Raw genomic sequence first — 144,179 nt, forward strand, 5'->3', positions numbered from 1 at the left:
ATTTTAGTACTTTTAGGACCCCATACACTTTTCAGTTTCCGTACTGCTTGAGTTTGAAAATCTTGGTCTATACCTGTCATGCTGGTGGTGGTGTTTATTTCCTAATCTTTATCTGTAATTTTAAAAACTATGTTTTGTTTATATTTCCAACCAACTTGTAAGTTTTTTAAGGTCAGGGAAATGTTTTTATATAATTAAAAATTTAGATAGGGCAAGCTGAGTCGAAAGCACTTTGTAAACATAATTAGTCAAACAACTGTTTCATCTCTTTCATCTCAAGTTCTTCCAGCACCAAGACCATGAGGATGCCCTGGAACCGTCCAGGAACTAAAGTGGTTTTACACATTGGAGAAGAGAAATGATTCCATAAAAGTCATCTCTCCTCTTCTCCCCTTTCCCCACCCAAATGACAACTTTTATTTTTATAATAGTTCATGAATTCCTCCAATATTTTATCCCAGTCTTAGCTCACTATTCAATTAAAAAAAAAAGTTCTGTATGCTCTTTAATCTCAAATAAGAGAAGCAGTCATTGAAACTGAATCCAAAATGGAGAAATGAGTAAGGATGATTTCAAAGACAAAAATATCAAAATTCAGCAGAGAGAAAAAAGAATCTCAGCATGTATGATGTTTTGGAAACAGGAAATATTTTGAAATATTTTGGAAACAGACCAAGAATAGGAACACAATAGTAATTCAAAGAGTAAATTAACTAAAATCTATTGAATGCCTAATGCTAGCCATTGTTTGCTAACAAAGATCCATCTAGTTAAAGCTATGCTTTTCCCAGTAGTCATGTATGGATGTGAGAGTTGGACTATAAAAAAAGCTGAGCACCGAAGAATTGATGCTTTTGAATTGTGGTGTTGAAGAAGACTCTTGAGAGTCCCTTGGACTGCAAGGAGATCAAATCAGTCAATCCTAAAGGAAATCAGTCCTGAATATTCATTGGAAGGACTGATGCTGAAGCTGAAATGCCGATAGTTTGGTCACCTGATGCAAAGAATTGATTAATTGGAAAAGACCCTGATGCTGGGAAAGATAGAAGGCAGGAGGAGAAGGAGACGACAAAGAATGAGATGGTTGGATGGCATCACCGACTCAATGGACATGAGTTTGAGCAAGCTCCAGGAGATGGTGATGTACAAGGCAGCCTGGTGTGCTACAGTCCATGGCATCTCAAAGAGTCAAACATGACTGAGCAGCTGAACCAAACTGAAATGCTAGCTAAGACTTCATCTGCCTTAATCACAATAACCAAAAAATGTTGGTGTGGTTGTTCTTATCCTAAGTGAGGAATCAAAGTTTGCAGATTTTGCCTGAGGTTAAACAACTTGGTAAACAACAGCAGCAGGATTTAACCAGGATCTATCTGACTGGAATCCTGCATGCTTGGAACTGGGCTGTGCTGTTTCCTAGTAGAGAAAAAAATGTTAAATAGTAGACTAAGTAGACAAATGGTTCAATGGTTTATTTTAACCTCTTCCCATCTTCCAGCAGCCCAGACCATGCCCTAACTCCCCTCTCTGACTTGAGAAAGCCAAGGCATTCTATTTTTGAGGTCATCAAAGTGTTTCTAAATGCCATAGAGTTTTGGTTTAACCAAGGAACAGAGAGCTCATCCTACGATGTACTCAAAGTACATCCATGTGAACAAGATCCTTATCGAGAGTGGCTTTGTAAGTCCAATTTGTTCAAGTCCAACAAAGTTAGCCTTTTTTGCTCAATTACTCAGTCATGTCCGATTCTTTGTGACCTCATGGACTGTAACCCACCAGGGTCCTCTGTCCACAGAATTTCCCAGGCAAGAATACTGGAGTGGGTTTTCATTTCCTACTCGGGGGGGATTTTCCTGATCCAGGGATCGAACCTGTGTCTCTTGTGTCTTCTGCATTGGCAGGTGAGTTCTTTACCACTGTGGCACATGGGGAAGAGCTTTCAAATTTATTCAAAAACTAGAATCCACAGATGATTAATTCTAATAGTGCCAGAAGATAGACAATGGTAAAGAAGAATTATTCTAATGTGAAATGAATAAGGGGTACCAGGCACAGAAATGCAAGAAGACTATGGCAGTAGTTCAGACAGTTCTCAACCTGGGGTGTGACTTTGAGGGGGTGAACACACCAAAGCAGGAAGTGTGAGCAAGACCAGCAGTGGTGAAGGCAGAGATTGAGGCTGACGTTTCATAGTGGTTCACCTTCTTGGATGACAATTTTGCAAGACAGTTCCACATCCATAAAGAGTTCACGCATATGAAACAGAAATTTCACTTTGAAAACTTAACTCAGAGTAATAAAAAAAACAGTGGCCATAGCTGGATAGGGGGCCTGAATAAACAGAGATACAGGTAGAAGTTTTTATAAAAGAAAAAGAACAAGTAATAATATGAACACTCACTAGTTGGGGAAATACTGGGTAAATGATGGAATACTATATAAAACCATTATAATGCTAAGTATGATTGCTTAGAAACCTTTCAAAAGTTTTTAAAATAGGTCAAACATAAAAGTAAAGCATTAATTTTGCATGCTCTATAAGAATAGCTACTATTTTTGACCACTTAATTATGTACCATATTCTGATGTGAAAGCATATCACATTTAATTCATTTAAACCTAGTAACTAACCTGTAAGGATGATATTATAATCATCTCCAGAAGGTCAAAGAGAAATCTAGAAATAACAAGGAATTTCTCCCAAGGTAACCCAGCTACTGAAAGCATGAGACAGAACTGGTTCTAAAACCCAAACTATTTTCCTTTATATTGCTTTTTGACTTTTTATTTTTTTGAAAGCATTAGTTTTATTTTTATTTCTTTTGGAAGCTTAGGGAGACCTTATATACATAACCTAGTTAATCATAATACTTGGTTCACAAACACTGTCCTCTTTGGTCTGAGCATAACTATCTTTTCTTTTCAGTTATTTGTTTTCATTCATTTATTTTTAATTGAAAGATAATTGCTTTACAGAATTTTGCTGTTTTCTGTCAAACGTCAGCATGAACCAACCATGGCTGTACATATGTCACCTCCCTCTTGACCCTCCCTCCCATCTCCCTCCCCATCCCACCCCTCTAGGTTGATACAGAGCCCCTGTTTGAGTTTCCTGAGCCATACACCAAATTCCCACTGGCTATCTATTTCACATATGGTGATGTAAGTTTCCATGTTACTCTCTCCATACATCTAACCCTCTCCTCCCCTCTCCCCATGTCCATAGGTCTGTTCTCTATGTCTCTTTCTCCATTGCTACCCTGCAAGTAAATTCATCAGGACCATCTTTCTAGATTCCATATATGTGTGTTAGTATATGATATTTATATTTCTTTTTCTGACTCACTTCACTCTGTGTAAGAGGCTATAGGTTCATCCACCTCTTTAGAACTGACCCAAATGTGTTCCTTTTTATGGCTGAGTAATATTCCTTTGTGTATATGTACCACAACTTTATCCATTCATCTGTCGATGGACATCTAGGTTGCTTCCATGTTTTAGCTATTGTAAATAGTGCTACAATGAACATTAGGGTTTATGTGTCTTTTTCAGTTTTGGTGTCCTCAGTATATATGCCTAGGAGTGGGATTGTTGGGTCATATGGTGGTTTTATTCCTAGATTTTTACAGAATCTCCATACCATCTTTCATAGTGGCTGTATCAATTTATATTCCCACCAACAGTGCAAGAGGGTTCCCTTTTCTTCACACCCTCTCCAGCATTAATCGTTTGTAGACTTTTTGATGATGGCCATTCTGACCCATGTGAAGTGATATCTCATTGTAATTTGATTTGCATTTCTCTAATAATGAGCCATGTTGAGCATCTTTTCATGTGTTTGTTAGCCATCTGTATCTTCTTTGGAGAAATGTCTGTTTAGGCCTTTTTCCCACTTTTTGATTGAGTTATTTGTTTTTCTGGTATTGAGTTGTATGAGCTGCTTGTGTATTTTGAAAATTAATCCTTTGTCAGTTATTTCATTTGCTATTATTTTTTCCCATGCTGAGGGTTGTCTTTTCACCTTGTTTATAGTTTCCTTTGCTGTGCAAAAGTTTTTTAAATTTAGTTAGGTCTCAGTTTACTTTTGTTTTTATTTCCATTACTCTAGGAGATGGGTCATAGAGGATCTTGCTTTGATTTATGTCATCAAGTGTTCTGCTTATGTTTTACTCTTAAGAGTTTTATAATTTCTGATCTTACATTTAGATCTTTAATCCATTTTGAATTTATCTTTGTGTATGGTGTTAGGAAGTGTTCTAATTTTATTCATTTACATGTAGCTGTCCAGTTTTCCCAGCATCACTTATTGAAGAGGCTATCTTTGCCCCATTATATTCTTGCCTCTTTTGTCAAAAATAAGGTACCCACTGGTGCCTGGGTTATTTCTGGGCTTTCTATGTTGTTCCATTGGTCTATATTTCTGTTTTTCTGCCAGTACCATTCTGTCTTGATGATTGTAGCTTTGTAGTATAATCTGAAGTCAGGAAGATTGCTTCCTCCAACCCCATTCTTCTTTCTCAAGATTGCTTTGGCTATTTGGGGTCTTTTAGCTCAGTTGGTAAAGAATCCACCTGCAATGCAGGAGACCCCAGTTCAATTCCTGGGTCAGAAAGATCAACTGGAGAAGGGATAGGCTACCCACTCCAGTATTCTTGGTTTTACCTGGGGGCTCAGCTGCACCTGCAATAAGGGAGACCTGGGTTTGATCCCTGCGTTGGGAGGGTCCCCTGGAGAAGGGAAAGGCTACGAAGTCCAGGGTTCTGGCCTAGAGAATTCCACGAACTGTATAGTCCATGGGATGGTGAGAGTAGGATACAACTGAGCGACTTTCACTTTCACTTTCATGAATAGTGAAATTTTTTGTTTTAGTTCTGTGAAAAATGCCATTGGTAATTTGATAGGGATTGCATTGAGTCTGTAGATTGCATTTGGCAGTAGAGTCATTTTCACAATATTGGTTTTTCCTGCCCAGGAACTTGGAATATCTCTCCATCTGTTTATGTAGTCTTTGATTTCTTTAATCAGTATCTTATAATTTTCTGTATACAGTTCTTTTGTCTCCTTAGGTAAGTTTACTCCTATATATTTTATTCTTTTTGTTGCAATGGTGAATGTGATTGAGTCCTTAGTTTCTCTATGATTTTTCATTGTTAGTGTATAAGAATGCAAGTAATTTCTGTAATTGATTTTGTATCATGTGACATTGCTAAATTCACTGATTCAGTTCAGTTCAGTTGCTCAGTTGTGTCTGACTCTTTGTGACCCCATGGACTGCAGCAAACCAGGCCTCCTTGTCCATCACCAACTCCTAGAGTTAACCCAAATTCATGTCCATTGAGTTGGTGATGCCATCCAATGATCTCATTCTCTGTCATCTCCTTCTCCTCCTGCCCTCAATCTTTCCCAGCATCAGGGTCTTTTCAAATGAGTCAGTTCATCATATCAGGTGGCCAAAGTACTGGAGTTTCAGTTTCACCATCAGTCTTTCCAATGAACACCCAGGACTGATCTTTAGGATGGACTGGTTGGATCTCCTTGCAGTCCAAGGGACTATCAAGAGTCTTCAACACCACAGTTCAAAAGCATCAATTATTTGGTGCTCAGCTTTCTTTATAGTCCAACTCTTACATCCATACATGACTACTGGAAAAACCATAGCCTTGACTAGACGGACCTTTGTTGGCAAAGTAATGTCTCTGCTTTTTAATATTCTGTCTAGGTTGGTCATAATTTTCCTTCCAAGGAGTAAGCCATGTTAATTTCATGGCTGCAATCACCATCTGCAGTGATTTTGGAGCCCAGAAAAATAAAGTCAGCCACTGTTTCCACTGTTTCCCCATCTATTTGCCATGAAGTGATGGGACTGGATGCCATGATCTTAGTTTTCTGAATGCTGAGCTTTAAGCCAACTTTTTCACTCTCCTCTTTCACTTCGTCAAGAGGCTCTTTAGTTCTTCTTCACTTTCTGCCATAAGGGTGGTGTCATCTGCATATCTGAGGTTATTGATATTTCTCCCAGCAATCTTGATTCCAGCTTGTGCTTCATCCAGTCCAGCATTTCTCATGACATGCTCTGAATATAAGTTAAATAAGCAGGGTGACAACATACAGCCTTGACATACTCCTTTCCCGATTTGGAACCAGTCTGTTGGTCCATGTCCAGTTCTAACTGTTGCTTCCTGACCTGCATACAGGTTTCTCAAGAGGCAGGTCAAGTGGTCTGATATTACCATCTCTTTCAGAACTTTCCACAGTTTACTGCAATCCACACAGTCAAAGGCTTTGGCATAGTCTATAAAGCAGAAATAGATGTTTTTCTGGAACTCTCTTGCTTTTTCAGTGATCCAGAAGATGTTGGCAATTTGATCTCTGGTTCCTCTGCCTTTTATAAAACCAGCTTGAACATCTGGAAGTTCACAGTTCATGTATTGCTGAAGCCTGGCTTGGAGAATTTTGAGCATTATTTTACTAGCGTGTGAGATGAGTGCAATTGTGTGGCAGTTTGAGCATTCTTTGGTGTTGCCTTTCTTTGGGATTGGAATGAAAACGGACCTTTTCCAGTCCTGTGGCCACTGCTGAGTTTTCCAAATTTGCAGGTATATTGAGTGCAGTACTTTCACAGCATCATCTTTTAGGATTTGAAATAGCTCTAGTAATTTTCTGATAGCATCTTTAGGGTTTTCTATGTATAGTATCATGTCATCTGCAATCAGTGAGAGCTTTACTTCTTCTTTTCTTATCTGGATTCCTTTTATTTCTTTTTCTTCTCTGATTTTCTCCTTTGATAGCTAGGACTTCCAAAATTATGTTGAATAATAGTGGTGAGAGTGGACATCCTTGTCTTGTTCCTGATTTTAGGGGGAGTGCTTTCAGTTTTTCACCATTGAGAAAAATGTTTGCTGTGGGCTTATCATATACGTCATTTACCATGTTGAGGTAGGTTCTTTCTATGCCCATTTTTTGGAAGAATTTTAATCATAAATGGGTATTGAATTTTGTGAAGGGCTTTTTCTTCATCTACTGAGATTATCATATGTTTTTTATCTTTCAATTTGTTAACATGGTGTATAGTACTGATTGATTTGCATATATTGAAGAATCTTTGCATCCCTGGAATAAACCCAACTTGATCATGGTGTATGAGCTTTTTAATGCTAAAACCCAAACTATTAACCACAGTGTTAATGCTGCCTCAATAATAATATGACCCATAATTGGGTGGTGGCAGTGGTTTAGTCATTAAGTCATATCTAACCCTTGTGACCCCATGAACCATAGTCCTACAGGCACCTCTGTCCATGAGATTTCCCAGGCAAGAATACTGGAGTGGGTTGCCATTTCATCCTCCAAGTATGATCCATAATTAAACTAATGCAAAATGAAATTGTTTGTGGATAAAGAATAAAAAATGTTACTGATAGAAATCAGCACAATGTGGAAGTAGAATGAAAACAGACAATGGTGTAGGCTCATTAATTCGTTTTGTTCCTACTCTGTAAAAGATCCTGAGCTAAGTGCTATAATGAGATATTTCTCTGGTAATAGTTTCATTCAATCCTTCCTAGAGTGTAAAATTAATTTTTGAGGTCCTTTTCAGATTTTTGGTTTAGAAGCATTAAAAAATCTTATAATCATTACTGTTCATCTGTGACTAGCCATATCTAGTTGAAATTTATACATCAGGGACATAAAGACTTTCAGCCACAAAGTAAGAAATTACAATGACATAAAAATAGTGAAGCAAAAAAAAAAAATAGTGAAGCATAGGGACATCCCTGGTGGTCCAGAGTTATGACTCCATGCTTCCACTTCAGGGGACATGGGCTCAATCCCTGGCTGGGGAACTAAGATCTCACATGCTGTGTGGCTCAGCCAAAAATAATAATAATAATAATAAGTATAAACAAAGTGTAATAGGGGTGAAATTATTCTCCTAGCTTTGTCAAAAAAAAGTTCAACTTTAAATTTATCATATATGCATTAAAGTGGTGAGCACTTCATCCCATAATCTAACTTCTTTGAACTGAAATGGTATTAAACATTGTAAAGAAATTAGTGTACATTCAAATTTTCACATTAGATTTAACCTCTCAATGTTTTAGGAAGGCTGTGGCAAAGAGAAAGACATTGTTTTTCTTTAGGCTAAAACTGTATAAAATAATATATATTCAAATATTTCTTCAATTAATTCATTTCATATGACCTACTAAAAAGAAATCCCAAAGGAATACTGCAATAAATGACACTACATTCAACGTTTGCAAACCACAAATTGTCCCTATAATGTCACATTTCATTTTAACCCAATTTCAAGAATATGACTCTCCAATTCTCCAAGGTAATTTAGGTTGTATTCAACACTAAAAGGTTTCAACTTTAGTTAATGTGGTCTTCATTGTCACTTGAACATCATGTACCTAAAATATTGGGACAAGTTAATGTGGTAAAGCAACCAGAGGTATTGCTATGAATGAAAGGCACTTTCTTGTGTGACTCCTGGAAAAAAAAAGTTTTTTTATTTTATGGAAACACTTTATGTATTGTTTTAGCAGTCATCAAGAAATTACCAAACTAATGCCTATCAAAAGAATAGTTAAAGCCTCTTTATGACAAATACTAAACCAAACTGTACATTGTGCACATACAAATTTTCAAAACACTCATATTACCTACCATTTAAACAAAGCTCATGTGATTGAGTACTGTGACCAAAGGAATTTTATCCATTGTTTCTAATACAATTTCAAATGGAATCATTTGAAACCTTGATTAAAAATGTATACTGGTATGCCATGTAAAGTATTAGGGAATAGAAATGGGTTATTTAAGACCCATTATACAAGTTTTGTTCTTTGAGGAACAGAAAGAAGCAAAATAACACATAGGCTTTAAAATAATGCAAAGATTGCTACAATGCCCATCCTTAATTTTTTCCTACCATAGGGTTATATAAAGAAACAAAATTATCAAATGGAAGACCACACAGAGGCATCCACAAGCATTGTAAAAATCAATTTAAGAAGTGCAACTGTGGTTGTCTTTCCTGGGTTTTTAATTATGTGTTTGTTTGCCATGGTGGCCTAATTTAGTCAAGAAGATGAGCCAACATTAAAAGCTGGTAGGAGAGGTAAGTAATCCCCAGGGTGGGCTGCTTGTGCTCAGGAGTTTAAAAGCTACATATACAGAGACAGAAGCCAAGGCACATTTGAGAAGGGGGTCCACATGACAAACAGTGAAAGGCGAGCAAATCAAATTTTTCACAATTAGTTGAACAACAACTGTGACAGGTTTAGCGCTTAGCATTTTCATTTGTGTGCTCAAATTTGGTTATCTGTCCTCTTTTATGCAAATGCGATGTGACAGGAGAAGCTGGGAGCGCTCGAGCAGGCCAATCACTCACAACAGGGGCTAGGGCAGCTCGGCTGAGAGGCCGGGATTAAATGGACTGGATGCTGATGGATGAATGACAGGCACCGCACTGAAAGCCTCATGAACTGATTTAAAACTTCTAAGGGAGGATGCCAAGAATATAATTATGCTTTATGCCCCAGCCTAAACTGTCAAAAATAAAAAGATAAAAGAAGAATATAAATTGTACCAAATGAATATTATCAGCATTCATAATTTAACTAAACCCAGTATGTTTATCCTACATTGAAAAATAGATAAGATTGGAAAGCTATATTCTTGTACCACAGGCCTTAGGACTGAGGCAAAGTTTAGCATTTTTAAAGTGGAGCCAGTGGAAGGAAATCTGAGACATCACAGGTTTTCTCTTAACAGGCTTCCATCTCCAACAACGCAGAGGTCCTCTCTGCAGTTCATGCAGTCAGTTCATCTTCAAATATGTCTCTGCAAAGCGGTCAGATTCAGGATGGCATCGCCTTTGTGCTCAGGACCTTGGAGAGCAACCACCAGCACCCAGGACACATTGAGGGACCATTTCCTTGAGTGGGTAGGGTGTTTGACCAATGGTCCGTTATTCTATGAAGCCAGAAGTGTTGAAAAACACTAGGGCTTGCTACCTAGTTCGCTTTGCGTATGTCTTATAATTCTGCTGTTTCTAAAAATTCTTAATAGAATTCTTTACAACACTTCATTTCTCAAAGGGTAGGGTCTTCTGTCTGAGAGCAGGGATAATAACTATTGCCCTCTGCTCCTTTCAACATCTCAATTAACAACTTCTCTATTATCACTCCTACATGCACACATGCACACACACACACACACACACACACACACGCACACACACCTCCTTCTGGGAAGACATCAATTTTAGACAAAAAGAAAAAGTCCACATATATGTACTTTATGGATAGATATATCTATATATGGGCTTCCCAGGTGGCACTGGTGGTAAAGAACCTGCCTACTAATCCAGGGGACATAAGAGATGCAGGGTTGATCCTTGGGTGGGGAAGAGTCCCTGGAGGAAATGGCACCCCATTCCAGTATTTTTGCCTGGAGAATCCCATGGACAGAAGAGCCTGACAGGCTATAGTCCATAGGGTTGCAAGTGATGTGACAGCATGCACACACACACATCCCATATCTATATATCTCCCTATGTTTATATAAAGGGACAATGTAATCTTAAATTCTTTTTATAAAAAGGGAGGATATCAAACAATACTTCATGAAGAGATGCAGAAAGAAAAAATGGTAACAAAGGTAAACCATGTTTAAAAGAGCTACATAATACTCATATTCAAGAAAACAAATACACAAGTATTAAAATGCAATTTGTTGCAGGCAATTGATACTGTTAGCTAATAGAAACTTTTTGCTCTACAGGAAACTTTGACATAATTTGTTACCTTAGTCTTAAAATCATCATTCCTTTCTACAAGATTAATTACTATAGAGAATGACATACAATTCAGAAAATACTAACTGGTATACATGTTTATTTAATTAAAAATAAAAATACTGATCCTGTGCAAAGTACTTGACCTTACTATATGCTAACGAGAAAGAAATCTTTAAACCTATCTTTACAAGACAAGAATAATATTACAAATTAAATGTTTGTTACTAAAGAAACTTTTTAAAATTGTTTATAGAAGTAAAAATATATATACAGGAAAGTGCACAAATCATAAGTGACATTTGATAAACACACCTGTGTAACCACCATTCAGATGAAATAATATAGCATTACCAATGCCACAGAAACACTGTAATGCCTCTTCTCAGTCACTGACCCCGTCAAATATTGATATAACCACTCTAATTTCATTGGCACAGCTTGGTTTTGGCCATTTTTGAAACTCATAGAAATTGAATCTGATAAAGTTGACTCTTTGTAGTCTTTTATGGGGAGGTAGGAGTGACTACTTTATTCAATATTATGTTTGTGACATCTGAGTTGTTGTGTAACAGTAGTTTATACTTTCTCATTTCATAGTATTCCATTGTATGCATGGCATATTCTTCCCGTTGATGACCACTGGTGCTGCTAGCAACATTCTTGCCCATTTACTTTGGTGCACATATATTTTCACCTCTATGGCTTCTATATCTAGAAGCAGGATTTCTGGGTCATTGAATGTACACACATATATAAACATGACTCCACAGCTTTAGTAGATCCCCTCTAATGTTTTCTAAAGTAAAGTAAAGCCCTTTTTATATAGTCAGGAAATCTCACTATGTCCTTTGAAACTTTCTTTTAGGTTACCAAGGCGGGGGGGCGGGGGGGGGAAGAAGAAAGAAAGAAAAAACATTGACTAAAATTAAACACACATGGGGTTGAAGGAGGTGAGTACTCAGTCATGTCTGACTTTTGTGACCCCATGGACTGTAGCCCACAAGGCTCCTCTGTCCATGGGATTTCCCAGCAAGAATACTAAAATAGGTTGCCATCTCCTACCCCAGGGCATCTTCCTGACCCAGGGATTGAACTGTGTCTCCTGCATCGGCAGGTGGATTCTTTACCACTGTGCCACCTGGAAGCCCATAAGTACACATGCCACACACACAATTCTCAGCCAGAAAATAACGTGCCTTAATTGAAGCCTGAATGTTGATTTCCCCTAGCCCTGCCAAGTTGGGATATGCCTCGCTGTGTAAAGAAAGAGTGGCAGTTCCAGCTGCAACTCAGACTGGAAAATGATCAGTTTGTTGAGTGACTTTTCAAAAGTGTGACATGTAGCTGAAGTCAGATATATCTGCCCACAAATCCCAATTCTATGTGTCAGTCAGGGGATGCACCCTAAATCATTCAGGACATGAACTGTTTTTTACATTTCATTTTAAATCGGCTAATTAATTTTATGACTGTAGTATAACTGCTTCACAATGTTGTGTTGGCTTCTGATGTGCAACAGCGTGAATCAGCTGTAAGCAGATACATATCCCTTCTCTCTGGAGCCTCCCTCCCACCCCACCCCTCTCGGTCACCACCACAGAGCACGGAACTGAATTGAATTCCTTGTGCCATGCAGCTGCTTACCACTAGCTATTTTACACATGGTAACGTATATATGTCAGTGCTACTCTCCAAAGGGCCATGTCTTTATTCCTCTAACACATCTAATTTTATCCTTTTCGAAAATAGAAGGCCTATGGCATTTCCATCTAGAAATGTGCCTTTTCGGTGGATGAATGGACAGAGTCCTCACAATTCAGTCTCACAGCCCATCATACACAACAGAGGGCCTGGATATTACTATTAGCCAGTCATTGCATGAATAAGCTCATCTGCTACCAAAATGGGGTACATGCAGCTTTAAAAAGCAAATCCAACTGCTACCACTACTACCAGGCAGGTCAATACATAGTCACAACTCAAAGCATCAACAACCAGACCCCCTGAGCAACACTTAAGTCTATTTCAGGAAAATGTACAGTCTGGTCTACTCTCACTTCTTCCCAGCAGGTTTCAATAGCTGAAAGGGAGAGGAAACTGAAAGCTAGATCTCTAGCTTTAGGTTTAGGGGGGCATACATGCATGCTGAGTTGCTCAGTCATGTCTGACTCTTTGTGACCGCATAGACTGTAGCCCACCAGGCTCCTCTGTCTATGGGATTCTCTAGGCAAGAATACTGGAGTGGGTTGCCACGCCCTCCTCCAAAGGACCTTCCCAGACCAGTGATCAAACACATGTCTATTGCATCTCCTGCATTGCAAGTGATTCTTTATCCACAGAGCAACCTGGGAAGTGGTTTCGGGTCATCCTTTTCCAAATCTTTGCACAATCCCCTGATGAATCTCTAAACCCCCATCTCCCTTCTCAGGCAGTGTTCCCTGTTTTCTCTCTGAGTCTCCAGATTTGATCAGCACAGTTCTGTCATCTCTCCTTCTAAGCTGCTCCCCGGTATTGTTACCCAGAGATATTTAAACTTCCATCTAAATGCTTCACCCCTCCTCTTTTAGGCAGTCCCAATTGCATTTCCAGGCCTATATCATTGACAGTAGATTCTTAACCAATCATAAGAATAGTCACTAATAATTGTGGTTCAATTTTCTAGACTCTGCCTTAACCAAACAAACTCCACAAATACAAATAATTTGTAGGGAGAAATCCTTTTTCAATAGTGCCAAAATACTCAAGCTCCCCTTCTCCACCAGGCAGATTTTTACTCACCCTTTAACACTCAGCTCAGATGTCAAACTCCGTGTGGAACCTGCAGCACCTCCGTCAGACAGTTAGCCACTTCATGTTTTAAGCTTCACGAAACCATTACAACATTTCACATATTGTATTGGAGTTACCTACTAGGACATCTGCATTTCACACTGGGCCATGAACTCTGCAACAGCAAAGGCTGCCTCTGTTCACACTTTATAACCCAATTCAATTCAGCAAATTTTCAGCACTGAGCACTGTGTCAATTTCAAAGTTAGTACTTAATAAATATTTCATGCAAGAATGAAAGTGACAGAAGATAAATTTACATTATTTTAAAACTCTTTCTAAAAATTTCTGGCAGAAACTTCCTTTTTTATTTCTTCTTCCAAAAGGAAAAATTATCTTTTCCCAGAATCCATATTTAGGCCAGGGAACCTCAAGGTTGTTTTGTTTTGTTTTTTTTTTTCCAGTTTGTTTTATGTTTATAAATTTAAATAATGAATATCTTGAACTATGTTGCATAGTACACATGACCTTGGAGGTAACCTAGTCTAGGGAGACAGCTAATACATGCCAGTTACCATGCTGCTCTCCACCTTCTGCACTCACAGCAAGCAGACAGCACTAATCGATCAGGGCGCTCCTCATTAAGCCTACTCTTAGCTTTAGAATTCTCAGCTAAGCCCTTCACAGGCTACTTTCTAGAGCTGGTGGTCAAAATGTATCCTACTTATCATTTCTGGTCTGGTTCATTTTCTTTCTTTCTTTTAATTTTTATGGATCATTTTCTTTTATCACAGATATGCAAAGTAAGGTCCAGAGAGGTCAAATGACTTTGCGTAGGTCACAGAGTCAGTTAGTGGTAGAGCCTAAACTGAAATGGAACCCTGGTCACTGAAGGCTTTTTCCACTAGAATACACTTTTTATTGCTATAGTCATTTAATAAAAATTAATACTTTATAGAACATGTTGACTTAGTTCATCTTATATGTATGCGCCTGTTGTATAGGATACACACTAGTTTACAACCTTCACTTACTACTTTTCAACCAATGTATCATGAAGACCTCCTTGGAATGTAATATCAAGTCAGTCTTCCCTTAAAATCATGGAGGCATCATTTTTCAAAAGCTGGCTGTAAGTTCTCTAGGACAAACAGGCCATTTTTTTTATTTCAAAAGTAAGATGCCTGTCAAGGTTTCCATAAAAAGTTGTAAAACACAAAAGAATGCAAAGAAAAAGAAGCACCAATGAGTTTAACTGCTTGGTAACTTTCTTATAGCTTCTTAGCATATCAAAGATGTATTTGAAAAAAAATAGCTATGGAAATTATAATATAAGCAAGACTTGTCATCTATAGTTCATTTAGTAGTTTCTATTAACATTTTCATTATCCTCTTCCATCCTGGTGTCACTACACCAGCACATGGGGATATCAAGTAGGATTCTAGAACCTTCTTAACAGTATTTTTAAGATGCTCAAATGCTGTGATTATCTATCTTTATTACATACAAATACTTCTGTGTAAATGAATGTATGTAAAAGAAAACAAGAAATATGTTAAGTATGTGCAAGACTCTGTTTTCTTTTCCAGAGCATAAAACCTATCATTTTCCAAACGGGTAGGTTTGTTTCTTCCCAGTGGGTTGAGAGAGGTATAAGAAAGAAACAAAGAAAGTTGAAATAAATTAAAATCTCAGATTCCTTAGCTTCTTTTTCTTTGAGTAGCGTACTGAAAAATCCTCTCAAAGAATCAACACCCAGGATACCTCATTACTAGAAATAGAGAGGCAAATGAGAAAGGGAGTAAAGAAAAAGCAACCCCTCAGCCTGAGAATAGATAAAAGAAGGCGAACAAAGTTCCTGGATGTGGAATCACACAAAGGTTAGCCATCTGAGGATGAGAAATGATATAAACTAAATAACAATGAGAGCCTTGGGGAAAACTGTCTGATTTTTGTGGACCAACCAAAAGTAGCTGTAACTGACCTCTGGCAGATGTTTGGGCAACACGTGTCCATTTATTTCAATGCATGATTTACAAGCACAGCAAACTTATGACAGTGGCCCTGTGGACATGCCTCTTCAAAGACCTAGGATATCAAGCCAAAGTGCTAGCAATCTTATTTTTCCAACAATCCCTGATGGCCGCTGTTGCTGTTACTTACCTACTGCCTCTTAGACCCACGCCGAACCCTCTATATTTGGCTTTGTAACGCTGGGTGTCTACGAACTACATTCCCCAGACTAACTGCCAGTGGGAGATGCTATTGGGAGACCACTGAGAAAGGAAAAAAAGAAGCTCTCGCGGTATGAAAGCATCTACACTACCATATGTAAAATAGATAGCCAATGCAAATTTGCTGTTTTGACTCAGAGAGCTCAAATCGGGGCTCTGTAACAACCTAGAACGGTGGGAAAGGGTAAGGGTGGGAGGGAGGTTCAAGAGGGAGGGAGCAGATGTAAGCGGCTGCTGCTGAGTCGCTTCAGTCATGTCCGACTCTGTGCGACCCCATAGACGGCAGCCCACCAGGCTCACCCGTCCCTGGGATTCTCCAGGCAAGAACAGAACTATGGTTAATTCATGTCGATGTATGGCAGAAATCAAACCAATATTGTAAAGCAATCATCGGTCAATTAAAAATAAACAAATATTTTAAAAAGAAGCTCTCACTTTCAGCTCTCATGTATATCCTTCCAGCATCTTTTTTTTTTTTTTTAATATTATTTTATTAGTTGGAGGCCAATCACTTCACAACATTTCAGTGGGTTTTGTCATACATTGACATGAATCAGCCATATAGTTACACGTATTCCCCATCCCGATCCCCCCTCCCACCTCCCTCTCCACCCGACTCCTCAGGGTCCTCCCAGTGCACCAGGCCCGAGCACTTGACTCATGCATCCCACCTGGGCTGGTGATCTGTTTCACCATAGATAATATACATGCTGTTCTTTCAAAACATCCCACCCTCACCTTCTCCCCCAGCATCTTTTATCAGTTTCAGAATCAGCTGTGCGTGATCCCCCCAGATCAGTCCAAGCAGCAGCTGACAGTCCCTCTTCCAAGACAAGTTAACTGTTCCCTTCCGTTCTTTGCTCTTCAGAGAGCAACGCCCTCTCTACCACTTTAAAACTGGGAGACTGGTAAAACTGGTAACTGACACTTCTTTATCCATTTCCGTAAACTGTTACACGAGTCTCTCACTGGGAGATAAAAAGGTAATGTTACTGAGCCCAAGCTCCTGTTCGCCGCAGGACATGCCGGACAGGTCAATAAATAGAGAGATGGGTTGTTGGAGCAAGGAATGATGACTTTAATGGGAAGGCTAGCAAATTGAGAAGATGACAGACTGGCCTCTCAAAAAATCTTCCCTTAGTCAGAATTCAGGGTCCTTTTATACACAATAGAGGGGAAGGGCGGGACCTTCAGCGGAACCAGCCAGTGGCAGAGCAGGGCTGTTAACGGTCACTGGTTGACAGTTGCTCACTTCCTTGGGGGGAGGGGCCTACCAGTTGCTCAGCCAATGGCTGAGCAGGACCGTTACAGCGGGCGTCTGTCTGGATGGAGCGCGCAGGCTGGTGCCAGATGCCTTGGGTCCCCTCTGGGACCACCACTACAGTGACACGACTACATGTGTGCTATATGTGCAAGAACTGAATAAAAGATGAGCAGTGAACAGTCACTGCCAGACTTTGAAGGAGGCAACGTGATTATTCACTGATCATGATACTTATCTCTTACATGACAATGTGTGGAGGGAAGAGCTAGTGGTGACATTTGTACTTGATACAGTTAATCACAGTTAATATACTGTGGTATGTGTTAGTCGCTGAGTCATGTCCGAGTCTTTGCAACCCCATAGACTAACCTGCAAGGGTCCTCTGTGCCACGGAATTCTCCAGGCAAGAATTACTGGAGTGGGTTGCCATCTCCTTCTCCAGATATACTGTGGTAACTGATTTTGAATCATGCTATTTGGGGATTGGTGTTATTTAAATAAAGTTCAGTCCTGAAATTTGTGCACATTGTAATGGTCTAAAGCAAGGGCTGCCTGTAGTTATTTGTGTTAAGACTCAATTTGCAAGTTCATAACTTCCTTCCTTTGGAATCTTACATAACTCATCCAATGTACCTCCAAATAGACTTGACTTTTTTTGAAACGAATTCATAGTAAAATGTTCTGAACAATGAAGTTCTGTCCATTCTCTGTATTCTTTATTTCGTCATGTTATTTACACCTCTTCTGGCATTCACATGCTAGATGTGTGAGTCATGATGATTTGTGCCCGCTGACTCATTTTTCACTGAAAGCTGCTCTGCTCCGCAGGTTTTTGTGTAAGAATAGCCAAGGATGAGATGCATACGTAGATTATAGTTGTCTGGCATAGAGGTTGATTCAATGTTGGCAATTTCTCAAAACTTCCTGTTTTATAACTCCACACATCCATGCCCTTTCCCTTGGGACATTGCTTTATTAAAGTAAGCAGTAGATATTTACTACCATGTTGGTGGCTGGGCAATATGACTTGTTTGAGCTGAAGAAATACAGGTGGACATGGCAACTTGCCAGTCTGAGGTCTCAAGACACTCGACTTGTTTGGGTATCTGCCCTGAGAAGAGAATTCCCAAGAAGCTCCTCCTCCTTCAGCTAAGGACCCAGTGGAACAGAGCTGAAGTCAACACATAACCTGGAGCAAAGCTTCCCAGTTGACCCCAGTTGTAGCTGACCCACCACCAACCTGTAGACATGCAGGAAAATAAAGGATGAGTGTGGTATGCTTCATTACACCACCACCCCCATCTCTCCCTCTCTCCTGCTCTCTCTTTGGTAACAGCTGATTAATACAGGACAACAGCGTGCACTTAGCCCATTAGAATCCCCTCTCTGAAATTACACTATAGATTCTATAGTATAGAATACCAGTCCTCAAACCTTATTGGCAGCATTCAATGCTTTCATGGAAGCCATTTTTTCCACAGACCAGAGTGGGGAGGATGGCTTCAGGATGTATTATTACATCAGCTCCACCTCAGATAATCAGGAGGTTGGGGACCCCTGGTATAGAATACAAAGCAGAATGGAGAAGAAACAAAGAGAAAGCTAACACACTAGGGAAAAGAGGTATAGAGCGGCATCTTTCAGCCTTGAATAATTTTGGAATTCCTAAACATATATACCTCTCAAGCCAGTTTTCCCCCCAAGATGCAAAACTCATAGGGAGTGCTGGAAACAGCTTATGTTCTTTGTGATACAAAAACCTCAGCTCTGAGAGTCCCACAGACTCTATGGCACTTTAAGTTAGGACTCCGGAGTATTTAGTGGCAGCTGGAGTAAAGAAGGGTAATTACTGAGACTTTCCCCAGGATTCACCACATCTATATTAGGCCAGATCAGAGGGTAAATCCAATTCATCTTCCCAGATGAGACACCGGGGGTGACTGGTGGAACTATCCCCCATCCATTTTCATTACAACTCTCTGAGCCTTCTTTTCTCCAAGACATGGAGCTCAGAGGTGCTGTTTTCTATCCCCCAAGACTTGATAAATAATTATTAATCCATTGAGTCATTATCATGCCCCAAATAAATCCTTGACTTACACAGCTTCATCACAGTTTCTCAATTGTTCAGTGAGAAAGGTATTTTTTCAGCCTTGCTTTACATATGAGGAAACTGAGACCTATACTCTGAATCATTTGCTTGATGACACATAGGAAATACTAAAGTCAGGTGCTCTATCTGCTTACCTTACGCTCCTGATTTCTCAGAAGCAGTAGCAGGGACCAAAAGTACCAGCTCTTGCCCTGTGAAGGTTTTCATTACTCTAGGTATCAAGACACAGCTTGAAAGAGACACATAGTTGAGAGACAAAAAAAAACAAAAAACAAATTTTTGTCTTTTATTCCTAGCAAGCATAGACAAACACATGTTTTTCTTACATAGGGTGTGTTTTTATGACTGGTGCCAGGTTTTGTTATTTCATCTTTCTTTGCTGGGATTCTTCTTCTCACCAATATCCGTTTTACCACCTTTATTATTCAAAATTTCCCTTCTGTCTTTTCCCAGAAAAACCCAGAGCAGCTTAATCCATTTATTTTACAAACATTTTGGATGCTTACTATGAGCAAGGTACTTACATTTTGTAATGGACAATTATTTAAGACTCCAATTGTGTTAAGATTTGTGGGGATTGATTGTAAATGACAATCAGCACTGCCCAGCCCTTGACACCTGCCTCAGTCATGACCAAAAGCACTATCAAAATGGATTTAAAATACAGAATTTGGTTAGTTTCTTCCATTTCTGTCTGCCACGTTCCATTTGGCTTGACAGCCACACTCTAGCATACACTAGAGTACTCATTGCTCTCACAACTCTGTCATCCCTTCCTACGATGGACCCTGAAATGTCTTATCAATTATAAACAAATTCCCTTACACTCTTAATCTCCTCCTTCCCATTGATTCTTATCCTTCAGTCTATAAAATATGCTCATGTGTCTACTAGTCTTAAAAGAAACCACCACTACCTTTCCTTTACCCAGCAAGCTCCAACACTGAATTTTGCCTTCCACTTTGACTTTCCTCCATTCAGAGGCCACTTAGTGGTGGGGCTTCCCTCATGGCTCAGTTGGTAAAGAATCTGCCTGCAATGCAGGAGACCAGGTTTAGATGTTAGTCTCCACCTAATATCTCAGTTACTCTTCATTCCATAGCAGTATATCTTTTCTTTCCATTAAACTATGTATAGACTTATGAATTGTCAAATACAGCTTGACCTTACTTGACTTCTTATGTGATCAAACTCTCATTTGTGAAGTTCTCTCTTCCTTTAGGTTTTGTGACATCACTTCAGTTTGGTCTTTTGGTCTTTTCTTCTAGCAACCTTTCTTCTACTTTAAGGTCACCTCCTCCTCCAGTCCTTGCAAATGGTGGAGTTCACCATCCTTACTCTTCCCTCTGCATGCTAAGTGTTCTCTCTGGAGAATCTCCTTCATGTAGATGGTTCCCAGACCTGTCTCTTCATCCCAGACTCCTCTCCTGAGACATCTGCCCAGAGTTCACTTCCATTTCAATATGCCACAGGCCCTGAAGTTCAACATTCAGAAATGAGTTCAACTTCTTTTCCTGTTCTACAAACCTGCTCCCAATCCCACAAGCCCCTTCTCACAACAATCCAACTTTACTGCTCACCCCAGAAACCTGGGTTTTCTCTGCCCTCATTATGCTCAATGTCCACCCTTCACTTTCTTTACCCTTGCAAAAGTGATCTTTTAAAACTGTAAATATAATCATTTAACACTCTACAACCCTCACCTCTGTCTTTCTTTCATTCCATCACCTTCTTTCCTATAAACTTTAAAATCTTTCAGTGCCCTCCCCTCCAACACCACAGGGTGAAGTTCAAAGCTTTTACAACATGCTCCGAACCTTGTTTCAGACTCCTTCTATCCTAGCTTCTATTTTCCATAAAGCCCTTTACAGTCTATTAAGAATTACTTCTCTTTTCCACTCCTCTAAGAACTTATTTTCATTACTTGATATTTAGGGGAAACTATTTTTCCCCTAAATATCAAGAAAGAGAAAAGAAGAGCTAAAAATGGGTTATGGGATGGCAAGATGTTTGTTTACCCATGGTCTTGAGAGGTTTATGGTAGGAAATAGATGTGTTAAAAAAACAAACAAGCTCTGAGCAGATGCTGTGCACTGGGTCACAGGAGCAAAGATTGGTAAGAGTTGGAGAAGGGTCCTGACTTTCTCACACCAGGGCAGCTTTGGCACCCTGGCAAGGGGAGAGGGACACTGTGCCTGGTTACCAGTAAAGCAGCGTTTCAACAGAGGCCGCATGGTGGTGGGGCTTCCCTGCGGCTGAGTTCGTAAAGAATCTGCCTGCAGTGCAGGAGACTGGGTTCAATTCCTGGGTTGGGAAGATCCCCTGGAGAAGGAAATGGCAACCCACTTCAAGTGTTCGTGACTGGAGAATCCCATGGACAAGGGAGCCTGGCAAGCTACAGTTCATGGGGTCGCAAAGAGTCCGACATGACTAAAGCGACAAAACCACCAGCACCGCATAGTGGTAGCTGCTGTGGTGAAGAATCCAGATTGAAACTAGTCAGGAAGAATGTAAGAGATGTTTGGGAGATACTGAGTTATAATTGGGAAAGATGGTAAAAGGGGGATGCTATTTAGCAGTTACACAGGTGGGGGCTATGTAGTGAATGATATTTCTACTTGAAAAAAAAAGTGAAGTCATTTGATGGGAACTTTTAATTCCATTACCAAACCTAAAATCATAATGAATTTTTCTTTCTCTTCTTTCCTCTAGTTACAGTGAGGGTTTGTCTCTTACTACCTAAGGATGGTCCTTCTAATTCTTTGGTCTTTTCTCATCCCATCTTTTGGGCACGATAAACTGGCATAAACTAGCATTATCACCTTTTACTGGGACTCCTTTCTGCAGAGATTCAAACATGATTAAGTCTCTGGCCTCCCTTTATCCCATCTGCCTTGCAGACTTCTAACCTATTTCTCTTCTATCCTTAAAAATCTTCTCAAAAAACCTGTTTATACTCTGTCTCCAGAGCCTTACCCTCATTTCTCTCCTCAGCATAGCCCATTTTGTCTGTGTGTGTGTTAATTGCTCAGTCATATCTAACTCTTGTGACCCCATGCACTGTAGCCCACCATGCTCTTCTGTCCATGGGATCTCCATGCAAGAAGATCCCTTGCATGGGTTGCCATTCCCTTCTCTTTTCTCTATCCATCATTAAAAAGCAGTGGGTTGCCATTCCCTTCTCTTTTCTCTATCGATCATTAAAAAGTAGAGAAGCAAAACAAATAGACAAAAACACATTCCAGGGTTATCAGTGATGTCGATATCCTAAGATCCAGTGGATGTTTTCACATTTCATTTTACTTTATCTTGCAACATTTGAAACTGTTAATCATTTCCTTATTCCTAAAACAAAGTGGGATTTTGTTTGTATTTTTATAGTTTGGCCTCTGTAAATCCCATTCCTGGTTTTCTTTCTACCTCTGTCATTGCCCCTTCTATTTTTTTTTTTATTTTTATTTTTTTCAGAATCTACCCACATTATCTGGATTAAATGTAGAGTTTCTCATTCTATATGCTTGATCTCTAAGAATTTCCTGATCATCCACACATTAAATTAAAATTTCTGTAGTAAATAATTCTCAACATTGTGTTGAGTCACACTGGGTTTCTCTCATTCTTCAAAAGCACATTTGATCCCTCTATAGTAAGGTTGTACAAAACTGTTCACTCCCTCCAAGACTACACTCCCCTAGAGTAACTCCTGCTCAGCTCTCAGATCTCAAATGAAAAATCACTTTTTACGGGAAGCCCTTCCTAAGTTAGATCCATTCGCTTTATACTTCTATATAACTGTTCCTTCGGAGCATTTAATTTATAACTCTGCTTTTGTTCTGTCTCCTTCCCCCTTTGAATGATTTCAACCCTCCTGAACCTTTAAAGGTCAGGAAGAGTACGATAACCATCAGTTGTTTTTCTCCTCTCCCACCTTCTTATAGTTAGTGCCATTTCTCAGTCTGAAGTCCTTTCAGGCAGCAATGCTGATGGGAAGAATAAAGAGAGTCAACATATACATAGGACTACTTCATTTACTGGCACTGGTTGTGGTTTAACCAGTGGGAGAAATAAGTCTGCAGTAATTTCAAAAGTTTTTCAAGTGTGCAAACTCCACTTATTGCTTTTACATACCTCAGATACTTGCTCTCAAGACCTCATTCTATAGGGAGAGCACATAATCAAGACATTTCCCTAGATTGCACCCTAAACTGGGACTGGTTAGATGCTACTCTGCCTTTGTGAACATTAAAATCCACATACAGTTGTAAGAAATAATGGTGAAAGATCCCGTTACCCTTTACCAAATTCCCCCAATCCAATGGTGAATCTTTTGAAAACTATACTAGTGATCACAACCAGTATACTTATACTGACAGACAAGATACAGAACGTTTCCATCACCATAAGGATCCCTAATGTTGTCCTTTCACAATCAATTCACTTCCCTCCCACCTCCACCACCTCCACAATCGCTGGCAACTACTGGTCTTCCCCATCTCTAACTTTGTCATTTCAAGAATGTTATGTAAATAGAATCATGCACTAGCCATTTGGGGCTAGCTAATTTCAGTGTAATCTCTGAAGAGTCATCCAGAAGTGGCATGAATCGATAGTTTGCCTTTTCTTTTTACTGCTGAGTAGTATTTTCCTGAAATGGATGTATCAGTAACCATTCACCCATTGAATAATGTGGATTATTTCATTTTTTACTGTTATGAATAAAGGTTCTCTGATATTTGTTTACAAGTATTTGTGTGAAAATAAGTTAAATGTCCAAGAGTACAACTGCTGGCTCGTATAATAGTTGCATGTTTAGCTTTTTAAGAAATCACCAGTTTTCCAGAGTGGTTATTCAACTCCCACCAGCGATGTGATCTGGTTTCTCTGCATCCTTGATGTCAGTTTCTACTTTGGCCATTCTGATAGGTTTGTAGTGATGTCACACTGTGATTTTAATTTCCATTTCCCTAATGGCCAAAGATGTTAAATATCTTCTCATGAGCTTATTTGCCATCTGAATGTCACCTCTGAGCAAACAGCTCCATGTCTTTTGCCTATGTTCTACTTGGATTGTTTTTCATTCTTGAGCTTTATTAACATAATCTAGATACCAATTCTGACATAGACTAGAAACATGGTTTGGAAGTCATCTTCTACTTTATAGCTTATCTATTTGTCCTTTTAACAGATTCTTTCATAGAGCAAAAAGTTTTAAATTTTGATGATGTCCAATCTATCATGCTCTTGGTATCGTCTTAAGAACTTTTCTTGCCTAGCTATAGGTACCAAAGATTTCCTGGATTTTTTTTTTCCTATTATAGTCACATATTTAAGTCAACGGTCCATTTTGAGTTGAGTAAGGTGTTAAGATTTAACTCAGGGTTCACTTTGGTTTTGCCAACGGATGTTCAATTGTCCTAGGACCATTTGTTGAAAAGGCTGTATTTCTTTCATTGTTTTGGCACTTTGTTAAAAATCAGTTGGACATACTCATGTGCGTCTGTGACCTCTATGCTATTCCAGTGATCTGTGTCTATCTCCCCCATAAAGAACCCAGTCTTAGAGAAGAAATATTGTATGACATCTCTTCTATGTGGAACCTAAAAAGAAATAATACAAATGAATTTACGTACAAAACACAAACAGACTCAGAGACTTTGATATCAAGCTTATGGTTGTCCAGAAGAGTGAGAAGGGATATCAGGGAGGTCTGGAGGAGAATTGATACACGTGTGTGTATGGCTGAAACCCTTTGCCATTCACCCCAAACTACCACAACATTGTTATCAGCTGTATCCCAATACAAATTAAAAAATTTAAAAAAGAACAGTCTCGGTGATTTTAGCTATAAAGTTACTCTTAAAATTGGATTTCTCCCACTTGATTAGTCTCTTAAAAATGGTTTTATCCTAGTTCTTTTCTCTTTCCATATATAGTTTAGTACTATCTTGTGTCTACACACACACAAAATTATGTTAAATCTGTGTTATCAGTGTTAAATCTGAATATCAGTTCTGGGAGAACTGACACGCTTACTTTTGGGTTTTCTGACACATGAATGTCTCTCCATTTCCTTATGTCTCCTTTGATACTTTTTATCAGCATTTTGTAGTTTTCAGCATACAAGTCCTAAACACAGATTTATACCTGTGTCACTTTTTCATTTACTAAAACTGGCACTGCATTTTTAATTTCAGCCTCCATGTGTTCCAAGCTAGTATTTAGAAATACAACTGATTTTTCTGTCTAAGGTATGCAGTACACCATACTTAGAATTACACACATCAAGGCAGTTAATTGTTCACATCTGGAACGTTTCCAGGTCCAACTGGGGAAGAACTACTACAGGTAGGTTATGTACACAGCACGGTAAAAAAAAAAAAAAAAAAAAAAAACCTGGAACATTAAATCTGGACATTAGGCGTGAATGGTATGGCTCATGCTTTCCTGTCAGATTAGAGTTCTTTATGAGGGATGTGAGAACCAGCTCAAATTGCTATCCTCATCCCCACCTTGAGTGCTCTCTCATGAGAAACACAATTAGGACCCTGAATAGATGTGCCCTGGAGACATGCTTTTCTACGGCATTTCCTTGTCTTTTGGTGCTACATAAAGCTTATCAGTTGAGAAAAATGAAAATGTACTACTTGCTTCCAGGTCAGAACTTTCACAAATGCAGGACTAAATCTATAACCTATCCTTCTCTTCCCATCCTTGACACCTTAGATGGGTCTGTTCTTTTGTGAGCACTCCCACTCTGGGAATTCTCTCCTTTTTTCACTGCTTGTTGTTTAATCGCTAAGTAATGTCAGACTCTTTCTGACCTCATGGACTGCAGCCCATCAGGCTCCTCTGTCCATGGGATTTCCCAGGCAAGAATACCAAAGCGAGTTGCTATTTCCTTCTCCAGGGGATCTTCCCAACCCAGGGATCAAAGCCAGGTCTCCTGCATCACAGGCACACTCTTCACCGTCTGAGCCACCAGGGAAGTCCTTTCCACTGGAGACCTTGCCAAAACAAAATTTAAAAGACCTACTTCTTTTAGGTTGACTGACTTGTTGGTTACAACTGTTTTTAATATATGCAGTTTTCATCCACTTACTATTATAAATATGACATGCATGAGGACTGTCATGACTAGTAATTGGTTCAGTATTCAGTGTTTTTGTCAAGATACCTGTTTGGTTTTTACTTAAATTCTTACCTTAGGCAGACATGACAATTGTTAAATGCCAGAGATCTCCTTTCTAATCATTAATTTGTTAATTCTGAATATTAACTTGATTAAAAGAAGTAAAGCTGGCACATCATCTACTAGTTATTTATCACCAAAAACCAGAACCCTAAACAAGAAAAATACTGCATTAAACTTAGTACAAATTTGCTTCTAATTCCAAACTTTCAGACAGCTATAATTTCTAAGTATTTCTCCAACACAGACTTTAATTTAAAAAAACGAAAACAAAAATGGAGGGGGGTGTGTCTATTAAGTTTTAAGTCACAGATGTTACTTAAAAAAAATAGGTTGGTAATGTCCCTGAAAACTCTGATTTAAATGAGATAATAAGGACAAAGAGCATTTTAACATTAAAAACAAAAACTGGTCAAAATGTGAGACTCTTAAGGTTTACTTTTTTGTAATTTGCACTGTACCCTCTTTGAACTCAGAAATATAAAATTGGTCTTTTCATTAACTCCATGACCTAAATTCAAAATCTTCAACACAAATACAGGGCATATTATATTTTAGATTATCAGAATGATTCTCACAGCACTGAATACAAATTCTTGCATAGTACTTCAATAATACACATTTGAGATATATGAAAAGTAAATTAATGATCAACTTAAGAAAACTCTGCTGTAACACTGTGAAACCCTTGAATACTTGAACTGTCATATTATATTGTATATTAGAAAAATATTAGATAGAACATGACCATGGGTAGCTCAGGAAAATATTCAAGCAATATTTTGCAAGAAATCTTATTATTCCAAATAAAATGATTCTTCCAAAAAATGGACTTTTATATAAGGAAATATATGGAACCCATCATTTTCTCATTTCTACGTAATTTTTTTTCTTTCACAGTTTACTTCTCTTTAATGTACTTCAATCACAAATGTTCATGAACTTCATGGGGAAGACAAATTTTCCTGGAAGCAGTTTGCAGAGCTGAGATAAAAAATAAGGGGAGTTTGTTTTTGCTCTAAATTATTTGATACCTCTTTGAGTATTCTTATAGTGGCTATGGTATTAAGAAATGGAAATACCAGTCCTTATTCTGTCATTTGTTTCAATTTATTTAATAAAAAGGTCATCTGCCCTACTGTCCAATAAGACTAGTTATGAGACTGTAGACGTTCTTGAAAGTTTATAAAATGCTGTAACAAGAGTATACAAATCTGTAGCTCCAAGGGAAAAAAAATTGCTATGGTAGGGAATATAAAATCCTGCCAACAATATACTATAGAAAATAAAAATAAAGCTTAACCACTAATAACAAGCATTAATTTGCTGCTATGTTTAGAACAATTTCAGTAAGTTCTAACACATTTACAAAGAAAACTGAATGAATGCTCTTTTCCAAAGCTAAATTATGAAAATAGGTGTTCATACATATCTGCCTGTAAAAGATCAAATTAAAATGCATCATTATAAAAATAATATACTTTGATGCAGCAGTTCTGAGAAAATATCTTGAAGAAATAATCAAAGATGTTTAAGGATATGGCATTATTTACAATAAAAGCTGGAAAAGTCCTAAGTGCCCCAAATGAGGAGACAATACACTATGAGGCATCTTCTACAAATGGAAGGGCTTTAAAAATGGTATATAAACCTATTACCATACATGGAAAGACTATAAAGCAATATGTATTATATAATCCCATTTTAAAATGTCTGGGGATCATTTGTAAATGACAAGCTTTCTATCATCCTACCACTGTCTTTTTATTTTGAATGTCTAGCTTTCGACAATGTCATATGTGATTTTTTATAGGATTAAAAAAGACCAAATCCATTCATACTCTATACAGAAGTATTTCCCAGGTTAAGTGAAGGCTAACATGATTATTCTGCAAATACTCCACATATTATATAATTTTTAATAATTTTACTGTCATTATGCATTAACCAAAGTCCTCTATTTCAAGCTGGAGACTTCTATTTCATAACCAGATTTCTAATTGGATTTTTAATGACTTATGCACTTTGAGATGATGATGTATTTTTCTGTAGAAACAGAAGAAGATAGGCTATTACCAAACTTATTTAACCCATGTTATAGATGACAGAAGGAATATCTGCAATTAAAAAAAAAAACAAAAAATATCACAATACTGATCATTCAATAAAAGCATGAAATGAACATGCTGAATGCTGGAAAAGCAGATCAAATTAGATCAGGAGAATAAACATTCTGATGAAAACTGAAAATTATGGAGGGACATTCTGAAAACTTTCATTGGCCTTTGAGGTTGACAGAAACGCTTTATGTCTCTAATTTCACTTCAGAATCTATGGCAGTCGTTCTCTGATATAACAGTATCTTTATACTATCACTCATGATAAGGAGAAATTTTTAGCCCCCAAATGAAATAAAGAGAGCACTTCTAGCAATAAAGAGACAGAACTAGGGAGAAACGGGATACTGAAGATTTTTGTATATGTGTGACAAAAGGAGTCAAGAACACTTTGGTACCAAAGGTGACTTAAAACAATTTTAAGTGAGAAGGACTGTGAGGAGAGGAAGAGGCAATATAGAGCCATTTCTTCATATAGATATTTTCAGAATTTTCAACTGTACAATGCCTGAGAGCTGCAAATTTTCCTTGCTATTCTATGTTAATATAATTGATGCAAAATGCAGGACAATTTTAAAAAGTTAACAACTGCTTTTAGTAAGACTATTTTATTTAAAAAATTTTCAAAATATAAAAATAATAAACATTATGGGTATTAACAAACAAAACAACATAATTCAACTATAAATAATAAAAAATGTTGACAACCCCACAGAAACACGTAATACTATAAACATTCTAGGCATACAAGAGTAGTTTTCTAGTTCAAGTTTTACCATTTTCAAGTTTTATCACTTTAGAAATAAACAACAAAGCTGCTACAGCTTAACCAATTACTTTCGCTCCACTCAAAGAGCAGGGAATTTTTCCCCCATGCCAACACACATTCATGAAATGGGATACTTATGGGCACAGGTATTAAGAACTGGAATAACCCAGTCTCCAGACAAGAAAGAATTCCTTTGGTGTTTTCAGGTTCAACAATCCACAGAAATTAAGTTAAGCTAAACCACTATTAAAGGAAATCTTGTGCCAGACATGTTCTGAAGTAATATCACACCCAAAACAGGTTCAGGATTCTGAGAATCAAAAGTAAACATCTATGAATGCTTTGCTGATACTTAAAAACTGTATCTTAAGAACATTCACTAAGGTGCTGGAATGAAGTCTTGCAGATGCAGAAAATCTGCACATCAACACGAAACTTGTACAATGTAAATAATACATCTCTTTACAACTCATCAAATGTTCTATAAATATTTAAGAATTACCCTGCCTCCTGATGAGTAAAAGACAGATGGGAATTGAAAGCAGAAGAGGATTATACCATTTTTTAGGACTAGAAATGTTTTCCATTTGCAATTGGGAAAATTGAGCCATGCTCAATGTATCTTTTTTTTTTTTAGCCTAGTCATATTGACATAATTCCTCTTATCAAAAGAGTCGCTGACAAACTGAAGAAAATATTTTCTTTCTCGGAAGTTGGACACCAATTAGCATAATGTCATCCTGCATCATCCTCTTTAAATTACAGGGTGTTTCTAATTGGCTGGGCTCTTTACCTGACTCATCACAGACCGCTTTTATAATTATGCTGCTAGATTAGATTAAGTTATAAGCAATCATAGATTTAAGCTCAGCAAAGTCTGGATAACAGGTTGAAAAATGATATTGAAAGGTTTTGTAGCACCAATGACTTTTTCCTAAGACACTTGAGGGGCTGCATCACTTTAAAGTATTATTTCTCTTGTAAACAAGACCAAAATATTCAATTGATCTGTACTTTGAGCACAAATATTTATAAACTCTATTTGAAAAAAAACAACACATATAGCATGACTAGGGCAGCTAATAGTGTAAAATCTAAGTATATTGAAAAATATAAAGATATATAAAAGGCTTTCATAATGCAATCATGCAGAGGTAAACTGCTTCATTCAATTACACAAAAGTGATTCTGTACAGTTATCTACATATAGCTCCATGAGAATCTTCTTCAGGGAAATAATGAAAATCCTCATCTTTAATTAATAAAAATGAGAACTTACTACAATATGTATCTGCCCTACCAGATGGCAAAGCAATTTTTCAAAAAGTGCAATGATTTTAACGAGAATTAAATCATCTCAACTTCTGATCCCAATGGCATGTTCAATTTCATTTTGCTTTATTTTGTTTTTAATTTAAAAGCAAGGGGGGGGGGGGGGAGGAAGATGACAAAATAAGAGAGAGTAGTGGTATGTGATCCACAGCTATTAATCAACCCAAAGCTGTTAACAGCAAGTATGGTCTCTTCAGAGAATTATCTTTGGGTTTTCAGCCCAGCACGTTAGAACTATTCTAACTATTACACAGACCGAGAATCTTTCCTTACAAAGAAAAAATACTGAACTGACCTGGGAAAATATCTGTGAATTCCCAGCGGCTACATGTTAGTTTACAATGTGAACTAATACAAAAGTCTAATTTTTAAAATGCCTTGTAGGCTACAAGGTCATAGGTAAGAAAAATTTCCAAAATACTTACTGTTCCTTTAAACCAAGTCTACATTAACCATGCTGTTTTAAATTAATATGAATCAAAATAGATAATTTACAGTATGTCTGATGTATTCATTCTTTTTTCCTGACAACAAATGCAATGTATACTCAAGAGAAAGTGCTTGCAGAATAGTTAACTTTGCACAAAAAGGTGAGCATGGCTGAATGGAACTAAAAACAAAAGGAAAACAAGGGTGAAGAGAATCGAATATAATTTGGACCCTTTTAATGAAAAGTTGCAATTAAGTGTAACTTCTAACTTCTAAAATGTTAATGAGAATCTAAGAAGGAATACTAAGAAATTAATGTTCTGAAAACTTTATGGTGCCCATTATAAAGAGGGTATTTTGGATGAAAATTTAGAATAAAATTTAACTTCACTCTTTATAAATAATTCTACACCATATTGCTTATAAATAAATAACACGGATATACACCTCTTAAGGCAGGAAAACTACAGTCTTTAACAGTGTTAGACACACACTATTTCCCCTTGCTTTTAAGATTGTCTTTGATGTCTTGGTTGCAAGTGAAGAAAACAAGGAAATACTGTGTAAATCAGACATTCATTAGATATTTCTCAATATTTATAATTCACAGATCATCCCATACTACTTGAAAAGTAAATTATTCTCCTTGTTGATTTTGAAGAGTTAAGAATTTTTAAAAATTATTTGGGTAAGTGGCCTTGGCGTCGACTTCAATAAATATATTTAGAAGAAACAGGAAAGTTATTACCATGTGAAAGAAATATTTTAACCATTTGTTCAAAATTACTGTAAGTAACCATCCTAACTCCAGAAACGTATCCTAAAGCCCAGAAAAATTAAAGCCAAACCACGGTTTAACTTTTTAATCACTTTCATCATTCTAGATTGTTCATGCTGATGAACATAGTATCATGGCTTTATAGATTTCCTAGATACAATTTCAACTTGGCTGAGCCTGAAAACTCATTTCATGTTAGGAAAACCAAGAGGATTTTTTTTTTCCTTCTTAAGAGTGTTTAAAAACAAACGGCTATAAAGGGGAGAAAACATTTAAGTATAAGATCAGACAAAGCACACACTCAGATTTACTTCTGGACTCAGATGTACCCTAAAAGAACTGGAAAAATAAAAATGCTAATTATGGTATATGTAAACATCTATTCAAACTGGTAAAGGGCAAACATAAAGTGATAGTATCATATTATAACAGTCGTCTCCAGACAGGAACAGGTCTTGCTGTTGTAGTCACAAAGCTAAATTCAGGCAATGATGATCTCCCTCTGCTGGAAAAAGAGAAGACTATTAAAAAAAACTCTGAAAACAGTAAATAAATCTAAAACTTGAATTATACCATACATTGACCTCCAACTTTTCAAAACATTATATCTGAGAAAGGAATCAAAATGAAAGTTGCAGACAAATTTTACAAATATCAACCACGGTTTAAAATGATTTTAACAAAACCTCTCTGCAACACGCTTCACTGAAACATTAAGCTGCACAGATCACAGCTCGGCAACACGGTTATGATCCAAGTTTTTCATTAGGAAATGTCATCATGGATCATATAGTAAATTTTTATCAGTGTGGGTTGGCAAAGTAACAATTTTAAGAAATCATTAACAAATTTCAAGATATTGGTTAAAAAAATAAAAGCAAGAACAATTGTCTTAAGCTTCCCAAGGACTACAAATAATCGTGAGCTATATATATAATTTCCTTAAACTCCATGGGATAACCATTTCATTCTTCAATTACATTGTATGACACAAAATACTATACTAAGCATAATGATAAGCAACAAAAGTAAATAAAAAGGAACATATCAAAATGAGACAGTGTTTGGTGTACAAAAGAAGACTAATTTGGATGATGAGATGGTAAGAGGATGGATGAAATAAAGTAACAGGGAGGGAAGGGTTAGAAAGAAACAAATATAAATTGGTACAAAAAAGTAAAAAATGCCTCAATTATACTAAGCTAATAAGTACATAATACTGATAAAATGCAAGAGCCAAATTAGGAATTTCTCTACTGAATAAGTATAACGTTCTCATTAGAAATTACTAAGCATGTCAATCAAATTCACCAAGGTTTCTTTCTTTCTTGGGTCTCTTAGATAGCTGTTCTGGATATCAGATAGCTGTCATGTGATATACTTTGCTATCCTCTGATAGGTATACAATAATCAGAGAGCAAAAAATCTTTTCTTCTCTAAAAGCCTATATGCTGTATACATACCTTAAAGCAACTAACTAGCCAGTTCAAAAAGTTAATAAGATAGTTTCTGGAAATATGGGAAAAGGAAATTTTTTCTTTCTGCCTTACAAACATTGTATGCTCATGATTTATCCCTAGATTAAATTTCTACTTTTAATTATACAGGGTTTCAGAAGAATGGGAAAAGCACTGTGAAAGACCAAAAAAAAAAAAAAAGCTAATAAGCTTATTGAACTAAGCTAACAAGCCAAAATTTTTACACAGGACATTTTTGTTTTAAAATGCTAAGATGTTTTTTGTAAGGGAAGAAAAAAAAACTTACAAATATTTACATAAATTCTAGGACTAAAACTAACTTTCTAAAAAAAAAAAAAAAACTATCTATAATTAGTTCACACTACAGGTAAGGGGAAAAAAGGAAGAAAATATAAATTGATAAAGTTTGTATGATACTCTAAAATAGACATTGATATTTCAACATACTAGACAAGCAACTGTTTGTTTTCTTTTTGTAACCTGTAGAACCAGTGAGTAGTGTTCCAAGTAAGACTGCAAATACAGTCCCCATAAGACAGTTCTAGTAAGAAGAAATTTCCTCCAATTAAACCATACTTTTCACAGGTAATCAGCTAAAACAGTGAAGTCTTAATAGTAAACTATCATTTGATACATTTGATCATATCACAAAATAAAACAAGAGCTATGGAATACTATCCCATTCATGCAACATGATTTCATTAAATGTTGAATTCTGGTTAACTACCAAAATTAATTTTTAAATGTTACAATTATCCAATAACATTTAAAACAACACTGCTATGTAGACATAAGATACTGAATGAAATATGCAAAATGACAACTCAACCATCCCTTGAGGTAATCCTAATCAATCTTTTAACAAATGATATATAATTTCCTTCAATTTTTTCCTGAAAAAAGTAGCTGTCTACATCTCAATTCCTTCTTCATTCTCACTTCAGCCCAGATCTATACTATGGCAAAGAACTTCTAAGGAAAACTGAAGAATTAAAAAATGTATTTCAAGTTTTAGGTAGATACTATAATAAGAGTTTTAAACTCTGAGTTTAGAACTGAAAGGAAAAGTTGTAAGTACGAAGAAAAAGTACAAATACAGAAGTTAATCTATACTTTTTAGGTTAAATGTAGTTTGTGCAGCAAAAGCAGACATCTGGGAACAGTATACAAAACTGTACCAAAATACACTGTATGACTCATCATAACCGAATCTAAGTAACAGTAACAACAGGTAGGGAGAACTGGTATAGATATGCTAAACTGTTTTAGATCAAACACTAATATACTGCCAGGGAAACGAAAGATGTGAAAGGAACCTTAAGAGATCATCTAGTCCAACCCTTTTCATTTTACAGACAAGGAAACAACCCTGGATAAGTTAAGAGACTTGTCTAAGGCCAGAAAATTAGTTATAGAGCTTAGGACCAAAAGCTAAATCTCTTAACACTTGTCCAGTACTCTACACTCGCTCATCATCTTTGAATATAAAAAATTAATGGGATGGACTAGATTAGTGGTTCTTGACATTTCTATTCTTACACACTGAGAGAAACCAAAAGGCTAACTTACTCCTTAAATAGACATTTAATATTCCAAAATGTTAATAGCTTACTAATTGCTATGGAAATTCCACTAAGACTATGTGTATATTCCTCCATCACTATTTTTAACAAACCCCACTGGTACAATACTTAACAGAATCAACTGTTTACTAAGACAGTCCCAAATAATTGAGAAGACCTTCAAGAAAGATTTCTAGAAAATTGATAAGAATTAACAAGGGAGGTAATTGTCACTCCATTATTGGAGATTTAAATATGCATTCATTCATTAATTCATCCCACAAACAACTGAATGTTCACTATGAGCCAGGTTTTATGATAATCACTAGAGATAAAGATGAATAAGACATGGTCCCCTTCTTAGAGGAGCTTGTAATCTAGTGGGGAAGACAGACATATAAACCAGATAAACTATATTACAACATAAGTACTATAACAGAGATATGAACAAAGTGCTGTATTAAAAGGGATGGTTAAGGTATGAACTGGCTAATGACCAAAAAGACTAGTAATTCTGCGTAACATCTACTACATTTACTGCAAACACAATCTTCATGCCCGACCAATAATTAGGAAGGAGGTAGCAACATAGTTTTTAAAAAAGCTGGCACTGAAATCAGAGTGCCTGCATTCAAATCTAGTCCTTCTACTTACTAGCTATCACTTTGGGCAAGTCATTCCATCTCTATTAGCCTAAGTTTCCTTATCTGTAAAATGGATATCTTTAAGTTTTAAATGAGAACACATGAAAAGTACATGTAGAGTACTAGTATTTTTTTATAAACATATTAATTTAAAAAATCCAATAGCAATTTAATACTAAATAATATTTACAATTAAAACCATATTAATGATAATAAAAATATAATTATGAACCTGATAAATGTTGCTAATATTTAATCCCCATACTTCAGGACCTGATCAAAACATACTTGCGTTCTGATTCATTCAAAGCAACATGGTGTAAAACATTTTAATTTTAGGTTATGACAGAATTTAAGAATAGGGAAAGTGATTAGCTATGGATTTAAATAAACAATATGTAATTTCAGTTATAACTGAATTTTACAATAATTACACAATATCACACTAAAATTTGCTAATCAAATTATAAAGCCAAAAATCAGTATGGAGATTTAACTGGCCTTTGAAAGATTTTCTTTCTTTATAATACCTGTTTGGTGTAAAGAGAAGAAACGTGAGCCTCTGCCAATTTGGCATCTTTCACGACTACTAAAAAGAAAAGAAAACAAACTTACCTAATGAATCAGAATAGCACATAGTCAACATACAAGAGACTATACACAAAAATATATCACAGCTCTAAATATAGTAAAGAAGTTGAGTAAAGTCACTATTTTGACAAAAGAAATCTGACTGTGAAATTTTAAATATAAACGTGTGCATCAACTGCAAGCCAAAACGTTCCCATGAAACAGAACTACCATTGGGAGTATATATACAACTTTAAGTGGAGGAAGAAAAGAAAAAGAGGAACAGCATCCATGAGCTACTCCACTGGCAAAAGACTATGGTGGTGAAACTACAGTTTGTGACTGTGAGGACCCCAGGATGGGAAGAAAGTTTTTTTGTGTGCGATTTTCAATATAATCACTGTAATCTCAGAAGGGGCAGAAATACTTGCAACCAAAAGGATAAATTTAAAAGATAAATATGTAATCTCCCACCCTCCATTCTACAAAGAACGCATTTATTTCCTGGAAACTGCTGTATAAACTTTCAATGATCATGTTGTCAGAGAAGTCCACTTAAAAATCACAATATTGTTGCAAATGTCAAAGATTTTTTTTTTATAGAAGTATAGGAAATGCACACTTAAAATATCAGACTGGAACACTTACCAAACAGTGCTTTCCTAAAGTAGTATCTATAGTACATTTCTTTATTCATACATCTTCAAATGGTCAAGTTTTCTTTCATACATCCAAAATGTAATGTGATGTTTTCTTATTCACCAAATGTTATCTCTACTTGAAGTCTGGTTCCAAACTAATCAGCCTGCTTTTAAATTTTAAGACATCTGTTGAAAGTTTATAGGATCAAACCAAACTGAAGTGGTATAAATTTTAAACAATGGATTGTACATTATTGTAAAGGTACCAGTAACCATTATTAAGAATAAGTTAGTGATTATAGCTCCTTTTGTGATAACTGGGGAGAAGGGTAGATCACCATCTGGAATGGTCTATTTATTTTAATTCTTTTTCTTTTCTTTTTTTTTTTTCTTTTTTTTTTTTTTTAAATCAAGGAACATTGTCTTTTTTTGTCATTGCTTTTTTCTTTTCTTTTCTTTTCAAGAGACCATTCCACTTTATTTTTTAACATCTGAATGCATAAGGACTCAAATGCAAAGCAGTCATACACCGTTATCATTAAAACCCATATGGTAAAATACATACACAAGTCCAACAAAAGGCTAATACATAGTAAAGCCTAAGCATACTACTATGTAATATTATGAATACATAACTTGGAGACTTTAGTTAAGAGTACTATGTTATCTACTCATTTTTTGAAAACATTCATTAAGATTTTAAATGCAAATTCATTCCTTATTTGGAGTAAAACAAAATTCTCTAAGTTATAACAAGTATTGGTCATTAAGTCTTCAGACCTATTCATTAAATTACAAAGAACCCAAAGAATTCTGTAATGTTCAGTAAGTAATAAAAACATTGCATATGTTTCTAGTGTGATGTCTTTACCAATTGTTTACTGAAATAAAACGCAAACATCAATCTTTCAAAATACAGGATTCGGAAGGTAGTTTTCTTCTCTTTTGTCTATTTGTGAAATCCATCTTCATCACATTTTACCAAAAATTGTTTTTACAAATATGTAAAAGTACATTAGATAATACTAATGAAACACAGGTAGAGTTCTATCATATGCAGATCAATGATCAGTCAAATCATCTTCTCCAAGAACGAGATTCATTGTCCTCTTCTTCTTCATCATCATCTTGAAGTAATGAATCATCCACCAAAGACTCTTCCTGAAACTTTAGGTTAAAATGCATTTAGGAATTTACCCAAAAAAAAAAAAAAAAGAAAAGAAAAAAGGTGACACTTTTAAATACTGATTACTCTCAACAGAGTCGAATACAAAAGGTACTTCTATAGCTAGAACAGTCAAGAAACAAAAAGCAACCTTCATCCGCCCAAACGTTTCTCAATACTATCTATTCTATTGCTTATATCAAACAGACACTAAAAAAAAAAATCAAAGTAATAAGCCTTTGTACATGCCATTTCTCCTGCCTCTCTTTATCAAATTATGCCATCTTCTACACCTACAAAACATTGCTGCACACCTTTTTTTTTTAAAGAAAACATCAGTAATTCTTCTCTGATACTAAATCAACCAGTAACTTGAATAAAGTTTATCAATATTTATATTTCTCTTCTGCTGTATGTAACAAACATTTTCTTTTACAGCATTCTTTTCTTTTCCCCATTCCCTTCATAAAAGCTTCTCAGACTACTTTTCAAACTTTTCAAAATACCTAATACCAGGAGCTCTCCTGCTTTTCTCCCCATTCAATTCAAACTCATGGAAGGACAAAGGTATAATCTAAAATATAAAATGACAAATCATGTATATGAGTTTCAAAATACACATTTTATTCTTGCATTTGACTATGGAAATGTATAACAGTCTCAAATGCTCTTCAAACAAAATGAAGTGCCATAATGAAAATCTAATCAAGGTAAAACATGGAACCATTTAGTTTTCCCACCTTACCTTTATTCCCTAACTTCCTCAATTTTTTTTCCTACAGCTTATTTCATGATTAAACAAAACAGAGTTGCTTATTTTTAGATTTTTGGTTTCAAAGGGCTCTCCCACTTCAGTGGTCTTTACACTCCCCCCTCTCAGCCATAAGACTAACTGCTGTTATGCAAGAAAAAATATACTATTCCACACCTCTATCTCTGCCCATTATAATGCCTCTCTAACTATTCCCAGTCCAAGTTCTTGGTTATGAAAAGCTTTTTTTTATCACTTGGAGTTCAGCTACACTGCTACCACCTCCTTCAAGATTTTTCGGGAAAGAAACAATCATTCCTTCCTCTGGGTACCCACAGCATATTGTTCAAATCTTTATTCACCATATCATTCTGCCTTTTATTATAATTAGTTTCTTGTGTCTATCACCACCTTCTTTTCCAGATTGTACTGCTCCTTGTTGATAGGGACCGTGTCTTATTCATTTTTCTGCCTATCGTAGTATCTACCATATAGCAGGCATTCATTCTAATGAACTAAAATGATATGAATTAAAATAAAACCTGAAATGTTTATAAAGTAATTAAGTAAAATATATATTCTAAAAGTTAAAATATCACAAGACTTCCTGTGGATAAAAATCTAATAAGTAATTATTGTCTTCTAAGAATAAATGAAAACTGAGTATATATATGATTTTCATATATTCTTTTTGGATTAGCAATCCACAGTTCTCATTAATACATAAAATTTAGTTATCTGCATTTTATCTGCTATCTCCTGCCTGGAAGGTAGCTCAGGAATAAAAGCTTTACGTTAAAATCACAGTCATAGATCACATTTTATATAAAAATGTAAACATTTAAGGTTAAAAACAAATGGAAGAAAAAAAAACATACTTCCTCTTCATCAGGTTCAACTTCTTCTGTTTCAACAGCTGAAATATTAGTTATTGGCTTATTCCATGCCAGCTTTAGATCCTGCCCTTTGAAACGAGCTCCATGAACTGCAGCCTAAAACAATGAAAAACATTGGAATACAGAACATTAATAATTTGTGAAGAAAACAATGAAATGTTATAGTACCTAACATTAAATACAAGTGAAGACAGTTGTCTATTTTTGCTTTGTGGTTTATTTCTCTATTTACTATTTATTATTGCAGTTTATAATTTACTTTATATTGTTATTTATTTCTAAAGTCAGCTTAGTCATTTGAGTAGAGCTATTTCAGTACTGGCCAATATCTGACTAGAAGAACTATGTCTCCAAGTCTACAGTAAAATGATAACTGCTACTCAAGGCAATAATTGCAAAGCACTTCAAGATTCTGGTTTTAGATTTTAATTCTTATTAATTCACAAATGACTCATACAGTAATTCACAAATGACTCATACAGTAATTCACAAATGACTCATACAGTAACTAGAAACTAGAAGCTTCTAATAAATTTTTTTGCACCTGTATTTATATTTAAATTATATCAAATAATCACAAATACCATAAAATGCCTGATGTATCACTAATACAAAATACAAATATCTCAATGAAGAAAAAAAAATTGAGCTTTTCTATTGAAAACTAAAGAACTTCCCTACAAAGCTTTCAGAATTGCATATAATAAAAACTGAGTAAGCAGTCAAGCCTAAGTACTTGCTACATTAAATGGCTGGTTCAGAAAGAGTGCTTTCAAACTAAAGTAATGTGAACTAATATAAATCAATGTCAGCAATATACCAAAATAACTCATAGTCACCAACGATCTACAGCACACCTCAAAGTACAGCCTAACGTGAAATGGAGAAACAATTACATGTTTAATGACATCTGACCACGAGGAGTACGATATGAAGTCCCCAGGTAAAAATTTTAAATCTACACATATAAATTTATGGTTAATTTAAAAGATTTCATGCCTATTAAAATGTAGCTCAGAAATTTTTAGTCCATGACCCCATCATGTCATATAACTAAAGAAATTTTAAGTACTTATATATAATATTTAAGTCCAGAAATAAACTGTAGTTTTTTAAGGCTATAAATATTACATAAAAATATATTCCTGTAAGGAATTCCAACTATGTCATACTCATGTCTACTCATAAAATTCATGTTCTCATCCAGCTAAAGAGGCAAAAAATGTTAGTGATGTCATCTATAGTAAGTTCTTCAAAAATTTCTTATGATCTAATTTTGCACATCTCTATATTCAATACTTACTTCAAATTCATAAGGTGAATCTACAACTCTCTAAAGTTTTAGTTTTAAAATTATTTACTGGGTGCTGTCATCCAGACTTTGTTGTTCAATTTACCCGTTATGTGTATGCATTAGTCTCTCAGTTGCGTCTGACTCTCTGAGACCCCAAGGACTGCAGCCCTCCAGGCTCCTCTGTCGATGGGATTCTCCAGGCAAGAATACTGGAGTGGGTTGCCATTCCATACTCAAAATTTACACATTATAAGGCAGAGTAAAATTAGCATAAATCTAAGTAGCCTGGGTTTTTCGGAATGCTAAGTGAGCTCTGGTTTCAGCTTCAAGGCATCAGTTGTGGGAGCCCCTAACAAAAGTCCCCTGACCTTTGTAGTCAGGCAATGCCTTTTCTCTAGCTATGAATATCCTAGATGGCATTTTCTTTCAATATAAGGCTCTTTCATCTACACTGAATATCTGTTTACAGTGGCCATCTTCATTAATTATTTCAGCAATAACTCACAGCAGCTTCTGTATTGGCACTTGCATTTTTATATTATGGAGATAAGATTCTTTCCTTAAACCTCATAAACCAATCCCTGCTAGCTTCAAACTTTTCCTCTGAAGCTTCCTCATCTCTCTCAGCCCTCACAATATTGAAAAAAGACAGGGCATTGCTTTGGATTAGACACGACTGAGCAACTTCACTTTCTTTCTTTACGAGGATGTTGTGGCCAGATTGATATCCTCTCCAGACCACTAAACCTTTCTCCCTATCAATGATAAGGCCTGTTTCACATTCTTTTCATTCGTGTGTTTACTAGAGCAGCACTTTCAATTTCAAGTTCCTGAAGGAACTTTTCCTTTGTGTTCACACCTTGAATAACTGGCACAGGAGGCCTGGTTTTTGTCCTAGCTCAGCTTCTGATATACCTTCCTCACTAAGCCTAATCATTTCTAGCTTTTGACTTAAAGTGAGCGACGTGAGACTCTTCCTTTCACTTGCATGCTTAGAGGCCACCATAGGGCTATCAACTGGCCTCATCCCAAGGTTGTGTTGTCTCAGGGAACAAGGAGGCCCGAGGAGAGAGAGAGAGACGCAGAATGGCTGCTTGACAGGGCAGTCAGAACTTTATTAACCAAATCTGCCATCTTATATGGGCACAGTTTACGGTGCCCCCAAATAACCACCATTTGTTTTGGTGTCACCAGAACAAATATAATAATAATAATGAGAAAGTTTGGAATATTGCAGAAATTACCAAACTGTGATAGAGACATACAGTGAGCAAATGCTGTTGGGAAATGGCAGCCGCAGATCAGCATAAAGTGCAGCCACAAACCTTCAATCTGTCAAACAAACAATAATACCTGCAAACTGCAATAAAGTAGAGCACAATAAAACAGGCCATACCTGTATATGTGTGTGTATAAAAACCACACAGTACAGAATTACACTGGAAACATCAGGACCTTCAATTTATTTTCTTTATACGTGTGTATATATGTGCTATACATGTATATATATATATATGCGCACATCTGTATATGAATGCATTTTTCCCCCCACTCCCAGCTCTGACCTCTGAAAAAAATTGTTATAGTTAACATACTCAGTAGTAATGAGCATGCTTAGTACTCAGACTATGGTCTTTAAATACCTTTCCCAGTAATAAGAACCAGAGCTCCTTAGAGAAATGGCCAGTTCCTGGTTTGGAAGAGAAAATGTGTAAGATGACCCTAGTACACCTTTTCATACCAGAAAGAAAGAAAATATCATAACCCACTAGACTCCTGTCAAAACAACTCACAAAAAACCTATATAGTAGCCACTAGCCAAAGACAGGACACATCAACAACTAAGAACAATGGATCAATACCCATGAAATGTTTAAATCTATGAATTTATAATTGTATAATACCAATCAAGCTAAATCAAAATATGCACTTATTATGGATCCCTAAAGGAAGTAAGTAAAATATTTATAAGAAAACCAGGGAAATGTAAACTCTGACTGGGTATTTAATAATATTTAAGGAATAATAATCATTTTTAGGTACAGTAATAGTATTGTTTTATTTTATTTGGCCTCTAACATGGAGACAGACACACTGGAAGCTTTATAGCTGAAATGATATGACCGGGAATGGCTCCAAAACAAGGAGGTAGAGTGTTGTAGTGGGTAGAATATAGACAAAAAAAGATTGGCCATAAGTGGATAATTACTGAAGCTCAATGAGGAACATGTGGGGGTTCATTTTACAATTTTCTCTAATTTCTATGCTTTGAAGTATAAATTAAAAGCCTGTTTAAGCACTGAAGCATTTTATTCATAAGCTTGCTCTAGACGTTTGCCTATTTAGTCTTACATAGCATCATTCAAAGTTTGCACCAAATTAGAAGTAAGGCGAGCAGGCAAACATATGACAGAAGGGGAAAAAAGAAAAAGGCTTGAAGATCTGCCAAATGAAGGAAGAAAAAAAGTATGAAAAGTACTTATGAGGTAGGCTCCGTATCTTACATAGAAAATGATTCTAGAAACAACATTTGGAAAAGGCTGGAATAAGTAAGGAGTGTTTGCCTTTTAAACACGAGTGTTTGCCTTTTGCCTTTGCAAGTTACTTAGATTATAAATCTAAACTGAACATACAAAACGCAGCTCTTCACAAACTTACTGACAAGAAAATCCTTTGTTAGAGCTCTTATAAAACCAACGTTCTGCAAAAACAGTGGGGAAAACGGACCTAAGGTCAGAAGAGCTAAAGCTACAATCCCAGTATATCTTTCTTTTTTAGTAACCATAATGGTAAAACTATCTATAAAATAAAGTTAAAACCAAGTTTATTAATGTTTGTAATAACCACAGTATATAAAGTTTAGGCAGGAGTTACATTAAAGGACCACCAAAACAACAAAATTCTAAACATGTAAAATCTGATTTTCAGATTTTACAGAGAAAGACTTCTACTTCTTTAGCTTTAAGTCCAAGTTACATGGCCACTTTCTCACAAGCTTCAGACTTAGATTTAATAATTCTCATAGCAGTGTTCGTCATGCAGCAATACTTAACTATTAAGTAAATCAGTAAGAATACAGACTATTAAGAACACAATTTGCTTTCTCTTGACGGAATTCACTTAGACACTTGGTTCTTGCCACAGATTTACTAGTTATTCAGTTAGCCCCATCAATTTCTGACTTGATATTGAACTATCCTCTATGAATCCAATTTTGTGCTTCTATCTTCAGGCCTAAAGAATTAAGAGTTTTGAAATCATTTCTTCTATCTTGTTTCTATTCAGTTTCATTGAATTAACAATCAATTTTCATTCACACACAGACACACACACAAATATTAATAATAGCTAACACTAAGATGGTTTGGGTTTCCCAGGTAGCGAACTGGCGCCTCTGCATTGCAGGCGGATTCTTTACCAACTGAGCTATAAGGGAAGTCCACAGTGGTAAAGAATCCACCTGCCAATACAACAGACATGGGTTCAATCCCTGGGCCTGGAAGATTCCCTGGAGAAGGGAATGGCAACCCACTCCAACATTCTTTTCTGGAGAATCCCATGGACAGAGGAGCCTGGCCAGCTACAGTTCATAGGATTGCAAAGAGTCAGACATGACTGAAGCAACATAGCATGCACGCAAGATGAATTATGTTCTAGGCACCATGTTCTAAGTATACTTTATAAGTTTTGAATCCTCACAAATACTGGGAGTTGAGGCATGGGTGTCAAAACCTACCAGTAGAACAAGAGTCTCTTCCTTTTGCTATAAAAAGCTACATACCCCTTTTGAGTTTGAGACTGTCAAGTTTCATTTTTGGGACTGACTCTTATAAAACAGGAACTTAACTATCCTATTCTAAAACCAGATACTGGTTGCTTACAAAAGTATAGGAACAATTCAGAGTAGGAAAACTAACTTTCTAACCAGTCATGGGAAGAGGTCACTTTTTTCCTGTCCTGTTTGGGTACTTATCCATCTTTAGTACATTGGGGGTGGTGACAGACAAATTGAAGAACAGAAAATAAAGCAACAGGATTCATCATCTAATTAACCAGAGTCAAACCTTAACCATCTCATCCTAAAGTTAAAATGATTGTTAACTTAACCTAAAGTTAAAGTACTTCAATCTCTTTTCTGAGGAAAATTTCTTACTTTGCAGTCATATCTGAATGTCTTTGATTATCTTATTCCTTGTACTTTCACTTTGAAATATTATGCATCTACTGACTTAAGAAAATAGACACATAATCATCTAATACAATGGTTCAGAAATTATGAACAGTGAAGTATTTGGAAATAAACATTAAGAAAGGTGGACAAATTTCTTTTCCTGGGAAAGCCTATCCTTTGGCTTGAGGTCTATCCACCCACATATTGGTATTAAATTTTTCTTTATCACATATAATGATAGTGATGAGAGGCCTGGCGTGCTGCAGTCCATGGGGTCGCAAAGAGTCGGACACAACTGAGCAACTGAACTGAACTGAACTGAGTGATGGGACAAGTAATTTTTTGTACTTTTTAAGCATTCTTCTTTGAGAAAATTAAATATTGGCAACTCAATGTCAAACACACTAATTTTTAAACTGCTCAACCTGACTCACATCAGATCCAAGTTAACCAAAGTTGTTCTGTCACTTATTCAATCTTCACATAATTATTGTTAAAATTTCTCTTTACACATTAATGCCTGGTCTTTAAACTGACTGCTATTTGCTTGGAAAATATATACACAGTATAAAAATATATATTAAAAAGGTTTATATCTGAGAGAGAAAAAGCAAAACCTAAGAAGGATGGTATATGTCAATAGATCTTACCTATTAAAAGCAAAACATCCAAAAATTACATAAGGGGCAGAAAGTTTGTTTGGTTTTTTTTTCCCCTCAGTCATGTGAATAAATAGGGAGAAGTAACAATACACATTGCCAGGGAGAAACATCAATAACTTCAGATGTGCAGATGACACCACCCTTATGGCAGAAAGCAAAGAGGAACTAAAGAGCCTCTTGATGAAAGTCAAAGAGGAAAGTGAAAAAGTTGGCTTAAAGCTCAACATTCAGAAAACTAAGATCATGGCATCCGGTCCCATCACTTCATGGCAGATAGATGGGGAAACAGTGGGTGGCTTTATTTCTCCGGGCTCCAAAATCACTGCAGATGGTGACTGCGGCCATGAAATTAAAAGACACTTACTCCTTGGAAGCCAAGTTATGACCAACCTAGACAGCATATTAGAAAGCAGAGACATTATTTTGCCAACAAAGGTCTGTCTAGTCAAGGCTATGGCTTTTCCAGTGGTCATGTATGGATGTGAGAGTTGGACTATAAAGAAAGCTGAGCACTAAAGAATTGATGCTTTTGAACTGTGGTGTTGGAGAAGACTCTTGAGAGTCCCTTGGACTGCAAGGAGATCCAACCAGTCCATCCTAAAGCAGATCAGTCCTGGGTGTTGATTGGAAGGACTGATGTTGAAGCTGAAACTCCAATACTTTGGCCACCTGATGCGAAGAGTTGACTCACTGGAAAAGACCCTGGTGCTGGGTAAGATTGAGGGCAGGAGGAGAAGGGAACGAAAGAGGATGAGATGGTTGGATGGCATCATTGATTCGATGGACATGGGTTTGGGTGGACTCCGGGAGGTGGTGATGGACAGGGAGGCCTGGCTTGCTGCAGTTCATGGGGACACAACTGAGCGACTGAACTGAACTGAAGTAGTTACTACATTCACAAATTTGGTAAATACTATAACCAACTGAATGCAACTACCATTGTTTAATAACATGACTACTTTCCAGAAAATAAATAGAACATAAAAGATGGTACTCAAGCTACCTATTCAACATTACCTTGAAAACTGTCACTGAAGGCATCATTTAAAGGAAGCTCATTCTTAACTTACACTTCTACAATACCTCTGAGAGAAAACTAGATCAAAACTCTTTTTCAATATAACATATATACATATAAGCTTATAAGATAGTTTTAAACTTTAATCAATTATAAATTAGCTTTTATTTTCACAAAAGACCTTTAAATAAAAAGACTTCTTAAAACTTAACAAAACTCTAGGATGAGAAATTCCTATAAAACTATCAACTACCCACCAATCTAATTCTGAAACAACATTATTCCAGGGCCCAGTTAACACTTCTCTGAGACTTCTCAGATACAAAGCCTTTATATTATAGACTACAATGCCCCAAGAACAACCCCTACCAGGGAAATTCCCAGCAATGCACTGCCAGGGGATATTTACTAGACAAGGGTAAACCAACATAGAAGATTTTCAAAACTTATTTAGACTGCAATCATCTCAAAACTTTTCAAAACCATCCTACTCTTCCATTCCCCATTCATATTAGGTTAACTGTTTGGCATGCTTAATGCACTTTTCCCAAATCAAAAGGGTACATCTATTTCTCTACAATCCTGAACAAAGAATACACAGGGTTAAAAACGTTACTATGAATCCCCTACACCTCGTACTCATTTTTTCTTTTTTTAACCTTTTAAATCCAGAAGACAGACAAGGTTGCAAATACTTCTGGTCATTTTTTAGAAAGATAATTCAAGATACACATTTGAAGACAACTAGACTGAAAGGACTCTAAAGGCTAGCATTATATATTCACATCTTGGTAAAAAGCTACAAAGGCCTAGATGAAGATGTGCTGAGCTACGAACACGGTAGGGTTCAGCCAACTGAGTCTATAAAGCAGCAGATGAGGGATGATCAAGAAAGGCAGCCATCAGAATTATTATTTCTCCTTCTACCTTACGCTTCACCACTCCTTCTGCCAAAGCAGACTTGTTTTGGGCCAGCTGAGAAAGGGAGAAAGTGAAGGGGCCCTACTGGTGTTAAAAAGAATGGAAGAATTCCTGATTTCTCAAGATAGTACAACTTGACATTCAACTTGGCGACTAGCTATTCTAACAATTCCATGTTATATACTAAAACTGCCTAACCGCTTTAGGACATTCTTTGTGGCCATGAATTCCACTTCATATGTCCTATGTCTTGTCAAAGTGTAGTTATTAAGTAAAAAAAAAATCACTTCTATTAAAACATAACTGTAATATTTATAAAACATTTAAATCTGAATTTCAATAAATTAGATTATTTGTAATACTTACTGCTTCAGCTTCTGCTCGTGTCTTGAATGTAATTACTGCATGAAGTGAAGAGTCATCAATCTGACAATCTTCAATTTCACCATATTGCTTTAAATTAAAAAAAAGTATTTCCTCCAAATAAATATTTTGAAACATCCAAAATCCTAATGGTTTTAAAATATTAAAATGCCAACAAATATAACCCAGAATACATAACAATTCAGGGTGATTAAGAAAAAAACTATGAGTAATTCATTTTAATACTTGATATTATAAGATAAAGGGTGGTCTTATTTTCAAATATTATTCTACAATTCTATACTTTCTAGAATTAGAGAAACTTGACTGAACTATTCTTTTAATTTTTATTGGAGTATAGTTGCTTTACAATGCTGTATTAGTTTCTACTATACAGCAATCAGCTGTGAGTATACCTATATCCATCCCTTCAACTGAACTATTCTTTAAATAATGGAATCACTGATCAAAGACTGAGTTTCCTTATTGCCATTTCTTTTATGCTCATTATTCTAATTCCAGAAAATGCTAAATCCTGTCTAAAGCAGATGGTTATCCTCAGAAAATTTGAGTTTTTTTGATTACCAATTAAAAGCTGGGGGGCAGGGGAGGAAGATTCAGAGAATTTACATAATTTTTCCAAAGTAACTAAGTTAATTACCAGGATGAGAGTCCAGGTCTTTCAATTCAGAAGTTTATCTGACTGCTGTTTTCTCTCACTCTACACTCCTCTAGAACACATTCTTTGAGGACATTTACAAGCTAAACAAATTATGCTTGCTTTGGGTGTACTGGATTTTATTTTTTCCATGTACAGGAAGATCTTTCTGCAAACAGCAGAAAACAGCACCTTTATCACATAAAACTTCAGTCCCTTATGTATCATTACTAATATCATCCTTCTTTCTTACCCTCAAATAAAATTAAAACCACAATCTCATTAAATGCACACACTACACAAAGAAAAATTTTGTAGGACATAGTAAAGAAAATGGACCACAGAATCAGTCAGATCCCAGCTCTGTTAGTGTTAGCTGTGGATACTTGAACAAGTTCCTTAATCTCTTCATGTTTCATTTTCCCAATCTCTACAATAAGCACAATAAAAGTACCTACCTCAGAGAGGTGTCAAAATAACTCATAATATGGTGAGTTATATAAAGCATTCAGAATAAAACCAGCCACAAAATAAGTGCTCTATAAGTTTTAGATGTAATGTTTTATTACTATACTAGTTCCAGCATATAAATTAAAGAAAGCATTTCATTAATCACAATTTGTAACAATGTTTAGTACTATGTTTTTTCTGATACCTGTCATATTGAAATCACAGGTTGAGATAGAGAAGCTATCTTATTTAAAAACTGACAATTTTTAAATGTGCATGACCACTACTAACTGAGTAGAATTCGAATCTCCAAACTCATGCAAGACTGAATATCCATTTAGAGGTGCTGAGTATTTCTAAACTTTTCTAAGCTTCCCTCATAGCTTAGTTGGTAAAGAACCCAACTGTAATGCAGGAAACCCTAGTTCAATTCCTGGGTCAGGAAGATCCCCTCGAGAAGGGATAGGCTACCTATTCCAGTATTCTGGGGCTTCCCTTGTGGCTCAGCTGGTAAAGAATCTGCCTGCAATGTGGGAGACCTGGGTTCTATCCCTGGGTTGGGAAGATCCCTTGGAGAAGGGAAAGGCTACCCACTTCAGTATTCTGGTCTGGAGAATTCCATGGACTGTATAGTCCATGGGGTCGCAAAGAGTCCGACACGACTGAGCGACTTTCACTTTCTTTCACTTTAATGTTTCTAAAACCAAAACCGTTTTAGTCTTACCAAAACACGTTCCTAAACTCACCTTGTCTGTCTGGATTATTTTAGCATATTCTTTAGTAATTTCCTGATTAGCTATATAACTATAACTATATGTAATACGCTTAAGTTTATCTGGATCTTCTTCCCCTTGGGACGGTACAGAACAGGGTGTATAGTAGGTAAGTATTGGGCTACAGTATCTCCAAACTAGAAAACTTTCTGATTCCTTTCTGTCTCCCTTTAAAGTTATAAAGCATAAGATATTCCAGACTCATCACCATTAAATATTAATCATCTTAGTTATTTCTTAAACACACACCATTTCTTTCAATATTTCTTGATGTCCTAAAAAATCTATAGTTTCACATCTGTAACTACAGTTAACAGCCTGGAATATAACTGTGAAACATTTAAATCTGAACATTCAAAAGGTTCAACTACCTGTGTACCTATCTACAAGCTTACCTATCCTTCAAGACCCAAGTTCCAGTTTTTCTACCTCATGAAACTTTACTCATTTACCATCATATGCCTGTGTGAAAAAAAAGTTCTCTAAGCCACTGAAGCAGTTACAGTTTTTAATAAATTTAACTTGATCATAAATTGTTTGTAGTTTTCTTTAACTGGTTAGTATTAAAACATTATATGTAGAATCCTTGAGGGTAAAGAACTGGTTTTTTACTTTATATACTTTATCTAGAGCAATGTACTCTAATGCCGCAGGCAAGACTGATGCTTAGTAACTAACCTTTGTGATATCACTAAAAATCACAACATGTAAGTCAAAAAGGCCTTTAGGCAGACATAATCTCCATTCTGCACATGAGTCCAACAGATTCCAGGATATCCACGCAAAATAACGGATTAGCAGGAACTGGACTCTTATTCTCCTTCGTCATACATCACTCTATTACCATTAGACTGACTCTAATTATACCCTGGTATCAACTAAGGCAACTTCAAGATCATATTCCAAAATTCTGTCTTGTTTCATTTCTAGGTTAGCTAGATCAAGAATACAGTATTAATGAATAAAATTCCACCTTACTTTTAAAAAATCTGGATGGACCAAGCAATATGCTCACTTTTTCCTAAAAGTAAATATCAAATGAAACTAAACTCTAGGACTTCCCTCTCTGAATCAATAAGTTTAAATCATTCCTGTCATAATATCTGAAGGCCTACTAAGTGTAAGAAAAGTAACATTTCTTTCAGACAATGATTAAACAAAAAACTCCTACAATTTGTTTCTTAAATAATTGAAGATTATTATAGATTAATCAAACACTTTGGTGAGATTAATGGGTTTAAATTATTCATTTCATTTTCATATTTTCTCCTTTAACATCCATTATCCCCAACAATGTATCAGTATTTGTTTCGGTGGACAATAAGAAAGTACCGCAAAGTGAGGAAGAAGATCTTCTCTATCACTCTCTGTAAATGCAGAAATCTCCAATGCCCTGGGACGGTGATCCACCACAGCATGACCAGGCACACCTCGACCTCGGCCTCGACCCCTGCCTCGGCCATGAGCTGCACCTCGACCTCGTGAATGAACTCCTCTACCACGACCAGATGAAAGAATCCCTCGCTTTGCAGCCTAGAAGAGATTAGACAAACAGGTTAAACATCACCATTAAGAACACAAGCCAAGTGTTATACTCAGATGAGTCACACAATCAGACATCAGTCATACAACTGAATATCATATTCAAAGAATGGCCTACAGAAGTATTTAATAATTCAAGCTAGAGTTTTAAAGTGAAAGCAAATTTAGCTAATGAATTTAGAAAACAAAATAACATTAATTTAAGCAATGTTCTGAAATTATTAATACACCTTTTCTACTAAGTCCTTACTCTCCAAGATATCAAACTGTATCAAAAAAAGGCCAGTCATTCTTGAGTTTCAAATAATGCAGTTTTGAATATTACTTCAGAAGTTAGTTTAACATAGAGATACAAAATACCTATATTTATATAAAATAAGTACATTTTTCCCCAGTTATGACTTTCAAATACAGTGTTTCTATTTGCCTGCTGACTTCAGTAGATACAGTTATTTCATATTCATTAGTTTGATCACAAACACCATTATACAACCAATGTAGTACAGTAGTTTATACCCCACTGTATCACTCTATATGATTACCACACCATTTCTACATTCCTCAAATATTTCATGAGCTCCTCCTGTGGGCCAGTCTTTACCCTCAAGAAACTCAAATCCTAGAAGGGTAGAGAAATTAAGTAGCTAAGTTATTTAATTATATTAATGAGAAGTGACTCCAAAAATGAGGAAATGCTCTACTTAAAGATATGAATAGACTATTAAAGATCTGCAATGAAGGGGTATGTGTGTGTGTGTGCACGCGCGCATGCACGCTCATGCTCAGTCGTGTCTGACTCTTTGTTATCCCACGGACTGTAGTCCACCAGCCTCCACTGACCATGGATTCCCAGGCAAGAATACTGGAGCGGGTTGCCATTTCCTACTCCAGGGGATCTTCCCAACCCACGACTGAGAACCCATGACTCTTTACCAGTAGCACCACCTGGAAAGCCCAGTTTGCTACGAATAAACTACTAGAACAAAAGTTCCATGAGGAATTTTTTCCTTGTCCTATTCTCTACTTTATTCCCAGCAACTACAATAGCAGCTGGAAACCACAGAAATTTAGTATTTCTTCAACAAGTCAAAGGAGGTACAAGAATGAGCACAGCAAGGCGAGGACGAGGGTGAGGGACGCTGCGGGGAAAAGGAAGCGGGGGAAAGGGCGCGGCACCTCTAGGGGGAGTGAGATCCAGGGTGGCTGGGCCACACAGGTGGAGACAGGCCAGACAGGCAGCGTCAGATCACGGACAACTTAAGGACAAAGGTAAAGACTTTTATTTCATCCCCAGAGTCACAAAAACCAATGAAAATATCTAAAGGTCAGAAGTAAAGTGATATAATCAAATCAGTGTTTTAAGATGTTATTCTGATCAAGAGAAAAAGAGAAGATGGGAAGGAAACCACTCAGGCTACTACAATATCCCCAACAACTGAAGACAGAAGCTTGGTCTACAGTGGTGGAAATGGAGATAGAGAGAAGTAAAATAAACATATTTAAGATATATTGGAGAGTAATATGTATAATACTTGGTAATTAAATGTATATGAATACCAAACAAAAGGGAGAAATCAATGAAGATTTCCAGATTTCTGGTTTGAGCAACTGTGTTGATGACTTTAGGGACAAAATAAGCACAACTTTGAAAATGTTGAGTCTGAGGATGTGAGACATCCAAGTGGAACTGTCAAGTAGCAGCCACCACTGCCAAAATCTCTGCAAGTATAAATATTTTATTCATATGAAGACAGTTAATTTTAATATTAGCTAAAGTAATCATCTAAAATCCAAATAATAAACTTCAAAGGTCAAGAATTAAAGTTAATAATAGCACAGAACATACAAAAGTATCCTCTTGGGAACTTTAATGTCTCAAAATGCTCCTTAAAAAGGGGGTCCATGGACAAGTGAGTTTGAGCATTACTGAGTATTTAAATATGTACTTCGGGAGATACACAAATTATAAGCCTCTAGAAAACAATAAACAAAAAACATGTTTATCATAATCTCGTTCAAACTTATTGGGCCTCAGGAGCTTTTATCACTAATACCTATTAACAAAATATGGTACTGGTGTGGTGAATGAATACACTCTGGCAAATACTGCATGACTGCACATACTAATATTAGTTATAAACTAAAGTTCGGCCATTATAAATGAAAAACAGAAGATGTCATTCAGTGTTTAGCTATACTATGATAAAGAACAAAAACATGAACTAATGATACAAAGAGTATTAGTAATAATATTATTTATTAACTAAAATTATAGGCCAAAAAGTCACACCAACACAAGTATGAAATCTCCAGAATGGTAAAAACACAATTTCTACATTAACATGAAAGAAATCTATGATTTTCAAAACTTGTTATCTTAGGTAGGACACACAGACAACCATATCAATTTTCCAGAGAAGTAAAATATATACAGGTTTAGGACTCCAACCTATGGCTTCCTATGACAGACAATACAGGGTCTTGAGATAAGAACAGTGACTGCTGAATGTTAAACTCTTTAATATCCGGATACCAGTACTCAATTAGATTTGTACTATGCAGAAAGTGAAGAAGAACTAAAGAGCCTCTTGATGAAATTGAAAGAACAGAGTGAAAAAGTTGGCTTAAAGCTCAACATTCAGAAAACTAAGATCATGGCATCCGGTCCCATCACTTCATGGCAAATAGTTAGGGAAATAGTGGAAACAGTGGCTGACTATTTTTGGGGGCTCCAAAATCACTGCACATGGTGATTGCAGCCATGAAATTAAAAGACACTTACTCCTTGGAAGAAAAGGTGTGGCCAACCTAGACAGTATATTAAAAAGCAGAGACATTAGTTTGCCAACAAAGGTCCGTCTAGTCAAAGCTATGGTTTTTCCAGTGGTCATGTATGGATGTGAGAGTTGGACTATAAAGAAAGCTGAGCGCCAAAGAATTGATGCTTTTCAACTGTGGTGTTGGAGAAGACTCTTGAGAGTCTCTTGGACAGCAACGAGATCCAACCAGTCCACCCTAAAAGAGATCAGTCCTGGGTGTTGATTGGAAGGACTGATGTTGAAGCTGAAACTCCAATACTTTGGCCACCACATGCGAAGAGTTGACTCATTGGAAAAGACCCTGATGCTGGGAGGGACTGGGGCAGGAGGAGAAGGGGACGACGGAGGATGAGAGATGGTTGGATGCCATCACTGATTCAATGTACATGGGTTTGGGTGGACTCCAGGAGTTGGTGATGGACAGGGAGGCCTGGCGTGCTGCAGTTGATGGGGTCGAAAAGAGTCAGACACAACTGAGCAACTGAACTGAACTGAACTGATGTTGGAAAAAGAAAATCAAGTTGCTAACAAATTTAGAAAGAAAGCATTATTTTCAGACTAAGCAGAAACAATAAGCTAAGATACAAAAAATTTAATTGTGGCAACAATGATAAATACAGACAAGTACCAACTACACTAACGACATAAATGTTCCTTTACATCAAAATGTAATTCTTATTTTTAAACACCTTTCTGCTTTAGAAATTATCATGTATTAGAGATCAATTTTATTAGCTTTTTCTTGTATAAATAATCATATAACTAAACTATAAGAAACTAGTTTTTTCTCTTTTATAAATACCCACAGCACCATCTATAGGCAAAACTTAAGTAAGCATGTTCATTGATGTTAATTCTACCACAGAAACTCTGATCCTTATAATAACTCAATGTAACATGTCTATATATACACAGAACATTTCCATAAGAACACCTGAAAAGACTTTAATAGATTTTGGTTCCAGGAAAAAATCAAAAACAGAAGGGGAATAAAATACACTAGAAGTCAAGACACCAGCTGCCACCTTTCATAAATACTTAAAAGATTTTTCTATTAGTTCTAAAAAAATTTGCTAACCTCTTCCTTCTTTCTTACATCAACTTCCAATATGTTTTCCAAAGACTGCTGACGAGAATGAAAATATATTCCAAATAAACATTCAAGACCACAACTGCTCGTCTTCAGTATACTGTGTGGTTATGATGAAACATACCTCCAGCTGTAATTCTGTGTACTTTCTCCTAAGTTCAGTGACTTCTTCTCCAGCTTGCATCTTCTTATATAAATCCAGCTCTGTGTCAAGTAACTCTTTCTGCATCTAGAAAACAGTGATTAGTAATTCAGGTGACAATAATATCCTGAATTTATATATATATACACACATACACACACTTTTTATAAGGAATGCTTTTTACGTATTCCTATTTAATCTATACATTTGTTCTCTATCTCCAGTCCTACCATCCTAATTCAAGCCATCAATCACCTCTGGTCTACACTAATGCAACAGGCTTCCTAACTTGTTCCTACTTACACTGATTTCCCTACAATTCATTTTCCATATGGAAGCCAGAGTGAGATTTCTATGGACTGACACAGAAGAATTTTCAGGAAATAACTGTGAAAAGGAAAACAAAAACTAAGGTGCAAATGAGGACTATACAGTACCCTTTCGAGTAAGAAGGAATACATACACACACATACCAAGAGGGAGGGAAGAGTGGGGAACAGAGTGCCAGGGATCAAATAGCAATGATCATCTATATAATCCTTTATATTAATAGTATAACTTTTGAATCGTGTTAATTATTTGTTTATTGAGAAAATTAAGTTAGGGTAATTAAATTGAGAGTGAAACAGGAGAGAATTATGTCAACTGGAGCCTCCTTCATGGTTATTACTGAGCAATTGCTAAAGATTATTTGAAATAACTTCAAATCAATTAGGACTGTATAACCTTCGTATCGTCTGGAAATTAATTCTTCTATATTAAAGATATACTAAGATCCTCATATATTATGAAATAAAATACATTTTAACAATAAAAATACAGGAAAATTAAATCAACAAGAATAAGGGGGAGAGGAATCCAAAATTGAATACATAGAGAAATAGACCTAACTTTATCAAATTAATAACATAACCACACAAAAGGAAAAAAACAAAAATGTGATCCTATACCACAGTCTGATTCTACACTCTTAATGGAGTATATTGTGAGGTTGTAAAGAATGCAAACAAATTCTGAATTTTATATTTAGTTAGTTGATGGAAGTGGTATTGTTTTAGCAATTCTGGAACCATCTGAATGTGAAAGTGTATACTGTATTGATGTTAATGGGAACAAGTTATCATTATGGGAACAGGGAAATAAGTATAAGAGAAAGAAACAAAGAACTCTGTGGTATTAGATTAGAATCAGAAATATTAATATGAACTCATGATTACACACACACACACACACACACACACACCCCGAGTGTAAGTATTTGTAAGTCCATGGGTTTTAAAAAATCACTTACTGTCATCTGAAATTAAATTAATCAATTTCTTATGTCTAATCGGTTAATCTACTTGAATTTCCTCCCATTCAATCAGTTCATTCTGTACGGTGACTCAAATTGTTACTTCTGTTCATTAACATTTTATACCACCAACTACTTACAAAATAAAGCTTAAACTCCTGTCAAGCATTCAAGCACATACATTGTTTTGTCCTCAAGCTACTTTTTTAAGATTATCCATTACTATTCTCCTAATTATTGACTTTCTAGCTACAATGTACAGGATTCAAAAGATGAAATCAAATTTGCTTATTTGTATTTATTAACTTATTAATTAATAGAGAAGGGGGAGAATGGTAGTATATGATCAAAGTTTGAACAAAGAATATTAACTAAAGAATGAATCTTAATGCAGTGTTTCAATTTTCTTTTTGCACGCACATGCAGCATGAATAACAAAACAAACTGAAATACCTGAGTCTTAGTTTTTATACTTTTTGGAAGACAGCGTCCAGGAGAAGCAGCTTTGACCTCATCTTTCAACTTGGTAATATTTTTAGTCAAAACCTCTAAAGTTTTCATTATTTCTGCTTTATCTTCAGACTTCATTGCTTTGTTTTTCTCCAGTTTTGAAATTAACATCTGGCCAATTTTTAAAAACAAAAATATAAGACACATTTCTGCTACTACTTAGAAAGCAAACATAGCACTGTAAATATAAAAATAAATAACTACTACTTATAGCTTATGTATTCATGACAAGGCTTACAATCACCAAGACAGCAGAACAGCAGATTGGTGACACTATCTCAATTCAAGTATTAATCTTGGTTTGCACTGTGAAGAACTATAGTACTGCTTAAGTCTCTTAGATATAAATTTCTTATGGTTATAAGCTTTACATTTAATTTAATCCCTGAAAAGTCATCAATTTGAAATAGCAATAATTTTACTTTCTAATCCATCTGTTGATATTACTAATTCTAGGTATTCACACTCCAAAAGCAGTCTGAAACCCAGAAAGGATCACAGGAAAAGTTTTACGGCTTCCTTTCATATGAGATATTAGAAAAGTGGAATATTTAATTACCTCCTTTCTTTTGTTAGAGGGAACAGTAACTGTCTAGGCTAAGAACAATACTCTGGACGAAGATAAGAAGGAAGAAGATAAACATGGTAAGGAGTAGAAGACATCACACAATATAGATTCTATAGTATTATAGTATAATACTATAATCTATAGTATTATAGATTCTGAGTCAAGATGGTTTCAGTTTTTGGTGTAAAGCATTATGATGTCTCTTTATCAAGTATATACAAATTTAAATCAGAAATCATTTTAAGCCCAATGTTCAAAAGGTTGTGTATTTTTAAAATTTTAAAATCTTTTAACTTTTATTACCAGACATAATTAAGAACTGACACCTAATTAAATGTCATATCTACAGCGAAACTGTGGCGTCTTCTACTCCCTATTACCATGTTTATCTTCTTACTTGCTATGTCGGGCATATTGTTCTTAGCCGAGTCAAATACTGTTCCCTCTGACAAATCTAACTTTAATTATTTTACCTTCTGTGTTTCAATGTGCTTTTCTAAAATTTCTTGTTTCCTTTTCCTTACATCTTGCTGAAGTTTCAACGCCTCCTAGAGAAGGGATCAAAAATAGTATTAGAAAACTTACTTTTCAAAAAAACTCCACAATTACTTTAGAAGACAGAACTGTGCTCTAAATGAGATTGTGGCGAGAAGCTTGGAAACAAAGATAAATGCAAAATTTTCCTATGTAAAGCTTAAACAGTATGCAAGTTTCAAAGATTAGTCAGGAGAGCCTTTCATTACAAGAAGAAAATTAATATTTACTAATATACTATGGAAAGCAAAAGTTCAGTGGCAGCCAACATATATACCTTTATCTCTATTTTATGAAAAAACACATACATGCAGAAAAAGCTTCCCTATATGCAAATACTGTACACTACTAATTATACTTACCTGCTTTTTTTTCTGTGCTTCATTATTATCAACTGCAGAAGTGGAAACAAGTAAGGTTTTTTGTGCAGCCTTCAAAGCAGCTGGATTATACACCGTTTTTGTTAGGCCAGTAGATGTAGACAACACCTACCAATACAAATTTAATTTCTCAAAAAATGTATCAAGTAGTCATGATCTCCTGAGTCCTATTTCCTTCAAAACTCAACTTTAAAGCACTCCTGTCAAAATTTTGCACACTGAACTAAAAGTACTTATATGGTTACAGTAACTAAGTCACACTTAGCATCTTGAAAGGAAGGGTATGAGTGGGGATATGCTACAAAGTGAAAAAATTTTAAAGTAATATCATATACCTTCAGGAAAAAAGCAAAAAACAAACATATAAAAACTTCAAATTAATAAACACTGGTGGTATTACTGTAACACTGATAATAAAATATTAGTTGTTAAACACATTACTAGTATTTCTAGTGACTAAGGAAAAACTGTACACAAGAGCACAGCAGAGGAGGAATTATGTCCTGAAAATAATTTAAAATGATCATTTGTAATTGACATTTCTGACATTAACCTTATTGCTTTGTCTTCTCCGTTTCTTGCTAGCGTTAGCATTACTCCTTTTACTTTAAGGGAGTAAAGTAAAGGGACCTTTACTTTAAGGGACCTTATTCCTTTTAATTCAGCTCAGGTTTAGCACAACCATTCAAGATCTCTGCAAAGTTCTAATCACTTATTTCTTCTACCTAGGTTCCTCTCTGAAATAATATTCCTATTAAAATATTTAGTAAAAATGACCTGATGATACTTTAATTTATATTTCTCTCTCGCTCTCTCTTCCCTGTCCTTACTGTAAGAGCCCTGAAACATAAACCATGTCTTTCTCTTCTTTGTGCTTCTTCCAGTATCTAAACCTTGCTACCAACTAATTATGAAACCATGGGTGAGTTCAGGAACCTTGAAAGTTCAACCTGATGGTGTCTAATGTCCTCATAAACCCAAAGATTCATTCCATGAGGCTAAGGAATTTTTTTAAACATGGCTCACTGCTGTATCTTCAGTGCCTAGAACAGTGTCAGACACAAAGCAAGTACTCGATAAACACTTTTGCACTAAATTAAAATGAAGTGATGGTAGATCAGAGTGAACAATCTTTTCCTCACAAAAGTCAATTCAAGAAAATTAAAGTGTACAGGCTGCCTTTCTTATCTTCCAAAAGAAACAGAAAGTTGTAGGTTCCAGAGAGTGGTTGATCACTGTAGAGATCCCTTCAAAGAGATCTATGAATGCCGTGAAACCTAAACATGAAACCACGTGTGAGAGAGTGTAACTTTCCAGAGGAAAAAACACAGCTTCCAAAGTCATGACTTAAAAGAAGTTAGAAGAATTATGTAAGTAGAAGAGGATCAATGAGAAAGCGAGTCCTATTTTCTGACTACTAAAATGTAAATAATCATGTATAACAGAAAAGTAGCAATCTTGACATGATTGACTTTCTAATATTTTATCATGAAATTAGATTAGGGAACATCACAAAGCTTAAGCAACTCATCACTATTCTAAGTATTCAAGAATGTCACAGCTTCAAAATGAAAAAAAAAAAAATCCAGAATACTGTAATTATACTACCTCCATACAACACAACTGATGTTTAAAAATAAAAGATTTTTAAAGTAGTTAAGTTCAAAATTTGATAATTTTCTTCAGTAATGAAAACACTCAAGGTATCACTAACAAATATGAAATGGCTGCATTCAGTAAAATACAAAATGGACATGGATCTAGTTCACAGTCTAACTTGTCACTATTCTATCATGCTACCTTACCACACTATGCAATGTCAAACTGTATGAAAATGTAAGGGTGAGACAAACATTGTATAAGGGGAAAAACACAAGATGATCTGCTGAAGCAAAAGTTGGAGTGTTTCATAAACCATCTTCATCATGATGGTTCTATAACAATTGAAAAGCTGTGACCCAAAAAGATTTCTATATTCAAATAAACTTGGAAACAATATTACTATTTTGTCCTTTCAAACGGTATATTATCGTAAGAGCTGTGAGAAAGCCAGAAGTAAAGAAATCCATATAATTTAACTCAGCATTTCTCCAATTTCAAGGGGTAGAGAATTCTTCCTTTCAAAGTGTTGTTATTAATATCAGATATCAGACTAAGGTGTACTGTTTCAGGGTTAATAAAGGCATCTGATAACAAGAAGATTTCTGTATTCCTGTATCACTTCCTTCTTTTGTCCAGGAACTTCCTTCTGTAAAAACAGAACATGAGCTAACGTATTTCACCGAGTTTAAGACACCACTGACTAGGAGGTCATTTAATATAACCCTACTAAAGGAAAAGGCTGCCAATTGTAACCATAAACATCAACAACTATAAGATACAGTCCAATTTCAGAGGTGCAAAAATGTGAAAATAAAATGTCTTACAAAGGGTGAACTATATGATTACAAATGTTGCTCACTATCTGAAGCTATTCAGTTTCAGAGTTAAGATAGTAAGCGTTTGAATAACAAAAAATACTTGCATTTTTCAAAAGATAAAGATAGACTTGTGACAAAAGGAAATCTGTTTAAAAATGAAACCAGTGGAGGGAAGTAACAAACCCAACAGAAAAGATGATGCTACAGTTCTAAGAATATAATCAAAACATAGTAGCCTTTCTAAACAATCACATCTCTATTCTCAAAAGAGTTTCTGCATATGCCATATTTCTACATATTGACTTTATTTCCAGTAACCTTACTGCATTCACTTATTAATTCATGTTGTTTGTGAATCCTTTTGGATTTTCTACATGTGTAATCACATCATCTATGAGTAAACAGTTCTGTTTCTCCCTTTCCAACATTTAAGCCATGTATTTTACTGCTTTATTATAATGGTTAGGCCCTACACCACAGGGGAAAAGTGACAGGAGTGGACATCCTTTATTCTTCCTGACTTTGGGGGAATGTATTCAGTATTTCACCATTAACAAATAATGTTAGCTGTAGGGTTTTTTTGTGTTTTTTTTGCAGATATACTTTGTCAAAACTAAGGAAATTTCTATTACTAATTTCCAAAATGTGTAATATGACTAATTTTATCACATGTTTTTTTCCTACTGAAATAATCACATGGGATCCAGTTCCTCTCCCTTCATTATCTACCCCATTCCTCCTCTCAATCTTTCATTTTGTTAATATGGTGAAATAAACTGATTTTCAAATGCTAAATCAACCTTGCATTTCTGGAATAAATGCTACCTGGTCAAGATGTATTCTTTCTAATACCACTGCACATTTGCTAATGTCGTATTTAGGACTTTTGTGTTTATGTTCATGAAATATTGGCTTGTAATTTTCCTTTCTCGTAATACACTTGTCAGGTCTGTTAGCAAAGCTTTTGTTGAATTCGTAAGATGAGTTGAAAAGTATCACATCCTTTGTTATTGATATATATACATCACTAACACCTCTTACTTTCAAGATAAAAGCCAATTCTTCAATAAAATAGAGGTTATAATCTATTAACACCTCCTTATTCATTTCCTATATAAAATACTACAAGCCATGACTATTATTAGTACTTGTAAAAAAAGGAAAAACAGATTTTTCTCATGGGTAAAAATGGGGAAAAGTATTTTGTAAAAATGATTTACTGCAAAAGAAGGTTATTACAAATTAAGTCATCCAAGTACCATTTTTTAATAACTGGTGCCAAGTTAAAATCAAACACAAAAGAAACACAGTTAAGATGACTCAAAGTCACACTCAATAAGCTAGTTCTCACATGTTTCTAAAGCAGATGCCAATTTTATTCTTCATAAATCTCTCTATAGTAAGCTGAGGCATTCAAGCATCATTTTATTGATCACTCTATTCAAATAATACCTACTTAACAGCTACTATAGCATCTTAATATTTAGCAGCAAAAATCAGGTTTTAAGTTTCCTCTTTCTTAGCCCTCTCACACGAAACCTTAGAATAACAAAGAACCACTAAAGGGTTTATTGGCTATTACAAGAGGTAGGGGATAAAATTTTATATTTGTGCACTTATTTCCCTTAACAATGACAGAAATTACTGTTTAGATACAAGGTTTGAGTTTTTGCCTGCTTTCAATTTTTAAAAAATTTAAATAACATTTGATGAACATTCTCCTACTCTTCTCTAAGACTTCTCTGCTATCACTAAGCTCTAAGGACTATTATGCAAAATCCCTACTGACTAGGGAAAAGAAATAACCAAGAATAAGCAAAAACAAAATGCTATTCTGTAAACAGGTTCACTGAAGACTGGAAGTTACATACTGGTAAATAATTGCTTTCCTTAGAAGATTCATTACAATCTTAACTGAGTAATTTTCTTTCATAAATAGCCCACTACCATTAGTGATTTTTCATAAGTTAATGCTAACTATATTAGCAAATTTATACTATCAATTCCAAATCTGTACATTTTTTATCTAAAGCTATACAAACATGTTAAAAAATAATGAGAACAAGTAGGAAAACATACTACAAAAGTTTTGCAAAAGTTATAATTAGTAAGCTCTAATTTCAGAGTACAAATCTTAACACAACAGATCCTAAACATAATCAGGGTTGTAGACCTCTCCAGAATTGCTTAGTACTATACTAAGGGTAACGATCCTTTATTGTTGTGTTATTCCTTAGTTACTTATTATCAAAGAGGATAAAAATAATCAAAGTAAATATTCAGACACTGTTAAATTTAGTAGCATAGACTAAGCCACACAGAATCAGGTGGGGGCAGGGGGGCATATATGGAAAACTCTGGAGGTTTCACAGTAGAGGTTAGAGAGATTTTCAATTTTAAAAAGAATGACTAGAACTAGAATTCTGTTAGGCAGAGGGAAATACACTCCAGAAAAACCACCACCAAAAAGAAGAAAAAAGAGGCAGGAAATAGCAAGAGACAATAAGCAGAAAAGGGCTTATTAGGGTAGAAAGGAAGACCTAAAGCAGAGGTGAAAGAATCAGAATAATTGAGGTATGATGAGTTATTAATCCAACAAAGTCATTTAGCTGAGAAAACTACTGTAAGTTTCTATAAGGAGTTAAAGAGAGTCTAAGGGTAGGATGGTGGCAGTGTAATTAGAGGGGATGCCAGCCCAGAGGTCAGGGAACTGAAGGTGGCAGAGACCTACAAACACAAGTGGATGACTCTAAAGCTTCTAGACTGCACAACATGAAAATGGTGCCATCACTTCCAGAGGTGGGTGGCTAGGAGAAGATATTAATTTACAGAGGAAATAATGAATCATTTTAGGCATTTTATGCCTGAAGTAATGCTGAGATACCCAAGAGGAAAATTTGATATTCAGAATGAGATTCATATTCAAATTTCTAGAACTGACAAAATTTAACACAGTAAATATGGAAATAATATACTGAAGAACCAGTGAAGAGAGCAGGTCGGCTATTTCATGAGACATTCTAATTATCTATAATGTCAATTTCCTCTGTAATCTTCATAATGGAAAGAGCCAAGGACTAGAAATAGAAGATCCAGATTCCAGTCTTAGCTCAGTAACTCACAGTGTATAGGTCAACCATAAAGTTTGCAGGGCCTTACCTTCCTTTAAGCTGAGGATAAAGAAATAAGAAAGATGATCTAATTCTAATATTCTGTGATTTCATATACCTCAAAAAAAGACTAAAGATCAGGGCCATTCACTCACACCGAAACAAAAAAATAATTTATCTACACAGAACTATAAGACAGGTCCAAAAATGCTCTTAATTTAGTCAGCATTTGCTCCCCTCATTTGAGAAAAAAATGACTAACTGTATTGTCACGCTATACACAATAGCTGTTGTCATAAACAAACTTATTTATACCATTCTTTCCAATTTACAAAATACTCTTAAATAATATTTTATTTAATCCTCATAAAACCTCACGAGAAAGACAAGTATAACCATCACCACTTATTGATGAGGAAAAGGGTTCAGAAAGATTAAGTACACTGCCCAAAGACATGCAGTTAGTAAGTGAAGAGCCAGATTCAAAATCAGGTAAAGTTCCTAATTCATGGCCCTTTCTATAAGGTTATCAGAGGTTTAAAATTAAAATGCACAATATCTCTAAAGAAAAAATAGTAAGTGAAAAAAACAAAAAGAATGGAGCATAAGGAAATACAGTGAGCGGCAAGTATTAAAATGCTGATGCAAAAAGTAAAAGAGGTAGGCAAATAGTTTTCTTTTTCAGCAAATGGAAAGCAAAAAGTTAGGAATAAAAGATACAGATACTATTAAGAAGCAAGAGTCTGTAACTATGAAAAAAATTAAAAAATTAAGATGCCACCTGAAAACATTTATGAAGCCAAGACACACACATCATGCTATTCTTCTTACCTTTTCAGTTGCTGAAACAGATGGCTTTGATACAAAACCCAACCTGTCCTTCACAGATAACTTAGTTACATTCTAAAAAAATTAAAATGGACATATTCAGTGTTTCCCCAAACATATATAAGTCTGTAGGGATTTTGAACATTCTCATTCTACTTACATATCCTGACTATAAGTACACTGATATTAATAACAAAAACTTGGGCCATTTGCAAAGACAGAGACAGAAAGAAAATGTGTTTGGAAAAATAAACAGTATACGGTATTACTCAATCATGGAAAATGATTATATAAATTATTTAAATAATTTTAAAATTACTGTGCCTGTCACATAAGCAGGTGGTTTGCTAAAGTCCCCTTCACTGACACAGAATCATAAATTCTTAGAATCCTATATTGACAAGCAGAAAGTTTGTACATTCTAAATATTAGAGTAGTTAAAAATGCGCCTGCTTCTTGAGCCTAAAACAAATGCCATTCTTTCCTATAGTATGTTTGTTTTATGGCCAGTATACACAGTATTCGGTGATGATTTGAGATAGCAGGATTGGAGTGTTGTTTGTTTGTTTTTTAGTACCTAATAATTCACTAATTTACATTCTGTGTGTTTTTATAAAATCTCAATGTCTTCATTTACTCTTCAGGAATAATTTGCAAAGACTATTTTAATAAGGTGGCATCCATTAGCTAAGTAGGATACTACATCCTAACTATCTTATACAGCAAATGTTGAAACATCTATAGACAAAAGAAAGTTAAGTTTCAGAGACTGAGGGTGTGGAAACAAGAAACTGCCACTCGAGTGTGGAAGGGAGTGGGAAGGGAATGACATATGGAGAAGAGAACCTGAGAATCAGGAATAAGTGATGCAAAGTTCTAAGAGAGCTGCATTAAGTAACTTGAAGCTTTAAGCCTTCCCTTCCCAAAAGCTTTCAGTTCAGTCTACTGCATAATTATGTCTGGAACAGGAGTCTAATGAAGTAAAAGATGACAGGAAAAATAAGATTTAATGTACTAAAACTTTACTTTTTAGGCAGTTTTGCTAGAAAGTGTCTCCTCTATGAAGTGAAAAAGAACTCTTTCTCATAAATAAGTATTAGCTAGAGAAAAGAATTTAAGATTCAAATACTACAGGAAAAGTAGTCTGTAAAATGTTATGGTAATGGTAAAAAAAATTTATTACAGGTGCTGTTCAAATACATACAGACTATATTTCTGTATAAGTGTATACACACACACACACACACACACACATACACACACACACACACATATACAATTAACTAAAATTCAGATAACCAAGGGAAACTAATAGACTGATAACCTACCATGTGACAGGCACAATACGACTTTTCATTTACCTGAGGAAGGTCTGAACTGGCACTCTGGGCTTCTGCTGGTTCAACAGTACTTGAAGGTACTGGACCCAACCGCTCTTTGACTGACTGCTTCACAACAGGCAAAATGGGCTGCTGAACTAAAGGCTGCATTACCTCAGAACAAGAAAAAAATGTTAAACAAGCTAATTAGTTCATGAGCAGGGAGAGTAACCTTCATTATTCTGTACTAAGTCGCCCATGTAGACAGTTTTAAAAGTACAGCTTATAATCAAAACCTAACCACCTGCCAAATTCCTTCCTTCATACAAGTTCCCCATACATGTCTACAGATACAAAAAAATATTTATAAAGTAGAGGAAAAAATAAAAATCTACCCTTCAGTATCTTTTGTCTCTCTTTAATTAACAGAAGAAAGCTAAATAGAAAAACAAGCTGCTATAGTACACTTCTACAAGCAATTAAACTTTATATATTGATTGACTTCCTGATTAAAAGAAAGAAAAAGATAAAAAAGGAAAAGGGAAGGATGGATTTCCAATATGAACTCATAGTATGAGTTTCTAGAATACATACAGGTACTACATACTGGAGTATCTCCCACTTTAAGGGATGGTTCTATATTTTATATGTATCATCTTATGACTTTCTAAACTAGGGATGAATGTAATAACAAAATGAAAGAGCAGGTTAGAGAAATTAAGTAACTTGCTCAAGCCTACATACAGTTAACAATGGTAGAGACAGGATCTGAACTCAAGTCTACCTGACTGCATGCCTCTGCTTTTAAAAATCACTATGCCAAATGCTTTTCTTTCATAAGGAAAGCATTTAATTTCACACAGATTTCTCTCTTACCTTTGGAGAAGTAGTTTGCAACTGCTGGGTGCTTCCTTCTCTGTGCCAGTAAACTTTAATAAATCGATTATTTAACACTGCTTCTGTACTTGATATCGCTTTCTTTGCTTCTTCGTATGTTGCAAATTGGATAAGGGCACCTTCAGGATCCCCATTATAGGCAACCTAAGATTTAAAATATTAAGCACAGCGAATTTGCAAATGAATCAGTTGCTTTATAAAGTAAAATGCCCCAGGAAATGAAACACTGGTCCTTCCAAGTTACAGTCTATCTTTACACTACCTTGTATCGAGATTACTACCAGAGTCTACTTTCACTCCAGAAGAAATGGTCCAACTGTGGACCACTCAGAGTAGAATCAGCCTCCTCTAAATAACATTCAAGAGAGAATGCTCATTGCACAAAGGTTATATACAAGCATTCAAAATGTTTCATTTCTTACCCCCAATATTAATGCTATGAGAAATAACCCTTATGTCAGTGAGTAATGTAGAGTCAAAAGAAGGCAGTAAACTATTTTGAAAGGAATGATCTCTAACTAAAAATTACAGAAAAATCCATTTGTAAAATTTTCCAAACTGGTTAATTCTCACAAAAATAATTCCAAGAGCACACACAAAAAAATCTTAGGTGGGGTAGAGGGGAAATCTACAAAACAATAGCAACGATCATATTTTACACATAAGAAAACTAAGACTCAAAAAGTATGCAATTCTTTAGACCCATACAATGAATAAGTAGTATTAACAGATCCAAGGCTGTTTAGTATTCAATAATACCAGCACTTTCAAAGTGTGTTCTATAAACTACTGGTGAGGCAAAGCAATACAAAATAGGAATTAAGCACACAGACCCTGAATCAAACAACCTGGTTCTGGATAACAATACTACCCACTCTGTAGTTGTTAAGAATTAAACAGTAATTCATATAAAATGGTGGGGTGGGGATTGTACACGGGGCGGGTGGTGGTGGGGTGTTCAATTAGGATAAAGCTATAGGGTTTTTTGAAACTAACTTTTCAAAAATAAATATTTTATAAATAATAAGGCAAATGCGATACAGATACAGCAAAAGGACCTGTATGGAGATAACAATCTCAATAGTAACTGAGGAAGTACAAACTGAAACAATATAAATTAAAGAAAAAAACTGAAGTAATAGTGAGATACTCAGCTTTAAATTTCTTTAAATTTAATATTACTAATGCAGTTAACTGGGTAAGGAAAATAATTGTTCAAAGTCTATATCTACATGTGGTAGATCAAACTGAACTGCCATAAAAAGATATTTAGAGATAGTCCAGATAACATTAAATTACTACAGGGTAACATGTATACTAGGGACCCACAACAAGGACCTACATACTTTTAAATACATATATATTTTTAAGCCTGCATACTAATTTATTGGTAGATACAGAAACACAAAACAAAAAATCCAAAATAACACATGGTAAGCTGTTACCAATAATGTAATAATATCATGCAGATGCATGAGGAAAGAAGAGACAAAGAGCTGAAAATATTTTCTTTAAATCTGTAGAAATCTCTACTAACTGATCCTATGCAAGCATGCATTTTCTCATCTATTACTTAATAATATTCCTTTTTAAAGTGCAACACCACAGAATTTTCCAAAATATCAACTTAAGCTGTACTCTCTAACATCTATTCTTATCAGATTATGGGAAATAATTATTTTAGTTGAAAAGAATGCTATACAAACTGTAAAAGAAGCCCAACATTATTTCAACACTTTCAACATATCACATAATATAAACTCAATACAAAATAATCTCACAAATAACATATTCCTAAGCCAAGGTCTAATTTTAGGTGAAATCAAATACAAATTACAGATATTTATCTTAAAAGACATTCAAAAGCAGTAGAGGAAAAAATAAGTGTTTAAACTAATTAGGTATTTGGGCCCGCAAAGTATCTGTTAGATATGTCCCACCTTAGAGGCAGCAAAAATAAATGTGACTAAAGCATTCTGCTAAAGTGAAACTAAGGAAATGAAAACCATAGTAAGATTAGACTTTACCACTATGGCTATTTAACTTTGCTGTAATTTTACGATAACTTCTATTAGATAAAAAGTATATAGTATGATCAATCAAGCCTCTTGCCTTTTCAAAGTAAATATGTTATTCTAAATCACGTTTTTCTAAAATACAACGTTTCATTTCATATCCAATTTTCTAAATTTAGAATATTACCAAAATTTCCATAATATTTTCTTGTAAAAGTATTTCTTTTTACTATATTAAGATTTCCTCTCTAAATTAAGCAAAGACAACAGAATCACTTCATAGCTCTTACCTGCAAGTTAACCAAGGTTCCAAACCGACTAAAATGCTCATTAAGTTTGCTGATATTATTTAATTCTGGAGGAACTTTCCTAAGTTCAAGTTTCGTATTTTCATTTCCAAACTGAACCTTTTTCTGGAAGCCTGGGCTGTTTGTTCTATTAAAATTTGGTCTGTAACAAAAATCAAGTTAATTAATACATTCATTTATAAATCCTGATCCTTATCAAGTACAAAGGAATAAAGTTTTGCAACTTAAGTTCAATTTTCTTTTCAAAATTGAAATTGCTAGTTGACAAAGGAAGTTTATACGTTTTTCCTTAAAAAATGAAGTTTCCAAATAAGTAGTGTTCATATCTTTCACAGAAGCCAAGTGAGAAGGGTTCTTCCAGATCATTTGTCCCTCCCCACTTCTATTCTACACCTACTTAAAATTTTAAGCAGGAAAGGTCTACCCTCTTTCAGTCAATTTGCCTATATAACCATTTCACCATTTGCACCATTTCAGCAAAAGCTAACTTATCGAAATAATCCCTATTTTTAAATACTAATTAAAAGTAAGAAATCACTGTCTCGATCTCTTTCCAATTAAAACAAAATGTGGGGAACAATAGACCATACGCTTGATACTTGAAGAAACGGGGGCAAAACTGTGGCTCAGGGAGGTTATAATTCTTGCCTTAAATCAGAGAATTAAAGGCAAAGCCAGAACTATATATTATCCATTAATAAACATACGTTAAAGCTCTAAAAGTGTAATCCTAGGCTTTCCTCAAACATGCTAAACTGTAAATGAATCATCAAACACATACACTAACATTCTGATTCTTTACCTGCTTCTCTGAAGCCCTTCCTCAACAACTTCAGTGCCCATCCTATCCCTCCTGCCCCCACCAAAGACTGCTTTCTAACTCTTAATAGGAATCGCCCACATGCTAAAGCCTCCTCCCATTTCTTACCTAATAGCAGGCTCATGACTATACCTTAAATAGCTAGTATTCAACAACATCTCTAAGTTAAGGGTTGGGTTTTTGGGGGTAGGTAGGTACAAACAGGAAAAACAACGGGCTAACCACCAGACCATTTCTATAAGCAAGTACCTTCCAAGTACCAGACGACTAACATACACACTTTTATTTTTTTTTTTTTTTTTTTTTATTTTTTTTTTTTTTTAGTGGAGTGCAGTTTATTACACCGGCGGGCCCAAGGCAGAGTCACCTCTTAGCCAAGGACCCCGTCCAGCATTTGTGAAAATCTTTTATACCCCATGTGTACGTGTCCAAACCCACCACCTCAATTCCCTTGAGACTTACATAAACAAAGGCAGGGTAAATACAACTACAATAACCCCATCATTCCCGTGTTATGTGTTCAAACAGTCAATAATCAATCAGCCTGCAGTTACATTCCAAACAGTTAATAACCGATAAGCCATACACACTTTTAGAAAACAGATACTATATACTTTAGTTGGGGACTCCCTACAGAATAAATTTTACTTTGAAAGAGACCACTATTACTGCCACAATAATACTGCAATGATTCTAAAAATCACTGCACAATAAAATTCCTCAATTTCCCCTGCCAGCTTACTTATCAAACCAAGTCTTCTTTGTAGGAACTCCAGGCTCCCCAGAACCAATGGTTCTTTTCCTTGACTCTGAATCCACTACTATCCTCATACTGCTTTTATTAGGAGGCTTTTCTGTTTGAAACAAAAGAAAAGAAAGCAAACATTAATATTTTCTGTTAATCATAGCCACATTCTTAAATTTACATTAAAAACAAAGTTCTGGCTTTTTGTCCAAATATACATTTTAGAAGAAACAGAAAAAAAGTACATCTAAATACAGTAATCTAAGGGATTTTAATTTATTTTGAATTCCTTTCACACTTAAATGAAGAAGAATCAGTAATTCTCATATGTCAAATTAATTATAAATAAATCATCTTGGGACTCTAAGTTTATAGTTTTGAAATCAAATGCATAACCTATAAGATTCAAAATTTAACACTAGTGCAATGACCTTAAGAATCAACAACTTTGAACTGTGAATGAAATGAGCTGCTTATTTAAACATCAGCAAATTAACATAATAAAATTATGTTAAATTTTTAAAGGTAAAGATTCAAAAGATTGAAATGCATGCAAAAGAACTGTAAACATCTACTTCCAGTATTTTACACACTTTAAGAGTTTGACAAACACAACTACATTTAACCTGTTATTCCCAAATGATGCCAAAGTTCAAAACTTGCTAAAACTTAGTCCACATAGAAAAAAATGTATATTTAAAATTCCTTTTTAGAAAGGAACTGAATAAATTGGTTATTTAAATCCTTTTCTGAGTATCTCTAAACACATGTAATCAAAAGAATTCTAGATCTGTTTCAGCACAGTCTTTCTCACGGCTACCACTATAATCCCCAAGCAGGTCTTCCTACCAAATCGATTCTTCCTCTCCATAAATCAAAGTATCATCCGCCCAATTATCCAAAAGCAGAAACCTGGTGTCTTTCATTTTACTCTCTCCATTAGCCCCATTCTAAGTCCCCAAATCAATAAGTTATAGGTGTTGTCAATTCTCTCCAATGAACTTCAATCTTTTACTTCCCAGCGTTACTACCCTAGTCTAGCTACCATCATCTCTTCTACAATTTTCCAAATGCCTGTAATTGACCTCCTATTCCCTCCGACATTCCTTACTCCCTCTGTTCTAATCAAAAAGATCTTCTGGAAGTTTCACAAAAGTATCACCAGGCTATATGTGCTTTATCAACCCCCTTTTTCTGACTAACTCTGACTTATCCTTCAGCATATCAGGTAGAAATATCCAGCATCTGGTATTGCAGGCATTCACAGGACAAATTGTATTTTCTTTGCCCAGTGGTATCTTCACAGGACCAGTTTTGCAACAGAATTTCTGGCCTTATTACTGCCTCTCAAACATGTTCGTTCACTAGCCTTTTTATAAAGTCTTTAAGCTATCCAATATCCTTTTCTACTTTAACATGTTCTTTATCTGAAGGTTCATTAAGAAAGACAGTGATATGTTTGCTTCAACTCATCTGTATTCTCACTCATATTCTCTTTCATTATTATTTATTTAAAAGAGAGGGTGTTAATAAACACACAGAAGCAAGTTCCTCTTGATATACAATTAGCAAATGTGTCTTTTAGTTCCATGTATTGTTTTCCCCCAATATCTTTTTAATAAATTGTTTTTCTGCTTAAAATTTTCAACACTAGTTTTGTTGATGAAAACTATTGAGCCCTTCTTCCTACCTATCTATATCCAATCAAGAGTGTCTAGCAAGTTTTCCACTGTCTTAGAATCTAGAACGAACAATTATCAGGTCTCGAGGTCACTTTTTTAGTAATTCCAAGGCAGCACAAGGCCTAAAGTTCTGTCATTTGCTTAATAACAATAATTTCCTATGATGCTTTAAGTACGAAGCATAAAAATAGTTTGCACATAATAGTCTGTGGCAAATTTAAATAAGGCCATCTGCAGGCTATTATAAATGTATAATAATTATGTAATGAACAATATTATAAACTTTTAATTATGTATAGCTCACAATCCAGGCCAGTAAATTTCAAACTAAATAGGCAATAGCTGAGAACATTTTGGGGGGAAAAAGACTGAAAAAGATAAGGAAATAGAAGTATAGGTAACCCTCAGTTTAAATGGTTTGCTAAATCAGGTGCTTGGTACATAAAAACAATTTATGGAGAATATATTCCTGAACCAGCTTACAAAAACAGTACACGAAATATCTAAAGAATAGTACTAAAATAATCACTATGTATAATGATTCTGTGAGAAAAGGCATTCAAATTTCTAAGTAGGCATACCAGACATTTATATCTCAGCGAGCCATTTCCTGAAACTTCTAACTATAGGCATGTGGAGCTGAAATTACCATAATTCCAACTTCTACATGGTTAAGATTTATGTGCAAGGGATTTGATCCTTCTGTCTTCCCTCAATCACCACCAACAATAAAAAAAACTGCCCAAGATTTGGGATGGGTCCAATATTGATCTATAGTGGAAAACTGCAACGTGAGAAAGAGATGATTTGATGCTTCAGAGGTTCTAGTAAGAGGAAAGAATACTGGTATAATGAAAGAAAATGAGTGCTAAGTCATGACCGAAAGAAGGAAGTGGTTTTTCTCGGAACCACTCCGAACCTGAGTAGGAGACACTCAGGATGAGTCAATATTAGTACAATGAACAGCCACAATCTTAACTGGCTACTTTTCAATTACAAGTCATCTTATAACTCTTACGTAAAAATTGTTAAGAAATCTCTTTTTCTGTTGTTGTTCTTAACAAAAGTCATTAGAATGTCTCTAGGAGACTTTTTGTTGGGGAAAATGGGCATTTACATGAAATGTTGTCCTGTGACCTAACAGGATATAAATATAAATTAAAATGCTCCTCACTCCATCACAAAAAGTTCTCTGAACATTCAAGACAGATGTTCAGAATCTGACAGTTTCTGATGAACAAATAAAAAAGTGCAAAGCATAAGTAAACAAATTTACTAAATCACATTAGGTATAAAATATTATAAGCAAATCAACATCAAATTCTAATATGTCAAAGCAAACAAAATATATATCAAATATTAAGTCTGCACAGCTTATTTCATTTTCTAAACTATGAAAGAATGTATCTTTATGAATTAAAGCATTATTCTTAAGACTTTAAATGAACCAATTAAGACTGCAAATGAGAGAATATACCTCCCAAAAGCTAGAAAATTATTTCTTTGGGGAAATTCCTTTCCCTACGGATGACAGAATAAAACATCACCAATACTACAAACAGGGTACCACATATTACCTTTTCTCTCATGTTGAGACCAAAGAATCCAAAGAACAAACATAACAACACCCCTTACTCAATCCCAATAAACACAAGACCAACTGTTCTTTTTAAATGTTTTGCCACTCTTGATATTATGAAAATGATAGGAAGAAAAAAGATTCATCATAGTACCTCTGGGTGGCAAATCCATATCCCCTGATGTGAGCCCTATCAAGTTGGGCCTTTGTGCATGCACTCTGTGTCTATACATTGGTCTGGAAGTGTTTGTTATGCTTGGGGCTTCAGGATTGTAGCCATCTGTGTCATATGTATCTGGTAATACAAAAACTGTAATTAAAAAACAATTATAAAACTCCACTTGGTAATTTTTTATACTGATAATAGAAAAACATATTACTAATTCATAACTCACATTTTATATGTATTTTAAAAACAAGTTTTAGAAAAACAAAATGCTGTTAAAAACTTCATTTTTAAAAAATCATAACTGAGGACTTATATTTAATGTACATTCACCATGTTTATTCCATAAAATTTTAGTGAGAATAGACCTGATAGAGCAGTTCACTCTCTACATATTTTTAAAGCCCTCACCTAGAATTCTTCTCTAAACTATATATGACATTATTAATATAGAAAGCCTAAAACTGCACCTGCAGTAAAAAGAGAGGGAGGAGCAGGAGGCGGCTGGTGATGAATGCCAGTTGTTACCACAGTAGGAACAGAGCTAGTTGCAGAGTTTGGGGGCGCATCCATGCCAGACGGTTGCAAAGGAGGAAGTGGAGGTGGTGGTCCTGTCAAAACCAAAGAATAAGAAATATCATCTGGAAGCAAACAAATAAAATAAGTTATTGTATATCCAAACATGATATGCTCATTTATCAAGTAATAGTATCTATAAAAATCAAGCTCTTACAAATGAAATAGTTTTCAAGGGTAAAATATCCATTTAACGTATTCCAAAACAGGTTTGTCTTAAGTTCGAAAGGGCTACAGACAGCTGGGATTCATCAAGGATATACATAATTCAGGGTCACCCTAAACCACAGTAAACCATGGGTTTGGCTGTGCCATGCCATGGTAAGTCACTTCAGTCATGTCTGACTCTTTGTGACCCTATGAACAGTAGTCTGCCAGGCTCCTCTGTCCATGGGACTCTCCAGGCAATAAAACAGGAGTGGGCTGCCATGACCTCCTCCAAGGGATCTTCCCAACCCAGGGATCGAACTCACGTCTCTTATGTCTCCTGCATTGGCAGGCGACACCTGGAAGCCCACTGGCCTACAAAATATATTCCAAATGGGAATATCTTACTCTTAATTTCTAGCAGGCATATATAGGATTACTACAGATGCTTTTAACAAAGGCAAACATCAAACTATTAACTTTTATAAAAGACTATGAATGGGTAGATAATAAGTATAGGCAATCACATTTACTTACCTGTGACAGGTGGTAGACTGGGTGGTAATGGGCCTGGCGGTGGCACAGGGGGTCTCAGATTCACAGGTGGGGGTGTAAGAATTGGTGGTGGAGGAGGGAGTCCAGGAGGAGGTGGTCCTTCAACAACAGGAGGCTGTGCTGGGAAAGGCAGCATACCAGGAAGATTGACATCTTCTACAACTACTGGGTCACTTCCATGATCAAAAGGGCACATGTCTCCTCTCATACAGAAACCTTTTTCTGTGAGGAAAAATAGTTAAAAAGAAATATGAAAAGTGCTGGACAAACATTTTCTCTAAGTCAACAAAAGTAAGATATTTAAAAATTGGAATATTTTTAATATTGGGCAAGTATAAGTAACCATATCATAAGAACTACCTACTAATTTCCAGTAATATAAAACCCTCATTAAGTGATAATATAGCTAACATACACATTAAAAAATGTATCACCAAATTAACATGAGTATTCCTGGCTAGCAAAATGATGTAAAATAGGTATTTCTGTCTTATTTTTACCATTAGAAACATTTCCTTTATTTAAATCTCTCACTTAAAACTTCAAGGATACTGCGACTACAGTTTTAATACAATTTACAAAATTTTTACAGTAAAATCTTAAGAGTCTTCAGTTCATTTATAAAAATCTTACATAGGTGATACATTTCTAGATTTTACTTACATGCTAATAACCCTGATTTTTAAGTAAGTTTTGTCAAGAACACATCAGTCGTCAATTTTCTGATAAATAACTCAGTAGATATTCCTCTGTTTGGTAAATTCCAAAAATATGTTAAGACTTAAGTGCAAATAAACACTATCTTTAAATTGATATTAGTCAGTGGTGACTAACAAAGACTTCAGTAACATACTGAGGAATTCATGAAGTCCCTAAAATTAATTTCCCACTATTTCCAAAAGGTTAAGTATTTGAGTAACTGTGTATAGCCTAAAATTACAGAATTTACTCAGCTGAAAATATTAATTCATACTTCATGAAGTGATTGACAGGCTTACCATCATAGTCTCTACACCGTTTCTTTGGCATTGGTGGTCTTGCGTATGAATTATGGTCCACCTGGTCTTCATGAAATTCAGACCAACTTTCGGTAGTGTTGTTACCATGATGAGTAGGAGCAATGACTGTAATAGTGCTGCTCAAAGTAGGTACAGGGTAGTGGCCAGATGAAATATTAGGTACCGAAGAGACTGGAGTATAATTGTTTTCTAACGGATCTGCTCTATCCAGGTCATATTTAGGTTTTACCAGATCCCTTTCTGCAACAAAATATAAATGACTTGAAAAACAACAGTCGATTAAAAACAACAACAAAGTCCCAAATAAAAGATATTTTTGCTAAACATAAAAAAAAGTTCAAATTTTACACAATCCTCCTTTTAAAAACTACTCAATATATAAACAATGTTTCAAGATAAGTTATTTCTTTTTGTTATGATCTAAACTAAAAAGCCACACATAAAGTTGCTGTACTTAATGAGATTTTTCTTGGAGTTTTATTTATAGAAAAGAGATTTTTTATTTTCTTCATTGAAATTTTAGTATGCAAAACTTTAGCCAATAAAACAAAATATGTAATCAAAGTAGTTATTTTTTTTGTGATGAACACTTAGTTGTTATCCATTTACAGGTCCTAACACGGCTTCATACAGTGAACACTGCTGAAGATGAGAATGGATACTTAAAGAGGAAGGAAAAGGAGTTCATAATAAATAAAAACAAATTAACTGGGCCAAGAAAAGAAAATTTACCATGGAAAGAGAAAAGATATTAAGGAGATTAGTTAAGTGAAGTAATGTGTAGAAAGGCCTAGAACACCTAGATGACACGAAAAAAACTTAAGAACAGAGTAACAGAAATACTGGGATTATAAAAAAAAGTCATGATTTTCTAAAGACTAAAAGTAACTATACAGTAAAGGTCACAAGGGGAGTAAAAATCTAAGCTTGAGTAAAGGTGTTTTACGTTAAGGTGTTAAGCTGTTTTATTGCCTGCAACATATTCCATTCAGTAACACACATTGAAAGAAAAATTATACATGTTGAAAATGGCACACTCTTATAAACGCACACATCTGAAATGAAATTTTTAACTGTTTTCATAGTCTTGAGGTCTAAGTGAGAAATAAACTGAGGATACTTAAAAGATACAATTTAATGAATTTTGATCTATGCATATACCTATGAAACCAAACATCACAACCACAGTAAGGTATATACCGTACATACTTATCACCCCCCCAAAGGCATCTTTGTTCTCCTTAATGATCCACCCCTCCTTTACTTCATCCGAGGCAACCACTGAATTGTTCCCTGTCATCATAGATCAGTGTGCATTTTCTAAAATTATCTCTCTCCCTCTCTCATATACACACTCTGTTTTCTGTGTGGCTTCTTTCAATCAGCATGTTCATTTTGAGATTCATTTATTTTGTTGCATGTATCAATAGTTTTTTTTCCTTTTTATCCATTCTATGGCTATACCACAATTTGTTTATCCATTCACCTGTTGATGGACTGTTTCCAGCTTTTGGTTATAACAAATGAAGCTGCATGATCATCTGTATATCTCTCTGTGTGGAAATACACTTTCATCTCTCTGAAGTAAACACTCAAGAGTGGAATGGGTCATTGGTAGATACAGGATTAACATTTTTAAGACATTGTTGAAGTATTTTCCAAAGGGTTCCAGCTTATTCCCCATCCTCACCAACTCTGAGTAAAGCTAGTCTTTTTAATTTCAATCATTCTGATGGGTATGCAGTAGTACACTGTGGTTGTAATTTGCATAAAGTAAAAGTCTCAAAAGAAATTTTTTTTTAATAGTTACTCAGACATATAAAATACAGCAAGATAGAAAAAATAAAGATAATACTGACAAAACAATTTTTAAAACCTTCAAATACAAAATTGTTTTCACAATAAAAGTGCCAGGCAAAATATACCCATATGTGATTATTTACCCCTGCTTCGTGTCCTGCTCCTGCTTCTAGTCCTGCTTCTATCCCTATCTCTGTCACGAAGCCTCTCTTTACTCCAACTTCGACTCCGACTCCTGCTGTAACTGCGACTTCGCCCTCGTCTTCTGTTGTACCGGTCTCTGTATGAATCTCTTCGAGGGGGGTTTCGATCATAATCTCTTTTGCGAGAACGATCATCTTTTTTCCTCTCATCACGACTTCTAAAGAAATAGATGAACTTTTTTATTGAAAATATTCAAGTGGATACAGGAAAAACTCTAACCAAATGCAAAAGTTCTGTTTTATTCTTGTAACATTATTATTCTTTATCCCATCTTATGAATACAAACATAGGAGACTCAGAAAACTGAAAAACTTAACAAGATCTGCTTAAGCACTCTAAAAGCCCTTCACAGTACCCACCCCCGCCCCAAAAAAGCCCAACTCTTTCAAAGCCTTACTCATATACACACAGGCATCTATACATATGTCCTACCGTATATTCTGTCTTGCACAGTCTCATAATTATAGGCAGGGATCACATGCACTGCACTCTAAATGCTTTTGAAGGTTTAATGGGAAAAATAATTTATTCACTCTAAAGGGAAGCTTTGGGTAAAAAAGGTCTCAGAGTAAGACTTCACTGGAATTGAAGTTAGGAATAAAAATAGTAACAATAACTAACATATGCCAAGCACTGTTCTAAATCTCACTTCTAGTACCTTCAAATCTCTCCTAGTTATTCTTGAGAGAAAAGGATCAAGTTACTACTTTCCTAGACTAATAAAAGAGTAGATAATACTTGCCCCTATGTAAAGGAATATCAAGTCTAAATATTCATATAAAGATAAGCAATGTCTAAAAATTAAACATGGTTCCAATCAATCACCTATTTTCTCTGTATCGGGAGCTTGACTGAGGAGGACTGTGATTTAGCCTTCTAGAAAACTTCTTCTCTCGCTCTTCCTCCTTTGTGATCTGATACACAAAGAAAAACGTGTATAAGTTTATTAACAGTTATTCCTTGCCATGTTACTGCTTCAATAACTTAGCTGGTATTAAAATATATGGGAAAGAGAAGGCCAAAGAAGTGGGTGGCCGCGGATGAGGTGGTTGGATAGCATCTTTGACTCAATGGACATGAATTTGAGCAAACCCTAGGAGATAGTGAAGGACAGAGAAGCCTGCTGTGCTGCAGTCCATGGGGTCACAAAGAGTAAGACATGCCTTAGCCCCTGAACAACAACAACAAAATACAAGAGCAACAGTCTTCTCCTGAAAGCACTCAAACAAAATAAATTTCTCTTCTAAGTACATTTAACAATAAAAGACAGGCTTGCTCAAAGTTAAAGTGAATGGTAAAGAAATTCATAAATGTTTATCTTAGTTAACAGTAGTGACAAAAACATCTTAAACAAGTGTCCTCACTTCACAGGCTTCCCAGGTGGCACTAGTGGGAAAGAATCCACCTGCCAATGCAGGAGACAAAAGAGATGCAGGTTTGATCCCTGAGCCAGGAAGACCTCCTGGAGAAGGGCATGGCAACCCACTCCAGCATTCTTGCCTAGAGAATCCCATGGACAGAGAAGCCTCGCAGACTAAGGTCTACAGGGTCACAAAGTGTCAGACATGACTAAAGCGACTAAGCATGCACACACGTCCTAATTTTAACATAATTACTGGAAAGCCAATTTTATTTCTTCTCATGAATTTGGTCTGGCACCAACACATCAGGAGTTTTAAAGGAGAATGCAATAGAATTAACCAAGTCACAGGAAAAAAAAATGCTTGAGAAAATAATACATGTGAAAATAAACAAGTGAAAATAGTTCTCTAGTTTCTCATAGCAGTATGACAGCTGTATAGTCCTCTTCCTACAATCCATATTATACAGTTAACAGAAAGCAGTCCTTAAACACATTTCCATGATCAGTGCTGCTTTTCCTAAACCAGTTTTCCATGCTGCCCAAAAAACGGGTTCCACAGGACATTAAGAGGTATTAGAGAAAAAAATGATTTATTTAGAGGGTAAACAAACTGAGAAAATATTAAACATGAGCATCTATAAATATGATAAGGCTCAAGATTTTTAATAAAAACCCTAAGATATTCTGATGCAGATAAGTCTACCAGACAGCATAAAAACAAGTAAATAAATGAAATAGCATAAACATGTCCAGGTTTATGCCAGTTGTTTCAGCATCCCTTTGGGTAAAAGCCTCTCACTGTCAAGCGCCCCTAAATGAGAAAGTAAATGGAAATCCTATCAAATGGAAATCATACCAAACTCTGAGAAACAATGCTTAAAAGTTTTCTTTTAACAATTTGCTTTTTTTTTCTTTCTTTTAAGTACTTTGTTCAACACTTCCTATCCATTTCCACCCTCCACTTGGAAAACAAAACAAACCAAAACCTCCTGTTGCACTTTTTCCCTTCTATTTGCTTCCATGCACTCTTGTAAGTAATCTATGTTGACAGATTGCCATATTCCATGGTACATGCCCAACTGGGAACTTTTAAAACACCCACAGCATTTAAAACAGACTGCCATCTGACATTTCAGTTCTAAAAGATGAGGGATAAATATCCTTCACAACTGGTCAAAACAACTGTGGTGAAATACTATTGTAACAACAGATGTAAGACTAAAGTTTCAACATTAATTCATCAATGGGTAAAATTTAAGTGAATTATTGTGTATCTCTATGTTGCATAAACAGTTGCCAAGACAATACCCAATATCCCATTCTTCCTCACTAACGTTCTAGAACCCCTGTACTACTAGGCACAAAGCATGAAGTTATAATAACTTCTGGTCTTCCCCAGCAGATAAAAGTAATGAGGGTGCTTTATGTATGTGTGTGAGAAACTACATACATGTACATGTGTGTAAATGCTTTCAGACATAGAAATAAAGATACATTTGAGAATTATTACATAATACATAGCAAATATATTACTACATAATAAACATATATTACTTATATAATCTGGAAAAAAACCAGAGTATCAGGTGAAAGAACCAAGGGTCACAATTAAACCACATCACCCACCACTTAACAATCCCTCAACAATAATTGCAACTATCATTTATTGAGAACCTAGTTTGAGCCACATATTCTGCCAAGTGTTCACAGACCTTATTTCACTATTCCTCACAATAACCCTATAATATTTCCATTTCACAGGTGAGTAAGGGTTGGAAAATAGTAATTTCAAGGTCACAAAACAGTGGCTGGAAAAGGCAAAAATTTAACCAAGATTTGCTTGACCTAAAACTAGACTAACCATGGACATATTATATTATAGCCTGTCAACAATTATTTTTAAAATTACAATATTTAGCATCAAACTAAGGAAATGTGAATTAGTATATGATTATTAGACAAGAGTGGTAAACTTGTACAAAAGATAAAAACTTCAAAAACTCTTAAAGCATAAGTCACTTCTATTGCCTTGTGAAGGCCCTTTTATTTGACTACCTTAAAAATAGTCCCTTGCAAAATGCATGTAAGGCAGAAACAAGCAGATCTACTGACAGTCTGGTTATATTCCTAGAACACAGATAATAGGAGCCCATACCTGTAACATGATATGCACAAAAGAGTTCAAAGCACACCTGCGACTGTTATCTTTGAAAGGGCTGCTGGAGACTTCCCTAATGGTGCAGTGGATAGGAATTCACCTGCTAGTGCAGGGAATATGCATTTGATTCCTGATCAGGAAGATTCCACATGCTGCAAAGCAGCTAAGCCCATACGCCCCAACTACTGAGCTTGAGCTCTAGAGCCCACGAGTGACGACGACTGAGCCTGTGTGCCACATCTACTGAAGGCCACATGCTTAGGGCCAGTGCTCTGCAACAAGAGAAGCCACCAGAATGAGAAGCCTGGCGCCGCAACCAAGAGTAGCCTGTGCGTGTCGCAACTAAAGAAAGCCCACGTAAAGCAACAGAACACCCAGTGCAGCCAAAGAAATAAACAGACAGGGCTGCTGACAAGGGAAGCCCTCGGTTGACATCTGCAAACTATGACTTTTGGAAGGTTCCCATCATTCCCTAATGATAATAGTTCACCATGCCTGAACTGCAGATGGTGACTGCAGCCATGAAATTAAAAGATGCTTGCTCCTTGGAAGAAAAGTTATGACCAACCTAGGCAGCATATTAAAAAGCAGAGACATTACTTTGCCAACAAAGGTTCGTCTAGTCAAAGTTATGGTTTTTCCAGTGGTCATGCGTGGATGTGAGAGTTGGAGTATAAAGAAAACTGAGCACCAAATAATTGATGCTTTTGAACTGTGGTGTTGGAGAAGACTCTTGAGAGTCCCTTGGACTGCAAGGAGATCCAACCAGTCCATCCTAAAGGAGATCAGTCCTGAATACTCGTTGGAAGGACTAATATTGAAGCTGAAACTCCAATACTTTGGCCACCTGATGAAAGAACTGACTCATTTGAAAAGACCCTGATGCTGGGAAAGATTAAAGGTGGGAGGAGAAGGGGACAACAGAGGATGAGATGGGTGGATGGTATCACTGACTCAATGGACATGAGTTTGAGTAAGCTCCGAGTTGGTGATAGACAGGGAAGCCTAGTGTGCTGCAGTCCATGGGGTCGCAAAGAGTCGGATACAACTGAGCGACTGAACTGAACTGAAGCCTGAACTGTCTGGATAAACAATGTGGTTTGTGCTAAACATCTGCTTTTCTCCTCAGAGTTTGGAAGTTTGGTAAATCCTAGGCTGAAGGTGCCCATGTAACCAGTCCTAAATAAAAACCCTGGGCACTGTGTCTCTATGGGGCTTCCCTGGCTCACACATGTTGTCACTATGCATCAAGTGCATCCTCTTTGACTCCACTGGAAGAAACCTCTGCAAACTTGTTCCTACTCCAGACTTTGCATGCTACACTTTTTTCCTTTGCAGACTTTGCTTTGTATCCTTTCACTGTAAGATATCATAGCCATGACAATGACTATATCCTGAGTCCTGTTAATCAAACCTAGAGATGGTCCTGAGGACTACAACACAGATACAAAAAATAAAACTCAATTTAACTACTCCAAATATGTTTTTAAAGAACACGAAAGTTTAACACAAATTCTTACCTCTTCTTTTTTTATATCTTTTTCTTGGTGCTGAAAAAATTCTACCTTTAAGCTTCCTGATGATGGCTGCTCTGGAGGAGGTAGATAACTCTTTGTATTCACAGCATCAAAAAGTTTTTCCACAAATATCTGTGTCTCTAACAATAAAACAAAAACCAGCACAGATTAAAACACATTTTTTAGTTATTCTCCACTTCTTCATCACATCAGACTTCAGTATGATGAAATATATCTTGATTTTTACAAATCTAAAACCATACTAAGACTGACAGCTTTCCAACCAGTGTGCTATGGTACAAGTCCCATGGTAATACGGATTCAGTCAACTCTCAGGATACTGAGGGCTAGAATGAATGGCAGAGCCTGTGGGTCAGTCCCCACCAGCCATCACTGGTCTCCATGTAGCCTGCCTGGTGTGCCAAACAGAAATATCACCATTACCTAGTTGCCGGCAAAGTGAAAAAAGTTGAGAAGCACTGTGCTAGACAACATCAGTAGTAGGTTCCTAAACAGTACTATCTTTCAGTCTTAATCTTTTAAGGAAAAATATCAGCATTCTTTAAGAATGAGCACAGGATGTTAACAGAAAAAAAAAAAGATTTCCATTATAAATAAGCCATGAATATAACCAGTAATTATACTATCTGTTCAACTTTATTAGTTACAGCCTGTCTCTTACCAAACTCCTCTAATACTGTCTGAATCTTGTTTTAAGTAAGTTATCAAAGCAATATTTTGAAACCAAAGATCTAACCTTTTTGAAGAAATACATCCAGTTGATCAATACATAATGCCTTTAACTCTTTTTCACTTTTGTCTTTCTTTACCAAAGCGAGAACATACTTTGCCAGGGCTGATGGATCTGCATCACAGCTGAAGAAAAGAGCAATGATGAAGGAAATTTAGCCACAAACAACTGCACACTCTATAAATTCCAATTGCAAACTAAGTCAGCATGACAGTTAAACAAGTTAATATATGTAAGCATCATCTAATTCACAGAAAGCAATGATGACCTAGAAGTTTTTCTCCCTCATATTAATATACTTTACACGGTACATATAGTCATCATTCAGTATCCTACCAAACATATACTAAATCATGTACTAAAGATTCAGAAAGTTCTACTATTTAAAAAAAAAGAAGTTACAACAAATTATGGACAATACCAAAACATCAAAAACTAATAAGCAATGGGGTACCAATAAAAATACCAAGAGGCTATTCTCCCCCAAACAAGGTAAGTAATTGTCAGACAGTATCTGAAAGAGGACAATAAAGGGAAACTTGAAAACATACCACACAATATATGAAACAAAAGAAAGTTTAGAAACAGACCCAAATACATATAGAAATACAGATTTTACAAAGACGATATCCAAATCAAGGAAGAAAAGAACTACAAAATAAATGCCACTGAAAAAACTTGGCAGTTATCTTTCTAAAAAATTAAGTTGGACCCATACTTTATCCCATATACCACAGTAAAAACATGAAACCATTACATGTATTAGAAGAAAACAAGAAAAAGTTATCTTATAACTCTGGAGTAATGAACACTTTCTGAATTGCATTGCAAAAGAGTACTTTGATTATATTAACACAAATAAAAACAAAACTTAGGAGTGTAAAGAAGCCTTAAAAAGTCAAACAAAATACTAAACAGAAAAAAAAAATTCTTAAATGAGTAAAAATACAACCTCATTCATCTATAAGAGAAATTCAAACTTAAACTATACTGAAATATCATTTTTCTGTTACAAAGTTGAGAAAACCTAAATATATGAAAATATATCCTAGAGGCAAGACTACGGGGAAAACAACCAGTTTTCATACATTATGGCTGCTGAGAGGAACTCAGCAGATACTAGGGTATGGCATATCAAGGTCACAAATGCAACTGATCCAGCAATTCTATTTCAGTGAATAAACTTTACAGATATACTTACATGTTCAAAATGACTTGTATACAAGGTATTCAGTCTCACACTGATTATAAAATAAAAAATCTGCAACTATCCATTTACAGAGGACTGGAAAAAGAAAATATACTAAATCTACACAAGAGAATGCCATACAACAAAAGGACAAAAAAGAATGAGGGAGTTTTCATCACGGAAAAACTTCCCTATCAGTTTGTTACGTTTAAAAGGCGAGACAGAAAACATCTGTCTAGTATACTACCATGTGTGGGGAGAAAAGGAGATTTTATACTTGGATTGGCTTATGTCTGAATAACGGAACAAGTGTAAGTATAAACTATGCTTGCCTGTTGATGGGGATGGAGAGTAGCAAGTCAGTGAAAATGAAACAGGGTCAGGAGGGAAACTTTCTGATGCCCAAACCATGCCCATCGAATTTTTAAAAAGCAGATAATGGTTTTTCAACTAAGCTAAAGCTGTTACCTATTTAATTAACGATCATTTTCCAAGTTAGGGTAAATAAAATCACAGCAACAGCTAAGCACTAACATTTACCGAACCCTCATTTGAGCCATGAACTGTGCTCCATACTTTACACTCTGTATTTAGTTCTCATTTTACTGATGAAACCGAGGCTCAGAAAAACTAGGCAAACTACTTCAGACTACATATTAGTAACAGAACCAAGATTTAAACCTGAACTTCTTACTCTAAAGTCCACTCTCTCAACACTACAGACCCCAACCGCATTGTTTCTTATAGTCATCTACCCAAAAACCAGACCTCCAATTGACTTACTGCTACAAACAACTAGTTACAGCCACCAATTTACTTCTTAGCCATCCTAGCAAAAGACCCTACAATGCGTCCCTATACACTTAGCTGCTGTCCAAGGCATAGCTCTTCTAATTCATCTCATCCTGTGCTCTTCCCCTCAGAGTCCATTATTTCCATAAACCTCTGAATTCCTCAACCCCATTTGCCTCACTTTCTACTATTTTTCTATGCCACCAACTTGGCAAAAACCCAACTCAGAACCCACTCCACCCCCAGGTTAGATTTAACTTCCTAGCTTGGGTTAATTTCACGCCAGCAATATAAACAATGTTCAGTAAATTGGATTTTCAAAGGACAGATGACACAAAAAGACTCACCAATCACGGCTTTAAAAAAAGGACAAATACATTAGGGAATTACAGTAGGGAGAGACAGTGACTACAAACAAGGGGGAGAGGGAGGATAACTTAGTTCATTTGAGGAAAAACATGATTCATTAGAAAAGACCCTGATGGCTGGGAAAGATTGAAGGCGGGAGGAGAAGGGGACGACAAAGGATGAGATGGTTGGATGGCATCACTGACTCAAAGGACATGAGTTTGAGCAAGCTCCGGGAGATGGTGAAGGACAGGGAAGGGAAGCCTGGTGTGCTACAATCCATGGGGTCACAAAGAGTCGGATCCAACTAAGCGAATGAACAACACAATACATGACATCCTTCATTTTTATTGCTCTTTATTGTAAAATTGTTAGCAATCTTAACTCTAACAATAATAAACACAAAATATAATTCCACAAGTTGTACTAAAAGTTCAAATACTAAGAGTATTAATAAGGAACCTATATACATTAAAGCTAGAAAACTATGCTATAATACATATACCAAAAAGTCTTAATTCCTACACACACCTGGAATGTAACAGTTCTACAGAAGTATACAGTAACACATCACTGAACCAAAAAGCACATCTTAAAGGCAGCGAACAACTCTGGCTGCACAGTAGTAACACTTACGGAAAATCTGACTGCACGTGAATCAACAGGTCTAGTACGTAACCATCTGCATTTTGCTTCATTTATCTTATAAAAGCTGCACAGGTAAGTCTGATTCAGTATCAGTTTTGAGAACTGCTCTATTAAGGAACCAGTATATTTATCATATGCTGTGAAGATTCCCTACAGTACATGGCTCTGGTGACTGTCTTCAAAGTGTTCAGTCTTCCCTTCAGAAGGCAGAGCCAAATTCCCCACTCTTTCAGAGTAGACCCAAATTAGTGCCTTGCTTCTAAACAATCAGAGGATGACAGAAGGGACAGTGTCTGACTTCTGAGGTCAGATATCGTCGAGGTCATAAAAGACACAATGGCATACTCTTTGTTCTTTTTCTGGAATCATTTATTCTAGAGAAATCAGCTGCTATGCTTCAAGGATACTCAAGCAGCCTTATGGGGAGTACCATGTGGCTACAAAATGAGGGCCCCTCCCAGGGTGGACTAAGGTCTCTCGCCAGTAGCCACATAGTAATGAACGTGGAAGCCGATTCTACAGCCCCAGCTAACCTGCTCCAAACTTCTGACCCACAGGAATGAGACGTGTCATGAGATGATTAATTGCTGTGCTACTAAGCTAAGTTTCAGGGTGTCTGTTAGTAATCACAAATCCACTTTTCTCATAGACCTATTTCCATTTATCCACAAAGACTCGAAGTGGATTACATCCTAAATAGAAAGAAAAACAATTCATTTCAATGGTACATGAGATTTTTAAGCACTTTCTCTTTGAAATTTATTTTAATATACTTATTTAAACCAACCATTTTAAAAATGCAGACAAAATGACTTGTGGTAAGTTGTTTTTTCATGTTTACCATAATGAGCATGAAAGTACTTAAATCTATGATGAAATAAGCATGAAGAAATGGGACAATAACCTCAAGCTGTACCTACAGACACACTTATACCGGCAATCTGGTAACTGCACGAGAGACGATGAAACTATACTTAATCATGCTAGGTAACCTGAATAAGCACCGTCAACTAAAGCTTAACCTAACAAGGCATCAAGCTAAATACACTTTAGTTTACCAGAAATCACTGTGGCAAAATACATACATACATATATATACAAAATACTATCACTATCTTATACTGTTTTATTGCAACTGTTGTTAATGAAAAATTCAGTCTATCTACACTGAGTCCAAATGCTCTAACTTGACTGAATATTGGATTGATAGCTGTGACGAATTTTTAGTTTAATAATGACCTTTCTAATAACTGTCACTTCACATTTCTCTTAGCCAAACATCATATCTATTCCATTCCCTCCATTATTTTTTAAACAGGACACTTTAATAGTGAATTAAAATGTTAGCAGCTAAAACTGTGGAGAAAGATATTTTTAAATTATGGTCTAGACTGCAGTTTTATAAAACAACAAGATAGAATTGCTGAATCTTTGCTCAAAATCTCTTATTAGAAGCAATTCAAATCAAGACTAAGAAGTCACAACAATCATAATGAATCAACAACCATACCAAAAAAATGCAAAATACTTAAAACGGTCTGAAAGGCAGATTACTTTTTAAAATGTTAGACTGCAAATTACATAGTAGAAGTAAGGTTTACAATTTCACATTTAACAGCAAAGCAGGAAATATGTATTTGGGAGGTAATTTTTCTTAAGTCCTATAGGAAGCCATTTCATTTTTATTTCAATAGTTTTGAAAATAAAAGAAGGTATGTACTTACAAATTACAGCTAAGTAAAAAATAATCTGAACACAGAAGTTTAATATACAGAATGTCATGGGTCAGGGACAAAAGGCAAACAATGTGCTCTTTTTACTATCTGTCTTAATTAAAAGTACCACTGCTACTTCATCTGAGCATAGAGCAATAATAACCTACTATGCAAAATTAATGAAGTAAAAATATCTAAATTATGAATCAAAAGAAAACCATATTCTGATGGTAAGGGGTCAGTTATTTTTAAAAACTGTCTCCATGGTAGGCAAAGACTGTTCATGAGGTACTTTACCAGTTGCTGCTACTGACAAAAGGTTTGTGATTTGAATGACACTTTATCTCGTCAGAGCCAGGCTTTACCCTCTGCTATACTACCAGCATTCTGAAAGCATGTGAAAGAAAAGTGGGGCTGAAATCATTCAGATCAGGGAAAGAGAAAAAAATAATCACATTTTGAAAATGTTAAGGACAAAGCAATAATACTGAAACTGTGATAAAATTCATTTCTACTTAGAAAACATGCTGAATTTCCACAAAGTTTCGTAAGTACTTCTAAGACCAGCAAAAACATAATCTGCCAATAAAGAGCAATTCTGACCAGCTCCAACTTCAATTACACTTCCGTGCGTCTATTGTGGGGAAGGGAGTCAGGGAGGGGAGAGGGGGAGGGGAGCAAGAAAACACAAAACAAGAAACTACAAAATAGCACTGAGAAGTGTGAGATGAAGGGGAAGCAACCACATATTTTAATTTATAAAAGCCAAATGAGACAACATGTGAAATGAAGGAAAACAGATCATCAAGATGAGATAAAACAGAGAACTGAGAACTCGAGAGGAAACGGGTGTCACTCTGGTGTGCAGCAGGGAGTGCCACCGCTTTCACTTGTAGGTGCCACCTTTTATAAATGTATAAACAAACCCAAACACTCTTAGAAAGTGACCAGAATGGAAATGCATATCATCATCAGATAGCTTGCTAGGATTCTTGGCCTGGAAAACTGAAATGTCAGAGTGAACTTGGTAGGTTTTCAAATAATTGAAGGGCTATCACAAGAAAGAAGGATCACATTTATTCAATATATACTCCGTGGGATATAATTAGAACCAGTAAGTGGAAGCAAGAGATTCTGGTTTAAAATAGAGATGGCATTTTTTAATAATCAGAGGCCTCCCAAAGGCTGAATAAACTGCCTGAAAGAAAGTGAATTCTCTATCATTAGTAAGACTTCAAGCATAAGTTCAACAGCCCCTGGCAGACAAGTACTAAATTAGAGAGTAAATCCCTTAGAATCCTCAAAAGAGTGTAATCCTTAGGTTTAATTTATTCATGGGGTATTGTGTAGATATATAAAAAAATAATACAGCATTCTTTTCAAATCTATAAAAATGAGTAGCAACTTTATAGTACACTATAGATAAAAGATAAACTATAAAATAGTTTCATCAAAAATAAAATCCAAAAATACAACTTCTTACTCGTATATGTAGCCTCTGTACCCCTGAGACGATATTGAAAGAAAGAGAAAAAAAGAATATATGTACAAATTTCACTAGATCATTAGCTCATTTGTCAGGGCCCTTTCTTTTCTATTTTCATAAATTTCTGAGAATAAAACTTTAGTTTATAGATTACCTTCTAACAGCACATTCACCTTTCAAATATTTAATAAGCACCTAAAATGTCAGGTACTGTTCTAGAATCCTGGGGATACAAATTTGAAAACAATAAAGTCCCTATCCTTACAGAATTTATTTCACTGGGGATGTAGGTAGGAGACAGACCATACATATGTACAAGGCATTCTCACACAGACAAGAGTTCTGAAGAGAAAAAAAGCCAAGGTAAGGAATACAGGGCCTCCCTGCTAGCTCAGAGGTAAAGAATCCACCTGTCAGTGCAGGAAAAGGATATGGCAACACATTTCAGTATTTCAGCCTGGAAAATCCCATGCACAGAGGGGCCCGGCAGCATAGTCCATGGGGTCGCAAAGAGTCAGACACGACTTAGTGACTAAACAACAACAAGGGAATAAAGTACAGAAAAGGAGTGAAGGGGGAGAAGAGAAAGAAAAGGGAAGGAGAAGGAATGAATGAGTAGATCCTAGGTAAGATAATCAGGGAAGGATATTTAAACAGGGATCTGAAGCTTTTTTGGCTTTCTAGAAAAAAGAAGGAAGCCCACAGAAGAGGCCTCAGGTGGGGATGTACTTGACACACAGGGGACAGGAGTCCAGTGAGCTGAGCAAAGTGGCATTCACAGACGTTTGGGTCTCTCACTTTTGTAAGGATTTAAAATTAACATCGGGTCACTATGAAGTCATTCAAATCAATGACTTTAAAGGCATAAAAATAAAACTTTAGCAATTGCTGAATATACTCTGTTAAGGTGGTGATGGACACGGAGGCCTGGCGTGCTATGGTTTATGGGGTCACAAAGAGTCAGACATGACTGGGCAACTCAACTGAACTGAACTGAAGGATACAACTAATAATAATGCCCCTGAAAACCATGGGGTGAACATCTAAGAGGCTCATTCTCCTCCAGCTGTATCTGGGCAGGGGAACGCATGCACTAAATAAGCTAGAAAAGAAAAAGCAATGCAGAAGATCAAATTTTTAATAAAATCTCCCAAAAGAACTTAATTTTCTTCAGAAAGACTTCAAAAAACATGAATCTCTGCTATATAGCAGAGACTGGCACAACACACAACACTGTAAATCAACTATACATTTAAAAAAAAGAACCCTAATATAAAGGTTCTAACTAATCCTAACATCCTCATCATATTAGTTTTTACTTTTTAATTAATACTTTCAAAATAATGAGACAGTAAAGTAAAAAAAATACTGTACTGCAGTACAATATTTCAAAGAGTAGTTGGTTTCGTTTTCTTCAAGTTTCTTGGAGGCTTTAGAAATTCAGTGGAAGATAACTGATGAAATGTAACCCAAGCTTCCATTTTCAGTAATCTTGAGAAGGAGGAACTGGAGGTGGCAGTGGGAATTAAAAATTAAATTTAAATATGTTAACTCAGTAACTTTAGAACACGGATATACACCCACGTCTGTTCCTACCAAATTTTCACTTTATATTCAAGAAAAATATCTAATTTGCATCAAAGTCATGCAATTATATTCTGTACTTCGAATTACTCTTTTAAAAACCCAAATTCCACAGCAACAGACTATATACATTGAAAAATTCGATCACCATAGTTTATTATACAGCTTCATCCAATTTAAATAAAGAGGGAAAATAGATTATTTGTACGTAGTAATTAGTTACAGAAAAGGTTACTCATTTAGAATTATTACATGCCCACTTCATTCTACAAAATAAAATTAACATCACAGCAAGCATATCTAAACATGATCCATCCATGACCAACACACGTACCACTTCTTATCACTGGTAAAAACTTACCACAAAACATGCAATTATAATGCTGAAAACTACTTAGTTCCTTCATTCTTTTATATCACCCTCGAGAAATGGCAGGAATGCCTCCTTACCTTGAGAGCACTGGTTCTCGAATTTTTGGCCTCAGAATCCCTTTTATGCTTTACACATTAGAGAGAACCCAGAAGAGTTTTTATTTAAAATGATTATATATGCTATTATTTATCATAATAAAATTTAAAACTGAGAAAATTCTACATTATTTAGCTTAAAATAACTAAAGAAACCCATTACAATTTAACATAAATACTTGGGAGGGGGCAGGAAGAGGAAACAAGAGGAATCTATGGCTATAAACAAATGGGAAGTCCAAGTGTAGGCACAGCTGGATCCAGGAGTTCAAGGGCTGTTAGCAGGACCTTCCCTCTCCATTCTGCTTGCCTTTGAATTGTCTTCATTTGGAGGCAGGCGTTCTCCATGTGGCAACAAAAATGGCCCTGAGCAGTTCTGAGCTTACACTATTCTGACAGCTAGAGCAGCCTCCCCTCTCCAACAGCATCTCCATATTGGTTCTGGGAAATGACTGACCTTCTGTAATTTGAGCTATATCACCACAGCAGGGCAGGGATGCACAGAGCTCAATGACTAACTGAATAACCTTAAATTATCACACATATCCCTTGCTTTTTGAAAATCTGCTTTATGTCACTTTGTGAAACTTTTACAGAAGAGCTATACTGCTAATAACCACAAGAAATTGGAAAGGATTTTCACTTTTATGAGAAAAGATGAAAAGCAGTCTCCAGCATTTGTTTTCTAGCAAGTTGAAGAGAAGTAGCTTTTATCATGAGCCGACAAGACTGGCACTGCTAAGATCCTTTCCCAGAACTACACTAGGCATCTCAGCATCAGGTCACCATAGCTCTGAACTGTGTCCGTGAGTATCTATGCTTTAATCCAACTTATTTTGTGCACCCATTAACAAGATGTGTCCTAAAGTAATGACTTCCTCACTTTATGACATTTTGGCTTAAAAAAAGTTTCACAGGAACACTCTGTTTTCAGAAATCAGGGGAAACCTGTACCCTATACTTTTTATTCCCACAAGAAAATAAAACTTCGTAAAACTGATAATGTTTCTTTTTTGGGGGCAAATACCACTGATGCCTGGCTTAAATTATAGACAGGTTCTCTTACCTTTTACATTTAATCTGTCTTAATACACTCTTGTGGTTGAAATATATGAAGAAAACACATCCTCAACTGGCATACAGTTGGAAAAGCGGGGACCTCATAGACTCCATGAAAGGGTCTCAGGAAATCCCAGGAATCACACAGTTGAGAATCACTGCTTTAGAAGTTATTCATCAAGTATTAAGTGTCTAATTCAAAGACAGTCTTCAAACTCCCCAAGAGTCAGACTTCATACTGTTCAGTGCAAAAAGCAGTAGCCCAAATAGCAAATTAAGCATACACAGGTATGGTTATACAATCATGTTACAGAATTCTCTCTCAAAGGAGAAGCAGACTGCAGGTGAAATGCTCATATGACAGCCCTCAACAAAACTCCATTATTTCTTTTTCTTTTTTTTCATTTATTTTTATTAGTTGGAGGGTAATTACTTCACAACATTGCAGTGGGTTTTGTCATACATTGACATGAATCAGCCATGGAGTTACATGTATTCCCCATCCCAATCCCCCGTCCCACCTCCCTTCCATTATTTCTTAAATGTTTTTTACATTCCAATTCACAGCTGAGGAAGAATCAAATTCTCTGGGAAAGGGCTCTGGCTTCCAAGGGCCACTCCTTTAGTTACTTACATGTGGGTTCCCATTTACCTAGTTACAAAACAGATCTGAAGCATTTCATCCCTTCAGTTACTAGCAGAGGCTAAGGAACATTTTCTCCCTTGATTAAGAAGGGGCAGAATTATCCAAAAGAAATAGCACTAAGACTAGAAATCTGAAAAACCTAATTCTGTCATTCTATTTTCAGTTAAATTCTTACTACCTGCTCCCTCATATGTAAAAAAAAAAGTCTGGCTTATACTGTGTAGCTTATGATAGACTTCTAGGTGTTTTCTAATATTGCCACAACATTTTCTAATATTGCTATCAAATCATGCTGAAATTTTTTTCATTAAAAAGGGGATACTTTCCACCTCACAAATCTCACAGCGAAAAAACTAAGCTTCAGTTTCCTTATCTGAGAGAACAGCAAATTAGAAGTAATTACAAATAAATATGACTACAAACGAGAAAACATTAACCTGCAAACACCAAAGCAAATGCACTACTAATGAAAAAAACAGAATAAAAATGTGAAATTATAAGATGTTTATTATTACCACTCCCTTTGAAAAGATGTTAAAATCTAGTTACTATATTTTAAGCCCTATTCCCTTTCAAATCTATGTTCTCTTCTAAGCCAAACTGTCAGCTTTTCCTTGAAGCAATCTGGTATTGAAAAGCACTGAACTCCAAAAACCCAGAGGTTTTCAGACTTCTAGTGTTATCTTACTTTATTCATTTATTATGTAATCCTGGGTTAGCATTTTATTTCTCTAGGCTTCTGCTTTCTCATTTTTAAAACAAAGGCACTGAACCATATAACCTGACTAAGTGGGTCATTTTTTAGGAATAAGATACAAAAGCTTTCACCGTCATTGCACTCCCTCCCCTACTTTAACTGAATTTAAAATAATTCAGCATATAATCTGAAAAAAAATTTTTTTTTGAAAAAAAAAAAAACAAAATGGATCCTCTAGATCTTTTTTAAAAGCCATAGAACTCCCTCTTCTGAACACTGGTGAGTAAGGTTTGAGCCTTTGGGAAAGATAAAGAACAACTAAATTCTACTAAGTAGAAACATTTTACATATTTTTCCTGAATTCCCAGGAAACAAGATTTGTACACATTTCTATCACTGTTAAAATGTTACTATAGGTGTTACTTGTCTGTTTCAGACTAGATAACAAAGTCTACCTTTTCCCCTAGAAACAATCACACTGGGGAAGAAGTAAGAAGTGTACTAATTATCACAATTTATAAGTAATATCATTTTTAATCAGGGGTATTATCAACCAAACTACACACAAAACAATTTTCAGTTAAGATCAAACCCAATTATAGCAAATATAAAAGTGTGCCACCAAGTTCCAAGCTGTCATGGATCTCAAAAAAAGTCAATAAAAAAAAGTCCACAAGCATTTTGACAAGTACTTCCTGGCTGCTTTTTCTTCCATACCCTGACTGCTGAGATGGCCCTCATTACATTCAGTACATATGTTCAAAGAATAGTACTTCTATCTTCCTACCTTCTGCCAAAGTCCAAATTTAGACATTTTACAACTCACTCTTAAAACTAGACTAAAAAACTATTTAGTCTTTCTTGTCTCCAAAATGTTACAACTTAATCAAATCTCTAAACATCATAATTTCATTCTTAAAAGAAGTTCTGACCAATTACTCCATTACTTTAATTAACTCTCACAGTATCCTATAAGCTAGTCCCCAAAATATCCATACACTTCAGTATGGCATGATTCATCCCTTCTTAATTTGAAACCAACAAAGACTAGCTGGAATCAAAAATAGTCCTAATTCCTCACAGAACTGCTCTTCCAATTTGGGGCACTCACAAGTTTCAAAACTTCAACACAATCCAATTTGAGAAAAGTGCTTGAAATACTTCACAGACTGAAATACTTGAAATACTTCACAAAATTTATGAAAGTCTTCAAAATGAGATCTCTTTCACAATCTACTATAAAAAAAACTTTTTTCAAAATGTAAAGTAAGTACTATAGCCATCATCAAATAATGTAAAAATAACAAGGGTCACACTGACAGCTTCTTTTATTTTTTAAAGTTTTTTATATATAACTGAAGATTTTTATAAATGCTTTTTCCACATCAATTTTTTTAAACTGCCAGTAAGCAACAGAAAATTTATAAGAATATAAGCAGAGCAGTTGTTTTCTTGCTCCTTCTCTTTTCTTTTTGTAGGGTAACCAACCAATTCTCTGTGAAGACCTGGAATCCTAAAAGGAGTTTGCTCAGCCTTCCTATTCTTCTAGACTTTGCTAGTTGAAAGCTGGGAGTGCCCTGGCAGACCTCTTCTAGTTTTCCTTCCCTACTTCCACAACTACTCTTGTGGTTTTAGCTGGTAAGTGTAGACTGTTTATACACTTCACTGTTTTATAATACTATTGCCAGGGTCCCTCATCGATGATGATGAGCAATTAGGCACTATTTGAGTCTCTTTTCTCCCTTTGACTACTTTTAAGTCTTTTTATTTGGTGAGCAGTGTGTGACCATGAAATGCTCACAGCTGTGTGTGCGTGTGTGCATGAATGCACACACGCACACACACATATTTTATCCTGCTTGATTTTGCCAATTTGGATTTATGTTTTAATGTCTTTCACCCATTTTGGAAAGTCCTTGGTTGTTATGTCTTCAAACATTTTTTCTGCTTCATTTTTCTTCCCTTTTTCCAGGACTTCAGTAACTTATATTTTAGACTGCTTGATACTGTCTTACAGATCTCAGATATATCTTTTAAAATTACTTTTGTCCCTTTGATTTGGATATTTTCTATTTTCCTACGTTCAAGTTCACTGCTGTTTTTTTTCCTTTGGTGTCCAGTCTGCTTATTTCTGCTATACTTTTCATTTCCAGATTTCTCCATTAAATTCTTCTGAATAGCATCTGCGTATTAACTGAAGTTCCCCATATCTTTATGCATGTTGTCCAACTGCTTAAATAAATTCCTCAGCATTTTTATCATAAAGTTTTTGTCTAATAATTCTAATACTTGAGTCATCTCTAGGTATCTCTCCACTGATTATTCCTTCTCATGTGAATCTTACTTTCTTACTATTTTGTGTTGTTATTGTATTAAGCAGAAAATTTTGTGCAAAAGAACACACTGAGGTGGAGACTGAAGTCAATAAGATTTATCTTCAGTAAAGGGCATGTCCTTTCTTTTGCTAGGACACTAGAGTGGAGTCAACTGTCCTGTAACTGATATGGCTTGGGCTTTGTAAAAAACTTAGTTTGATTCAGTTCACCACTGACTTCAAATGTTTTTGAGGGCATGATCAGGATCATTTTTTTTTTTTAACTGCTAAATTATGGTTAATCTAATTGCACAATATTTGAAATTACAACCCCTCTAGATTTCTATGATTATGCATGCCTCTATATTCAATTTTGCACTGTTACATTTGAATCACATAGTGAATTTCACATCATGATGGATCAATTTAGAACTCCCATGAAGACCTCAAATTATATAAAATGGAAGCAATTTTTAAAGGTTTGTGGCCATGATGTTCAGTGACCAACATTTTGAAGTACCTGATACATAATAGTCCAACATAGCTGGTTAAAAAAATAAAAAGTTTTTATCACTAGCAGGATCTTCCCTTTTATAAGAACTGGAATCTCAGCATTAACAAGATTCTGGATACCTGACTGTGCTTTACCTCCAGGCCCTAGTTTTTGAAACTACAAGAAAAATATAAAACCAATGACCTAAGCTTTCCTCTGAAGAAACAAGGAAAGCCAGCAAATTAAACTCTAAGTAGAAAAAGGAAATGATAAAAATACAATATTAAAATAGAAAACAATCAAAGCTAATACTATTCTTGGTAAAAGATGAATAAAATTGACTATTAGCAAAATTGGTCAAGAAAATAAAAGTATATTACCAAAATCAGGTATAATTTTTAAAAGAGGAGGGGAAGCATCAAAACAGATTCTATAGTCATTATATGAATAAGACAACAATGCAAACTCTGTGTCAGTAAATCTAGCAACTTTAGAGAAAAATCCTTGAAAAATATAAATTACTAAAAGTGACACAAGAAGAAACAGAATACCTAAATAGATCTATACCTATTAAACAAACTGATTTTGTAATAAAAGATCCATTTCACAACAAAATCTTCATTCCCAGATGGCTTCATCAGTGAAATCAACATTTTAAAGAAAAAATAAAATACACACAGCCTTCATTAACAGAAGCAAAACTTAACAAAATATTAGCAAATCAAATCCAGTAATATGCATAAAAATGGTAATAATTACATCATGACCAAGCAGGGTATATCTTAGAAATGCAAGGTTGGCTTAACGTTTGAAAACCAATCCATGTAATGTACAATATTAACAGAAAAAGAGAGAAAAGCACGTGATCATTTCAATAAATGTAGACAAAGAATTTGACAATTCTTTACCTTTTTATGACAAATCACTCTGCAAATTAAGAATAGAAGAGAATTTCTTCAACCTGGTAAAAGGCAATTATAAAAAAGTCTAGCACTAACATCAGTTAATACTGAAACACGAGGTCTCTTTCCCCTAAGACTTGGACAAAACAAGGATGTCAACTCTTAGGCCACTTCAATTTAACTTGTGTGTTGTTCCTAACCTATACAATAAGAAATGAAAAATTTTAAAAATTTTCAGAAAGTAAAACTATCACAGATAACATGACTGATAAATTCCAAAGGATCTATAAAATAGCTACTGTAAATAATAAGTGTACTTAGTTGCAGAATACAAGGTCAATATGTAAATATCATATTTATATAAATAACAATAAAATTTGAAAAATGATCTTCTTTCTCCTAGAATTGATCTCTACATTCAACTCAATCCCTATCAACAATCAACACAGGCCTTCTTGTAGAAACTGAAACACTGACTTTCACCTTTATAAGGAAATGAATCCAGCAAAACTCAGTTTTGCAAAAAGACAACCTAGGAGGATTTACATAACCTGATTTCAATAATTATAAAGTTTTATATAGACAGTGTGGTATAAGCACCAGAATAAATACCTATCACTGGACCAAGATAGAGTCCAGAAATAGACTCATATATACAGTTAATTATCAACCAACATGCCAAATATCACTGGACCAAGGCAGAGTAATTAAGTACAGTTAATTATCAAACGACATGCCAAGTCATCCAATAGGAAAGTCTTTTTTAGGGACCATTTATGGAAAAATTAACAGTATACTTATTTAAAAAACAAAAAAAAGAGCCACTGGCTCTACCTCATTCCATACGTATTTCTGGTTTTTCGTTTATTGACTCCAAACAGCCTTGAGCCAGGGCAGCCAGTCCCTGTCAGGGAGAGTCCTCCTGAGTTCCCCAGAGCGACATGAGCTCTGGAAGGTGCTGGGGACCCAGGGAAGAGGCTGCTCCTGGGCAGGGTCAATCTGCCACTGAAACAGACTACTGGGCTGGCTTGCCAAAACTGTTAATAAACACAAGTTTGTGTGCCTGATGGAGACACACTTAGGCCAAACAAGCCTAAATGTCAGAGTTTGAAGCAGAGAAACAATTATTACAGGGCCAAGAACAGGTGGCTTGTCTGAATGCCTCCATATGTATTATTTAAAAAATTCATTTGAGATGAACGGACTTAAACCTACCAAGAGGCAGAAAATTTCTAGAACATATAATGTCTTTATGATCTTGGAGGAGATAAAGACTTGTTAGATATAACCATAAAACAAAAATAAACTGGACTTAATAAAAAAAATTTCTGCCCACAAAATGACATTGTTATATAGTAGTCCCCCCTTATCCACAGGGCTTCCCAGGTGGCTCAGTAATAAAGAACCCACCTGCACTGCAGGAGACATGAGTTCCATCCCTGGCTTGGGAAGACCTCTGAAGGAAATGGCAACCCACTCCAGTATTCTTGCCTGGAAAATGCCATGGACAGAGGAGCCTGGGGGGCTAGAGTCCATGAGGTCACAACGAGTCAGACACGACACAGCAACTGCACACACAGCTTACCCACAGTGGAAATACATTTGAAGACGCCCAGTGGATGCTTGAAACCACAGATGCACCCTACTACACACTAAGTTTTTCCCACACAGGGATGTGTGTGTGCCAAGTTGCTTCAGTCGTGTACAACTCTGAGACCCTAGGAACGGCAGCCCACCAGGCTTCTCTGTCCATGGGATTCTCCAGGCAAGAATACTGGAGTGGGTTGCCGTGCCCTCCTCTAGAGGATCTTCCCGACCCAGGCATCAAACCCACATCTGTGTCCTGCATTGGCAGGTGGGTTCTTTACCACTAGCACCACCCGGGAAATCCAAGAATACCGAGTGGCTGCCATTTCCTTCTCCAGGGGATCTTCCCCACCCAGGGATCGAACCCAGGTCTCCTGTGCGTCTCCTGCATTGCAGGCAGATTTTTTACCCGCCACTTATACACACATACCTATGAACAAATTAGATATAAATTAGGCACAGTAAGAGACTAACAATAATTGAATAATTATAACAATATACTGTAATAAAATTGATGTGTGTGGAGTGCTGCTTTCTCTCTTCTTTCAAAATACGTTACCGTACAAATTGAAGGCCTTTTCCATCTTAGGTACTTACCACCCAGCTGTCAAAACTTTTGCCCTTTGAAGTGTGACAGCAAAACTAGAAAGAATTTTTCTCCTTTTTCACAGTTTCAGAGATAGAAGATCCATTCTTACTATAAATCTCAGCAACTTCAGTACTGAATTTTTTCTTTCCTTATTAAGTTAAGATTTTCCACCTTTTTGTTTAAAGGAAGCATTTTATGGCTTCTCTTTGATATATTCAAACTGCCAGTGTCACTAATCTTGAGTGCTGCAGTCATAATTAAGCAAAATAAGAGTTACTTGAACACAAGCACTACAATATCACGAGAGCAAAGCTGATAACCAGGACAGTTACTAAGTGACAAACGGGTGGGAGATGCTGGACAAAGGAATGATTCACATGTTGGGCAGGACAATTTGAGATTTCATCATGTTATTCATAAGAGCATGCAATTTAAAACTTATAAATTGTTAATTTCTGAAAATTTCCATCTAATATTTTTAAACCATAGTTTGTCACAGGTAACTGAAACCACAGAAAGCAAAACCACAGATAAGGAGGGACCACTGTATACAAGTCACAGATTAGGGAAAAAAAACCTGTGGGACATGTATTCTACATGAATAAAGAGCTCCTGGAAATTGGCAATAAGATAGCCCAATCTTAAAAATAAGCAAGACTTAGCCACGGGCTTCCCTTGTGGCTCAGCTAGTAAAGAATCCGCCTGCAATGCAGAAGACCTGGGTTTGATCCCTGAGTTAGGAAGATCCCCTGGAGAAGGGAAAGGCTACCCACTCCAGTATTCTGGACTGGAGAATTCCATGGACGGTATTATACCATATACAGTCCAGGGGTCGGAAAGAGTCGGACATGACTGAGAGACTTTCTCTTCACTTCACTCCAGCCACTTTACAAAAGACGTGACAGCCAATAAGCACATGAAAAGGTCCTCAACAGTATTACTCACCAGGAAAATGCAAATTAAAACCATAAAGAGAATTAAACCATCAGTCCAAAAAAAGGTAAGATGTCATTTTATACTCACTATAAAAATTTAAAAAGAACAACAACCAAAAAACTTAACAATACTAAGTAATGCTGAGGATATGAAGCAACTGGAACCCTCACAAATCACAGGTAGCAATGTGAAATAGGAAATAGTTCAACCACTCTAGAAACAATTTCTGAAGTTTCTTATAATAGAAAACATGCATCTACCCTATGACCTAGCAAATACCCTCCTTAGGTATTTACCCCTCCCCCAAAAGAAAATATTTTCACAACTTGATTAAGAATATTCACAGCAGTCATATTCATAATGCCAAAGTTAGAGTGGATGGCTTATTAGAAAGAAAAACTCAGTAAGAGGCACAAGAGAATTTTCCAGAGAAAGTTCTAGATCCTGTTTCATATGGTGATTACATAGGCATATGTAACTGTCAAAACTTATGCAACTAATCCGTTTATGTTAATTATAAACTGACACATGATAAATACATACACTATGGTTCTATCTGTTCAGCAAATCAATAAATGATGGTTAAATAAATTATGGTATACCCATTACATTAAAATACTATGCAACCTGAAAAAGGGGGGGAGTGTCTCTTATGTATTATATTGAATGACCTCCAATTATAGAAAAAAGGAGAAAGAAAAATATATATAACATACTTTTGTACAAGTGACTGAACACACACACAGGCAGAATATGTCAGAAAGAACCAATGAGTAACATACCTCCAATTTTACTGCATCTTTTGCATACACACAAAATACTAAATATAACCTCAAGTTAAAAATAAACTTTTACCTATTTCAGAAGTTACCACCTGTAAACTGAAAAAGATTTTTCCACAGAAACAAAGTAGTATCAAGGTAGTAGGTAGGAGTAAGTCCAGAAGGAAGTATTTACCATCCACTCATTCCTTGGGACTAAGGAAGCAGAAGGAAGAAAAATTCCTAAAAGCCTACCCTTAGCTCAAGTTTTAGTCATTCTCAACACAAACATACCAAACACTGGAATATATTATTTTCCATTTTGTTACTAATACTATCCCTACACCTGGATTTATGCATATAAAATAACTCATTTAAAAGCACTGTAAGCCAAAAAAAAAGGAATTCCTAAAATAGAAAATGCTAAATGCATTTTAACTGTTCATCACTCAGATGGAAAAGTCAACTAAGGTTGCAGCAGTAAAATGTGCTAATAAAGTCATGAAAAATATTCTAGCCAATAACTAATTACAGAAACTCTTTTACCAGCTATAAAATTCATCAGACTAGAATTACCATAATTTTTTGTGCAGCTCTATGGAGCTAAGCAATCTTGCATACGGCAGCATTCACATACTTTAATGAGTAAATGCTAATATTTCTCAGTGTCCTTTCCCCTTAAAAAAAAAAATCACAGAGTCTTTAGTTAATTTGAAAGTGCTGTAAGGTAAAAAAAAAAAAAAAAACCAGACCCAGAGATTAGTAAATCTTCAAACTGCTAACATATCTGCTTCTTCAAAATAGTTTTATACAAATGCCTCTTCTCTCTCCTTAGATCATGGGTGCACAAAGTAGAAATTTCAACTAATAAATTAAAAACCCAGGTGTACACCCCCCACGAGGCATTGTGCTGGGTACTATACAGAAGAACACTTAACATTTTGAGTTTATTTTCAAGGACCTTAGACTCTAATAACAGGAAAACAGAAGAATTAACTACTGAACAAGTCTGCAAATGAAGAGTGTCAGAGAACTATGCAAACTAGCACTAGGAGAGGAGACTCATGGAAGAATCACTGATTTCAACTGGACAGATAAATGGCTTTCTGGATGAAGTGGAATTGCAATGGACCTTTGATTTCAACACATGTAGAAGAAACCAAGAAAGGCATTACATCACAATACACAGCAAAACTCTCGAATAGAAATGTCTTGTCATTGATCCTGTCTCTTATCATTTATTAGCTATGAATGAAGTATATTACTTCAACTTCCTAAGAGTCAATTTCTTCATCTTTAAAACTGGGATAACAGAACCCAGCTCATACACAATGAATGCATAAAGATTAGCAAATAGTAAGCACTCAATGAATGTTACCTTCCACATAAAGCTGGGGGAGAAAGGACAGTATAAACTATGTGACAGAGAATCAGAATGTAAAGTTCAGCTTTTGTTGAAATTAAGACTTAGGTAAAAAGTAGGAAGATATAAACTGGAAAGATAATTTGAAACAAACACTAAAGTTCTGAAAGTCAAGCTAAGAAGTATGCAATTGATTATTTAGAAGTGTTGAAGATTTTGATCACACAATACAATAAACAAGCCGGGTATCCAGGCCAGAAGAACTCCAAACGAGAAGACTGGAGATAGGGAGGTTTGTTAGAAAACAAACTGCAATGGTTTAGATAAGGAGTGCAGGGTTTCCTACTGACCACTGTCATTAGTAAGAATTATTAAAAGAAAGAGACAGAACCCAATGATTAACTGAATGGGGGGCAACGAATGAAGGGAGAAGAAGCCAAAAAAATAAAAGTTCAAGCCCAAATAGTTTGGAAAAATGAAATGGAAATAAGTGAATATTTTATTTTCAGAAACATACAGCAGTTTGAAGTTCAGGTGAAAAGGATCAGGCACAGAGCTAGCAATCAGAGTTTAAGAGTATAAAACTTTGAAGCAGTTAAGCCTAGACATACCTATGAGAAAAATAAATGCTTACAGGTACTCTTGAAAAAGCGCTAAAATTCAAATGCAAATATGTATATGCAATATCCTGGGGAAGGGAGTCTTTAATCACAGTTTCAAAGCAACTACAACACACACACAGTTTTTAAAACCACTGGCACACATTACAATAGAAACCATCCATAGGAATGAATGTGAATAAAGGGTCAGGAGTGGTAATGATTAAGAAAAAAGAGTCATGGGAACAGAACAAAGAAAAATACAATTCAAAGGCAGGAAAAAGAGCTTAAGGAGGTAGAACTGCTTTGTGAAGAAAGAGAACCAAAATATTAGGGATCTAAGTCATGAAAAGTATAAAGAAAAAAAAAGGCAGCTCTCAACACTGTCTAATGTCATACACAGAGATGAAAGAACTAAAATTTCTACAAGTCTTTAATTTAATAAACAAATTCAATGATAACACTGGGGTAGATAATTTCAGTTAAACATGAGTATAAAGAAACTATTTAAGGCATTAAGAAGTAAATGGTTGGGGACAAATAAGTGAAAAATTAAAGGCTGACTACTGTTTCAAGATTTAACAGTGACAGGAAAAGAAAGCTAGCATGAAAACGACTAGAAGTATGATTTAATTCTTCGTTTTTTGCTGAGCTTAAGGAATGAGAAACTGACTCTATACCCAAAAGGGTCTGCAGAAAATGAAAGATCAAAGGAGGAGAAGAGTAAATAAAATTCACAAATAAAAAGACCACCTTTCAGCTCTTCCTTTAAAACAAAAATAAATTTTAATGTGGTGAGAAAGGTATAGTAATAAGTGTGCATAAAGGAGAAACAACTACAAAACTCTAGGTTTCTGTAATCTAAAGACTCTAAAAAAAAGGACTCTACAGCACTGATAACCACAAAGCCTAAGAACTTTGCTCCTTGGTCCTTTACAACAGCAGCTACTGCTACAGAAATCTAATAGCATGAAAAAGTACACACACACAGGCTCACACACAGAGAAGCAGGAAAGCATACACTGCATTATGTTGTAGTGAATTATGACCAAGGCTCCAGAGTCCTTGAGTTTAAATCACTGTTCAGTCACACATAAGATGTGTGACTCTGGGCAAGTATCTTAACTTCATGCTTCAGTACCTCAGGTGTCATCACTTGCAAAATGGAGGTAACAGTATTTACCTCATAGAACTTGAAAGTAATAATACAAAGGTTTAACAATGTATACAAATGTTAACAGTAGCAATAATAGCAATGTAACCTGTGTTTAATCAAACTGGTATTTAAGATCAATACAGTGTAACTGTTGTACTTACATCTTAGTTATTACTGTAGCATCTGTGAACCTTATCAAACTTATTTGACTTGTCACAGCTGTTGTAATCTGGTCCATTGTTTTCTATGTTGTTGGCAGTAGATAATATAGCTTTAAAATACCTTGGACTTGAGAGCAGATAACTTATTTAATAAGCTTTTCCCTGGTAACTGTTGCTCAAGTGTTAGGCATTAAATACTATATCTGTCTTAAACTTTAAGTTAAAAATTTGGTTAGAGATAAAAGAGGAAGAAAAGGTCAAAATAAGGGAAAGAAACCTAAGCAGACTGAAATAATGCCTGCCTGTGAGAGAGCTCCCCAGGTTGCACAGCAGGTACCCTCTGTATTTCAGAACACGCCCTTTGGGTAAATGCTTTTTTCACTGCTAACATATATATATATATATATAATATGTCTCCTTTAAAATATGTATATATAAAATATACATATAAAAATATGTCTCCTTTAATTCTTTCACCTACAGAAACAGGTATAATTCTTCCTATCATCCTAACAAGGAAAAGGGAGGTTCACTTGCCTGTTCCCTTAGTAAGCGGCTAGGCTGAGAGGATCTGCACACTGGTCTATGTGGACACAAAAATGTTTTCTTCCCACTGCAAAACTCTCCCTCCACAGCACGACCTAGTAGCGGCATGAAGGGAGGCATCCTGCTCCTCACCACTAAGCTCAACAAAACCTGGGCACATCATTAAGTCTCTCTCTCAAGTGTACATTCTGAAAAACTAAGGAGTTTGATTAGATCTTGAGGTTTCCCTTAAACTGAAAATAAGCCATGATTTTATTAAATCACATTTAGCGATACGTAAATTCACAAAGTTTTAAAATACAGCAGAAAACTTGTTTAAAAAACAAAAAAACATCAAAAGAGAGCTTCACATTATGAAAAAGCAATCAATGATACAGGAAAGATCAATATCTATTTTATTTTATTATAAGCATGTATGACTAAGCAAATGTTTTGGAGAACAAAAACATCAAGTATTTCAAGATGATAATTTTAACACGTACATTTTCAATAAAGTATGAAAAAGAAAACCTGGAATCCTGATATACTTACAGACCTTACAATCAAATAAAATACAAATTCACCAACTTTTATTTCATGTTGAAACTGCAACCAGGTTGACTCCCCACCCCACACCCCCCAAATGTCCATCTGAAAACTCTCCTCCCCGAAAACCCTTCACTGGCTTCCCACTATCCTTCAATGACATCCCAAAACCTTAACATGACTCAACAGTCTCATGCAATCTGGCTCCTGTCTAAGGAGCTATCTGCCGCTATGCTTCCCCTGGCTCTTTTTTTCACCTTTCCTTCCTTCATTTTAGGGTCTTCATATGATCTGCCCTCAAAAACCTTGCTGTTACAACTCTCCATTCCCACCCTTTTGCCCCAACAAACTACTCCTCATCCTTCCTGGTTGAGATGAAATACTGTCAGGCAACAGAAGTCTATCCAGATATTCCAGACATATATTTTCATAGCGTTCTGGATTCATCACGCTCACTAGTCTCATAGTTACTTGTTTAACATCTGTCTTCCCTGGTAAACGATATGAAGATGGTCATTTCATGTCATGTTTCCTACTGTTTCACCAATATCTAAAACACACTGCTTAGCACAGAGTCGATTAAGTGCTCAATAAATATTTGCTGAATTAATATATTTAAACTACAAGGCAAGTCCAAAACCATGAGATACTTCACTAGCGCAAATAGGTTAAAAGTTCTATACAAATTTCAAGTTCTATCTTTCTATGGTCCTGCCTCAAATAGGTGCTATTTGGTAAAAAAAAAAAAAAAAAACTCTTTAGATAACAAGCACATCTTAAAAGTTTCACAAAACCAAGGTTAGAAACCATAGGTCTTAAATAACTGGAATCAGCTTTAAAAGTCATCTAAAAGAATTCACCTGAAGTGCAGTTAAAGGGACAGGAACTTGGATAAGGGTTCAATTTTAACACAGCAGTGTAAAAAGGACCAATCCCAGCTCCTCCCACTGTCTAGGTTCTACAAGTAGTATCTTATTCCAGCAGTAAAGACTGCAGGGCTACAGTCATCTAAGTATGCTATATGATACCTGAATATGCTTTATTAAAACTACGAAAAAAAATTACAAGCACACTAATCAGCTATAAATAATCCTCTCTTCAATAAGAAGAAAAAAATGGTAATAAAACTAAGTAATTTGAGAACTGAAAGCTTATACAAGGGAATGCTATTTTAACACAAAACATTCTAAGTTTTCCGTTCACCTAACATTTACTTAGTGCTGATTACAAACCAGACAGGCTTCAAAGATTTTCTTAATACATATTCATTATTTTCCCCCTCTCAGACAGGAGGAAGCAGAGGTACTGAGCTAAGTTACTTACCCAATATCATACAGAAGGTAAGTGGCAGAGGCAGAATTCAAAGGCAGCCACTCTGGCTCCACGGTTCTCGGTCTCAACCACTATACTCTACTGCTGCCCACTCTCTCCAACCCATTGAAACAGGGCTTCTATCTGCACCATCCTACTCCAGTGAACTTTTCAACAAGTTCACCAATGACTTCTACCTTGCCAACACAAGAGCCCCTTCTGTCTCCATTTTATCCATTATGCAGTATCCCACCAAGTTGACAACCTTCCTCTTTTGTCATACATCTCCTTCATTAGTGACATACATCCCACTTTTCTTCCAACCTCAGACCTGGACTCTCTTCTTTTCCCTATCTACACATTCTTCCTCAGAAACTTCCCAGTCTCGTGACTTTAAATACTACCTGCATAACTCCAAGTATCTCCACTCCTGGCCTGAGTTCTAGACTCATACCCAACTACCAATTTCACATCACACTTAGATGTATAACAAACACTTTCTACTTAACAGTTAAAATCAACCACCCGTCTCCCCTCAAACTGTTCTCTCCAAGCCTCCTCAACCAACACACATTCAGCTGCTTAGATTAACTTCTTAGTCATCAGTCACCCTTGATTTTCCTTTCCTTTCCCTTATCTCCCACATCCAATCCATCAGCAAGTCCCACCAGATCTATTTAACATATCTATTAAACATATTTGTCTCCACTCTCACTCTAAGGCAAACTATCTACAGCTTGGCCTACAACTTCCTTCAGTATGGTCCCCTTATTTCTATTCTTGACCCTAAAATCTCCACAAAGTAGGCAGAGTTAAAACAAAATCAATCTCTGTCTGCTTTAAATCATCTAATGTCTTCCCATTCGATTGTAAGTAAAATCTTAGCTCTTGACTATAGCCTAGAAGATCCTACATGATCTGTCCCCTTCCTACTTCTCCAACTTCACAACCTTCCTTTTGTTGCCTCTTCACAAGATTTCCTGCAGCCACAACAGCCTTTCTCTTCCCCATCGAACCATGATCACTTCCGCTACAGGGTCTTTGCACTTGTCATTCCTTCTGGAAGGAACGTTCTCTTTCCAGACTTTTACACAGTTCCTTCTCCTCCTCATGTGTTGCTCCGCTGTCGCCTCCTCTGAGAGGCCTTATTATCACTATTTTACATGGTTCTCTAGTATTACACTCACGACTCTTACTACCCCAAGTTTGCTCATTTACTTTTCTATTATGCCTTGTCGATTTTGGAATTTAAAAACTCTAGCCCCAATGCCTCCCACAGTACATAGAAGGCGTTTAATACATCTATTAAATAAGTGGATATTCCGCATTGCATTTTAAATTGTTTATTGTAAATCAGCCAATTTTGATCAAAACACTTGGCTCTTGATATATTTTTTACGTATTAAAAGATAAATCCTTAAACTCAATTTTTCCAATCTAAGACATTTCAGCACTTTGAACCCCCCTCCCCAACACACACACACACACACACAGTGCACCTATAGGATTCTACTTAAAACTGCCAAACAGTCCATATGGTTAGACTGCATTTTATTCCTCCAAGCGACCAAACGTGCAGAGATGAGAAAGGGGAATTTTGCTGGGCACCTTAGCACCTGTTACATTTTCAATCAGTTAAGAGCCAGACAGCACATGGTAGACACGGCCTTTCTTTCAGAGACGGTATTTAGATAAAACGTGAATGGGCTGGGCGAGAACTGTTCTAAATCCTTAGAGAGCTGTTCACTTCATTTAAAAAGGGGGGGGGGGGGGGGAGGCGAAGTAAAACAGTCTAGTGAACAGGAGATTATGCTCGAATTCGCCAAAAGAAACCGACCTGGGGGCCCTCGGCAAATAACGAGTTGTGTGTTTACGCTGGGGTCGGTCTACAAATAACGGGAAAACAAGAGAAGAGCCATCGGTTTAAGAACCAACTCAGCGATGATGTAAAGATCAGCTCAGGCTCCCAGGCGTATTCTGAACCTGGGAACGAAGGAACGACGGTGGCGGAGGAGGCGAAAACACAGAGCCCGGGACCTCAGTTCACCGCTTCGGCCTCCACAGCAGGCTCTTGAGGTAACTGGGAGTCCACCTATCTCCCCCTTCCATCCCTGCAAGTAAAACAGCTCCCGAATACTCACATGGGCTCGAGAGTCTTGCTGAGCCAGGACTTGAGTGCCTCGAAGTTTTCAATGATCATTTTAGAAACCATCCACAGCGGCCCCGAGGCCCGTCACACTCCTCCGCCCGCCCAGGTCGCGGCCGCTACAGCCGCCGCTGCCCCCGCCCCCTACTCCGCGCGCCGCCCGCGTGGGCCGCGGTGGGAGGCGCCGGTGGCAGGTTCCCGCGAGCCCGAATCGGCGAACAGCTTCGCGGGGACCGCCGTAGGCCGCGAGTCCACGGGGTGCCAAGAGCTCCCCCGCCCCGGACCCCGGCCCCGGCTGAGGCAGCAACGGTTTGCCCAGGCCCTCCCCCTTCCCTCCACCCCAGCGAATCTCCCTGGACCAGAGCGCGACACGCGCCTAGACACGGGCTTGCCCTCAGCCCTGAAACCAGGTGCTTGCTGGCAACGCAGGAGAGGAAAAAGTGAAGAAAGCGAAAACGAAGGGCAGCTGAATGAAAACGATTCGGGGGGTCTTCCCGGCTCCCAGCACCCCCAAGAAGATGGCTGCCGATAAATGTCGCGAGGATTGATGAAATCTCGCGGTGACTCCCGGAGCCTGCTGGGAAGAGACGTAATTTTTTTCTGTTTTTCTGAGTACACGCTAGGCAAGTGTGGCGAGTGTTGCTTCTTCGCCTGGCTTGTGGGCCCTGTGCTTTTCCAGGCTTTGGTCTTCCTAAGGAGTAAAGACTGTTTTTTTTTACTAAGAGGGAAAGGCCGCTGACTTCAGAAGCAGCAGGAACTTCAGCAGCTCGAACTCTGTACCAGACGGCGTGGCCCATTGGCTGGAACGACACTGCTACTGGAGCGCTTTCTTGAGAGCATCCACTCGGATGTGTCGGCACACAGGACATCAGGGGGTTACAGGTGTGCTGCGCTGCACCTCCTCCGTTTTTTCTTAGGCTTCTGCAGTACTATATTTTGGATATGCTGTGCTGTGGACAAGATTGGGAAGAACGGGATGGTCTCATCTAAACGCACTGAGACTTCCGGAGGCTTAGTGAAGTCTTGTTGTCCAGAATTACTCGATTAATGGGCAAAACACTATTGATACACTAAAGACCTAGGGATTCCTCCAGCCCTTAGTTCTCAAATAGTTTGCTATTATCCAAAACTTTCAGACTTAACCCCTAGCTAGAAATAAGGGAAGTGTTGTGTTTTTAATTCTCTCCATTTAGAACTGATTCAACCAATTCTGCCCATTTAGAATTGATTCAACCCCAGATAGGGAAGTGACATAATATCAAAAGGGAGAGCCTTTCTATCAGCATCCTATATAAATTAACTTCATTTCTTCTGGGTGGCCAGATAAATTTGATTCCTGCCTCAGTAGTTCTGTTCTCTGTTATTTACTTCCATTAAGGTACTAGGTGGGATTTTACAAAATGTCTACTACCTGTAAACTATAATGAATTAAAAATAATTCACAGTATGAAGACACTTAAAGTAGACCAGTAAAAAGCTTTTTATGGCAGACGCAATGGTAGACTAAATTGTTAAGAACTCTGAGTTTGTAATTTTCTAAAGTGTTCCTTAACCAATAAGTGTAAAAGATTTGATCAAGTAAGAAAATCAAGACATTTGTAAAATATAGCATAAAAAGTCTTTTGCAAATTAGAAGCCAGCTTTTGATTAACCAGAGTGTTGATTAAAGTGATTTAGCCGGATGAAGCAAGCTGAATGCAAAGGGGCGATTATTGTATGTTTCCATTTATGTGAGGTACCTAGAGTAGCCAAACCTGTAGAGACAGAAAAATAGAATGCTAGTTGCCAGGAGCAAGAGGGACAGGGGAGAATGTGAAGTTATTTTTTAATGAGTAAAGAATTTCAGTTTGGAACGGCGAAAAGGTTCTAGGGATAGGTGGTGTTGATGGTCACACAAGTGTGAATTGTGAGTTCAGTTCAGTTATGTCACTCGGTCGTGTCCAACTCTTTGGGACCCCATGGACTGCAGCGTGCCAGGCTTCCCTGTCCATCACAAACTCCCAGAGCACACTTAAACTCATGTCCATTGAGTCAGTGATGCCATCCAACCATCTCATCATCTGTCCTCCCCTTCTCCCACTTTCAGTCTTTCCCAGCATCAGGGTCTTTTCCAATGAGTTAGTTCTTCACATCAGGTGGCCAAAGTATTGCAGTTTCAGCTTCAGCATCAGTCCTTCCAATGAATATTCTGAACTGATTTCCTTTAGGATTGAGTGGTTTGATATCCTTGCAGTCCAAGGGATTTTCAAGAGTCTTCTCCAACAGCACAATTAGAAAGCATCAATTCTTCAGTGCTGACTCTTCTTTATGGTTCAACTCTCACTCCATTCATGACTACTGGAAAAATCATAGCTTTGACTAGACAGACCTTTGCTGGCAAAGAAATGTCTCTGCTTTTTAATATGCTGTCTAGGTTGATCATAGCATTTCTTCCAAGGAGCAAGCGTCTTTTAATTTCATGGCTGCAGTCACCATCTGCAGTGATTCTGGAGCCCAAGAAAATAAAGTCTGTCAACTGTTTCCATTGTTTCCCCATCCATTTGCCATGGAGTGATATGACCAGATGCCATGGTCTTCATTTTTTGAATGTTGAGTTTTAAGCCAGCTTCTGCACTCTCCTCTTTCACTTTTATCAAGAGGCTCTTTAGTTCCTCTTGAATTGTAAACTGTACACTTAAAAATGGTTAAAGTAATTTTTTTATATTTGACACAATAAAAATGATTTATAAATTTAATATTGCTAGGGAAAATGTAAAATCCTAATTGTTTAGTCTGTTGTTTAGTAGCCTTGCCACAGGCTGACTCCACCTCAGCCTGTTTTCAACCTCATCACCAACTGTTGACTCTTCTGTTAAATGCTATGTACTCCTGTAAACTGATTTGCTCACCCTTCCCTCCCCTAAATAGTTGCTCACTGTTCAGGGAATGCTTCCACTTAACTTCTTTTCCTGGATACCCAAACCTTGCCCACCCTTCTCTTTCTGTTATCTCTGCTGCTATATTTTTTAATCTTCTCTTATTTTTCCTAAACAATAGTAACAGCCTTTTAATTTCTCTGCCCTTAGCTGCCCTCATATCAGTTCATCTTCAATGCCTTCATCGCCATTACTTTTAATAGCAATCTTTGTAAAATGTGGATGTAATCATGTCACTTCCCTGCTTAAAATCTGTCTCAACTTCCACATTGTCTTCAGGATAAAAATCTAAAATTCTTAAACATCTATAAAAGACCTCTTATAGTCAAACCCTTCCTATATGCCTTAGAAACTTCTTTACTGCTTTTCAGTCTTTGCTCCAGCCATCCAACTATTTCGTGTTCCTTGAAAAAAATGTGTGTTCTCTCACTAAACTGATCCATTCCTAAATGTTTCCCTTCCTTGCACTTGAACCCCACTCATCCATCAAAATTCAGGGCATACAGCAAGCATCACCTTTAGAAAACCATCCTTGACCTCCCTGCTCTAAAGCAGGAGTCCCTCTGAGGCTTTTATCACATCAGCCTGTACTTGTGTCTATTCTAACAGTCATCGCTTTATTTTTGCAATTATCTGATTATCTGTTCATTAGTAGACTAGGTTTTCAATCTCCTATTCCATGCCCAGCCCTTGATATATAAATTTCTTAAATTAATTAGTTAAATTTGTTAAATTAATTAGTTCAATTAGTTAAATTAATTAATTTGTTAAATTGATTAGTTAAATTTGTTAAATCAATTTGTTAAATTAATCAGTTACAGCCTTGCTACTTCCATGAAACCTTCCCTGAACAGTGTAACTGATAGCAATCTCTTACTCCTCTGAACAGTTAACAGTGCTTGTTACAGTAACTTATAGTGCTTGTTAGAACTCCACAACGAGTCATCAGTGCTTCCTAGCATGATTCTCTTTCTTAACCATTGTTTATGCCTCATCAGCTCAGTGCCTCATCTTTGGCTTTGTCTTCAAAGGTGATAATTAGCTAATGTCATAATCAGTGCAACTGAGAAAAGATTAAACAACTGCCACAGACTACTTTCTCTATTTAATAACAACACTTCAGAATCTCCAGTATTAGGTTACCTACTTAACATTTTCCAGCACACCGTGTTCTTTCAAAGCCCTGTGACTTTGTTAGTGCTGTTCCTTTTGCTTAGAATGACTTTCCTCACTGCTGAAATGCCAGATAGCCGAGGCAAATGTTGCCTCTTGGTTCTTACCTGCAGTGTGTGTGTGTGTGTGTGTGTGTGTGTGTGTGAGTGTGAGTAGCTCAGTCGTGTCAGACTCTTTGCGACCCCAAGGACTATAACCCACCAGGTTTCTCTGTCCATGGGATTCTCCAGGCAAGATTACTGGAGTGGATTGCCATTCCTTTCTCCAGAGGATCTTCCCAACCCAGAGATCAAACCCTGGTCTCCTGCATTACAGGCAGTTTCTTTACTATTTGAGCTGCAGGGAAGTCCTGTAGAATAGGAGTTAAAACAGTTTAAAAAATAGTTTTTCATCTGTCTGCCTAATTAGATTATGAGTTCTTTAAGGACTAGGACTCAAGTTTATTCATCTCTGTTCTTTCTGCACTTGGCATAGTGTCTGGAACGCAAAACTGTTGAAGGATATAGGAAGAAAGTAGAGCAGGGGAAATATTTTCAATAGGTAGGTCATAATGATATATCTCCTGGTAGACCTGCATCTCCTTATAATTTACTTAACTGCCCTGATCCTAGGAATATTCTCTGGAGTATACTTAACTCCTCCTTAGGTTCATCTAGTTCTCTCTCCTAGCTGATGGAGACAATCTTATTATCAGTGGTACTTCAGGAGTTTTGCTTAAAAACTTAGCCTGTGTTTCACCATCACAAACATTTTCTGTATTTTTTGCTTCTATTTCTTTTATATTCATTACTTTTTCCAGAGAATCACATTTAGGTGTTTATTCTGTCTGGAATACATTCCTTTATTTGATCTACTGTGAGGATCTAGCCTATTTTTTTTTCAAACAGCAAGCCAACTTTTGTCTATGATTCTACTCAATAGTCTCTCCCTTCCCCATCGATTTTTGACGCCACCTTTATCGTATATGCATATTTCCATTTATGTATGACTCTGGTTCTGACCTTTTCTTCAGTTGGTCTCTCTGTCCATGACTATGCAAGTTCCATGTTGTCTTTATAGACTACCTTACTAGGTAACAGGGGAAATCCTTCCCCTTTGCTCTTCTCTTTCAAATTTGTCATAGCTAAACGTGAACTCTTGGTCTTCCAAATACTTCTTAGAGCAAGAATATTGAGCTTAGCAAAAAAGAAAAAAATCCTTCATTGAATTTATTGAGTAACTTGGGTTGAATTGGCATTCTCTGTGAGGCAGTCACAGAGGTACATTGCTCGGATCTGCCTTTGAGAAAGGACTGTAAGGCATGTAGTTAGCTGACATTCTTCAGTTAATTTCTTCTGGATTCACCTCAGCTTCCAGGCATGTAGTTAGCTGACATTCTTCAGTTAATTTCTTCTGGATTCACCTCAGCTTCCAAGCTGAAGTTACCCTATTCTCAGGGCTACCTCTCTCTCCCATGCCCATCCTCAGCTAAAGACAGCAAGGTGTAGGATAAGGACGTACTCAACATTAGGATGCCGGTGGCTTTGTCAGTCCTGCATGACAGTCTGACGACTCCCCCTGTCCAGTACAACTTCCTCCCTTTCTCTTTCACAAATGCTATTCTCCAATAAACCTTTTGTACTTCTACCTCTGTCTCAACATCTGTCTTCCAGAGAACCTAACCTATGACACAAATCATCCAATTCATTCTACTTTTATAAATTTTTAAAATATTATAGTTAACAATAAAATCCAACCATCCCTTCTGGCCCAGTAACTTCTTTGAAACCATCCCTAGCCACCTTAATTTAATATGATCTCTCCCAGGACAAATCTTTTACATTCTAACAAACCTTTTTCTTACTATGGTCATCACTGACTTAGCCCCTATCATTTTATTTTTTGCTGCACACACACTTTAGCCTCTATGGCCTCTTTAGCACTGTGTTTCATCAGTCGCTTCCTTATCTCCCATTTCCACTCTTGTACTCTACTGAGTCTTTCCAATTCATCACTCGACAAATGTTTACTGAAGGTCTGCTCATTTTCAGACATATTACTACTCTTTACTGACAATACAGTGATGAACAAACAGGTGTGGTATCTGCTCATGAAGCTTATAGCCAGACTTCAAAAGGGAGACATTTAATGGAAAGTAGTATAGGAAAAAAATGTTAATGTTTATAATTAAATTTTAAGCTTTAACACAAACTATTTAGGTATTATGAAAGAAAACAAATATGAATCATTTTAACAGTTTAGACTGGAAAGACTAAAGCATAGATTCTCTTAGGATATAGTGTTTAAATGGTTAAGAAAGGGAATAATGAGTAGAAGCTAGCCATGTGAAACAAAAGAGAGACAGGAACATTCAAGGCAGACATAATAGCTTGTGGGATGTTCCTGAAGTAAGGATGAGCTGGATCTGCAAGGAAGACAGGTGGGAGGGTATCAAGTTAGGGGGAAATGTGGTGTGTAGGTCAAATTAGGTAAACAAGGGCCATGTTAAGATTTTTGAGCTAGACTTGATTTAAAATCTGATGCACAGTCATTGAAATTTTTTCCATATGACAGGATGAACTGAACACACGAACAAACACACACCTGCATACTTCTTTTAGAAGAGAAAGGTTAATTAAATCTGGGACTTTTTCAGTAAAAGCAGAAGGGAGGCAAATCACTTTTAACGTAATATCAGCAGGATTTTTATTTCTGTCTGAGTGATCAAGAGCATGTTAATAAAGGGAATACAGTTTTCTCATCTTGAGATTAGACACTGATAACTTGAAACGAAAAATAATGCTTGCTGTGGTGAGGTATATCCTTAGGTAATTTAAGAGAAAAGGCTTCAGCAATTGCTAACAGTATGAACTGGGATTAGAGGATATTCTATCATTTCCCTTAATAAGTTCAGAGCACTTCTAGTAAAACAGTTTGTGAGACAATCTCCAGTGCTTCAGTGAACTCCATTTATACCTATAATTGCTTATGATGACTCCATAGAGCAGTACTTTTGTGAAAGGGACCCAAAACAGTACAGAATAAGAGAACTAGGAGTCGCACTATGAATGCACTGAAATTTTTATTTTATTCCATATAAGGAGAGAAAAAGGGGTTCCCTGGTAGCGCAACGGGTAAAGAATCCACCTACAATGCAGGAGACCCCAGTCTGATTCCTGGGTTGGGAAGATCTCCTGGAGAAGGGATAGGTTACCCACTCCAGTATTCTTGGATTTCCCTGGTGGTTCAGATGGTAAAGAATCCATGTGCAATATGGCAGACCTGGGTTTGATCCCTGAGTTGGGAAGATCCCCTGGAGGAGGGCATGGCCACCCGCTCCAGTATTCTTGCCTGGAGAATCCCAAAAGATAGAGAAACCTGATGGGCTACAGTCCATAGGGTAAAAAAGAGTCAGACACAGTTGATCGACTAAGCATAGCATAGCAGCACAAAGAGAATCAAAATCCTTAGACTGAAAAAAACAAAAATACTGCCCAATAAAAATATGTGAGCCACATACATAATTTTGTAGTGGCCTCATTTTCAAAAGTAAAAAAAAAGTGAAATTAATTTTATTAGTCTATTTTGTCAGCATATCCATAGTATTATCATTTCATTGTGCAATTAATATAAAAATGGTTGAGATATTTTACTTTGTTGTTGTTATTAAGTCTTTGAAATCCAATGTATATTTTTACACCTACATCACATCTCAGTTCAGACAAGCTGCATCACACATGCTCACACATCACTAGTGACTTTGGTACTGGACAGGCCAGCTTTCAAACTTTGGAGGATGCCTCTTGTGGGCATTTGATTGTAGCTGAGGGCTGTTGTTTCAGTGTTATTAGTCATTTCCCTCTGCTCAGATTCCGGCCCCCAATAAGAGTGGGCTTGAATTTCAAAAGACCTAAATAAGGTTCTGCATGGTTACTTTTATAACAGACAGTTTTGTCCTAAGACTTCTAAGGAAATGAGAACAAAATGTAGAGGTGAACCTTCTTCAAAAGACTGTTTATTCTTCCCCCCTCTTTTATTAGCCATAGTGTAAGAGAGACAAGGGGAAGACAGTGTACATAGAGTTTTCTTCTGATTGTTAGCTTGAAGGACAAAGACATCCCCACAATGAGTGTTGGTTTTTGGTTTTTTTTTTAAAGCAATGGAATAAAATGATATGACAGAGTCCTGCAGAAGACTTCTAGGGACCATATGGATATAAGCGTGTAAATACCTACTTCTCATGAAATACTGGAGTGAAGTTTGTGGATCTGCTTTGCTTTCTCTTGGGGTGGTTTTCTTGAGATCTTTTTCCTTACAGTAGCTAATGGGATATCCCGTGTAGCACAAAAGATGAAAGGAACCCCGAGGATCTTGGCTCTCAGTGTAAGCTGTCAGACTCACTCAAGCTATGGTTTTTGTTCGCCGCTGTTCATTTCTTCAATGATTGCATACTGAGAGCCTACTATGTGACCGTGAATTGCCCTGGGCCCTGGAGATACAGATGTAACTAAGACTGGCAGGGTCTCTACCTTCATGGTACATGTATTCTATCCAGTCTACTAGGCCCTCCAGGGATCTCTTTGCCTGCCTTAATGTATTTTTTTATGTTTTTTGTTATGGAAAATTTTTGATGTGTACAAAAGCAGAAAAAAGTATAATCTTTCCCATCATCAGTTTCAGTGATAATCAACTCCTGGTCAGTCATTTCATTGACACTCCATCCTTTCTCCTTACCCCATTTAAGTTATTTTGACAGGCTGACATCACATCAATTCACTGACAGATAATTTTAGTAGTGTTACATATTTGATTCCGCTGGAAACAGATTTTCTACACTTGTCATCATCTGTGGCAGTTTGTGTGGGAGACATTGTGTGTGTATGAATATGTAATACATGTATATATGCAACATATAGCATATATATCATCAACCTTCCTGCAATCAGTAATATATACTGAATCTCCCTCTTAAGAACACTTAGAATCTACTCACTGTCATGCAACCTAGAGTATACACCACAGCTAAAGAAATCCATAAAAGCCCATTGTAATCATGTCACTACTTACAGCCCTTTACTGACTTCCATTTCTCAAATTTATTAACAATGACATCTAACTGAAATTAAGTGTGTTTTATGATATTAAACCCTGTGCTATATACTTTATTATATTAATCATCACAGTTTAGCATCTCCATTGTACAGCTGGGGTAATTAAGGCATTGGGGGCCGAGGCATGGCAGAGATTGAACCCAGGTCAGTAGACAACAAAGACCGCGTCTTTAACCACATCTTTGCTCGACCTTTCATTAACTGGTGCCTGCCTGGCTCTCCAGCTTTCTCTCTCACTTCTTTACACTCTACAGTGTACATTCTACAGTGTACTTTACACGCTGCAGGGCTGCCACACTAAAGTACTCGCAGTTCTCAAAGAAAGAGTAGTGCATTACGCAATAGACAAACTGGTATATGCTGAATACCAACACAGGAGCATGAACGTATTAATATATTTTAGAGAATTCAAAATTTCTTTTAAAGTATTAAACTATACATGATGAGAAAAATCAGAAGGACTTCCCTACATTCCTACATGTATTTTATAATTAGCATTAATTTTTTTTAAATTTTATTGCTTATTGGTTTATTTTTGGCAGTACTGGGGCTTCATGGCTGTGCCCAGGCTTTCTCTAGTTGCGGCAAGTGGAGCTACTCTCTAGCTGCGGTGCGTGGGCTTCTCACTGTGGGGGCTTCTCTTGCTGCAGAGCCTGGGCTCTGGGCGCCCAACTACTGGCTCAGCAGTTGTCACACAGGTTTAGTTGCCTGTGGGATGTGGAATCTTCCCAGACCAGGGATTGAACCGGTGTTCCCTGCATCAGCAGGGGAACTCTTGACCACTGGACCTCTAGGGAAGTCCTGAATTTTAGATGGAAGAACACAGTAGTATTTTTGATGCATTGGACCTATACAATCCTTAATCTATTCCTAGCTCTCCTTTATTCTATTCTAAGAATGCTGTCCTTTTTTCTGTTTCTTGTACAAGGAGTCCCTGCTGTTTAGAACATTTACTCTGCCCAACCCTATGCTTTACCTAATTCCTAATCAACCTTCAGGATTTACCCTAAAAATCACTTCCTCCAGGAAGACTCCTCCAACTGGGCAAAGTGTTCATGGTGCTTATCTGATTATAATTATTATCACCCTGGAATGTTAATATTTGTCTATCTACCACATTAAAAGTTTAGGTTACTTGAAGGCAAAAGCCTTTTCCATTCAAAGTTTTATTCTTAGTATCCAACATATGATAGGTAGTACTTTTTTTTTTTTTCCCAAACAAAGGTTTATTAGCTTGGTGCAGCAAGGAGGTATACACATAATGGAGAGTACAACATTTTAAAGGTGGAATTTAGGGAAGATACCTGTAGAGTTTGCAGGACTGGGGTCAGTCATTGGATGGCATTGGCAGAGATTGGTCAGAATTTGTAAACTAGGAAGTTGTGGGAACAATCAGTGGTCTAATCTTCAGAAGACATGACTTTGTGTGGAGTTACTGCTCAGATCATCAGCTTCTCAGCAAAATTCAGGCTTAACCTAAGGAAACCACTAGCTAGGCCAGACAGGTATGACTTAAATCAAATCCCCAAAGAATAGGCAGTGGAGGTGACCAATAGATTCAAGGGATTAGATCTAGTAAACAGTGTACCTGAAGAACTATAGATGGAGATCCATAATATTATGCAGAAGGCAGCAAACAAAACCATCCCAAAGACAAAAGAAAAGCAAGAGGGCAAAGTGGTTGTCTGAGGAGGCTTTACAAACAGTGAAGAAAGAAGAGAAGCGAAAAGCAAGGGAGAGTGGGAAAGGTACATCCAGCTGAACACAGAGTTCCAAAGAATAGCAAGGAGAGACAAGAAAGTCTTCAACGAAGGGCGCGTAAAAATAGAGGAAAGCAACAAAAAGGGAAAGACTAGCGATCTCTTTAGGAAAATTGGAGATATCAAGGGAGCATTTAACCCAAAGATAGGCACAATAAAGGACAGAAATGATAGAGACCTAGCAGATTGCAGAGGAGATCAAGAAGAGATGGAAAGAATACATGGAAGAACTATACAAAAAAAGATCTTAATGAACCTCGTAGCTGTGATGGTGTGGGCGCTCACCCAGAGCCAGACATTCTGGAGTGTGAAGTCAAGTGGGCCTTACGAAGCACTGCTGTCAATAAAGCTAGTGGATGCGATGGAATTCCAGTAGAGCTATTCAAAACCCTAAAGGATGATGCTATCAAATTGTTGCAGTCAATATGTCAGCAAATCTGGAAGACCCAGCAGTGGCTGCGAGACTGGAAAAGGTCAATCCTTATCCCAATCCCCAAGACAATTGTTCTCATCTCCTATACTGGTAAGGTCATGCTTAAAATCTTGCATGCTAGGCTTCAGCATTACGTGAACCAAGAATTTCCAGACATCCAAGCTGGGTTTAGAAAAGGCAGAGGAACCAGAGATCAAATTGCCAACATTTGCTGGATCATAGAGAAACAAGGGAATTCCAGAAAAACATCTACCTCTGTTTCATCAACTATGTTAAGCCTTTGACTGTGTGGACCGTAACTGTGGAAAGTTCTTAAAGAGATGGGAATACCAGACCATCTTATCTGCCTCCCGAGAAACCTGTATGCTGGTCAAGGAGCAACTGTCAGAGCCCTGTATGGAGCAATGATTGGTTCAGGATTGAGAAAGGAGTATGACAGGGCTGTCTGCGGTCACCCTGTTTGTTTAACCTATTTGCTGAGCATATCATGAGAAATGCCAGGCTGGATGAGTTACAATTTGGAATTAAGATAGGCTGGAGAAACAGCAACAATCTCAGATATGCAGATGATACCATTCAAGGGAAGAAAGTGAAGAGGAACTAAAGAGCCTCTTGATGAGGGTGAAGAAGGAGAGTGAAAGAACTGGCTTAAAACTAAAAAAACTAAGATCATGGCATCCAGTCCCATTACTTCATGGCAAACAGAAGGGTAAAAAATGGAAGTAGTGACAGATTTCCCCTTCTTGGGCTCTAAAGTCACTGCAGATGGTAACTTCAGTCATGAAATCAGAAGACAGCTGCTTCTTGGCAGGAAAACTATGACAAACCTAAACAGTGTGTCGAAAAGCAGAGACATGACTCTGCCTACAAAGGTCTGTGTAAGGCTATGGTCTTCCCAGCGGTCACATACAGTTCTGAGAGCTGGGCCATAAAGAAGGCAGAACACCAAAGAATTGATGCCTTCGAACTGCGGTGCTGGAGAAGACTCCTGAGAGTCCCTTGGACAACAAGGAGACCAAACTAGTCAACTGTAAAGGAAATCAACCCCAATATTTGCTGGAAAGACTGATGCTGAAGCTGAACCTCCAGTATTTTGGTCACCTAATGCGAACAGCCAATTCATTGGATAAGTCCCTGATTCTGGGAAAGATTGAGGGCAGAAGGAGAAGAGGGCATCAGAGGATGAGATGACTGGATGCCATCACTGGTGCAGTGGACATGAACTTGGGCAAACTTTGGGAGATGGTGAGGGACAGGGAAGCCTGGCATGCTGCAGTCTATGGGGTTGCAAAGAGTCAGACACAACCAGGCAACTGAACAACAACTGCTACGTTAGTTTGTTGCCTTGTTCAGAACACTATGAAGTTTTGTTAAGAGTCTGATTGTCTTGATTATCATGGTTTTGTACAATTTTTTCTATTTTGTGACTCATGATACAGGTTTGCAAGTTGTTTCTGTTTTAAATTTCAGTCCCCACCCCCCCCCCACCTCCTAGGTGCCAGCTGAACTGGTTTTTCCTTTATCAGAAGAACAATGATAAAGTTCCTGTATTCAAGAAGTTCCCAGTTTCGGTTATTACAATATAATCTGACATGTGTCATAATAGAGATATGAATAAGTTGTTACAGAGTTCAGAAGAAAAGACTAACTTTTTTTAAACTACCATTTTGTTGAAATCCTGCCATATGCAGAGCTCCATATATAATTATGTACAAGGCAGATTACATACATTATTCTTAATCCTCAGCAACCCTATGAAACTGGTGCTGTTTTTCTTATTCTTGTTTTAAAGTCAGGAAATGAGATACAAAAAGATTAAATAACCCACTGAAGGTCACCTACCTAAGAAATGATACGTCAAGAACTTTATTAAACATTTGGTGGTAGGCACTGTCCTACGCGCTTTATCCCATCTCCAAAGTAGACTTTTGAAATAACCACTGCTCTTTATCTTATTTAACTGTGGAGGAAACCAAGAGCTGGGGACGTAAAGTGATTCATCTAGGATGAGAGAGCATGTGACCACATTGTCGAGACAGAATTCAGACCCACGCAGCCTGGCTTCACGGTCCATGCACATCACCACTTTGCTGCTGCTCTTGAGCCCTGCCATTGGGCTCTTACATCTTTGTTCTTAACCACTGTACCATTGTGCATTCATTGGCAGAGGAGAAGTTTTACAGAAGGGTTGCATGTGGGCCAGTGAGGCAAATAAGTAGGATATTTCCAAATGGGTCAGAGAGATGAAGTTGTGCCATTTTATGTGGAGGAAGGGCCTGTACAAAGCCCCAGGGGCAGGAAAGTTTCTGCTCACTTGGGGAACGGCATTTGAAGAACTCTGAATGCATAGGGTGGAGAGTGGTGGCACCTGATAGAGACTCGTGTATTGGGACCAGACAGGGACTTCACAGTCGCCTCTCACACTTGACTGAAAGGATGTGCTTCTTCTCAATGCCACTGTTGGCTCTGAATGACTGTTCTGATCATAATGCTTCCCCAAAGGAAAGAGACTTGTCGTCATCAAAGGTACTCATGCTAGAGACAACTCCAAAAGAGAATGTCCACAAGTGGGTTAAGCAGAGAGAACTTTAGAGGAAAAACGCTGCTTAGAGATATTCTTGTGTCAGCACTTTCAATCAGTCCAGACTCCTGAAGAGTAGCTTTTATTTATGGAGTTCTGGGAGATGACATGTATTTGCTCTTTACATCAATCCATAAAGTAGGTATTGTTCATGTCCCAACTGTATAGATGAGAGAACTGAGGCTCAGAGGACTCAAGGAATTTGGGCAAGTGGTAGAGTCAAGATTTCAACCTAGTATGTCTGATTCTAGAGTCTATTCTTCCATATAGCCTCAAGAATCTGTGTCCTTTTAGTTTGTGAGTGTGCAGAATGTTCCAAACACAGCGGGCAGGTAAATGCCTTGGAGAGCTAGTAGTCAAGAGAGGGAAGAGCAGTGGTGAGACCAAGAGGGGGCACTTAGAACTTCATCTACATCCATTCTGTATCAGACCCACCCCTATCTGATACATCACTGGGGTTTATTAGTTTCCTTGGTGGCTCAGATGGTAAAGAATCTGCCTGCAATGCAGAAGACGTACTGGATCCAGTTAACTCCTGGATCAGGAAGATCCCCCAGAGAAGGGAATGGCAACCCACTCCAGTATTCTTGCCTAGAGAATTCCATGGACAGAGGAACCTGGGAAGTCCATAGGGTTGCAAAGAGTTACTGCTTGGATAGCAAGAAATAATCCAAAAAACTAAGGCATAAAATTATGATCCCCCTTGGGCAACAGAGCTCCCGTCAGGTTTTCTGGGACATGGGCTCACTAGACAATTAGAAGATGTGTTATGTTGACCCTTCTGTTAACAACTTAGTGATTTTCTTAATTAACTAATGACTAGTAGCCTCAGTAGGAGCTGTAGGCACAGAAACACCTTCACTGACTCTGGACAAGTGATGATCTTTGTGAATTTGGGGTTATGGCAGTTCACTTCCTCATAGAGTCAGGGAGAAGGCGGCAGCCTCTAGTGAGCTCTGACTGCACATTCTGAAGATGAAGGAAATTATTTATTATAATTTTTTTCTAGAGAGTATGTGAGTGGATTATTAACTGGTTAACTTAACCTAAGACTGACCTGTTCCTTTGGCCCTGTGATTGTTCCTACCAAGGGCAATGGTAGGTCGTGTAGCCAACGAGAGCCTCAGGTGTAGTTAGACCAGCAGGGTCTGCATCCTGATTCCTTGATTTATCTTGGGCAAGTTGCTCAAACTTTCTGCACATTAAATTTTTTCACTTCTAAAATGGGAATAATAAGATAACACATTTGAAGTTGTCATTTATCTTCAGAGAGGGGAACTTCTGCATAGTAATTGTGATGACATATAAATTACTATAGTAATGGGCCCCACAATTTGTTAACACTTTCCACATTTATGCACTTTCACAGTTTCCTTCCACAGTGATTTTGGACTTAGCTGTGTGATTTGCCTTGACTAAGTGAGACGAAAGTAAATGTGCTGAGATAAATGTGATACAAGTCAACAACTTGAGAAGTGTTGCACATCTTTTTGAACCCTGAAAACCCTGAGACCACCATGTGTAGAAGTTCCAACTAGATCCAGCCTGCCGACCACCAGATGTGTGAGAAAGGTCAAACTAAACCACTCAGCTTCTGCCCAGGGAGCCCAACCGTAGCATCCCAGCAACTCACAGAATAATGAGAAATAGTAAATGGTTTTAAGCCACTAACTTGAGGTGGTTGGTTATATAGTGAACACTAACTGATACAAAGCCCAGCCAACACACAACTGGGGCTTGTAGTTTCTAAAACACACATGTTTCCTATGACACAGCTCTAACTTTCATTCTATCATTCATTCAACCAATATTCATAGTTAATTTACTTGTAAAAGGAGGTTCATGTTTGAATGAAATTAAGCTAACTTATGCCATCGAATGCTAAACAGGAAGCCTCTTAGGCACCAGGAACCAGCACATTTCTAGGAATCAGAGCTGCCAACGTATATTCCTTTGTGGACATTTTCTATAGAATGCTCACGCATCCCAAAGACGCAATAGCAAGCACCTACTCTGGGTATCTCTGTTCAAGATACAAATGATCAGGATAGAGAAGCTAAATGATTGAGCTTGAGTCTATGCCTATCTCTTCACCAAGGACAAGGGATTTGCTACCAACGTAAACTAGGGAACAGGGCACATCATCACCCATAACACTTCGACAGGAATCAAATTCTGATTATTTTTCGTTAATAATGATCTTGCTTGCAAGTGATTTTCCAGAAGATGAATATTAACCTAATTTGGTAATTGTATATCCAAAAGGCAAATTCAAATTCAAATCACACAAGCACCTAAATAGCCCAAACAAAACCAGTGGCAATTATCTTGGGAAGACTTACTGGGAGTTGAAGAAGCAATGATGATCCATGAGAGCTGCTTAGCTGAGAGGTTCTCATGAGGGTCTCTCATGAAGTTGCAGGAAAGATGACTGCTGGGGCCACAGTCTTGGAAGCCTTGTCTGGGGCTAGAGAATCTTCTTCCAAAAAAGCTGTTGGCAGGAGTCCTCGGTTCCACACCATGTGGCGCTCTTCACATGGATGTTTGTGGCCCCATGACATTGCAACTGACATCCCCCAAAGCAAGGAAGGCAAGAGAGCAAGGAGGGGGCCACTACATCTTTCATGAATTAGCCTTGAAAGTCTAGTACCTTCACTTCCACCGTATTTTGCTCATTAGAGTCAAGTACAGCCCACATTCAAGGGAGAAGGAATTAGTATTCACCCACCCTGGTGGCTCAGCTGGTAAAGAATCCGTCTGCAGTGAGGGAGACCTAGGTTCCATCCCTGGGTTGGGACGATCCCCTGGAGAAGGGAACCGCTACCCCCTCCAATATTCTGGCCTGGAGAATCCCATGGACTGCATAGTCAGTGGGGTTGCAACAAGTTGCACATGACTGAACGACTTTCACTGTGGCAATAAGATGCATGAAAGAGTCTGTGGATGTATTTTAAAGCCATGGCATTACCCTTAAGGCTGGGTGAACACTGCATCAGTGATTTCTCCAGGAGCCTCAGGAGAGAATTGGCTGTGTACCTTTGCAGATAGAGACTTTGGTGATGAGTTGTTTAATGTTTAACATCTCCCTTTCTAGAAAACAAAATGCATACATATGTATGTATAAACATAAGTTGTACTGATACAAAAGATGTGTAGCACAGAATTTGCAAATAATAAAATACACAATACTCTTTACTTTATTATAATTTCCACACAACAAATTGGTTCTCACAAAATGTTTTTGTTGATTTTTGCCAAGTACTTATATCTAAACATTTTCTGCATCACTTTCTTAGGTCTAGACAATCCACCAAACAATACATTAGGCCCAGTCTCTGAGCACTTGCCATTTCCAAATGCTCCCACCATAGCCAATTACAAGTTACTGACATGGTATCACTAAATGCAGAGCTGGAAAGAAATTTGCAGTAACACACCATCATACAATATTTTCACCATCCAGATACAACAGATGTAAATAATCTGAGTCATGTAAATAATAATAAAGTAGAATAATTAGGAGTATATGAGTTTTGAATACTTTTTGGTGTACTTTTTTGCCTGTTTAATAGAATTAATGTAATTTTAAGTTTAGATAATTTTGTTTTTAATAAAAGCTGTGTTTAACATCTGGATTGCAACCTTCTTGAAAAATTAGCAGTCAGGTTTCATAGGCTGCTAACAGCTGACTCCAGCACACCATTATCTTCCACCATGTGGGTAATTCCCAATATTTCAACAATCAGAACTGAACACATGAACCGACCAAGAAAAGCAACATCTTATGCAAGAAGCATGAAAGAGGATTATCAGCAGAACAATTGATAAATACAACTGATAAAAGAGAGAGTTGAAAACCTGAAATGCTTTTTAAAAGCATCCTTAAAGAGATTTAAATAAAATAGAAACAAATAATTTAGTAGATAAATTGAAGAATAGGATGGTCACCATTGATGCACTAATCAGTGATCTGGAACACAGAAATCATAAAAAGACAAGAGAAGTAGCTTGTAATTTTACACGGCACATCACAATCATAGATTATGCTATCATGACAACAAAATATTTACAGTTACTCAGAACTGGCATTGTTTAACTATGCATTTATTTTTACATTCCTTCTAATTTCAAAATATGCATATGGTATTTTAAATACATAGAATGTTAATATACTAATCCAACACACAGGTTTTATGGTAAAGCTGTAATAAATTTAAAAACTCAAAAGAGAGTTTGGGGTGGACAGGTACACACCGCTATATTTAAAATGGATAACCATCAAGGTCCTACTGTGTAGCACAGGGAACTCTGCTCACTGTGGTGGCAGCCTGGATGGGAGGGGATTTGGGGAAGAATGAATCCATGTAGATGTATGGATGAGTCCCTTCACTGTTCCCCTGAAACTATCTTAGCATTGTTTGTTAATCAGCTAAACCTCAATACAAAATAAAAATTTTAAATAAATAAAAATTAAGTTAAAAACATGTTTTAATAAAAACTAAAATTGTCCTTTACATACTGTGGTGTATGTAGATTTGTGCCTGTGCAACCCACTTACGTGGCACCATGTTCCGAAATATTAAAGGCACATACTGAATAAAATGTTAAGATTTTATATTGAAAATATGAGTGATATATTAGCAGAACTTCACAATGATAAAATTGTGGAAAACACAGTTTAGAGTTACTCTTAACCATTGGCAAATGAATTAAAGGCATTAACCAAGTGCAAGTTTGTTTCTAAATAAAACCAAAATTTACCTGCTATGCTACTACAGCGCCAGCAGAGGGAGCTCAAACGTTTTTGTTTGTCTTAACTAGAGAAAACTATTTTCTCTTTCAGAACTGCTGGATTCTGAAAAATAATGTAGTTATTTTTCAAATAGTAAAAATGTATTAGTAAAATGGATATCATATTTCTTGTTGATAAACATATTATTTAACAATGTACTTTGTATTAATATCACTTATTTCACTTAGAAATTACAGGCAATTAAAATTCTTTCCATTTATTTTTCCAATAGCCTTCACTTAAAAACAATTCTTTACCAAGCTTTTGTGGACTGAGCTAAAATGAAAACCTTCCAGTTGCATACATAGAACACGTTTCATAAATCATGACACATTTTAAATGTATTTCTTCCATATCTAATAAAACAATAAAAACATGTTTCCATCCCCTCAATTCTCAGCCCCTCCACATTCATGGATAAACATTCATTATTAGTTTCTTTATGTATCTTTCCAGAATTTCTTTATGAATATACAGATTTACCAATACATATGTTTCATTTTAATCCATCTTTTTTCTCATGCAAAAAGCAGCATGTCATACACCCTATTCTGTACCTTACTTTTATTATTAATATATTTTAATATTAGTTTTGTTACTAATATGTCTTGGAAATCTTTCCATAAGTCTACTTTTTTTTCCCACTTGTATAGTGGCTAGCAAGTGCATTTTAAGAATATATCATAGTGCATTTATCTGTGACCAGCTGATAAGCTTTTTAGTTGTTTTCAGTCTTTTTCTATGGCACATAATTCTTCAATAATTACCTTGTATACATGTGCCATGTTATATATGTGAAAATCATGCCTGAAGGATTGGATAAAGTCCACAAAGTGGAATTGCTAGGTAAGAGGACATGTGAATTTGTAATACTGATGTATAGTGTCATCATGAAGTTTATACCAACTCATATTCCCTCAAGTGCAATGTAGTCATTTTGTTACAGTTTTGCCAACTGAGTGTTATCAAACTTTTGAAATTTGCCGATCTAATAGATGGAATATGTATCGTTGTAGGCGTATTATGCACTTCTCTTATTATGAGTGAGTTGAGTATCACTGTTAGAGCTTTTTGTATTTCGCTTCCATGAACTTACTTTTCATAATCCTTTGCTTATGTTCTTTGGAGTTGTCAGCTCTATTCTTATTAATTTATAGGCTGTCTCTTGGTAGTAGGGAAATTAACCCTTTGTGATGTGTGTCTTTGGACTGACAGCGCTTATTTGTCATACAAAAGAAAGATACAAACATCAAGTTATGAAGTAAATAGGACTTTTTTAAAAAAGGTAGTTAACACAGCTGTACTCACACTTCAAAATCTATCTTCCCTACAGAGGGCAGCAGCTAAATTTCTGTTCAAATCTTTTGGCCCTGTGTGTGTATTCATTGCTCAGTTGTGTCTCTTTTCAGCCTTATCTGGACCCTTTTAATCTGTCATATGCAAATAAAGTTTAGGTTTCAAACTAAAGATCTGAGCAGAGAATTTGGAATTTTCCCTTTTTGGATGTCTCCTGTATAAGATTTTTTTCTCTTTCCTTCCAGCTGCAGTAATCACCCCAAATTCAATGATTTGTTTCTTGCTTCTTTAAGCCACTATAACTGTGGGTTTCCATCCAAGTTTTAACTCCCTCACTGGAGACCACCTTCAGGATAAAACTCATCTGTTACCACATCCTTCAAGTTCTTATCTCCCTCCAGCTTCTGCCTGATTTTGGTGACTCTCCAGCTCATTAAGGTAGTTGTTTTCTGAGCTGTTTTTGAAATCATGATGTGTATTTGAATGATCACTTTGATGCCCATGTAGAGAACTGGGTTTAGTGAACAAAAGATCGGATGCAGGAAGCCCCAAGTAACAGAATGATGATATCCTAAAATGGGACAATAATCATGAAAGTGAAAGTGAAGTCGCTCAGTTGTGTCCGACTCTTTGCGACCCCGTGGACTGTAGCCCACCAGGCTTCTCTGTCCATGGGATTCTCCAGGCAAGAATACTGGTGTGGGTTGCCAGTTCCTTCTCCAGGGGATCTTCCTGATCCAAGGATCGAACCCAAGTCTCCCACATTACAGGCAGATGCTTTAACCTCTGAGCCACCAGGAAAGCCCTGGTGAAGGCCAAAAACAATGAGAAGGCCAAAAACAATGAGAAGGCCAAAAACAATGAGAACATCTGCAGTCTCATATGGTGAGCTTTGCGACTCTGAACAACAACATGTGACCCATCTAAAATGTCCTTCATTGTACAGAAAGGATCAGGAAAGAGGTTGAGCAGCAGCAGCCAGTGTTATTAATGCTTGTGACCAAAAATAGATGAGGGGAAAAGAGAAGTGCTTATAACTTTAAGCAAAAATATTCCTGTCCCATTTCTCTTCACTTGACAGAAAATAAATTCAGGCATCTCCTGAAGCACCATTGATGTTCAAATGTAGAGTTGCATTATGTCAAGTAGGAATTTTGTCAGCTACTGGCAATAAAAACCTGACTACAATGGCTTAAATACCTTAGAGTTTGTTCTTTTACACATAAGAAACTCAAAAGTGGGCTATCCATACTGGTAATGAAGTTCTACAACTGCAGCAGGAATCCTTTCTTAACACACGGTTTACATCCTCAAGGTCACAAGATGGCCACTGGAATTGCAACCATCATGTGTCTATTTCAGGGAGGAAAAAGTGGCCGGGCAAGGAGCAGAACTCCTCCAAGCTTTCTGTTAGTAAGACTCTTCTAATAAATCCCAGCTTATGACTTATGTCTCTCATCTCTTTGACCAATACTTAGTTACATGGTCATTCCTACCTATAAAGAAGGTTGGGAAGTACTTTTTTTAAAAAGTACACTAGGACCATTGGCACCTTGAATAAAATTGAGATTATGTTACTAAGGATAAAGAGGAAAATGGAAATTGAATAAGCAGCCAGCTGTCTCTGCCACATGTACCAAGTGATTTTACTGGAGCTCTCTCAACCAACTTAAGGCAGTATGTATATATAATTGTATATATATGTATATATATATGATTGTATATATACACATATATGTATTAGATTGTGTATATATATACATATATATAGGATATGTATGTATATATGTATATATTAGATTGTGTATGTATGTGTAAATTAGATATGTATGTATGTGTAAATATATATATATGTATGTACACACATTGACCTGAATTAGCAAACTCTTGTCTCTGTCTAGGCAAACCCAATCTAGGCACTCAGATGATCACTGGGAAATTTTACTTCCTTTTATCTCTCACCTATGCTCACCTTTTATCTCTCAGCCAGCTTAGATGGGCTCTCCCCTTATAGTGGCAAGATAGCTACTAGAAAGACTGAGCTTACATTTTCTCAATTTAGCAATCCCAGAGAAAAGAGATCACCTGTTTCTTACTAATGTTAGAATGAGTCGTATGAGGGACTCCAGGTCCCTCGAATCACATGCCTATTCCTACCATCACCGTAGATAGGGCACATGCCACTCTGATTGGCCAGATCCACATCAAGGACCCCATCTTTCTGGGTCAGTCCCGATCAAACCATATGAACTGAGTTGCAGGAGGTATGTTTCCCTAAATTAAACTCAGTTACCATGCAAGCAAATACAGCAGACCTTGTGCAGAAGGCAAAACTTTGAAGGAAAAACAATAATTTAGGCATTTTCAGTCTGGGAATGAAAAGACAAAATAAACAAAATACTGGTGGTCTATAAATCTCTTGCAGAATTCCTGTTGTCTTCAATTATATTCAACAATACAATGTCTACAGGGAGGAAGTTTACCACAAGCCAAGGCTGGCAATATTTTGAGCACTATGAAAAGCTTTCATAATTCTGAAGCAACCACCAAAATACCAAGAAGATTTTCATAAGTATGCCAGTTATAGGAACATTTAATTGTGATCACTCCCATAATACCTAAATCGTGGAGATCAAAGTGATGCACAACTATAAATTAATCTTTCCAACACTCAATAATGAAAAATATTATGAGGAGAATAAAGCACAAGGCAATGACCTGTTTTTTTCCCCAAGGTCACAAATTGAATCAGCAGCCAACCAACGCTGCTGACTTGCAAAATAATATGACTCATTCTGCTCCACATTTCCATACCTTATTTTAGTTTATCACAACTATTGTTCTTTGGGGGCATTTGTGTGTGTGTGAGTGATTGGCAGAAAATGAAAATGGCCGTATGTTTCCAACTTAGCATTATCTGCCCTAGGGAGATAATCAACAGAAGAGGAGAACACAAAATCTCAAATGAAAGAAGCAAATAGAGCACAGCGAAACACCTATGGAGAACATTTGCAGTAGCTAAAAATAACTGAGTGGAGTGTAAATTAAGGTATCAGAACTTTCAGTATTCAGGATGACAGTGTGTACACTTAGAAAGGTCTTTTATTTTGTTTTCTTTTAACATAATACTGTACTTACAGAAAAGTTTCAAAAACAGTACAGAGAATTCTGGAATAAACTCCACCCAGATTGCTCAAATGTTAACTTTTACTGTGCTCACTCTTCTTCATTTTCTCTCTTTCCCTCTCTCATGTGCGTGCCCACCCACATCCACATCTGCAACACACACACGTGTGAATCATTTAAGAGTAAATCTCAGGTACAATATTTCTCTCCTGCTATATACTTCAGTGAGCATTTCCTAAAACCAAGACCATCTATATAGCCACAGTACAATTTTCAAAATTAGGAAATTAATACTGATACAACACTATTATGCACTATACATCACTTACTCAGATTCCACTAATTGTCCAGTAATGTCAGTTATAGCAAAAGAAACTGAAGATCATACATCACATTCGGTTGTCATATATGTTTTCTTTCCTTCAGTATGGAAGACCAGAGACATTCTTTGTATTTTATGAAGCAGACACTTTTGAAGAGTGCAAGACAAGGATTTTATAGAGTGTCCTTCAAATTAAGGTTTGCCTGATACTTCTCATGATTAGGTTCAAGTTCTGCACTTTTGGTAGGACTATGATAGAAATGAGGTTGTGTTCCTCTCGGTGCATTATAGGAGGAGGAATGCGCTGTTGATTTGTCCCACTAGGGTTGAAGTTAATGTTGATCATTTGGCTATCATTTGGCGATGTAGTATCTCATCTTCTCCCCTGTAGCATTACTATGTTATCTCTTATAATTAATAAATACTTTGTGGAAACATAATTTGAGATTATGTAACTATCTTATTGGACTTCCCTGGTGTCTCAAATGGTAAAGAATTCACCTGCGATGCAGGAGACCCGGGTTCAAACCCCGGCTTGGGAAGATCCCCTAGAGAAGGGAATGACTACCCACTGCAGTACTCTTGCCTGGAGAATCCCATGGACAGAGGAGCCTGGTGGGCTACAGTTCATGGGGTCACAAAGAGTCAGACACGACTGAATGACTGAGCACACACAAGTATCTTATTACTCCTCAAAAATTTACACACCAGTTTTACCATCTACTGATGACTACTGCCTAAATTGATTAGAATGAATATCTTTTAATTAAACGTGTTTCTAAAATGTATACCAGTCATGCATGCTAAGTGTTAGCATAGCTACAGGACTTTCCTTATATAGGTACATTCTCATAACCTAAAAAATACTACCATAATAATGAGGAGGAGTTAAGGTACATTTTTAATACACCTACTAATGATCTGAGTATTTAGTCATGTCCAACTCTTTGTGACTTCATGGACTGTAGCCAGCCAGGCTCTTCTGTCCATTAGATTTCCCAGGCAAGACTACTGGAGTGGGTTGCCATTTGTTCCTGCAGGGAATTTTCCCAACTCAAGGATAGATCCCGTGTTTCCTGCATTGGCAGGCAGATTCTTTATCACTGCTCCATCTGGGAAGCCTACTAATGATCTAAGGACCATCAGTTACCATGAGTGATCTTATTAGGGCATGAAAATGTTCTAAAATTGACTCCATTAAGTTACTAATTGCATGATTGAATTATACACCTGAAATAAGTGATTTTATGATATGTAAAATATGCCTCATTAAAGGTATAAAAATAGGAAGACATGTGGGTTAAGGAAATAATAAAATGATTTAAATCAGAACACAGAAGCAAATGCCAGTGAAAGCAATTATTCAGTGTCATGATATATATATATAAATACCAACTTACATCTAAATCAAAAGTTCTTAACCTCCTTTTATATCATGGACCCCTATGATATAAAACATATCAGACATGGCTGTCTGATAAAGCCGATGGATGCCTACCAATAGCCAAGACAAGGATGCAACCTAAACGTCCATCAACAGAGGAATGGATAAAGCTGTGGTACATATGTACAATAGCATATTACTCAGTCATTAAAAAGAATGACATAATGTCATTTTTAGCAACACAGATGGACCTAGAGAGTATCATACTGAGTGAAGTAAGTCAGGCAGAGAAGTAGGACTATCGTATGACATACTTTATATGTGGAATCAAAAAGAAATGATACAAGTGAACTTACAAAACAGGATGAACTCACAGACAGAAAATGAAATTATGATTGCCAGGGGAAAGGGACAGTTACGGAGTTTGGGAAGGTCCTGTACACACAGCTATATTCAAAACGGATAACCAACAAGGCTTAATTGTATAGGACATTGAGCTCTACTCAATGTTAATATGGCAGTCTGGATGGGAGAGGAGCTTGGGGGAGAAAGGATACACGCATATACATGGCTGAGTCCCTTCACTGCTCACCTGAAACGACCACAACATTGTTAATTGGCTATATCCCAATACAAAATAAAAAGTTTAAAGTTTGGGAAAAAAGAATAATGTTTTAATTCAAACGTATTTATTTTTTATATATTTTTTTATTTTGTATATTTAAATTCAAATACAGTCAGCATTTCTTATATAGTTTGCAGTTTTAAATTGTGAAATCCATTTCCTCTTTAATCTGCTAGATTACTCTGTGTCTAACTGAGCGTGGATAAGTGCCTCTGTGTAGCCAAGTGAGACCAGTAAAGCTGCTTTGATGTTAATACTGCAGGTGAGCTTAAGAGCAATTCAAGGGACAACGGAGTTTGAAAGGAATTTAAATTGGTTGATTATCATCTTTGAAGTTTATGCAGACATTTGTATTAGTACTAAATAACTTGCGCATGTTAAAAATTTGTTGTTGGTAAGTATGAGATAAAAATATTCATCATTTTTGCCTAGCAATGACTGGCCCCTGGTACGTTTCAATAAACATTTTTTTTAATTAAGTGAAAATAAATGTTTTGAATAATACCATTACAAACAAAATCAATTATATTGAAAAAATTAACATTTTTTTGTACTGTAACAATGTATGAGTTTAAAAATATGCTAAATAATGATACATTTAAAATACAGGCAACTCAAATTTAAATTTTATTTTTACAACAGTTATCAGTGTGAAGCCTGTTTTTACTTAGAATGAATGACAAACTTCCTTTGACAGAGGAACATACATGTCAAGTGACATCAAGTTTACTTCCAGTTACTGTGCTTTGGCTCTGAGTGCTGACAATCCATGTTCTCAAAAGCATATTTTCATAACTTTAATTAAAGTTTCCATTGCTTGCTTAACAAGGAATGAAAAGTTTCTCTCAAAAATCTCTGAAGTTGCTTGGGGTTAAACTACTATGAGGTTACGTAGCTTCACCACATGGAGGCCCTGTGGTGAAGAATTGCTCTGCAGTTGGCCAGCTTCACAGCAAGATCTGTGGACAGGGAGACTGAGGCTAATACTGCAGTATCTTTGAGGGAGTGATGAGCATAAATGGTATTTTGAGATATATGCAACAACTTCACTGTGATTTGAAAGTCTCTGTGATTTCAATTGGTTATGATGTCACAGGAACTAAAATTTTTTTGCCAACATTCATACATGGAGGACTTTCTAAATTTCAGTTAAATATTACTGAAAATAAAAATCAAAATATTTTTACCCATCAAGACAACAACTTGCTGAATTCTATCCACAAGAGTTTCAACATCTAAGAACTTCAGGTTAAGAAATCTTGATATAAACAGATGAGGTAAATGGAATTTCTATTCCTCACATTTTGACTGTTTGGTACAGTTACGTAATGCCTAAAGACAGCATAAATATATTTATAAAGCCAGGATGTTTTAAGAAAAGAGGAAAATTCCTGGTTTTGTCTATGTTAAGCCTGAAGACTCAAAAATAGAAGCCTAACTCTCAGTTTCTTTCACGATTCTTCCTCATAAAATGTGGTCAAAATACTTAGCGCTATTAAAAAACATCCAATGGTGCAGCATCTCTTTCTGTTCTTTCATTCCTAGACGTTATTCCAACCTGGGGTTTTTCTGCCGCATCATTTGTGATAGGAAGAAATTGATCTTTTGTTTCTTATTCTTAGCTCCAGTTTGAGGTTACCTTTTCATTTTTTTCATTTTCATCTAAATTTAGATGTTGAACTCTTCTTAAACTCATTGCAAGCAGAAGTCCAATTATTTGTTCTTGAGGAGTTAATTCTTTCCCATTACAAACAAGATTCATTTTGCTCCAAAATGTGTATCAAGTCCTTTCATTCTCTGAAAGAAAAAGATTAGAGATGTTTTCTGCTGCATGCATGCTCAGGAGCTCAGCTGTGTCCGACTCTGTGCAACCCTGTGGTCTGTAGCCCCCGAGGTTCCTCCATCCATGGAATTCTCCAGGCAAGAATACTGGAGTGGGTTACGATTTCCTCCCCCAGGGAGTTTTCTGCTATCTATATAGTAATCAAAAGAAACATTTCTGGAATTAGGAAATTGAATATAATGAAAATTGAACTGCTGAAAGTCAAATAATGCTTTAATCTGTTAGGCCAAATCGAGTACTTTTAAGACTGTCTTTGAACCTCAGTTCTCTTTACGTGAAAAATGAGTGGTAATGTTATCTAATCTCTAAGGTACTTTATATCACTGCATTTTCAAAAATTTAAAAATTTAACAAATCAAGATCATATCTTCTGGACAAAGTTGGTGTCCTTTCCCCCCAACCCCATCTCCCGGTTTGATCTGGCTGATCTGTCCATCCCCTAGCACCTCTGAGTGCCTCTTGTTAGCAACTCAAGCTGTCCTTGACCCAGGAGAACTGCTGTCTTCCCTTCAGAGGATCAGGAGCCTGGAGCAGCCACACCCTGGGGAATATAGCCCCTATTCAATAATTGACTGACAGAAGGCCCAAAGGTTGGCCCTTTTCCATCAAAATGAGACCAGAATTTCCTGTAGGACTGGACTGAAGCTAGTGTCCCAATGAGATTATCCCCGCTAAGTGTTTATCCCCTGTACTAACCTGCCTCTCTCACCCACACTGTCCTGAGATCACTCTCAACTAATTATTTCTCTTCAATGAGAATCTCCAACTCAGGTTTTGCTTCTAGGGAACTCAATGTAAGATAACATCTTAGGGTAGGCATTCAGCAAATCTCTATGGACTGACTGAGTGAATGAATGAATGGAATGAATCTGCTAATTATTAATCATAAAAGTTAAAGACCAAGCCTGAGACAGCTTCATATAGTTTTTAGCAATAACTATGTGTTGGCACCTTTTCCTAGCAAGTACTATGGCTATGTCTGCCTGTAAATTTGCCTCTCTCCATTTATGAGAAAAAAATGATCAAAGTCATGAACTCAATATAATGGAGGAAAGGAAAACTGAAGTTCGTATCCCCAAAGTTTAGCACCTTTGATTATTTATTTCTAATGCAAGGGGGTACATTATCAAGTTATTAACAATGCAATATTAAGAATGCATGAGAAGACGATGCAGTAAGTGCCTAAGTGCGAGCTAACTTTCAATTATTCAGTAACAGAGTTGAGTAATGTAGATGCGTGGGATGGGAACGGATTATACATCTTGTACCAAACTGCAGAGAACAGACAAGACTCTCATTTATCAACACATCTTCATATATCAACTTAAGACAGTTTTTTTTCCCCAGTGGGAAAAAAAAAGCAGTGTGTTAGTTTTGAAACATTGTACTGGAAAGAAGTTTCCTATAATTACTCCTCAGAACAGTTGCAAATACAAGAGTTGCACCTATTTTGTAAGAAGAGTAAAACCCCAGATAGCATCATTTGGATTCTAGCTCCACTGATGCACGGACCCTGTCTCTACTCAGTTCTAGTTGTCAGTTCCCTGACCTCAAATTATCATCTGTGAGTATTCAGTTGTTAGTGAGCACCTATTTGGCGATCTTAAAGACACTCTTAGTTAAAAGTAGTATAAAATTTACTATTTGCTTTTTTACTTTTTGTCAAAGTGCAGCTGAGCAGAAAAAAAAAATGGTTTTCTTTAAAATTTGTCCATGGCTAAACTGCATTTCCCACTTCAGTACTCTTGCCTGGAAAATCCCATGGATGGAGGAGCCTGGTAGGCTGCAGTCCATGGGGTCTCGAAGAGTAGAACACGAATGAGCGACTTCACTTTCACGCACTGAAGATGGAAATGGCAACCCACTCCAGTGTTCTTGCCTGGAGAAAGCCAGGGACATTGGAGCCTGGTGGGCTGCCGTCTATAGGGTCGCACAGAGTCGGACACGACTGAAGCGACTTAGCAGCAACAAACTGCATTTACATGTTATTGTTATGTTTTTTCCAGTAAGTTGTGTACGGGTGTGAGAATTGGACCATAAACAAGGCTGAGGGCAGAAGAATTGGTGCTTTTGAACTGTGGTGCTGGAGAAGACTCCTGAGAGTCTCTTGAACTGCAAGGAGATCCAACCAGTCCATCCTAAAGGAATATTCATTGGAAGGACTGATGCTGAAGCTGACGCTTCTATACTTTGGCCACCTGATGCGAAGAGCCGACTCACTGAGGCTGGGAAAGATTGAGGGCAGGAGAAGAAAGGGGTGGCAGAGGATGAGATCACTGACTCAATGGACACGAGTTTGAGCAAACTCCAGGAGATCGTAGAGCCTGGTGTGTTGTAGTCCATGGGGTCAGCAAAGAGTCGGACATGACTTAGCGACTGAACACCACCACATATTATTGTGGAGCTTTATATAGCACAGTGCAAAAAAAAAAAAAAAAAAATGGTATGATTTGTTTTAGCTAGCATACAGCAGACATATATTCAAATGTGGGGGGAAAAATATTGAAAATCCTTGTATCCATTTTCTAGGGCTGTTATATAGCAAAGTAACACAGACTCAGTGGCTTAAACAACAGAAATTTATTTCTCTGGAGGCTAGGAAGCCCAAGATCAAGTTGCAATTTGTCAGCAAGGCTGATTTTTTCAAAGCCTCTCTCCTTAGCTTGCAGAGGTCCATCTTCCCACTGAGTCCTGGAGGGATCTTTCCTTTGTAACTGTGTCTATGTTCAGTCTCTCCCTATAAGGACTGCAGTCATGTTGGATCAGCGCTCACCTCATTGTACCTTGAACCTCCTTGAAAGGCACCATCTCCAAATACGTTGAGGTACTGGAGATAGGATTTCAATGTAAGAATTTGGGGGGAGTGGGGACATAATTCAGACAATAATGCTCCTTTGTATTGGTCTTATACATTTATAACTCTGGCTTATATACTAAGAGAAAGCAAAAATAAATACTTAAACTATTTTAAAATAAGAGTTACAAATTATAGAATCACTTTTTCCCTAGCCATTTGTTTGGAAAATTATGTGTACTAATTAAAGTTCAGTCATTGTCATCAGCTATATTTTTGCTTTGGTTTTATTTTTTCTCTTCTTTTGCTAGTTCCTAAATTCAAAATTTTATTGATTTGAGACTTTTCTTCCCTTTTCATATAAATATTTAATGCCATAAATATCCTAGTAAGCATTACTTTAGCTACTGTCCCTCAACTTTAAGATTGTTGCATATTAAGATTATTAGCAACATATTGCCTATATTATGTATCAACATGTATCCCAACTTTCAATTATACTTTGACTTTTTTATGGTTTTCTTATCATACAGAATTTTAAAATTTATGTAGTCAATTTTATTATTTTCTTATTGCTTTTGGATTTTGAGTCATGATTAGAAAGTCTTTCATTGCATGGAGGTTGAAGAGGACTTCATCTATTTTTCCTTTAGTACTTCCATTTTTTTAAATTTATGTGTAAATTCCTAATTTATTTGGAGTTTATTTTTGTTTATGGTGTGAGATATTAATCTAATTTTATCTTTCTACAAACAGCTGCCCAGTTGACCCAGCACCGCATACTAAAAAGCCCATCTTTAACTCAGAGATATTTGAATGGGCACGTTTCTCATGTACTAAATTTTCATAAATATTTGGATCTAATTTTGGCTAGTCTGTTATATTTCACTGGCTTGTTTGTCTCTTCATGTGCCAGTACCACATTGTCTTAATTATGGCAGATTTGTATGCACTATGTTTTAATAACTGGTAGGGCTAGTTCCTGGGGTTCCCAGGTGGCTCTAGTGGTGAAGAATCTGCCTGCCAAATCTTGCAGGAGATGCAAGAGATGTAGGTTCAATCCCTAGGTCGGGAAGATCCCCTGGAGGAGGGCACAGCAACCCACTCTAGTATTCTTGCCTGGAGAATTCCACGGACAGAGGAGCCTGGTGGGCTGCAGTCCATGGAATCACACAGAGTCAGGCATGACTGAAGTGACCTAGCATGCATGCACGCAGGGCTAGTTCCCTGGTAGTGTTTCCTTTTTCAGGATTTCCTGGCTACTCTTGCTGTTTATTTTTCTATATGAACTTCAGTATCAGGTTGTATAACTCCACAGAGCTTACTAGTATTTAATCTTGTTAAATTAAGTCCCAAATCTAGGGTCTAAATATTTTAATATCCTAACTCATTCAATTTATTCTATATCCCCTCCAATTTTATTTCATCATAGATTTGATGAAATAAATCTCCAATCATTCCCACTCCAATCACATCATGATCCATGCCACTTACCACTGTGTGATACAGTAGTGGACCAAGAATTCTCTTCTGTATTGATACATTAGACATGTGCTTCTCAGGTGACACTGACTGGCAAATCTTTTGAAAATGGGTGTTCAACTATTTTCTAGTCCAAGTCATCCATTTAATCCGTATTTCCCTAAATGTTTCATGGCATTTGTCAAATATTCTACTATGGTTCAAGCCACACTTGATCTAAGCCATTTTCACTTTTTGCTCAACTATTTTCTAGTCCAAGTCATCCATTTAATCCGTATTTCCCTAAATGTTTCATGGCATTTGTCAAATATTCTACTATGGTTCAAGCCACACTTGATCTAAGCCATTTTCACTTTTTGCTCTAAAAACAAACATTGAAAAAGTCCTCTCTTTTAGGAAAATGTATGAAGCCAGAGGCCTAGAAGCAGTTGGCCTAACTGATTAGTGTATGTACTGGGCTAGCCAAAAAGTTTGTATGGGTTTTTTCATAAGATGTTATGGAAAAATCTCAATGAACTTTTTGGCCAATCCAACAAAAAGTCAATTATAGTTCCAGTTTGGGAGAGAAAACGACCTTGAAGACAAGGCATCTGTCTTAGGGAATACATTTATAGAAATACTTTGAATCAGAGACTTGTATGGTACTCTCTACTCCCCTACATGGTAGTAGAAACCGAAAGGTAGGAGCAGCAGCAGCTTTTCTTTCTGGTCTGCCTAGTAACCCACTTATAGAATCTTTGCTTCCTGTGCTAGCAGTTTTGAGCTCCAATGGTTTGGAAGTCTTAGTTCTCAGGAAAGAATGATTCCACTAGAAGACAAAGTAATGGTTCTATTGGATTGGAAGATAAGATTTCCAACTTATCATTCAAAGGTGACAGGAAGAAAAAAAGGTACTCAACTGGCTGGTATAAGTGATCTCAATTCCTCAGGGGAAGTTGAGTTGCTACCACACATAGAGGTAAAGAATACTATATCTGGGATCCAGGAAATTCTTTGAGGCTCATTACTTGATGTCTCAGATTGGTAAAGAATCTGCCTGCAATGTGGGAGACCCGGGTTTGATCCTTGGGTTGGGGAGATCCCCTGGAGAAGAGAAAGGCTACCCACTTCAGTATTCTTGCCTGGAGAATCTGATGGATAGAGGACCCTATCGGGGACACTCCCAGGGGGTCACAAAGAATCCGACCTGACTTAGTGACGGAACAACAACAAAGGGAATATTAGACTTTGCCAGTAGGGGGCACTAGTGTGCCCCTCTAGGCAATAGCCTCAGTAGGACACTTCCCTTCCTTCCCTTCCTAGCCTACTGTGCAGAGGAGCTCGGTCATGTCTTGAGGCCACGATCTCCCTACCACGTGCCTGAACAGCTCTGCTCCGACCTGCCTTCGCCTTCTGGCAAATGGTGTATCACTTCCAGCCCCTCACCACCTCCAGCAATGGTGGGCTCCTTCCACAGACCAGTGCCAGCCTGTACTCAGGCCACTTCTTGGGCTGCATGGCAGGCATGTTACTATAGTAGCTGCTTTCTCTCTGAAAAGACTCAAATCTTAGCCTGGGGTGGTGGCAGTGGGGGTAGGGGACGGTCTCTTGGTACTTAGTTCCTTTACTGTCTGTTTTCACAGCTTACAGATATCAGCTTTATTTTATTTTTTTGCATCTGACATTGCTGGACTCCTTTTACTCAGTTTAGTAGATGACCGCCTTCTATTACCTAACAATTCTTTATATTGAACTTTACCTGTTTAAATAATTGGTGTGGTTTCTGTCTCATAACTAGACCAATTGAGAAGAAAATCATTTATTTTTTTCATCAAGTAAATTGCCTTGTGCTCATTGGATTTACTAGGGTAGGAATAAATGTC

The 144,179-nt window shown here is 36.6% G+C and overlaps 1 protein-coding gene across 19 annotated transcripts; it reads right to left on the reverse strand.

The window, feature by feature from the left end:
• Positions 1-29,086: 29,086 nt before the first annotated feature.
• RBM26 (RNA binding motif protein 26) lies at positions 29,087-110,954 on the reverse strand. Of its 19 annotated transcripts, none has more exons than XM_065902329.1 (24): positions 110,697-110,954; positions 84,687-84,805; positions 83,933-84,069; positions 79,717-79,805; positions 78,831-79,048; positions 76,867-77,127; positions 75,851-76,090; positions 75,061-75,201; positions 74,579-74,719; positions 71,161-71,272; positions 69,581-69,740; positions 67,255-67,419; positions 66,421-66,552; positions 65,063-65,134; positions 58,684-58,809; positions 58,261-58,335; positions 57,163-57,330; positions 55,398-55,502; positions 51,155-51,355; positions 47,945-48,031; positions 39,495-39,608; positions 36,708-37,867; positions 36,020-36,078; positions 29,087-32,310 (listed from the first exon to the last, which is right to left on the reverse strand). In XM_065902329.1, the coding sequence occupies exons 1-22, from the start codon at positions 110,765-110,767 to the stop codon at positions 37,778-37,780; spliced, it is 3,024 nt and encodes a 1,007-aa protein (XP_065758401.1). In that variant the 5' UTR covers positions 110,768-110,954; the 3' UTR covers positions 29,087-32,310; positions 36,020-36,078; positions 36,708-37,777. The 19 variants fall into 19 exon arrangements, with proteins under 19 accessions (XP_065758401.1, XP_065758400.1, XP_065758399.1 ...); XM_065902328.1 differs by having other exon boundaries at positions 66,421-66,543; positions 74,579-74,734; XM_065902327.1 differs by having other exon boundaries at positions 74,579-74,734.
• Positions 110,955-144,179: the final 33,225 nt, after the last annotated feature.

This window comes from Muntiacus reevesi, chromosome 11, assembly GCF_963930625.1.
Source record: "Muntiacus reevesi chromosome 11, mMunRee1.1, whole genome shotgun sequence".
In the NCBI taxonomy this organism is placed as follows: Eukaryota; Metazoa; Chordata; class Mammalia; order Artiodactyla; family Cervidae; genus Muntiacus; species Muntiacus reevesi.

What these genes read in the sequence shown, in the direction of transcription:
- RBM26 (XM_065902318.1), bottom strand. Translation starts at nt 110,767, where the DNA reads ATGGTTTCTAAAATGATCATTGAAAACTTCGAGGCACTCAAGTCCTGG. An exon ending in CCAGTTCAGACCTTCCTCAG is followed by an intron (nt 65,135 to 66,420) that starts GTAAATGAAAAG and finishes TAATTTTTTTAG; the next exon opens with AATGTAACTAAGTTATCTGT. An exon ending in ACACAGAATTACAGCTGGAG is followed by an intron (nt 51,356 to 55,397) that starts GTATGTTTCATC and finishes AATCTCTTCTAG; the next exon opens with GCTGCAAAGCGAGGGATTCT.